At 42.0% G+C, this 144179-nt stretch overlaps 2 protein-coding genes across 3 annotated transcripts; one reads left to right on the top strand and one right to left on the bottom strand.

Moving 5' to 3' along the window:
* The first annotated feature begins 23575 nt into the window (after positions 1-23575).
* Positions 23576-94164, top strand: TET2 (tet methylcytosine dioxygenase 2). 2 transcript variants are annotated; one of them, XM_048509699.1, is made up of 10 exons: positions 23576-23899; positions 75731-79154; positions 81300-81390; positions 83935-84028; positions 85024-85232; positions 85600-85750; positions 86653-86742; positions 87943-88080; positions 89188-89548; positions 91506-94163. In XM_048509699.1, exons 2-10 carry the CDS (start codon positions 75776-75778, stop codon positions 92876-92878), a joined length of 5886 nt encoding a protein of 1961 aa, XP_048365656.1. In that variant the 5' UTR covers positions 23576-23899; positions 75731-75775; the 3' UTR covers positions 92879-94163. The 2 variants fall into 2 exon arrangements, with proteins under 2 accessions (XP_048365656.1, XP_048365657.1); XM_048509700.1 differs by lacking the exon at positions 23576-23899 and adding an exon at positions 24495-24617 and having other exon boundaries at positions 91506-94164.
* A 17102-nt stretch (positions 94165-111266) lies between these two features.
* On the bottom strand, positions 111267-141434 carry PPA2 (inorganic pyrophosphatase 2). The gene is made up of 12 exons (XM_048509657.1): positions 141220-141434; positions 138594-138658; positions 137360-137404; positions 132657-132710; positions 131487-131606; positions 130414-130500; positions 128497-128623; positions 124247-124374; positions 118840-118925; positions 118038-118107; positions 111875-111914; positions 111267-111466 (listed from the first exon to the last, which is right to left on the bottom strand). Exons 1-12 carry the CDS (start codon positions 141401-141403, stop codon positions 111438-111440), a joined length of 1035 nt encoding a protein of 344 aa, XP_048365614.1. The 5' UTR covers positions 141404-141434; the 3' UTR covers positions 111267-111437.
* Between the last annotated feature and the right edge of the window lie 2745 nt (positions 141435-144179).

Here is a 144179-nt window from a genome sequence, read left to right as displayed (position 1 = left end):
CCCAAACTTATGTGCATACACACTCACACACACACATGCATATAAAAAGAAACAACGTTGGGAACAAAACTGGAGACCTGTGTTAATCCATAGCAAAATCCAGATCCAAAAGCTACATGATAACATTTGCTAAGACCAACCAAAACGACACGACACTTTGCACAAGCCTGTGAGTTCTCTAGAACTCTTTGCCAGGGTGGTTGTTATTTAAAAAAAATAGTGGTGGTGGGGAAGAGAAAACACATCTTTCAAGCCATGGTATGCTGCTGCCTCACCTGTTCCCTCTAGCCAGTCTGAGTCTGCCCCTCTTAGCTGGGCTGAACCCTCACAGTCGCGCACGCAAGTCATGCCACTCTCTGCACATCCCTTGAGATCTTCACATGATGGGGTTCAATCTCTTCCACGGATGCTACCTTGGCTACAAGGAATACTTTTGCCATTTCTGTGCTTTATAATCAATGATGAGGCTTCCTGAGTTCATGCTGCATGGAATGGTTAAGTTTTGTCACATAGGGAAAATTGCTAGCAAAACAGTAAGAACTGGCAGATATCTTGGTCCAGTTCAACCTCAGGACTTCCCTCTCTGCAGGAGCCTAGTCCTGTCTTTCTGTTGATCTGAGTACCATCTGTTGTTGATGTATGACAAGACTGTCTCCTTGACTGTTTCTCTCTGGTAAATTGCAGAGCAGTTCTGTTTCCATGCACTTGTTCGCTTTCCAGAATGTCACCTTGGATCCCAACCAGTTAGCAAAATATGTGCCAGCCAAAGGAGATAAGCCTTCCCCTCCCCGTTCCAGATAGTGTCCATTGCACGGCTATTCTTGCACGTATTTCCTTTGTTCAAGTCAAATGTACCTGGCCTGATAGAGATGTATTTTGAAAAGAGCTATAGCAGGCTTTGTTGTGTTTTGTCTGCTCCATTGACATTCCTTTTAAACAACAGACCTTTATTGATTGGCTGGGCAGAAGGCAAGAAATAGAGTGATTTTATTGTAGAACCATGCAAGAAAGGTCAAATGATTGCAGATGCCCTAATTTTTTGGGGGGGTGGGTTGGTGGGGAGAGTTATTATTTTGAAACTTTCCTCTTTAGCTATGGTTAGTAGGAAAGCAGCACATACCTCTCAACAGACCCTAACTGGTCCTTCTACTGATTTCCATGTTGGCTGTGCTGACTGCTTAAGGGTCAGGGTTCAGATCCCAAAGGAGACATCAACTCCATTCCCAGGCATTCCTGATTCAGATCAGGATTATGGTCATATGGAGAAGAGGCTTACGACACACTCTGTCTGACTGACTGACTTTCTCTGCCACACACTCATACACGCACAGTTTTCCTGAGATGGCCTTGAAGAGCTGATATTTGCCCTAATGTATGCCATCTGCTGCCAATAAGTTCCCCTCTAAGCACCAAGTTTTGGATCCAAATCCCAAAGTATCATGATGATGCATGACATCACTACTTGCTACATGCCAAAGAGCTTGCCCCGGCCCTACCCCCTCCAAATTCTCCAGTTAAGACATGCCCAAGACATGCTGTCCCGTGACCATCTCTTGCCAGCATCTGACCATTGACCAAGTTCTCCATTTAATAGTGAAAACTGATGGGTGGAGAGAGAGATTTCAGTGGAAGGATGTTGTTTCCCACAAGGGTCAAAGTCTTGCTCTTGAAAATATTCAGGGTTAAATAATGTTAATGTTAAATTGAATAATGTTAAATTGAAACACCAATGTTTTTGTGGGGGTTAATTTTATATCCCATGATAAGAAACATACAAACCCTCAAGGAATATCTCTGTTATCTGAAACACGGTAAGTGTAAGAGAAAGAACATCTGAAGCTGTCTTGTGCTGAAGCAGACCATTGCTCTGTCTAACACAGTGTTGGTAACTCTGACTTGGCAACTCCTTTTTAGGATCTCACCCTTGGTGGCATGTTGAGTAGCAGGTAATAACAGGGGGCTGGAGCAGAGAAAGATCCCCTCTCCAACACCTGCTACCTTTTAACTGGCTATGCCAAGGATCAGACCTGAGACCCCCTGCAGACAGCCACATTCCTCTGGAAGAGAGGTATCTTCCCAGGGCTTTTCTAAATACCCCCCTTTTAAATGCAGGGTTTCCTGGGAAACAATAGAAACCAAGTGAAATCCTACAAATCCCGCTTCAAGCTGCTGTTTTGTGATTTTGTTGGAAGAGCTGATCTTCCACACACACTTCCTGCCAACTCTTAACCTTTGGATTCCAAGCCTTATTTCCCATGACAAGAATCCATGGGTATAAACATAGCTATAAAAGCAAAAGCTAAAGGATTTGTTCACTGATTCCTGTAGTGCTTCTGCTGACGTTCCAACTCTCTGAATTTTAACTCCCCGAGTTTTAACAGCTGACAATTACAAGTCTGGTTCCCTTTTAGCATTGTGGTATGCTACCAGCAAAACCCGAACATGCCTCAATTTGTTTTGACAGCCAGCCTGTGAAAAAGGCATTTCTGAGTTGGGTAGAGATGTAGCCTGTTTGATTTACATCAAATAGATTGGAATGTCTTAGGAACAAGGCAATATTTGAACAGCTAAAGACTCTCCCAGTGCTGCCCTATCCAGACTCAGTATGAAAAATGGGCAACTGCCCTCAAACAGGCAGACTGGACTGTTACGCAACAGCATATTTAGCCATGAGGTCATAAATCTCATTTCCATAACTTTTTGTATAAATATGTGCAGCCCTGGCCAGTAAAGCCTTGTTCCCTGCATAACAGCCAACATAACAGAGAGGTCAGAGTGTCAAAGAAGGAAGGCCTGCCTTTCTCACCTTACATTTCTGAGCTTCCTTCCTCTAGATCCCTTCCATGACCTGCCCATGGTATCATGGCATGTGAATAATTTTCTTTCACAACCACACTTAGCAACTTGGCTGAATGCATTGAGGCCGAAGTCCTGCTGCTATATAGCTTGACTAGAACCTGGGATGATGGAAGCAAGTCATGTTAATAAATAAACTAATCTGTTGTACTCCATTGCACATTTGAGAACTGCACATCCAGAACATACTGAAAACCTATCACATGTGATTGCAAAAAATTAATTACATCTCATGCCCTAAAAACAGTGATTCCCAGTATGGTGCCTGTGGGTGCCCTGTTGATGTTTCCATGGCAGACAACTTATGTCTTCATACAACTTCATACCCCTATGTCTTCATACAACTCCAGACGTTTCCTCAGGTTGGTAATCCCTGATCTAGCAGTATTTGGGGGGGGGGGGATCCTTAACTTTGAGCTCCTTTTCTGTATACATTGAATAAGGATCAGGATGATGTGCGTGAAGACAAGGATTGTGTCACAGACCTTAACCAAGCACCCAGTTCTTCAGTAGTGATTACCTGAACAAGCAACAATTGGGACATTTTCTCTGTTGGCTTGCTTTTCCTGTTGTTTTGAACAACAGGGAAACAACAGATTTTCCTGTTGTTTTGTTTTGTTCCGTTTTGAAACTGCGTTGGGTTGTTATACAAACTTTGTTATACAAAACATTGTATTAAAACAACTTTGTATCCTGACAGAAATTAACTTCACAAGAGTAAAACAGCAACTTAAAAGACCAACAAGGTATTCCAAGGTACAAACGCGGAAGAGTCAAAACTCCCTTCACCAGACACAAGTAGTACTAGAAAGCCCTGAACCTTTATATCGCATTCAGAACGCTGGAGGGTGTCTCAAAGAAAGGTATGATGAAAAGTAGACTCAGATTGACTAGAGCAACAGATAAATGTTTAGGGTCAGAAAATCGGTATCTGTAGTGAGCTAAGAATCCTATGTCCCTATTCAGCCAGAGGTGCAAGGCATCATTCTGATAGTATGAACTGTAAAATATAAATTCCTGCTAGTCTTCTCATCCCATTCCTGTTTCATTGTGCTGCATACTGGATTCATTGTGTGTTTAAGTCAAAATTCCTGCTCATACTAGTGTGTTTTTAAGCAGAATTCCCACCTGGCATAGATTCTGGCCAATTATACACTCAGCTGCAGAGAGAGGGGATGTTTCCTTTGTGACAAAGATTTCTGTACAGATGTGCTTATACTTATGGTGCTGCTGATCTATCCGGAAGCCCCAGGGTTAGCAAGAGTGGGGAAAACCCAATGTTTCCTCTTGCTTTAGGGTTTTCTCCTTCCAGGTCACTCCCCTGTCCAAGCCAAGAGTGAAGATTGTCGTTTGTTTTCCAACGCCTTTTAAATGTAATATTGATATTCCTATATTGATATTGTGCAGGGCTTTACCACTTACTTCATTATACCCCATTTATCTCCCTAAAGCAGCTTACATAATTCTCCTCTCCTTTATTTTATTCTCACAACAACCATGGCTCATTCCGCACACACAGAATAATGCATTTTCAAACTGCTTTCAGTGCTCTTTGAAGCTGTGTGGAATAGCAAAATCCACTTGCAAACAGTTGTGAAAGTGGTTTGAAAATGCATTATTTTGCATGTGCGGAAGGGGCCCATGTGAGATAGATCTGGGTCTCCCAGATCCTAGTCCCAATATACACCTATCAACCAATTTACATAAACAAACCATTCTTCTTTTCATTGTTTTCTAAAACCTTAAAGATATTTAGCATTTTAACAGTCATGGAAGAAAAGATCATTGTTGTCTACTTGCTTATACTTTAAAAGGGTCCCCCCCCCTACTTTTTAAATTGCAAAGTCTCTTACCAAGTCCTCAAAATTAATCTGGCATAACAAATCTGCTTCTATGCTAAGCAGAGACAAGTCATCGAGTCTGTGTATATAGGCCTAGAGCAGTGATGGTGAACCTTTTCGAGACCGAGTGCCCAAATTGCAACCCAAAACCCATGCATTTATCGCAAAGTGCCAACACGGCAATTTAACCTGAATACAGAGGTTTTAGTTTAGAAAAACAGTTGGCTCAGAGGCATGTGTTACTCAGGAGTAAGCTTGGTGGTAGTCAGTGGCTTTGCTTTGAAGCAACCGTGCAACTCTTCCAGCGGGTAAATCAGAACCCTAGGACGGTTTACTCAGAACAAGCCCCATTGCCAGCAACCAAGCTTAATCCCAGGTAAAGGATCACGCTTTAGTTCTTCGCATGAAATCAGTGGGGCTTAACAGCATTTAACAGAGTTACCTATACTGCTTTCCCAAAACTAGGTCTTAGATTTGATGCTAATAATTGAGCCCAGCAGCCCAGACCAGCCTAGATGTGTGTGGGGGGTGGGGGAGACTCTGCATGTGCCCACAGAGAGGGCTCTGAGTGCCACCTCTGGCACCCGTGCCATAGGTTCGCCACCACTGGCCTAGAGCCTACTGATAGTTACTAGATCTAGCTCCCATTGACATGTGTTTACCTATATACTTGTACTGATACTGTGATTATGCACACACACACACACAGAGACAAGTGAACTAGCTAGTCTGGGTGGTTGCTACAATATCACTGTGTGCACTACAGTATCACAGTTACTTCTAGCTGCCATTCCCTAGGTGGCGACACTAAGACAGGATAGAGACATGTCTTTATGCATTTTAGTTAATGGTTGCTGTCATTAGGGTGTGTTTCTGTCTGTAAGATATACATGTATGTGACAGGGGTCTCTATCATGGGACCCGGGTTCACCTGAAGTTGAACTAACTTTTTTTTGGATGATGGTACCCCTTTTTTACACCCCCCCCCTTTTTTGGCCATGGTATTTTTTTTTTGCTGTGGTGGTGCCCTTTTCCCACTTTCTGTGATGCCCCCTTTTCCCTTAGTGCCCTAAACATGCCCCTATTGTGCTTAATGGTTAATCCAGGGCCACTCCCCTCCCCAAACCACACCGTCCTTAGGCTCCACCTCCAAAATCTCCAGCTATTTCCCACCCCAGAGCTGATAACCCTACATCACAACTCTGCTGAGCTCTCTCCTCTCCCCAAACTCTGCCCTCTGAATCGCTATCTCCAATTCTCCAGAGTTTTCCCAAGCCACAGCGGGCAACCCTAATGAGATGCCAGAGCCTCATTCACAGACGACTGTGCATGCATGACATCAACCACTTCAAAACTCAAGAGGCAGTGCACTGATGCACATGTGCAAATCAACAGTGCACATGCACCAGTATTAAAAACCACAAGAGAATGTGCAGGGGGGTGGGGAATTGTTTTCTGGTTTACTGGAAAGTGGGGGAGATGAGCCACCATTATGAAACTGATGCTTGAGGGCATCAGCCAGATAACTACAAACATGAAACACCAAAAGATTAGGAGCAGGCTAGGCTAAGCTAGACGCTCCCGGGGCTTTTGAACTAAGTCAGGCATGCAGCTTTACCCCTTAACTATGGAGCAGAAACCCAAGAGAGAGCAGATTGGATTGTGCCTAAGTACAGAAACAAAATAATCTCTCTGAGGCCGCTTTAGCAAGCTAATGGCCAATCCTTCAGTGGGTTGTTTTTCAACTGAGGGCACTCAGCCCTTTCCCTGAAAAGCCCACAACAATCGCTTTCCCCTCCCTCTTTTTCATTCTTGATTTTCTTGTGCAAATAATGGCGGCGGTTATTCATGCTTTTGGGAGCAAAACTGCAAGTGTTCTTGGGATTTCTCCCCTCTAAATGAGAATTTAAATGGCTGTCAGCCTATCTGCTGATAACATAAAACAGATTGTCAGGGTAACAGGGATGCAATCAAGTCAAACAATTCCGGGGAGAGCAGCAGAAGGTTTAATATTAAGATAACTGGCGTTCACAGTCTTTGCTAATGACTTAACAATTATTTGTGCTGATTTGTGCTGGCATTGATATGCAGAGAGAAACTCTTTCTATTGAAAACGGAGGGGAAGCTGTCAGAGGATTGTCATCCAAGAGTGATCTTTGCTGTATCATATATTTTTTTAAAAAAATACCCGTGTCTGATTCAGTGAGCGCCAGTTCCAACCTGCCAGAATTGATGCAGTGCAGATCTCCTTCCTGAGCTGAATCAAAATGCTGCAGCTGTCTGCGAATGGCCCGTGGTGTGGAAAACATCTCCCTGCATGAGGAAAGTTAGGATGTCAAGAGGGGGTTCTATCCATAACAGAGAGAAAGCTGAAATTTGGGTCCAGGACACCACAGATCCTTTAAAAAGTGTCAAAACTGAAGATCTGTATGTTTAATTGAAACTTAGGTGTGACAATTTGTTCATAATAGAGGCCAGAATTTTGACAAGGTTAAGGTAAAGGTAGTGCTTGTGCAAACACTGGGTCATTATGACCCATAATGACCCAGTGTTTGCACAAGCACTACCCATAGGGTGACGTCACATCACAACGTTTACTGGGCAGACTCCGTTTATGTGGTGGTTTGCCACTGCTTTCCCCAGTCATCTACATTTTAACTCCAGCATTCTGGGTATTCATTTTACTGACCTCAAAAGGATGGAAGGCTGAGTCAACCTTGAGCTAGCTACCTGAAACTCACTTCCTTTGGGATCAAACTTAGATTGTGAGCAGAGCTTGGACTGCATTATTGCAGCCAGTGGCATAGCGCCAAGGGGACGGGGGTGTGCAATACACCAGGCGCACGGCAGGGGCGTGGAGGGGTGGACAGGGGCGTGGCAGGGGCATAAGGCACATGCGTGTCCCAGGCGCAGTTCCCCCTCACTCCACCCCTGATTGCAGCTCACGATTCTGCACCATGAGAAAGAGGCTAAACCTGGATCAAAACTGAGTTGTGCAGTTAAAGATTGTGGGGGCAAGGTGATGTGATTGAATGTTCTTTCGTTCAGAAAAATCCCTACACAGAGAAACCTGGAAGTCACAGAGTCAAGTTCTGGTCCACCTGAAAGACAGAAGGTCCATTTGACCCAGGTCTCAGTCTCAAAGTGGGGACTCAGATGTAGACATGTGAATGTTTTAGCATTCAATAAGTTTTTATTTTGTTTTGTTTTTTGAAGTCCCGTCACTCACCTGAAGAGGGCAGACCAGCAGGCAGGAGCTGCAAAGAAGGAGAGCCACAACACCCAAGGACTCCATGGATTGCCGAAGAGCATAAGCCTTTGCAGATGTCCAGCAACATCTGCCCCAACATGGCCCTGATGTGAGGTATTTAGCCACAAATGTCTGGATAAAGGATTGACAAATGGTGCATACATTCTGGGCATGTGAATTCAGGATGTATTCAATTGGACCCCAATGTTGATCCATTCCTGGAAATATGATGCTGAGGCAGTTTGTGCCGACTAAGCGTCTGGCCAGGTCTGTTGATTCTCAGCTCCTTAAAGCTCATGCGGAAATAAATATAAGGAGTTCTACCTTGCAGGATGAAATGCATAGCAAGTTCAAAGCAACTGTAACCATGTGGCTATCTTTCTGAGTGTCTCTCATTCTGGTACAGCAATAGTTAAAGGCTGATTCAAAATTTTCACCTAAGGGGATGTAAAGAAAGCTTTTATATCCTGGGAACTCTGCAGTAAAGACACAAAAAACTGCATGAAAAGAGTAATGAAAGTTTAGATTTTTTTAGAGGTCTGTTTTATAGAATAATCACGGTCCCCTTTTTAAGTTTGGCTTTTAAAACCGCTCTTTAAAATGCTTGACAAAGGAGTGCCATTCTTTTTATTCCCTTTCTTCTCTCACACACCCAGTTTCTGGCAGGGTACTAAGCAGACAAAATTTGCTCTCAGGAAAAAAAAAATCAGCTCCTTTGTTGGTTTTTATATCTGTTTTTTTTTATTCTGCCCTTCCTCCAAGCTTCTCAGAGAGTCATACACTCTTCCCCATTTTATCCTCACAACGACCCCGTGAGGTAGGCCAACAGAATGTAAGTAGCCCAATGGAACCCAGTGAGCTTTGAACCCAGACCTCTCTGGTCTTAGCATGACAGTGGTGTCTACTGCACTGGCTCTCAGTTCCATTTGCCATTCCAGATATTTCTATTCATGTCTACATTAATGTGTGGTAGCCCTCTGTGGCCCCTTCTGCAAATGTAGAATAATGCACATTCAATCCACGTTCACAATTGTTTGAAAGTGGATTTTGCTATTCCGCACAGTAAAATCCAGCTTCAAAGCCCATTGAAAGTGGATTGAAAGTGCATTATTCTGCATGTGCGGAAGGGGCCTATGAATGGGGCAGTGGGCACCAATATGGCAAATGAAGTTCATTGTCTATAAATGTAAGGTAATGCACAATAGAACAAAAAGTCATAATTTTAAATATTCTCTGATAGAGTCTGAACTGGTGGAGAATGAAATTGAAAAGGATCTTGGGGATGTAGTAGGGAGTTTGAAGAAAATGTTTACTCAATATGCAGCAGCACTGAAAAAGGCAAACTCCATGTGGGGGATTGTTAGGAAAGAGATAGAAAACAAAATAGACTTATTGCATAGGCCTAAGTTATGACCTCCTTTGGAATATTGTGTACTGTTCTGGTCACCTTATCTAAAAAACGAGATTGCAGAGCTGTTTGTGGGGTTTTCTGATCTCCAGGGGCCACCCAGGAGTAGAAGGGATCTGCAAGTCGGCTCTTTTACACACGGGCTTGGCCATTCTTGGTGGCTACAGTTTGCTGAAACAAAGAGATAAGTCTAGTCCCTTGCGTTGTCAACATGCCCTTTCTTCTTTTAGATTAGCAATTACAACTGAACTATCCTTCAGATCTAAGAGTCCACTGAAAGGGTACATCACTAGATAACTAAGATATAACCTATTCATGTAACCTAAGATGCAACCTCTGGTGGAACACCAGAGCTATGACCTCGCATGAAATCATAACTGTTTTCCCAGGAGCCATGACTGTAGATGTATTATTGGCATTATATTGGTACAGTGGTAATCAGGGTTGTCCTCTTTTCTTAACCCAGTCAGCTGATGCAAAATGAATAAAACCAATTCTAATGTCTTGCCATCAGAAAGTGGTTTTAAAAACAGGTCCTAAAATTGACATTTATCTGTTATTTGGTATTTTCTCAGAATCAATCTAATGACCCAGACATTAACAAAACCTTATGAAAAAATATTTTTTTAAAAAAAAGGAAATGCAGGAAGCAACCCTAGGCTTTTTCCACACAACCACAATAAGACATCCTGGGGAAGTCTTTAAAAACCCTCATCTCCGCATGAGAAAAAAATTAAGTGTCTCCTCAGTGTCACTTGAATCCTCTGTTGCTCCAGCCATTTGCTGAACTTGCTCTGGGATGTTTGCTCTGCATGGATCATGCCTAAGCTTCTTTTCAGTAAATAAACTACAGGAATCAACTCAGCCATTCCACAGCCAATTCTCATATCATGTGTTCGTGTCTTTGAAGATAGTTCATCAGGAGCGGAAAAAACAGAAAAACTATATATTGCCAGAATCAGCAGGAACAGTTGAGTTGATTCATGTATTGTCAAAGGCTTTCATGGCCAGATTCAACTAGTTGTGGTGGGTTTTCCGAGCTGTGTGGCCGTGGTCTGGTGGATCTTGTTCCTAATGTTTTCCTGCATCTGTGGGTGGCATCTTCAGAGGTGTATCACAGAGGGAAGAGGGAGGTGTATCAGGAAGGGAAGGTAACAGACTTCCCTCTGTGATACACCTCTGAAGATGCCAGCCACAGATGCAGGCGAAACGTTAGGAACAAGATCCACCAGACCACGGCCACACAGCCCAGAAAACCCACCACAATCAGTTGATTCATATAGTTTATTTACTGAAAAGAAGTCCAAGTGCAATGCATGCAGAAAAAACATCCAAGGGCAAGTTCAGCAAATGACTGGCACAACAGAAGATTCAAGTGACAGAAAATGGTGGGCGCCAGTGAAAATGAAAGTGAGAGCTTTAGTGGGCAGGAGAAATAAATAGTCTCCTGAGCTCTGCGTAGCACCCAGGAGACGACTTCAAGCCAACTTCAGAAAAAAAATTGCTACTTTAGTGATTTCAAAAAAACCCAGGATGAGCTGAAATAAAATGTCCTGAAGACATTTGGGGGGAAAGGCTGTATGGAGTTCCTCCCCAAAAACACTTACAGATCCTCAAGACATTTTATTTGTGTTTTGCAGAAAGGGCCATTTTTTAACAGGGAGCTTTTGGTCAGCAAAGGGATCGTACTCTTTTCACATGACCAATGAGAATGCCACCTGCCTCCTTTTGAGTACTTAAAAAAGGGAAAGTTCAACAAAAAATGCAACCAGAATTCCGGTTAAATAGATTAATAAAAGGAAGACTGGGTTTTGAACTAACAAATGAGGGATGATCAGGGTCTAGTTTACAATCCTCAGATCTTCCAAGCTAATGCATATCAGAGCCAAAACTAAACAAACAAGCCAGTTTAAAATGCCCCTCTTAAGTCTTCCTGGTCAGATAAAAATGGTTTCCCAGTTCAACATTTCCCTTATTTATTTTTATCCCGCCCCCCCCCTCCCCGGCAATCTTCCTCTGTTTTATTTTCACAACTTAGTAAGGCAGATTACTTAAAGAAATAATAATGGCCTGAAGTCATACAGTAAATTTAATGTCATAAGGGGCAACTCACGAACCTCCTAGTTTATGCTAACTATTATGCCATTCAGCCCCACCACGCTTTTATTTATTTTTAAAGAGTTAGGTTTGAAAATCACATCATCCCTCATACTCAGCTGTAACTTCCAGTGTCATTCAACTATTTCTCCTTGAGGCTTTTAACTCTCTATTTCTCTTCCATATTTCAAGTCAAACCTGTTGAGCTACTGGTTGTTTTGATTGTAGCAGCACACCCACCATGATCCTGTCAAATAAACAGCAAGGTCTTTTTGTTACTTTGGGTGTAGCCTCTTTATTTATCAATGCCAAGCATATATTTAGAACAGGGGTGTCCAACTCATTTGTTACGAGGGCTGGATATAATATGAATGTGTCTTGGTCGGGTTGGGCCCTGAAGGGGTGACTGCCTCAACTGGCGAGACGCCAGCAGGCTCCCAAGCCCAAATTGGCACTGCGGGGAGGGGTGGTAGCTATCTCAGCTTGAGAGGGCTTACCAGGCCCGTGAGCAAACTGAGGCAACACCTCTCCCCCCCCCCCCATCAGGTCTGGGGAGCACGAGCAAGGAGGGTTGCCTTGGCTGCCTTGGCTGCCTCATGATAAGTCCTCTCAAGAACCAAAATATGTTGTGCTCTGAGACAAAACTAGAACACAACCAATATTATGTCCTGTCTTCACTTTCTAGTAATTTCTTCAGAGCTTATATGAAGCACTTGAGAAAGATTCACTCATGCTGCCAACAGATTGCCAACAGATTGCCTCCATAATTCCTATCAGCTCTTTTCTAGGTTCAGGATGATCACAAATTATTCCTTTTCTCTCCCTCTCAGCTCCTGTGGAGTACCTGCCACCAAAAGTGGTCTGGAAGAGAAGACAGATGGAAGAGCAGAATCTCCAGAGTCTAAAGCAGGGGTCCCCAAACTATGGCCCGGGGGCCAAATGTGGCCCCCTGAAGGCATTTATCCGGCCCGCCAGGCATGGCAGCGATGGCTCCATTCATGTGCAGTGGGGGCTCGAGGGAGAGGAGGAACTGGCCCCAAAGGCTGTTGATTGCAGTTACATGATGGCACCCCCAAATCTCCATGAATTTTCTGACCCAGAGTTGGAAACCTTACATGTGGCAACGCCTGCTCCGCCCTTCCCTCTCAGCTACTCCATGTGTTGCTCTCAGGCTTTCTGTTCCGCCTCACTCCCATTGGCATCAAGCCCAGGCTGGCGAATAAGCTTGCCGCTGGCTGCTAGGGAGGAAGAACCCAGGAAGATACCTGATCCTGGGTTAGATGGAATGTTTCATTGGGAAAGTTCTGCTTTTTTTTTTTTACAGGGGAAGGTATTCCACAGCCTCCCCAACAATATTTGGAGCCCACCCTGTACTTGACATACTTTGGTCACTGTTCTAAAAATAGACCATGACAGAAAGGCTGAAAGGTGAAATCAAACATTTTACAATCATTTATGCATAGGAATTTGTTCATAGTTTTTTTTAGTCCGGCCCTCCAACAGTCTGAGGGACAGTGAACTGGCCCCCTGTTTAAAAAGTTTGGGGACCCCTGCTCTAAAGTACAGAGTCTTTTTCATTATTAACTATCTGATCCTTTCAAATGGGGATGCCAGGAATTGATGCCAGGAACTGTTGCAGACTAGTTGTTCTATAACTGAATCATGGCCAATATTGCAGGATTTCATATCAAGGAATAAAGTTCTTTTTTACTGGAAAATTGCAAGCAAAAAAATAAATAGTGCGGGGAAAAGCCTGCAAAATACAATGAAGTTCCTTTGGAAAAAATAGATTAAAAATCCCTCCCCCTTTTCACCCATTCAGTTGTCTTGTTTCCTTTGGGGATTTGCTAAGAATCTGTTGAGAATGCCTATGTGAGCTTCAAATATGTGAGGCCCTTCTTTTGTGGAAGTGGGGTGAGGGCAGGGGTAGCAGATGAATTTTTTTTAAGCCACAAAAATCTAACAGTGACACAACTCTCAGCTCTTGTTATCAGTGCATCTGATAAAGGAAGGTGACACGTTCCTGAGCTCAGAGACCAAGCTGAGCTAGAAAGAGCAGCCCACATAAGCAACACTAGAAAATTCTGAGTGTCTGTGAAGCTACAAAAAATGGCCTTTAAAAAGACACTGCACCTGGTACATCTCCGAGGCCCCTTCTGCACATGCAGAATAATGCACTTTCAATCCACTTTCAATGCACTTTGAAGCTGGATTTTACTGTGTGGAATAGCAAAATCCACTTTCAAACAATTGTTAAAATGGATTGAAAGTGCATTATTCTGCATGTGTGGAAGGGGCCAGAGAGGTGCATCTTATTTAACCTTATCAGCTCCTGGCACCAGAAAGAGCCAGGACTTGCTGTATGGCTTAAAGAAGCCATGCAAACAGACCCATAAAAGTCATCAAGCTCCAATAGTCCCATCCCTCCATCTGTTCACATGTACAAGTGATGATCAATTACTGTGTGTGCATTTGTACACAGTGCTTAGTTGGTATGGATGTGAAAAAATTGTTTCTTATTTTGGGTTCATTGTCTTTTAAGAGTCTTGATAGGCTTTCATTAAATACCCTGTTTTAGTTGTTTGATTTGCTTTCCAGCCCACTGCAGTGGGAGAATGGCCTACCCCTCTGCATTGGGGGGAAGTATAGAAGTCCTCTGTATCCCTTTGCAGGGCTGGCATCAGCATACTCTGAGGCGGGGCATCTGCCAGGGCCCAAGGCTTCTGGTAAGATCCACAACCACAGACCCACCACCATCACCACCCCACACCCATGCTCCATTTCCCCCTTCTGCTCGTGATTATTCTGCCAGTGTCACCTGCATTCCTCGCTGAACGGAACACCCAGTTGCCACTAAGGAAGGCATACAGGGGATGCTCCATGGAGAGAGTGTTTCTGGCCACCATAGAAATGCCACTTCAACTTTCATGTAATGCCCAGCACTGTCAATGAAAGGGCTGCTAGTGCTACAGGTAATATTTAATTAGTCAAGCAAGATCGGTATGTTCCCCCTTATCCCTTGGCATCAATCTTGTGACTGGAAAGATGGCCTCATATTTATTACTGATTGATGAGCCTGGGCAACGTTGGGTTCTTACAAGAGTCAGTTGTAATGTTTTTTTCCCTTGCGCTTATTCAAGGGCGATTCAGGAATTTGTCCCTTTCAGACAGGGTATGTCCACATTGTCCATCCCAGGTTGAAACATTGGAACATATTTTATGTTTTTGTCTGAATTATAACCTTTTGAGAGAAGCTGTGTTATCACAATTTATGTGCAACATCTCCCCCAAAGGTTGTATAATAAAATTACTAAATAGTAACGATGTTGATATTTTAGGGAATACAGAACATTCTTTATTGCAGGTGCTCTCATCCAGAGAATATTAAGATGCTTTTGTCAAATGTGACATTGTTCTGCCAATTGTTTTGATATCTATGCCTAATAAAGGTTGAACTTGAACTAGTGCTACAGGTAGCTGGGAGTACATGTGATAGAAGGGCTTACAAGCATATAGGGGGCACGGGCTGGGAAGGTGCATGGGCTTGGGGACCAGGAAAAGAAGTGCAAGCAGGGGGGCTGGTGGTGGGCAGACTAGGACAGGGACCCCCTGGGAACTTTCTGCCCCCCTCCCCCCCACCGCCCACAATGCCAGAGTATAAGTGTAAAAGACCTATTCCTATGCCCAGCAAATGCTGCAGCGGAGAGAAAAGAATAGCCGCTGCTTAGTACTTATATAGAACTAGCGGGCCCAGCCACGCGTTGCTGTGGCAATTGTCCTTCTCATCACAGTCCACAACCCACACAGATGTCCATGCACGTCCAATGATCCCCAGCATAGCCTTTTGGGGTGATCAAATGGAATCCCTCTTTCCCTTTTCAATGCACATCGTTATATGGTGCTGTCTTGTTTTTTTAGTATAAGGTAACCCTTCCCATTCCACAACGGAACTGTCCAGAGTATGAATCCCGCTGTCCATGAGGCTGGTTGACACACACAGTCCTGGCTTGGGTAAGGCAGAACTGGGGCAAGCAGGCTATCCCAGTCAGGCAGCAGAGGCAGGGTGGTGAGGCGCTCAGATCGAGGCCAGCTTCCTGGGTTAAGTAAAAGGGCCATGTGCACAAAGAAGCGAGGAGCAGGTAGTGTTGGATTAAGCCCCCATTACCCGTGGATTTTCTTAGAAGAAAAAAGGCAAACTCCAACTTTTAAGCTTTTTAGTAAAAGAGAGCTGTGGCGAATATGGGTGAGGAAGTGGGTAAGTGGTGTTTGGATGTGAGGGAGGGCAGAATGAGGTGTGTGAGGATGAGCTGGATGTGTGTTGTGTGGTAGCAGTGGGTGAGGCACAGAGAGTGAAAGTTACCTGCGTGTGAGGGGGGGAACCCCACCTGACATCTCACATGGCAAAGTGTGTATGTGTTTCACTTCCACTCATATTACCTAACAGTATTACCTATTTACTGTTTCCACTGCTCATCTCTGCCCATCTGCACGAACATTCTAAGCCCTCAGGCCACAGACAGACAGGCTGCACGAACATTCTAAGGGTGACAGTTAAACAGAGGCAGCTTCATGGCCTGGTTCGCCAGGAAAAAGACGTTTTACCTGGCCCAGGTATGGACTTTCGGCAGTTTGAAGGTCCGAGTACCTGCCAGCAACAGGGAGGGACGTCATGTGAATATTTGGGGGCAATCCGTCCAGCAGCTTCTGAGGGAGACCATCAGGGACAAACACACTGTTAGATTTTTATATATATAGAAGATTAATACTCCCCTCCCAAGCCAGTCAGTCAGCAATGTGACCAGCATATGCTGTTTGGAATAGCACTGGCAAATGGCCTGAAAAAAAGGACTGTTCTTTTAATGAAGACATAATGACATGTTATTGACCTCCATGCTCATTTTCTCATCAAATAGATGGGTTATTGCAACCTTACTTTGAAGACACAGTCCCACTCGCACAACCCTCTTTATGGCGTGACCTGTCTCACTCTGCTGATTAGAAAACACCCCTGTCAGTTCCACATTGGCTGACTTACTCTCTCCCCGTTCCTTTGATCTTAATTAAGACAGCCGGTTGACAGAATTAAGCCAGTCCTAAGATGTCTACTATCGACTGTCTATCAACCCCCAGTTTAAATTATTATACTTGATATTAGGAAGCTAGTTTACCTACATGTCTAAATCACAAAATGGGACCATCACAAACTGCAGGAACTCACAAACCTGCAGGAAAAAGTCCCATTTCTTTCTTCGTCCCCTAAAAAGGGCAATATCTCCCCAAAACTAAAAGAAAGAAGAGTTTGAATTCATGTACTTCCAAGCTCTTCTTTTCTTTCATGGCTGTTAGGTTGAAAGCAGTTGACCTGTAGCCTAAATGGGGAAATGGAGATGATGCTGAATAACTGAGATCTTGGGCAGCCACACGAAAACTAATTTAGAACAGTTTAAGTTTGTGATACAAAAACTGTACTATTAATAAAAGGCGTGAGAAAGCCAGTCCCCAACTAGAGCATGTTTTACATAAAGCAGAGAGTGAGGGAAGTTTATTGAGAGCAGGAAAGGGAAAAGGTTACTTTCTCAAAACTTCCCCTGTCCTAAGTCTGGAACAGGAGTGCTATATACTGCTCCAACATCCTGTTCTCAACTGACTGGGCTCTGAACAAAAATAGTCTTGTGACAGATTAGGGGTAACATGTTGTTTCTGGGCCCCCAGGTATAATAACTAATAACTATACGAACAAAACTGAGCAATTGCAGCTCCAGTACATTCCAAACAGTGCTTTGCACCTGTATGTATACATATTTGTGTGGGAACCTAGATATTTATGTTAGCATATGTGAGGGTTCAGATAGGGGAGGCAAAGGGAATGTGTCTGGCTTCATCCATAAAATGGAAATTGCAGTTTAATGCATCCCTCAGTTTGTCTCAGAACAAGCAGGAAAGGGACAGCAGGTTTAACCATTCAACCTCAACTTGAAATTGCTGTTTGGCAATGTGCTCCCTGTTTTGTAATTGACATGCTAAAGAGGAAATGCATTTTTAGAAGACCCTGTCTTTTCCCTTTAAAATGCTGGTCACGACCAGGGATTCCAGTTTTGAAGAGCAAAACTGGATGATGGAGGAGGAGGAGGAGGAAGAGGAGGAGGAGGAGGAGGGGGGAGGTGGTGGTGGAGGAGGAGGAGCAGGAGCAGGAGCAGGAGCAGGAGAAGGAAAAGGAAAAGGAAAAGGAAAAGGAGAAGGAGAAGAAGAAGAAGAAGAAGAAGAAGAAGAAGAAGAAGAAGAAGAAGAAGAAGAAGAAGAAGAAGAAGAAGAAGAAGAAGAAGAAGAAGAAGAAGAAGAAGAAGAAGAAGAAGAAGAAGAAGAAGAAATAATGTGGATTTATCTCCCAACTTCCACTCTTGCAAGGAGACTCAATGTGGATTACAAACTCCTTTCCCATTCAAATGATACAATAAAAAAATTATAGAACAACAAACTCCTTTCCCCTCCTCTCCCCACAACAAACTGTTTGTGAGATAGCTTGAAATAGTCCTGTAGCTGAGGCCTATTTATACCAATAAAGGAGTAGAAGACAATAAACATTCTGGATCTGCAAAAGGCTATCTGAGAAGCAGCCTGCAGCCATTGTGAAGTGGAGCAGAGGACAACATTTTTATGATTCAGATCCTTGAGAAATGGTGCTTCCTCATACTGGCTACTAGTAAAACACATGTATGCTTCAAATTTGAATCTTCTGTATTTATTCATGTGCAAAATGATCCATTATGTTGTCCAAACCCCCACATTTCATCTTTTAAGTTTCTCACTGCTCTGATCTGTGCCCTTCAGTATTGGAACAGGTGGTTCTAGCCTGCCTGGAATCTTCTTTGGCTTCTCCCTAGCTTGGAAACAAACCTACCCTCTGTCTTGCCAATCTTCCCTCTCTCCCCAAAATGATAAAACATATGTTGACTTTAGGGGAGGCTATGTAGCCCCCACCCAAAAAAAGCAGGTGCTGACTTGGTAGCATGAAAAAAATACTGAGGATTTTGTTTATAATAGATATATGTTGTTCTTACATAGTACAGCAAAACAGACCATACAGTACAACCCCAATCTCTTTTTCCCCCGATGCAGAAAATGAGTACATACTTGAAATGCTACTGTTAAAGGTGTGGCTTGCCTATTTTAGAATGGTGTTTTACTGTGACCAACAACAGAGCTTGTTTCTCACAGGCTTGATAATATGAAGAATATTACACCCATCAAAACAGTGGGATATTATTTCACCATATGATACCAATGTAGTCCTTATGCTGCTCTATAAAGTAGCTTGACCTCCAGGGCTCCTAGCCGACCCCATGGTCATTAGATTGTTCAACATTCTCTTCTACTTCTTCCATACTTGCCCCAGGCAGGTTACAAAATAGTCATTAGATCTTATTTTCAAAGTTACCAGTGAAAGAAGTTCATCTGGTTGGGCAAGTAAGAGGGGGGGCCTTTTCAGTGGTAGCCCAACAATTATTAAACAACCTCTGGCAGGGAGATGTGCCTGGCCCCCTCACTTTCAATCTTCAGGGGGCAGTTGGAGACTGTTTTATTTCGGATTGCGTTTGACTGATTTAGCATTTATTTATCAGCAGTCCTAATTGGTCTTTTATATGCTTTTTGTAACAGTTGTTTATGTACTTTTGTAAGCTGCCTTGAGTTCCATGAGATAGAAAGGTGTTTAATGTTTTAACAAATTATTAAAAAATTGTCTAATTTTCATTTGCTGAAAGTCAGTTTTGCTGCTGAGCAGGGACTACATTCAGAGCTTTCAGTTCTTATACCCAACACATTATTCACCCAATACCTGGATGCAGGTATGTTCTCCTGGTATTATAGAAGAGAGAAAGAAAAGGCTCTATCTACTTTCTTCACCCATAATTTTATAAACCTGTATCAGATCTCCCCTTAGCTGTCTTTTCACCCTAAAAAGCTTGGGGGGTTGTCAAGAAACTTGCAAGAAGCCCCCTGAAGCCAATCAGCTGCCCCACATCAGGATATACGGTGCCAGCCCTGATATGTCATCCTGATCCACATGCTTCTTAGTCTGCTCAAAGGACTCCAAAAAATTGGACTTCTTTTTGCAAAAATTGGTATAAATAGGCCTCAGCTCCAGGACTATCTCAAGCATTAGTCACATTACACAGATAAGAAGAAACAATTCAGCATAGGTGGGGAGAAACAATGAGTTGCAATCATAAATACCATTGATTTCGGTGAGGCTGGCTTCCACGTAAACATGGTTAACCTCAAAGTTGGTACATATTTGTTGTGGGGAGGCTGGGGGGGCTGAGGGGACTGTTGCATGTTAAAACGAGCAGTTAGGAGAGGTGATCAGAGTTTGCAGATATCGTAAACAGCATCAAGTTGCAAGTGTTGCAACAAAGGAGATCCTAGAATGGATTCTCAACAAATACCTCTGGGTCATAAGAACAGTGTATAAGTGGGAGACGCAAATGATAAGCTCAAGAAAGCCACCGTATGAAACTGGGGTTTGAGCAGCACCTGGCTCCAGTCTGCTTGGCTGTCAGGATGTTGAACATCTCCCTGGAGTCTGTGGAGAAAGGGGCCAGAGAATGTACCACCCAGCACCTGTGACTCTAAATAACATCCAAGTCAAGAGATAACAATGGAACATTTTACTAAACATAATGCATATGAATAAATACTGAAACTTTAAATTTAGAGGCTGTAGATAATATTGCATTTGGAAAATGCTATAAGATTCTCTGAAGACCTTCAGGTTAAAAGGAAGTTATAAATCTACTGAATTGATAAGTACTTCAGAATACCCATGAAAGTAACTCTGTTCCCAAACTATTGCATTCATAATGATAAACAGAAATCTATGGCCCATTTCGGATGTTTCAGATGTTACTTTCCAATATATGCAGTTGCCATGTTGTCTGAAGTAATATAAGTAATATATTTTTGCATGTATGTACAACTTCAGCAAGCACAAACCATTTACTAGATTTTCCAGTGTTCTGGTTTCCCCCAACATGTGAAATACATGCATTGTCTACCCCCCCCCCCCGGTCCAGCCTAACCAAGCCCCCTTCCGCACATGCAGAATAATGCACTTTCAATCCACTTTCACAATTGTTTGCAAGTGGATTTTGCTATTCCACACAGCAAAATCCAGCTGCAAAATACATTGAAAGTTGATTGAAAGTGCATTATTCTGCATGTGCGGAACGGGCCCAAGTCACACATGTCATATCTGGCCCTCATAAAAAATGGGTTTGACATCCCTGGGTTAGAGGGTTGGACTTGGACCAAGCAAACTTGGCTTAAACTTGCCATGAAACTCAACTGAGCGACTCTGGGTCAGCCACACAGCCTCAGCTGAACACTCTTTGGGATACAATGAAATGGGATAAAGCTCCATATGTGGTAGCCTGGACTCCTTAAATGTGCATCATAGTAAATATGTATTTAGGGATACCAGCCTCCAGATGGAACCTGATTATCCCCCAATCTCCAGACTATAGAGATTAGGAGCAAACAGATGTTTTGAAGAGTGGGCCTAGGGAGATGTCACTGAGGACCCTGTCTTCCCCAGACTCCTTCCTGCAAATCTCCAGGGAAGATCTTCCCCACCCAGATCAGGCCATTCTTTCCCACTGCCCCACAAGAGCGGCCTGCCCCACACTCTTTCCCCCTGCCCCACGAGTGGCCAAGACAAACCTGTCAACACTATAGTATCATAAACATATACTATTTAAGAATGGGACCTTTTGAAGCTGCTTTCATGGGACAGCCAATAACTGGAGTACCAGTTCCATTAGATGCTGTTGCCCTTCCATCTGGTAGAATGTGATGGCCAACCTATGGCCAACCTATGGCAGTGATGGCCAACCTATGGCATGGGTGCCAGAGGTGGCACTCAGAGCCCTCTCTGTGGAGCGCTTTTAGGAGTTCATCATGAAATAAGCCCCCCCCCTTCTATACACATCTCAAGAGCTGGCCTGGGCCGCTGGGCTCAATTATTAGCATTAAACCTGAGACCTAGTTTTGGGGAAGCAGTATAGGTAACCCTGTTAAGTACTGTTAAACCCCACTGATTTTCACGCAAAGAACTAAAGCGCAATCCTTTACCTGGGAGTAAGCTCGGTTGCTTGCTTCTGAGTAAACCCTCCTAGGGTCGTGATTCACCCGTTCGAAGAGTTGCACGGTTGCTTCAAAGCAAAGCCAACAACTACCACCAAGCTTACTCCCAAGTAATGCACGCCTCAGAGCCAACCATTTCTTTCTAAACGAAAACCTCAGTATTCAGGTTAAATTCCCGTGTTGGCACTTTGCGATAAATAAGTGGGTTTTGGGTTGCAGTTTGGGCACTTGGTCTCGAAAAGGTTCGCCATCACTGGTTTAGTGGGATGAATCTCTTGACTGTATTTAATTACATCATGCAAGTTATAATGCAAACAACCAAAATGAATATATTCAAGTTATGAATGTTGTTCACAGCACACTCACTGATACTGGCTGGTCATGTAACACTTGTCTGGTTCATTGAAGGAAATATTTATTTATTGACTCCCATTTGCTCCTCAGCTTTTCTCCAATAGAGACCCTCCCCTCCATTTTATCCTGTGTGGAAGGTTAGTCTGACAGTGTGTGTCTGGCTTAAGCCCTCTCAACAAGCCGTCATGGCAGAATGGGAATTCAAGCCTGAGTCTCCAAGATACTAGTTCGACACTGTAATTTCTAAACCACTGTGGCTTTCTTTCAAGTTGTCTAAAAGTGTAGAATTTAAGCACAAGTTACCTCTGGTCATCATTCATGTTTGAGTAGGGGGAGGGGGAGATATATATATATATATATATATATATATAATATATATAAAATTGGGAGGGAAAGTAACCAAATAACCCATATGACTGTCCCACTTGCCTTTCCTTCTCAGCGCCTCTGATGATTTTTTGACTAAACCAAAGAAGCAAAAACTTTAAACTAAGAACTTTAGAAAGTTTCATAAATTGCAACAGGTTAACTTTTTAAACTAAAGTTGCAAAGGAACTTTGTTGCAACTGAACTTCCATTAGTTCTTTCTTTGTATTTAATGTGACTATTTCTTTGCATTTCAGTTTTGCAGCATCGGAATGGTTGTCCTTAAGGCCTGTGGTCTGTGCCTGTGTCTGTTGAGACATTCAGATACTAAAGGTATGCTGATCAGTTTGATAATTAAGCATTCTATTTCTTTTTGTGAGAGTTGAGCAGCTGCTAAGAGTAGCTTATTGCTTTAAAAAAATGCTGTGGTTTTAACTGCATATGTTGTAATACACAGTCTGATCCTATGAGCAGTTATGCTTGCCTAAACTTGTTGATTTGATTGGACTGAGCCACTGTATTGTACTCTACCTTTTTCCCACAGTGGAACCAAAGCAGGAAGATATAAATAACAGACATCTGGGGGGCTGCAGCAATTTTCCTGTTTTATGAAAACTGCCATGATTTGCCAAATCCATTTATGCTGTGACTTCCAACTATATCTATGTAAACACCATGGAAGAACCCAGAAGTCCAGGTTCCTAGGTGTTGCGCTCATGATCTCGGGAGCCAGCAAGTAGCGAGTGTCCCAAAAGCGTACAAGGGCACTGTGCTGTGACTGCTGTCACATTCTCCCTGCACGCACATGGCTAAGGTAAACAAGAGGTGGGCCTTGGCAGCTTGGCACACCAGCCCGGCCCTTTTCCTCTCCTTTGAGAACTTTAGAGCAGCTGTAGAGCTTTTTAAAACCCCAGAGCCCTGAGCAGTGTGCACCCTCTCCACCAATGGTGGCTGCAAGAGCGGTGGATATGGAAATATGGGGAGGGATCTGCTCCTAAAATGAAGTCGAGATGCCAAAGCCATTGTGCAAGCCTAAAGGACCTACCATGGGGAGGGAGGAGGGGAGGGACAGAGAAGGACGAGCGCCCCCCCCCCCACAACATCTGTTAAGAATGACAGCTGAGCCCCTTTGTCTGCAACTGTGTCAGGCAGGAGCTGCAGTGCAGAAACACGCCAGGAGCAAAAAGCTTGGGAGGCGCCGCGGCTTTCCAACCACCCTTCTCTCCCCCCCCCTCCCCCTCCCCCTTATTTTGCAGCCCAACCGCGGCGCGGAGGCCCGGGAGTGGGGGGAATTATTGCGAGCCTTTGTGCGGGAAAAGCCCTCGGCGGGGCAGCGCTCCCGGTGGCTTGCACAAGCGCGCGCGCGAGGGAGGGGAGAGCCGGCGCCAGGGCGCGCGCCCGGCTCGTTCGCATGGCGGTCACGTCGAGCGATGAGAGAGGAGACGTCAAAAGAGCCTTATGAATATTGATGCGGAGGCTCGGCTGCTTCGGTAAAGGAGCAGAAGGAAGCAAGATGGCCGCCTTTTAGGATTGGGCAGAAGGGAGACCGGCTGGATTGCGCGAGGCGGAGGGGACTCCTGGAAAGAGGTCAGAGCGCTTCTCTCGCGCCCCCCACTCTCCTCTCTCCTTCCCCGCTTCCCTGCGCCACGGACGCCCGCCCGTCAATCATGCTTGTCGCCGAAATACTCTTTCGCAGGGCGAAGTGGAAAGAGGGAAGAAGTACGGATGCTTCTCCGAACATGGCTGACAAATAGACAGAGCCTTTTGGGGGTGGAGGGGGAGGAAAGGGGCTCTTGGGAATCGAGGCGCCCCTTCCCCCCGGGTCCTTTCCCCAGTGTGTAGCCGCCGCGCTGCGTGTGAACTTTGCTTCGGGGCTGCGCTCCGCAGCTGGGCTCGGGTGGGTGCTTCGGTTGGCAGGCAAGTGCGCCTCTCGCCTCTTTAAAGTTCTCCGATTTTTCCTTGAGTGCCACTCCTCTTTCGATGCGTGTCCTCCTTTACACACGTGCAGGCTTCTGAACGCGTCCCCTGTATCCTTGAAAGAGGAGGGGGGGACCGATTTGGGGTGGTTGTTTTGGTTCCTTTAAGAAGCCCGGATCGGATGTTTCAGGGGAGAAACTCTCCTTTTTGAGAAGGGGGCTGGCGATCTTTGAGGGAGAGGGGGGAGAAGGGAACTCTGTTCGGAAGAGGGGCGTCTCACCGAGCACGGTCCGGCCCCGGAACATATTGGAGGCGAATTTGGGGGGTGCGTAAAAGTCTGTTTTCTGGCTTTGTGCTTTTCATGAATCAGCTCTCGTTTGGTTTCCCGGTGAGTGACAGGCAGACACAAAGGCAGGCGCAGCCCAAGCGGGAGAGGGGGAGGGAAGGGGAAAAGTGAGGGGGGGGGGTTGTAGAGTTTTTTGAGGACTACAAGGTCAGGGGCGCTGAAGGAACTGAAGCCCTGTTTGAAGTGGGGAGAGCGGGGTGGACAGGCCATTTGTAACCAGGTTTCTTCCTCTTTTGCAATCCTCCTTTTTTTTTGGTCATCCTTATTGCTAAACCCCAGAACCGAGGGCCGGTTGATCAGTGTGTGGCTCAGAGGGGAAGGAAACCCCTGTTAATTCTTTTAAGCGTTGCTTTTTTATTAAACCAAGATCTTTGGCAGTCGGGCTCCAATCGGACCCTGTCCAGAGTGCTTTGTTAGCATTAAAAAAATAATAATTCTGACTCACTCTCGCTTTGTGATGTTTTAACCTTCAATGAAAGGTTTTTATAAGCCAGTGGGGGTTTTTTTTGGGGGGGGGGGTCGCGATATAGCAAGCTTCCTCCAACACAACTTAGACTCCCCCCCCCTCCTTGGTAGATCTGATTTGTGGTGGGTGTGGGGAGGCGAGGCGAAGGAGCTGATGTGATCTAGCGAGCTTCCACTGAAACCTTCATTCTGATGATCTCATTTTGAGATTTTTTTTTCCATGATGGCAAATATGCAAATGCAAAACCTGATACCAAGATATGGTAAGCGACAGAAGAAAGGGACTGTGTGGGGTTATGTGTGGTGTTTTGTAATATAATCTTTCTTTAAAAGTGAAGAGAGTCTTTTCCTCTTTAAAAGCAGGTCAGTGAGTGATGCATGCCAGCTAATGAGGCCATTGTATTTGCATTTTAATGGCAGGCGGGCTCTGGGGAGAGGGGTGGAGGAGAGAGCTTGTAGATTTCATTTGTGTAATTGCATGTGTATTCCTTGATGGCACTTTGTGTCCTGCAGAACCCGGCTGATTTGTAAAACAAATGCAGCAGATGAGTGTTAATGGTCAAGCATCACAGATAGGCTTCAGTTATGCAAATGAACAAAAAGCAAAGCAAAAAAAAGTACCCATTGTGCTGCTAGGTGTTTTTAGAATACACGTGCCAAACCTTACCTGTTGAGTGCCGTTAAAGCCCCACGAATCCCAGTACCCTAATCTCGGAGGTCAACAACCTCATTTAACCCAACAACCTCGTTTAGCCAACAAGTGTCCAAGCTACTGCCTCCTTTGACAGATGAAAGGGAAATGTTCCAAGCACCCCAAAAGGCTAAGCGCTGCTCATTGGTCAGCTCTTAGTGCTTTCAGAAGTTTTGTGTGATCTTGATAAATTCATATTTCTCCACATTGTCTTTCCGTTTTCCTCTAAACAGCAAAATATAGATGTGCCTCCTGATAAATCACATGACACTGTAATCAGACTACAAAGCAAATAACATATATTCAAGTACAGGGCAAGGAGCTTCCTTAAAAATGCCTTGCAAACGCACACTACTAAATTTAGGGGGGGGGGTGTTCTAAACTTGGCTCCTTAGCATTAATTTGAACAGTTTATTTTAGAATAATCTAATGTTCTGAAAGGCTAAAACAACAGTTTGAAATCCTTGAATGCTGATATTCCAGAGAGTGTGGTGTACATATGCAGGAAGTTTCTGTCCATGGGTTTTCTTGCTCAGTTCAGGCCTCCATGATATGTGGACTGTAGATGTTTGACTGGATTCTGCGAAGTGTCCATTCACAGTGTTGCTGAAGTTGTGCGTAGCATGCATCCCCACAGTGCAACGCAATGCTAAAAGAGAGTTATTCCAGTTTCAGCCCATTCACTTCAGTGGGCTTGGAGTAACTTTCTTTAGGATTGCACTGTTGGAATCTGGGCCTGCCCATTTGTTGCTGCAAACAAACAGAACTGGATCAGGAGTACTGAAAGTCGGTCCTAGTATATACACTACATACCTCAAAATATGTTACTCCACATTGGAATAGATTACACTTCATGTAATTAAAGTTAGGGGTTAGAATCATGTCCACATTGTGCATCTATGTAGAGTAGTAGAGTTAAACAATTTCAATGTGACTTTAAAATAAATTTATGAGTGAGATGGCCTGGAGACATCATGCCATGCTCTTCATAGCTAACAGTGAAAAACTTTCTCAAGATGTAGGGGACTTGAAAGATTAATCATGTTCTTGCTATTACATTTCAGGATCTTTCACTCATGGTTCATGTGGGTGAAGACCAAGAAAAGGGGACCCTTGGTTTACTTTGCTGTATTATTGAAATTAGTGTTTAGTTCTTTAACTAGGATTATAAATCTTTCTAATGCTGAAGCATCACTTTCCTGGGCCTGAGGCAAACTAATAGCATTTCTCCGCCCCCAACCCCTCAGACCTGTCATACATACCATACGATAAGAAGGCAAAATGTAAATAATGATGAAGTGTACAGGTCCCTGCTTCCTCACCCCACAGTCTGTATGGCTACCTTCGCCTTGATATAACCTCCTTCTATCCACAGTGAAAAGTCCTTTTTACATGTGTTCACAGGAATGGGGATGGTGGTTCTCTAGTAAGTCGGAAAGTGATGGGCTTGTGCAGATGTTCTTTCCAAATATATTCAGAGCTAGGATCACTTCTGGGGTTGTACATGTAATCAGATATAGAGCACAGAAATCTCTTGGACAGTGTGCTCCAGAAATGACAGGAGGGAAGAAAATGTTGTATCATGGGCCATCAAGGGTTGATGGAATTTCCATTGATCTTCTTTGGAATATTGCTTAACAGGCTATTTTAAAGGTGTCAGAAGCCTTTAGACTCACTTCTGACCTGAGAGTTTTGGCTAGCTGACATCCTAATAACTTTTGTCTTTTTTTCATCACAAAAGCATGTTTTTATGTCATAGATCTGGAATTTGCTCAAATCCCTTCACAGACCACTGTGTGACACGCGACCAGTCTCTATCTTTCAGCCTAATCTACCCCATGGGATTATTTGTTGTTTGGGTAAAATTAATGTTGAGGAAATCATTTATACTTCCCTGAACACCTTGAAGGAAGAGGCAGAGAAAGAAATAACCTGCCTGACATCTCACCCTCTGCTTAGTTATTTAAAAGGTTCCAGTGAAAGCAATAGTAGTTCAAAGCGGATTAATTCCTCAGACATTCACTAAGGTGCTCAGATTTACTGCTGAAAGATTGGGAAGTAATTCCATTCTACTAAATTTCCAAAGGACATTAGTAATAGAGAAAACTGGACTATTAAATTTGAGCAAGACACCACTATTGGTAAATCATTGTAATCAGGGATAGTTGTTTTTTTTTGGCAAAGGACACTTTCACTCACTTTTCAAACTTGATGAGAATATACCAAAATGATAATTTGATGTACTGATATTTGTGCATGTAATTGCACAAATGGAACTCTGTGTGCCCCTAGAATATTAACATGAGTGCTGAACTCGAAACTACTAGTTAAGGCCATAAAACAGGCATATATGCATCTATATGCATTTATAGGTCTCAAGACCGCAGTCTGGATGCTTTAAAGACAGAGGTGGATTATGGCTCTTTTGTTGGCTCAGGAAGGTAGTATTTAGATTCTTATGGGTGGAGGTTGCCTGTATTTACATGTCTGTCGCCACTAAGAATAGTTATGGTAGACTGCACTTTGGGCATGTATTTCTAAACAACTTTTGATAGCCATCGCTGTTGTGGCATAGACTATTAACACTGATCCATGCCACAGGCCGGTCCACTTTGGCATGAGCTAAAAACAATCCATCTTGAGCTCACGCCGAAAAAGTGTTGGTGGTTGTCTCAAACACAACACTGGAGTGTACAGCCACAAATCAGTATGGCATACAAGATAAAGTACTAATTGAGTCCTGGTTCCTGATTGCTATTAAGGCATTTTGCCAATCCTGAATGTCGTGACATCATCTAAAAGACTATTTGCTTGATCTGCTGGTTCTGAAATGCAGTGGGATGCATTATGCATCATGGAGAAAAATGACTGCAGTCTGAATCAGAAATGAAATATGCAACTAGATGAAAGTGGAAGAGGGAACTGCATGCTTGTATCACAGATGTTATTATTTTAGCTGGACTTCATGTTCCAGCAAATCATCCCTGTCTAATTTGATGGACCTGTGGAAACTGTAAGATGCCCTTTAATGCTTCAAACAGACTTGGATGACTGGATAGGGTCAACATTTGTATTGTCATTTTGAAGCAGAGGCATAGCTCCAAGGGGTGTGTGGCGAAGGCATTCTGGGGGCGGGGGCAGAGGATGCACCGGTGCACCAGACACTTCCCCCCCTTGCTACACCTCTGCATTGAAGGTACATAATACATCATATATAGGAATGCAAAACAACTCAAGGATTACTCCTAACCTACGGGAATGAAAATGCTAATTGTCAGTGTAAGGGCTAATGACCAATATGCGCTAGTGTATATTTTATTTATTTATTTATTTATTATATTTATATACCGCCCTCCCCCGGAGGGCTCAGGGCGGTGATATAATATGCCTAGCACTCTACAAATTGGGAACCACTGCTTTGAATTTGTTCTCCAACCAGAACTCACTAGATGTCATAGGGCATAGGCAAGTCTCACTTCATCTCCCTTTGTGTTAGGGGAGGGTAATATCAGTTCACTTTTTTGTTGGTGTTCTTTGTAAGGGATATAACAGTATAGTTACAGAATGCTGGAACGACTTGGAACCCCTCTCCTGTGAAATCTCCTCACTCTCCAGCTTCCTAAATTCTGTAGGGAGTTTGAGGAGGCTGATGTCTCCTCCTCCCTCCCTTTCCCCCTTTAACGGACACTCAGATGTTGTCAATCATTCATCCTACCTGGAGCATGCTCAGTCTTCCTCAGGCAGTTGGTTTACAAAGTCATATTTTTCTGCTTAACTGGGAAGACCCCTGAGTTGTGCTGGAGAGAACTCTTTGGTGGGTGTTTTGCTGTTTTTGTCATCCATACAGGAACCATCCAGCCAGTTGTAGTTAGATACAGTGATATTTATTTAACTTATAGACCCCCTCTCCCGCTCCCTTGATTGATGCTAATGGCGCTGACACATGGACGAAAATGCACTATTTATTGATTTTATTGTTTTACCCAACTGACTGTTTTACACTGCCCATATAGGGGAGGGTGGGTATTAGTTTTTAGGCTGTCCAAATGGTGAAGAGTGGCTATAAGTGTAATAAATAAATAATTGCATATGTGGCATTCTGTGAATTCTCTAAGGCAGCTGTACTTCCTGCGTGGTTCAAAGGCCACCTGGGCTCTTTCACCTGTTACCTCTGTGACTTCCTCGGATGTCCGTGTCTTGTGTTTGAGGTTAAACACACACCGCAAATAAGTTTGCGGAATTTAGTTTTTTCCCCCTTCGTTAAAGATTTATTTTCTTATCATTATATATTAGCTATCATGTATTTAATATTATTTTGTGTGTGTGCATAGTGGTATATAATAGTCATGCGGCTTTTTTGGTTGGTGGTGAATGCAAGCAGAGCTCTCTGTTTGCTGCAGAAGGAGTACCACTGCTCTAAAATGCTATCTAAATGTTAAGTTGGCGAATTAGGTGGAAAATGCGATGTATCCACATTATCCGAAGCATGTTGAAAAGCCTTTGATGCGGGGCAGCACAGTTTTATTGAGCAGCTTAAACTCCTTGGAAGTGAGCAAATATCCCACAGATGTAACATGTGGTATGCACAATATATATTATCTCTTCAAATTACCCCTTCTTTTAAAAGTCAAGTCAATTCTATAAGGATAAATCCTTCCAAACGTTACTTAACAAAGTTGTGTTTTTATCTATCTCGGCATGTATGTGTTAGATTTTCTAATGAGTAATAGCCCTGGTGGAACTGCTGAACATACGAAGCTGCTTTATACTGTGGCTGATTCCGCATGGGCCAAAAACAGTGGTGTGAAAACAGTGTGAAAACAGTATAAACCCTTTTACACCATTTTCACACTTCTGTTTTTGGCCCGTTCAGAATCAGCCTAAGACTCAGTATTATTTGCTCTGGTTGGCAGCAGCTCTCTGGAGATTTATGTAGAAAGGACTTTCCCAAACCAACTATCTGAGATCCTTTAACTGTAGATACAAGAGATTGAACATGGGACTTCCAGCATGCATAGCACATGGAGGGTTGCCATGGAACCCTCTTCCATGGAGGGTTGCCAACTCTGGGTTAAGAAATTCCTGGAGATTTTGTGAAAGGAGGCTGGGGAGGGCAGGGTCTTAAGTATAATGCTATAGTCCAGCAGTTCTCAACCTGTGGGTCGCGACCCCTTTGGGGGTCGAATGACCCTTTCACAGGGGCTGCCTAAGACCATCAGAAAATACGTGTTTCTGATGGTCTTAGGAACTGAGACACAAATAATGTTATGGTTGGGGGTCACCACAACATGAGGAACTGTATTAAAGGGTCGCGGCATTAGGAAGGTTGAGAACCACTGCTATAGTCTACCCTCAAAAGTAGCCATTTCCTCCAGGGGAACGGATTTATCTAACCTGGAGATCACTTGTAATTCTGGAAGACCGCCAGGCCCAACCTATTTTTTTCCCCTTAAACCCACCTGAATGCTGGCAATCCTATTTCCATGGAGCTGTGTTCCCTCCTCTGATTCATGTTTTGGAAATCACCATCTGATAGGTGTTTAACAAAGTACCAATGCTGACACTTCCTATGGTAAGTACAGGTTTTACTGCATCAGCCAGTTCTCATTTGCCAGTGAACCACATCTTGCCCAAGGCGGCAGCCATACTTATGTAAGAGCTGCATAGGAATAGGAGCATGCTGACGAAGAGCTTCCTATTTATTTTATTTATGAGTTGTGTTGATCATCTTCCTGCCTGGATACCACCCAGTGTGATGTACAACTTCTGAAAAAAAATCATAAAACTACGATTAAAATTGCAACCGAAAAAATGATGCAATAGGATCTGTGTTCCGTCACCTGTACATGGTGTTCCAGAGATGGGCAAATGTTTAATTCAAGTGAATCTCGAAATAGCTTACTGTAGTTATAAGTTTAAATGAGAAGAGAGCTATCAGACCTTTGAATAACATCATTCTAATAAAAAGGTAAAGGTAGTCCCCTGTACAAACACCAGGTAATTACTGATCCATGAGGTGACATTACATCACGATGTTTATTAGGCAGACTGTGTTTACAGGGTGGCTTGCCACTGCTTTCCCCAGTGGTGCACAGTGGTGCAAGCTGGGCGCTCATTTTACTGACCTTGGAAGGATGGAAGGCTGAGTCAACCTTGAGACGGCTACCTGAAACCAGCTTCTGCCAGGGTCAAACTCAGGTCATGGGCAGAACTTGCACTGCAGTGCTGCAGCTTACCATTCTATGCTTTAATTCTAGTACCAGGGAATTAATATTTCCCGGTGGTTAATAGGTAAATGAGCAGATAAATGAAATAGTCTGAAATGTACAGGAGTATCTTAGCTCAAGGAAGTGTATTTCACGTGATTTCACACAGTGTTTTTAATTGGGGAGGCATAACTGATCTGTAACAAACTGGTTGGAATGTTTTTTTAAAAAATTAAATTGCATTGTCAATGTTCACAAAGTTTTTTGACGAATTCTTAAACGAATTTACAAGCCGCTTCTTATAGCAATGGCTTTTGCCATTTTTTGTACTTCCTTTCATACCTTAAGGCCTCTTGTCACAATAAGTTGTGCACTTGCAAGATTTGACTCAGACTTAAGTGTCTGTGTCTGCTAAGTACAGTAATGTGTAATACAATGCATGCATCTGTCTCTTAAAGAGACCTCAAAATTTTCTATAGTTTTTCTGCACATGTGTGTGTGGTATTTTTTTTATGAGGGAATAGCACTAAGAGTACCATTACTTTGCAGCCAAAACATTTGACAGTTAAAATTATTCTGTGCATCTGTGATGTGTACCAATCACCAGATCTGCTTGGTTCAGCAGTGAACAATGCAACACATTCCAAACTAGTTTGCTTCAGTTTCCCCCCCCCCCCCCCGCAGAGTGGAGCATGTGTGAAACACAGATCTAGTCAGATCAATAGCTATTAAAATCTGTTTAAAAACCATGTGTTTTTAAAGGACTGATTTAACATCTGAAATAACAACTGACCAAGTGAAGCATTAGAGCAGCAAGGCCTATGGGGGGAATAGAACTGGGGGGTGGGCGGGCTGTGTGAGAATGCATGTTCACGACAAGTATATGGTCATGTACTGTATTGTAAGGAAGGAAGACAGTGAAGCAATGTGAACAGCTAAAAACACTGTCCACGTAGAAACTGGCTTGCTGTTTGCAGGTCATGAGCTGGACTTGAGGGCACTACCACCCCTTGAGGGCACTACTGTGTTTGCAACTGTACACCTCTCCCCTTCCTTTCTTTTTTTCTCATGGGTGTGGCTTGCCACCCCATTACAATGGCAATGACTTTGGCTGATTACTGCATTACTTGAGCCTTGGATAGAATATAGGATGAACCGAACTGGACCAGTGCTTCATCTAATACAAGAATCTATTTGTTTGGGCCATCCACCATCTTTCTATATAGATTCAGTTTGCAACAAGATTGATAAGCATGAAGTATCATATAATAAAGGCCAGCTTATATAGTTTGTAGGAAATTCTTTCACTATATGTCAACCTGCCTTCTTGTTATTTAGCACCACATCGGAATAATAGTAGGGCACCACAGTTTTCACAGATCTTGAATGCTGAATGTAGTAAGAGTGATCCCCCATCTTGCAACTATAACTTGCTCAAATCATTCTTCTTTTAGCTTCCAAACATACTTGAAAGATCAAAGTATAAAGTAGTTCTGAAGGCAGACTTGACTTCACTGAAGAAACAATGATACTGGAGCTTTCCAAAATGACAGACACACAACATAAATTAGATCTAGAGTTCTCGATAAAAATCCATGTTATATTTAATTGAAGTTCATGGCTGCGGTCCAGTGTAACAACCGTGAACGTACTAGCTAAGCTTTTCAACACACATGATCCCAAAGAAGAGTTCTTTCCACTTGCAAAACTTTTCACACCGTATCTGGGAAAGGGAGTTGTCTTGCATATCTGATTTGTGGACTCTTGATTCAGCAGACGTGCTCTCCGTCATCCTTCAGGCACCCAAGCAAAATAAAAAATATTTCCTTGAAGCCATTGCGTAGCAGTAGAGGCCAGCCTGTCTGCACAATAATGAAGATACATAATTTGTTCATGGAAGAAGAGCAGGGACCAGAGAACTTGTTGCAATGGGCACACATACATGGAGATGGACACCTGAATCAGGCCCAAAATAAAACTTCCGTTTTGTATACTAATTTGTTATTGCTTTGTGTGAATGGGCCACCCCAAATGGAACTTCACTGCATGAAAACTCAGTATAGTCACTTCTGAGGTTCAGCTGTCAGACAGCCAGTGTTCAGCAGTCAAGTGATAAACATATCTGTGAATCTTAGCAGTGTTTTAGAGAGGTTGAAGTACAAAATCACATAGGCAAGTCAATCCAGTTTTGTCCCAACAAGAAACTATAAACATTTTAAAAGTAATTCTGTGTGTTGCTTTCTGTGTTACCTTTTATTACTGACATTTGCTTTTAAGAAGAAAACAAAGAATTCAAACCTCTGGAACATTTATTAGTTACTAGAATGTTGTGACACCCATGGCTGTGTTGTTTGTGAATTCGGAATTGTGCAGTGTTCTGTTAAAGCATAACCACTCCCACCCCAGACACACCATTGCTCATCTGAAACCATTACGCCATTTATAAGTGAAGTGATTGTCTTCTCAGATTACCAGGAGAGCTGCAGGAAACTATAGTAAAAGTTGTCTGCTGGCTTGGAGCACCTCAAATTACAAGATCGTTTAGATCTTGCACAAAGGGTCAGAGCAAGAGTTGCCAAACAGGAGGAAAAACATTCTGGCTTTAGTAATACAAATGACCTCTTGGCTAAGTTACTGGAATGGCCCAGAAAGATTTCAGTTAGTTCTAAGTGAGTGCTTTCTGGCTGAACTGTAGAGCCTTTGTTGAAGTCATGTTCAATATGTACAGGATGGAAAGGTTGCTTTGAAAAGCTATCCTAAAATACATTTTCATTGTGATCCAATGAAGAGTTAACTCTCAATCCATAAAAGTATAGTTGGCAGTATAAGTTTAATTGGATGTCTTCCTCTGTTCAGGTTGATTTAAAAATGTGTAAGAAGTGATCCAGTAGGTCTATTGAAAAACTAGCGAGTGGACTACATTAGCTGTGATGGATTTGCAGCTGCTTAGATAAAGGAAATCAGCATGGTCTTGAATACTGATGAGATTTACATGCATTATAGTTGTATCTTGTTGTTTTCAACCATCATCAAAGAAATGTGTTCCTTCTCCAAAGGGCTGAATGAAAAAATCAGCAGGTAGGAGAAGACAGTTCTGCTTCTAAGGTGTAGCTAGTTATCAGCTTGTAGGGAGATGGAAAATTCCTGTTAGCAGTGATTGGCACATAGGGTGGCACAATTGGCATCTCACTTGTGGCTGTTCGGGGTAATTACAGGTCAATGTGTCTTTCAGCTGTGGACAACCAGAAAAGACCAATGTGTGGAAGTGCCCATAAGCACACAACTGAGCTTTAAGAGATCAGGAAATTGGAATCATTGAGCTATGAAGACTTTAACATAATTGATTTAAATGGTGGTACCAGCTGGAAGTGATGGCTTGCATCCTGCCACTCTACTCAGCTAAGCTGCTTCCCTCAGAGCAAGGTTACTTGGTCAGGAAGAAGACTTCAAACATGGAAGAATGGAATGGTAGGAAGCAACCCAGCAAATTATCCACAGATATCCATGAAGTTCACCACTTTGAAAATCTGGAAGAAAAATCCACCTAAATCCTACTATAGGACATTTCATACTTATTGGGAAGTTGTTTTAAAGTCACAAATTTAACAATAAAACTTTTATACAGATTATCATTACCCTGTGGACATTTTCCCTGTGTATAAACAGAAACTTCATTTGTAATCCAAATTCTTGGCCTACCTTTAAAACTAGAATTCCATTTTATCTTTGCCCTTCAGCTTTTCTTTTCCTCCTGTCTCTTACAGTTTAGCAAATACTCAGTATTGCATTTATTTCAAGATGAAGGCTATTGCTTTTTAATGACAATGGCAAACAGTGAATGCAAGACTTAAAGCATAAAAATATTATACAGGTGCAGGAGGTGGAGGGAGCTCTTATCTCATCTCTCTTGTTGCAATGCAGATATTGCTATATGTCTCGTAACAAGAACTATGAAGTAACTACAATTAAAAATAGCAGTGTGGGCATGTCATCTAATTTTCAGCAAACAGGATGTTCCAGTTTCCCCATGCTATGAAACCTGCTATGTACTGATATAAAATCCCCAACCATAAGAACATAAGAAAGAGCCTGCTGGATCAGACCAGAGTCCATCTAGTCCAGCACTCTGCTACTCGCAGTGGCCCGCCAGGTGCCTTTGGGAGCTCACATGCAGGATGTGAAAGCAATGGCCTTCTGCTGCTGCTGCTCCCAAGCACCTGGTCTGCTAAGGCATTTGCAATCTCAGATCAAGGAGGATGAAGATTGGTAGCCATACATCGACTTCTCCTCCATACATCTGCCCAAGCCCCTTTTACAGCTATCCAGGTTAGTGGCCATCACCACCTCCTGTGGCAGCATATTCCAAACACCAATCACGCGTTGCATGAAGAAATGTTTCTTTTTATTAGTCCTAATTCTCCTCCCCGCCCCATCATTTTCAATGTATGCCCCCTGTTTCTAGTATTGTGAGAAAGAGAGAAACATTTATCTCCATCGACATTTTCTACATCATGCATAATTTTATAGACTTCAATCATATCCCCCCTCAGATGTCTCCTCTCCAAACTAAAGAGTCCCAAATGCTGCAGCCTCTCCCCATAAGGAAGGTGCTCCAGTCCCTCAATCATCCTTGTTGCCCTTCTCTGCACTTTTTCTGTCTCTTTGATATCCAAACCATATTCAAATGAATTTCATTAATTCATTCTACCACCTGAGTGGCACTGTAAGGTGGTTACCAGATAAACCTGATTTAAACTTATAAGCAGTCTAGACCATCCACAGAGTTGGTTTAAATAAATGATTTCTTACATTGGTGTGATGTCTTGCCTATTATGTATTGTTGGTTTGAGTTAAACTTTCTTCCAGATTAGTGAGTCTTGAATGCAATCTTAAAAGATTTTCCAGTGAAATATGCAACAGTGCTGGTAAGGGAAATAAGATGAGAACTTTCTAGAAATTGTACAAAAACCATAACCTTAAACCCAGATTTTTGGAATTACACATCTTTGAGGCCAGGCTAATATTATCCAATAATTATCAGATGGTGTCCTGTCTCTTGAAATTGAAATTGAATTTCAACACCTTCATTTTTTGCCGTCAATTCTACTGTATATTGATGGATCTGTTCTTTAAAGGTGAACTTTTGATAATGATTACTAAAATATCTTTGTCAGTAGTTTTATTAGGTACTCTTGCATGAGAATTTGTTAATCTGTCATACGGTTCCTTCTAATTTCTTTTCTGGAGGGTGTTCAAAAGGTTCCGGGTGAAGGGCTAGCTGTTATAAAAGAAATGTCAGCCCTATGTTTTGTGACACTGAAAGGCTAAGAGATCTGTGACTCCAACTTGCTTTCGCTTTATGGCTGCGGCGTAAGTTTCATTCTCATTCATAGTTTCTCCAGATACGGCCAGCACTGAAGCTCCACGTGGACTTTGCGCACATGGTTGCAGTGTTTACAAACACCCTCCCAGAATTCCCAAGAGCTGTTGCGTAACAGCCAAGAGGGTGCAACGTTTCAAGAATCAGTAGTGCTGACCCGCTAAGGTCCACGCTTGTACTCCATTTTTACTATTACCCACAGCCACCATAGCCTTATTATAGCTGTTGGAGTATTCCATGAGCCAGTTTTTTTTAAATCCCTCTTTGTTTTGGCTACATTCAGCTCTGTAGCTTACAACAAGGTCATTTGTGGTGAGCCAAAAATAGAAGCTTCACTGTTTGACAAAGAACTGGAGCTGAGCAGCACAAGCTAGAGTTTGTGTGGCACAGGGAGTAAATTTAGATTCTGATTGCCAAAAAGGTTCCTGTGGAGCCTGCAAACAGCTACAGACCCTTGCACTAAACTTGTGTTTATTGGATTTTGTGAATTTTTGCGCATTCAGAATCTGCAATCCTACACAACGTTAGGCTGCTTAAATTCTGTCAATACAACTTGGGGTTTACTGTGTCTGAATCATTTTTACTACTTTCACTGCTCTTCATTGCTTGTTGTTACATAGATGATTTAAACATTGCACTGGCTTCAGCTTATTAAGTACAGGCTGGAATTGTCTAAGAACCAAGTAGCAAGAAGCAGATGATATCTTGGAGCTGTTCGGTGTGCTATATTTTAAACTGCCATCCGAGAATGCTTCTCATTTGCAAAGATATTCACCCAAGGTTGCCACAGTTCCATTCTATCACCTTGACAGAAAGAAACCCACAATCTTTCATGCACAAATGCAACTTTCTCTTAGCCGCTCTACTGAAACTGCAAGAACTTTTCTCTTCCTGACTTTCTTTAATTGTTCATGCATTAAGAAATGTTTTATTTTGTATTAATATAAAAGTATGCAATTAGGAACAATACATAAGAAATATATATTCAAAGTATTAACAGTTTCTAAAGTTTTACTCTTTGCTTTGGTATGGTGTGGAATCTATCTGTTTGAAATCTTTTATTATTCTTGGCTTAAATGTGAGGAAAAGCAAACTCGGCAGGGTTTAGTAACATTTAAATTCTATCCTATCTCCAGCTCTGACAATAAAGGTCAAAAGCAAATAAGCTCCACAGTTACACTTTGAACCGACTGGCAAAAGGTCTCAGTATTTTATCCCGTTTGCCTGTTGAAATGCCCCCACAAACAAGATCGTGGATAAAATACACGCTGTTGACTGTAGCTTTCAATCAAACAAGTTGAAGAAGTAGAACCTCATGATTTACTTGGGGAACAAGAAAGAATAAACAGTTTATGTTCTCAAGGATTCCGGACCTTTTGTCATAAACTTCCTTGTTCTCTAGTAAAAGAAAAGCATTTCATTGGTTTTTAAGAAAATGACTGGCAGTAATGATAGGTCGATGTCCATAGGTAACGGTGAGATAACCGTGAGGACAAAATAGATCAGAACACACTGTTTTTATGCCACTGTGTATACAGTTTGGACGTATTCACATTGTGGTGCCAGGATTTACCTCCCAAGCAATGCTTTGTAACGTGGCTGGGCGGACGTGGCTGTAGTGTTTACAAACATGATCCCAGAATTCCTCAGGGCAGTTATGTAATAACCAGCAAGTGCTGTATCAGGCTAACTAAAATGACCTACATCGCGGATGTTGGCATGGACTCAATGAAGCAGTCGAGGAAAGGAAAAAAAATACGCGCTAGGAAAACATACACTGGGTGTCTGAGCAGAGAGCTTAGCTTCTGCCCTGTTTTATGGTACTATGGCCAGCAAAAGAGAAATGTTCCATTATGCTCTCAAAAATAGCAACCATTAACAAATATGATTCAGCAGCCTCAGAATACATAATGATGGTGTGCTGTAACCTTTAGTTTCTTAAGTGTGGTTTAGTCTCCAGTGGCTTGGAATGTTTTTTAAAAGGCAAGATAAAGGGTCTGTGATGAGCATTTATTTCTTCAGAAGTGGTTTTCTTGTATACTTGCTTTAGTTATTTGCCTAATTTTGAAAACTGTGGGGTTGGGGGGCGGGGAAAGTCTTTGCACAATTCCATGCATAGCTGTAAATGTGCTTGCATAAGCAACTAGCTGGATGAAGGCCACTTCTGTTTTCACAAGAGTTTCTCTGCATACAATTACCCTTGTGCAAGGTCTGTTGTGAGTGTCGGGAGCCTCATTGGGAGTTAAGGAATGCTATGCGCAACCATCATTTTGATAAAATTACTTTGGACACATTGCCAGGTCCTTGGCTGGCCACATGTTAGTAGTGCATACGTGCTGTAAAAACCCTAGAAAAGAAGAGCCATTCTTGGAAAATGTGCTGTTGTACATGTTATGTGAATGATGGGCGGAAGATTCTTTTTAAAAACTTTGGCTCATTCCGCACATGCAGAATAATGCACTTTCAGACTGCTTTCAGTGCTCTTTGAAGCACTGCAGAATAGCAAGATCCACTTGCAAACAGTTGTGAAAGTGGTTTGAAAACACATTATTTTGCCTGTGCGGAAGGGGCCTTCGTTTACTCAACAACTGCAGGTTCCCTGAAATGGGAGGGCTGTCCTCTCAGCATTAATGAAAACATAAGTATCCTTTTATGGCTGTCATAGAATCTCAACTTTTCAGAAACTACTGAATAGTACATTATAATAGCATAGAAATACAGTCTTTACACTGAGGTAATGTGTGTTGTTTGTTGCCATTCTAAAAATAAACCAAGTTGACTCAAGTTAGTACATCATGGGTTCTACTGTACATGTAGTATAACACACATTCTGATGTATGAAAATGTAATTATCCTCCACTACTGTGGCAGAGTAGGAGTTAGTGGAACTTGTACATCTGCCCTGCTGAGCTTAACTACGTAGAAGAATACACCATTCAGTGAAAATGCAGTAATAATTGAGCTTTCTGTGTGCATGCTGGCTAACAACTGAATGCTCATTCATTCATTCACGCAAGACCTGAATACACATGATTCCCAACTATGAGATGATTGCATTGTTATTTTCCACTGGAACTGCAGCCTTTTGCTTCAGAGATATGCCTTTAAAAATGTGATGACGATAATAACAATAATAATATTTTATTTATGTTCCGTTCATCTTGTTGTCCTTCAGTTTAAATTCAGAAAAGGGACCTCTGCTTTAGATGTTTAGAAAGGTTTCCAAAAAGGGGGAGCACTGCCTAAATATGGAGCATATCAACTTTCTTCCAGTCGTGAAAGCATCCATCTCTTGTCCTCTGCCTTTGAGTTCAATATATTCATTTAGGCTTGGGAGCTGCTATGCTGGATGTATTAGTTCACCAGCTGAAACGGAGTCGGCTGCTAATTTGCTTCACTTGTCTCAAAATATCAGATAACCAACAGCAGTCATCCCATGGCATTTATCTATTTTTAAATGTTGACTGTGTTACTTCAGAAGAGCATGACATCTTATAGATGGATATCAACAACTTTTCTTATACAGTTTGCTATCTGACTAAATCCACAAATAACCTTTTTAAAGATAGTATTTAAAGGTCTGTGAAGGATTAGCCTGTGACATTATGCTACCACAATGAGTTGCAGAGCTTTTAAAGTTGTTGGCCTTTATGAGCAAGCATTCCACAATGTAGACTTCAGTGGTGATGGGAGGAATGATAAGGTTCTATGAGTGTTCCATATAGTTCTTTCCAATTATTTTCCTGAAGTCCTGCTCCCAAGGCATTACCTGAACACTATCTCTGTATCCAATGGTCAACTGGATAGCTCTTCCCAATCACAAAAGCAGTCTAACAGGGCCATCAATTGACAAGATAATGGTCTCTACAACCCGGAAAACCCACAACACCATAGATCTCTACATTCTTGAGGAACGCCCCAGATATAGTGTTGTAAGTTGCCCTTTCTTCCAAAATAGAAACCAAAAGTGGGGTTGAGTATGGATTGAGTCTATAAAGGAAGTCATGGCTCAGTTTCAGGACCTGAACAAGGAAGTTGATGGTAGGACATTGTGGAGGACATTGATTCCTAGGGTCATCATGAATCAGAAGTGACTTGACTGCACTTGAGACACACATGCTACAGGAACCACAGAATACTGAGAGAAACTCAAGAGTCAGTTAAAGGAAATGGATGTGAAATCAGTATTCTCAAACCACGAGTGCTTATCCAGTGTTGGATGTGGAGATCTTTCCCATCTGTTTCCTTGTTCTCCAATTTCTTGTGGGCACACATTGTAAATCTATACCTTCCACATGAATTCAGAAATGTTTGCAATAAACTTTGCATCAGTAAAAGTGATGGATTTCAGTTCATTACTGAAAAGTTGATTGTATCACTTTTCCCCCTTAACTTGTGTTGACAATTGCAGCCCAGTTTTCTACATGTGTGAATCCCCTTAGTTTGCTTGTGGCAAAGAGTCTCCGTTGCCAACAAACCATAAACATCCTGTATTTTGTTTTGAGAAAAGAATTTCTACTGTGATGCTAAGTTGATGCTGGACAAGAAAATAACCCTGATTCTGGATTGTACCACCTTATATGGCAAGTGAGGAAATGGTATGGTCTAATTAGTATAGTCACATGGTTCACTGTTCCTGCGTGAAAAGTGTTGCCTATTCATAGAAACCTAGTATGTTGGTGTAGAAACCTGAGCTTGAACTTTATTCCTAACAGCCTGTAGTGTTTTATGAAGGACCATTCAACCATGTCATAAGTCCCTACCTTGAGCAGCCCAGAAATGGGTTTGACTTCTCATGTCCTGTTCATGAGAATCAGGCCTCTTCCTTATCCCAATTGTATTTTAATTGTTGTGCAACGTTTCTCTGAATTTAGATACTTTGTGTAATTAATTAAAAAATATGTTTAGGAGAGTGGTCTCCCATGTAAATTACAGTCCCTAAGGAGCCCTGTCAGCCAAGGGTTCGTTTGACTGTAATTTTTAAAGGATAGGGCTGGTAGAAGGTGCAGGAGATTAAGGAAGGAAAATCTAAGACTCACTGCTTCTGGAAAAGGGCAAGTACTGTGTGTCAGTTTAGATTAATATCTCAGAATAAATACAGACGCTGTCATGGGCTTGTCATCTAAACAGTAAAAAAAAAGAAGGAAGAAAGAAATCCTGACCAGCAGGTTTTGCAAAAGCCACACTCTGAGCTGTTTTGTGTCCTCTCCTTTAACAGCAACAGATCATAGTATTTGAGGGTAAAATTGAGACATTACAGTACTCTGCAGTTTCATATCTATAGAAAACATTCTGGTTTGAAAACCCATCAAGGCATGACAGGACATAGCCATGCCATGTGCTCCGTGGACCTCAAGAGTGTATGAGCCGCTTTGATCTGAGCAAAAACACCTTTTTTAAAAAAAGATAATTCTCTTTCAGCTCAAGAGATTGTTCTACTTTGGGAGTAGAACAGTCTGAATTATGTGCAGCTCTGTGGCTACAGAGTAGTGTTGGAAGGCTGTGGACACAACTTTCTGAAAAGAGTATGTAGTTTTAGATAACCTCATTTCAAAAGAAAGGAGGAGAGCAGGAATAGGAACAGGAAGAATGAAAAAAGGAACCCTTATGCCGAAGCTCTGTGTATAGGGTAAAATTATTTATTGTTGTTATGGGTCATGGCAAAAAGTATACTTCTGAGATTTTAAAAAAAGAACCAGATAGTATTCTCTCAGTAACCAAACAACAAGAAATGTGAAGAATAAAACAAACTTCATAAAGGCAAGTATAAGCTGGAATTTGGATATTACTCAAGCAAGCAACTTGCTTTGTAAAGTAGTTGCTTATTGAATTAAATGGCCTTTAGTAAACGGAGCAAGAATAATTAAGGATTGGCAATTCTGGATTTAAAAAATTCCTGGAGATTTAGTGACGGAGCATGGGGGTGGTGGGCTTTGGGGAGAAGAGGAAAGGACTCAGCAGGGTGTAATGCCATAGAATCCACCACCCAAAGAAGCCATATTGTCTTAGGAAACCAATTTCTGTTGTCTGGAGATCAGTTGTAATTCCAGGAGATTTCCAGGCCTCACCTGGAGGCTGGCAACCCTATCAATGAAGGTTTTCAGTTCTGCTTTATAGGGTGCGTTTGAAAAAAGAATTATGTTCTGTGACACACAAACACCTTCTTGACAGTACTCTGAATATTTCATACTGACAAGGCAATACAGCTGCAAGTTATTGTTACTGTTAAGAGCATACTATGTTAAAATAGGTCAGAAAACCTATACAACTTCCCTGATTTTACAAAAAAAATATTAATTGTTCTTTTATATACAGAAAACAATACTTGCCTTTTTTTAACAGCAAAGTTAGCCACACACTCATTTTTCTGAAAAGGTTAAAATAAACTCCCAGACAACTCGGCAGACCTCTTATTTTATTATTCAGGAGATAGATTCTTCCATGCGGCCTTTTGTTTCCAGACTTAATATTTCATGAGCATGTGATATTGTTTTAAAGCTAGCTGTGATGGTCTTGTGAAGTTTAATATTTAAAGCAGATGGCTGCTTTAATAAGATGGTTGCTATAGAAACAGCAGTGTGAAAGCGGTGGTTTGTGTACTGTGTGGTCTCCTTGCTAAACAACTGAAATGCTATTGCGCCAAACGTTCGGAGGAATTGTGTAAGAAGGGATAAAAGATAACATGCCTGCCTGGATGAAATCTTTCTTTCAAATGGGACCCATTTAAATGGAACTGGACAGCTAATATTTCTGAGGTTTGCTAAGAATGGCTTTGCAGATGTATGAAATGTGAATGGAGGTAAGACTTATATTCTCATAAAAAGCTCTTTTCCACTGCTGATGTTTTATGTTAATGGCTCTAATTCTCTGGCAGCATTCAATCCCCAAATTCAGTGTTGTATTAAAGGGTGAAGCTAAAGGCCATGCTTCACATCTGCTCATGGTCAATGTCTATTTACCACTGAAGCTGAGCCCAGTGGAAGAACATATACTTTGCATGCATAGGGTTCTAGGTTCCACAAGCCTCTGAAAGCCAAACTGGAACAGACCTCTGCTTGAGGTCTTGGAGCTAATTAGAGTAGGTGATCCTGGAGTAGATAGTCATTTGCTAGATCCTAAGGATCCAGATGGTGCAAGGCTGGGAGTGCATGTACAGTCAGCAATACTTTTGTACTCCTAACGAAAGGACCATACTGTTGGGCTTTACTGCCCAGAGAAGTGGCTAACACATAGATGAAAAAGGATATAAGGTAAATGTTTATTAGGAACTACATTTAGAATAGGAAAAAGGGAAAGATAGCATGTTGCTATCTTGTTAGCTAGGAAGAGTCTCTGCAACTAACTTCCAAGATGAAGCAGTATATTCGACCTGAGAGTATCAATCTAAAGACAGACAAGAGGTGACACTATCTACAGCCCTATCTATCTGGCCGCTTGCCCGCCCCCTGCTGGGCCTTCTCAGTTCCTTTGCACATTAGACATTGCTACATCCAACATATACAGAATACTGTAATCCTCACAGCAAGTATGGCTGAAAGATTTCAGTTTGTATTTCCAAGTACATGTGCAGTCATACCAGAGTGGGATAATTTGTTACACAGAGATCCACAGACCCTTCTGAATAGTATTTAAGATGTCACATGAACTAATAGTATCACTTTTCACATAGTACACATTTTCTTTCTCTGAATGCTTCCAGCATTTTCTGTGCAACCGGATATCAGCTTGTCAGAATTGGGAACAATCTAAAGAGGTGCTGTGGATTGGCACACAAGTCTGTATATCAGAGGCACATTTCATAAATCCATAGACAGTCACTCACACATATATGTTCCAAGATCTACTTACTATCCCTGAGGTCATTGGAGGTAGAGAGGGGTGAGGGCTGAGAGACAGATAGGGTGACTGGATAGTCCTGTTTTCATGCAGGAATATTTTTATCCATGATGGATAGAATGAAGGGACTTCATGTTATGTTATACTGTAGCGAGGATAAAACCTATCTTAGGTTACAATAGAAAGAAACCAGAAAGGGTGTGCAAAAGAACACTGAGCAGAGTTATTTTCTGCTACACTGTATGTACTAAATGCTGTCATGTCACTTCAGACTTATGGTAACCCTATGAATTAATGACCTCTAGACATCTTATAATTAGCTGCCTTGCTCAGGTCTTGCAGACCTGAGGGCTGCGGCTTCCTTTCTTGAGTCAATCCATCTCATGTTGCATCTTCCTGCTACCTTCAATGTTATGGTCTTTTCCAGTGGATTCTTGTCTTCTCATAATGTGACCAAAGTACAATGGCTTCAGTTTGGTCATTTCAGTATCTAGGGAGAATTCAGGCTTGATTTGATCTAGAACCCCCTTATTTGTCTTTCTGATGGTCCGTAGTACTCCTGCAATACCTCTTGGTTTATTCTTACTTTGTGGAGGGTGGAGGGAGCTGGCTTGAAAGTTGTACCCAACTTTTGAATCTGGATCAAACAACACTTGATTCCCAGAGAATCTCTGTTTTCCACATTCTGAATAGTGTCAGCTTTTAGAACTGTGGATAGGTTCCCAGGAGAAAATAATTGCTCTTGATGAAACCTTGAGAAAGTATAAGAAGGGAGAAGAATCATTGCCTTTGGAACACCAGCCCTCCTTATTCATGTGCTGAAAAAACACTGTAGAGCTAATAGAACTTGCCACAATAAAACATTTATTTGGGTGGCATGACATCTCCATGATTGTTCACAGTAATCGTCTTGCACAATTTCATGCATACTGCTCACTGTGGCTGTATGTGGGGTGCAAAATTGATAAAGTGGGAAGATACATGATTAACACAACTAGTATATTGGTCAACATATCCTTGTTGAAGGACTATGTCACTGTAGTGTTTTCATCAAAGAAATTATCACATCTGGAAGAGTGTTACCTGGCAGAATTTCTTTCTTTAGCCTTTATTTGGCATAAAACAAATAAAATAAAATCCTATCAAAAACCTGGCAGAATTGTTCCAAGGGATAAACTTAACAGACCAGGTGCTCGGGAGCAGCAGCAGCAGAAGGCCATTGCTTTCACATCCTGCATGTGAGCGCCCAAAGGTATCTGGTGGGCCACTGCGAGTAGCAGAGTGCTGGACTAGATGGACTCTGGCCTGATCCAGCAGGCTCTTTCTTATGTTGTTATGTTCTTAAATGGCATTATGAATCACAAAAACAACACTTGTTATTTATTCTTTTATGTACTTGCTCGGTTGTTTTGCTACTCAGTAATGTCAAATGTTTAGTTTGGTGTCTTTCCAGTAATCTACTGTGAATGTTTATTGATGTTCATTTGGATACATGTTTTCTATGTATTAAATACATGAACTGCATTTCCATAATATTTCCTTAATGATAACATAATTCAAATGTTTATCCAAGGAGTATGCCTACCAACCACCAAGATAGATCTTGAATACTTCACTGGAAAACAAATTAACAGAATGTAAGTGGTACCCTTCTGTTACATTGATATATGTGACTTGGAACAATTTATTCTTGGGAATAGTTAATATCAGGTAGGAAGTCAGAAGTGTTGGTGGAAGCTACCTGTCTTGCTACATCCTTGATAGATGGAATGATTTTGATTGAGACAGAATTATGAAGCATCTTTTAACACGATGTTTGGCTTTGAGGTTTTATAGGCTCGTTTGTGAAATCTTTTTGTTTGTTTCAGTTGGTGTCACTTGTCTACTCAGAAGAGTTGCTTGAGGTTTTAAAAAGACCACTTGTGAACCTATGCTTGTCTGCTGATGAAAGGCTATGGTAGTGGACTAGGCCCACAGCCCACATCTTTGTGACCGCAGGGACTCATAGTGCTAATGTTCAGCCACTTCTGGCTAATATGACTTTGTCTGTCTCTGTATATGTTGCTGAGCTCTCTGCCTCTTGATAAATTTCTGGGCCAAAGGTGGTGTTCCTGATAACGTTATGAAAAGCAGGAAATGATTGTTTTTTTTCATTCTCCTTAACTGTTTGATCCCAATGGAAGTTGGTTGCAGGTAGCTGGCTCAAGGTTGACTCAGCCTTCCATCCTTCTGAGGTTGGTAAAATAAGTACCCAGTTTGCTGGGGGTAAAGGGTGAACAACTGGAAAAATAATGGCAAACCACCCCATTAATCTGTGATTCATTGTAGAAGGATAAAAATTGATGCAGGATTTAAGCCACAAAATTGCAGATTGGGAGGGAGGGGCTTTTGTTTATGTGTATTTTTTTTAACGAAGAAAAACAGATTTATGTTTCTCAGGCTTGTGGTGGTAAGTTTAAATGCATGAGATAAAATCTTAAAAGAGCAGTAGGCAGCTTTTTAAATGACTGGTCAATGTGTCATTAAAAAGCCACCATGGAGAGAAAAGTCGTACTTTGCCAGATGAATTGGGAGCGAACTGAGTCCAGCATCATTGCTAGCTGATCAGGGGCTGGCTTCTGCCAGTAAATCAGTCAAGCAAAATAGTAGGATGGTGGGCTACTGTTCAGCATGCTGCAAGGGGGTGGCTAACCCTGCTGTAAAAACTGACAAGAGGTCTGCGTTGGAGTATTTTCAGGGGTGAAAAGAGACCTTTATACCTTGCAGAGCATTCTGTTCCTTTTCGTGTCACATCCTTTAGCCTGCAAAGAAAGCAAGTACACAGAAATGGACTAAATTTATATGCTTTATGCGGGTTACCAACTTTAACTTTGCTTGAGCTGGATTTTTTATTAGCACAGTATGCACAGCTGTTATATTAATGTGCTATCTGATTCTGTTGCCGCTGGGTATCTTCATGATGGGATGAGATGCCAAAAGAATTGCACCAATGATTCTGGTCCCCACTGTCTTCTGTTTAGCTGTGTTTGATTCCAGTTAGGAAGAAAGGCAGGATATAAGTTAAAAATAAAACAATCACATTTCAAGCACTGTTCAATCTGGGATTGCCTCTGGAAAGCCCTTCAATAGGTTGGGTTCCATTATCAAAGGCCCCAGGCATAGAGTTGGGAAATACCTGGAGATTTCGGGGATGGAAAAATTGAGAGAGTGGGGTTGGGAAATGGAGAGACTTCAGTGCAGTATGAAGCCATAGAATCCACTTTCCGAAGTGACCATTTTCTCCAGATGAACTAACTTTTGTTGCCTGGAGATCAGCTGTAATAGCGAAAGATCTCCAGCCACCACGTGAAGATTGGCAGACCTACTCAGGTATGAAAAGCCAAAAGTCGACTTCTTTTATGAAGGGTCTCCAGACCTGTTTCAAGCATATGACATCACAGTCATGTGACAGGAAGGACCAGAGTTATGGTCTGGGATCAAGACCCAGAGAGTTGGTCGCAGGCCAAGTTAGCAAGAGACAAGCTGCATAACAAAATGTAAACTTTAATGAGACACATGCTCAGGATCAGACTCAGGAGGAGGAGGAAGAAGAGTTTGGATTTATATCCCACTTTTCTCTGGTTGTGGTGGGTTTTCTGGGCTGTGTGGCCGTGGTCTGGTGGATCTTGTTCCTAATGTTTCGCCTGCATCTGTGGCTGGCATCTTCAGAGGTGTATCACAGAGGGAAGTCTGTTTCACACTGTGTCTAGTGAGAAGGGAAAGTGTAGTGGGGTATATTGTCCATGTCTTAGGGTAGGGAACCAATAAGTAGGTGTTTGGGTGGAACTTGCTATGCAAAGGTGTGATTGAGTGCATTGTATTGCGGGTGGGGTTATCAGTTCATTTTTAAGTACTGGTAACTAAGCTTTGCTAATTTTCAGAGTCTGTACTTTCTTGTTGAAGTTGTCTTGGTGTTTGTGAATTTCAGTGGCCTCCCTGTGCAATCTGACATAGTAACCTTCAAAATTGTCCAGAATTTCAGTGTTCTCAAATAAAATGTTTTGTCCAGTTTTGTTTAACACATGTTCTGCAATTGCAGATTTTTTAGGATGGTTTAGCAAAAAGCTGTTTATTCGCACACAGGTGGCTTGCAGAAAAGCCCGGCAATTACTAGTGCCCTGGGCTTGCTTGGATCTCCAAAGGCAAGCAGACTCGTAGTGGCGGCTTATCATCCATCAGCCACTTCAATGTACTATGTAGACCTCTGACTGTGTGAACCTCTGGGGGAAAGAGATTTTCTACACTTGCAGTCAAGTTCTTAATGTGCCATCAGGGTGTCCAGATGATAGAGTCAAAAAGATGATATTCAAAATCACGATAGAATGTGTGGAAAGAAATTATCTATATTAGTTGATCTTCAAGAAAAAATATATAGGCAGCATGGTTTTAGAACACTTTATTTGTAAGGATTGTTTCATCGCTAATTTTTCCCTCTGTTCAGTAGTAGGATACATAACCCATACTTGGCCGCATGCAATGCTCAAGAAGGTTTTCTGTCAGACTTCCACAGTTCTTAGTGAAACCTTTAAAATGATTTTTTTTGCTTTTCTCCACAAATCAAATACATAGAAATGATCAAAACCAAAAAAAATCTCATTAATTCAAAAGTCATCAGGAGGATTTTTTTTTGAAAAATGAAAGGTGACTGAAAAAAATCCAGAATTTATATTTTGCACATGATCACTGGTTTTGCACATTTCATATGCACTAGAAATGCTCTGTCACTTTGGAGACAACTGCATCTATATGTGTGCAACCTAGAAAGGGCTGGAGTCTTTCAGCTGTCATATAAGCTTCCTAAAAGTGACCCCCCCACCCCCCACCTGCAGTGCCTTACTTGTAAGCTGCAGATGCCGTGTGGTCACGGGCACTGAGATAGCTCTGTGTTTCACACCCTTTCAACGGTGGTTGTAACATTGCCTGAGTAAAATGGGACCACAAATTGCACTGCTGATTTATAGTTTGTATATTATGACAAAGACAGAACTGTTGTATTCTGTATGAGAAATTGGGGAAATCCACTTAGTTTTCCAGATAACTTTAAAGTGGATGTTGTTCCAAAGGAATGCATTTCCTTTCACATGAAACTGGAGGCTTTTACTTGAACAACGCTTCTTATCTCCACTTGCTCCAGGATTTGATTTGTGCCATTGCCGACTGGCCTGCTGATAACCCTTAGCCTCATTTACCATTATAATCATGACATATGCTGTTTTCTGCCCTTGCTTGAACCTAGCAGACTGCTTGCTCAGGCTGTTCAGTGAATGAGGCTGCGATCAGTGTTTAGTTATTTTGAAGAAATGTCAGTATTAGTTTTTTTAAAAAAATATTGCTTGGCTTGACTTTTCACTATTAAAAATACTTGAGTTAGAGCCAAAACAGTGTGTGTGTGTGGAAGGGGGCCCCTCATATTTTGGTTTTAACCACAGAGGTTTGTTCGGGTGAATGCTAGAGCATTATCCAACGCTTATTAAAAGAATGCACTTTCAAATCCTGTACTTTCCAGCTTCGTGTTGAAATATTTACATATTAACCACAAAGTCTGCTCTTCTTCTAGCCATCTGAATTATGAACTCTGCTTTCTTGCTCTGCTTGTTCTCTGAATGCCGCACACCCCCTTGTGTCCCAAGTGAATTGGCTACTGCAGAGTTAAGGGGTTGCTATGCTAGTCCCATATGGTTCTACGTCACAGGACCACACTGTTCCTTCCTTCTTCCTTTTTGTCCTGGAAGCTCAAAGTCACAGCACACTGTTATGATTTCCTTAACCAGGGAAACACACCAGCATGCTATAGCTGCTGCCTCTGTGGCCTGTCTATTTCTCCTGCAAAGTGAGTAAAAATGAAAGTGCAAAAACCTGAGGCAAGCTAAAGGTTCTACTGTGTTTCTGCAGCTTTTGAGAAAACGCCATGGTGTGTTCTGGTATGGCTGTTGAGTATAAACTTTCCTTGCTCAAAGAAAATGTAGTCTTCATATGCAGTTCAGGTAGCAAGCAGAAGAGGACAATGGGTGAGCTATCAACTCTTAGTTTCCAGCTTCCTTGCTCTTTCACATGACTGTTTGAAAAAGTGCCGTTACATGACTAGTCATCTCAGCGATCACTGTCTTTTGACTGACATCTTGCTCAGAAAGAGAACCACAAGAACCACATTCTTCTCACTTGTACTCTGAGGTTGGGTTAATATTAGCTTGGAAGGAAGGTGATCACACACTGGGTCAACCAAAACTTTTTTTTTTTAGCACTGCCCATTCCCGAGAACTTCCTTTTATTATTTTGTTCAGAGCAGCTCCCACTTAATCTTCCAGTAAGATCCAATGAGGTGTTGCTATTCAATAATGAAATATGGAAATGTTGGGAGGATTGGTTTAGCTCAGTGTGACTTCTGACAAAATAGGTCAATAAGAACTTAATAATTGGATACCAAAATAGCAAGCTTGCATACGTTGTCATCTGTATCCAGCTTGCATGTACAAACTTCAATGCCTTCTGTGCCTTGCCTCTAAAAGTCAGGCTATATCATATTGTTGTGCAATTATGGGAGTTTCCAGTAACTGATCACAAGCTTTCTTCAGCTTTTGTAATATAGTTCCATCAATCTTTTACTGTTCTTACTGGTCACCGTTCTCTCTGCTTCCTCTTTCTTGTATGCCTTTCAGAGCTCAGTTTCTTCATTGATGCCTTTTGGGTTTCTATTCTGCGAGTCTTCTTCATATGAGCGTTCACAGTCCACTCTTGGAAAAAGTTCTACTGTTTTGAGTATAATGTGCCATTCTATGAGTTAAATCAGAATGTAGCTTCTGAATTGCAGTGCAAATTGGGGCACTGCCCTAGTGGGAGGGAGGCTATTGAACCTTTTCCTCTTACACTGTGTTTTGCCACGTGAAGTTGCTACCCATTCTGCAGGGAGAAAATTCTAGTACTTGTATGGGGCAAAATTAGCTTGAATGTGTGAAAACTGTGTGTCCTGTGTTTAGATTAAATAGTCTCTCTCACAGTCATCCCATCCCCCTTTTTAAACATAGCCCCAGAAGATGCTTTCTGTTTGGTTTTTTTAATTATCTGAAGAGAGAATCACAGAACTATACATATGTGTGGCCCTATGTGGTAAACTTGTGCCAGCAGTGAGATATGAACCAGCAGATTCCCACTCTGATGCTTTGTTGTGCTACGTCAGATCTGTAAAGATGATATACATTTTTTTTGCCATCAAGTCACAAGTGACTTATGGTGACCCTGTAGGATTTTCAAGGCAAGAGATCTTTGGAGGTGGTTTGCCATTGACTGTCTCTACGGCAGATTCCACATGGGCCAAAAACTGTGGTGTGAAAATGGTGTGAAATTGGTGTAAACCCTTTTACACCATTTTCACACCATTTTCACACTGCTGTTTTTGCCCCATGCGGAATCTGCCTAAATTACAACCCTGGTAATCCTTGGAGATCTCCCATCCAAATACTAGCCAAGATCAGGTCTGAGAATGTGTGACTGGCCCATGGTCACCGAACAAGCTTCCATGGTGTGAATTGGAACTTGAACTTGGGTTTCCCACATCCTAGTCCAATATTTTAACCACTACAACCAAGCTGGCTCTCAATGTACAAATATGTCCCTTTTATTTGCCTTTCTATTATCATAAGCCATTTTTATTGCTGTTCATTTTTTAAATATACCTTTTCAGGCAATTTATGACAGAAAGGCGTATTTTTAATGGTAATATTTCTATCAGTTCTTGTTAGCATGGGCCTGCGACGTGACTTTGGTTTCAAAGAGAATCCTCATTCAAGACTGTAATTTCATTCATTCATTCATTCATTCATTCATTCATTCATTCATTCATTCATTCATTCATTTCCAGATTTAAAAAGCATTTCAACAAAATTTCTGCTTTCTGTTGTGTGATGCTGAGTACAATCCACCAGGAAGTCTCTCAACCCACCCCCACAAACTTCATTCTTATGTATGTAGTCATTGGAGTATTGTGTCCGTTGCCTTTACTAATATCTTACAAAAGTCTGCATCAGTGTCTGTTGCTTTGTTCCTTCCCTTTTCAATTTGGTTTCTGCCTTCTTGTTCAGGTGCTAATTCTTCTATTAGTTCCTCTGTGTAATATTTCTGTCTCAGGATGGTGTGGTTTGTTGGTTTTGAGTTTTGGTTTGCATGGCTTTTAAAAAACAAATTCTGAATTTGCAGTTACCGTATATACTCGCATATAAGTCGACCCGCATATAAGTCGAGGCACCTAATTTTACCACAAAAAAACTGGGAAAACTTATTGACTCGCATATAAGTCGAGGGTGGGAAACGCACCAGCTGCTGGTAAATTTCAAAAATAAAAAAAAGATGCCAATAAAATTACATCAATTGAGGCATCAGTAGGTTAAATGTTTTTGAATATTTATTTCAAAGAAAAACAGTAAACTGGCTCTGTAAGTGGAAAAGAGGGTCAACAAGAACAATATGGTATCAACAATAACTTTAAAAGTACAAAAACCTTAGCTCAACCAGCAACCAAACTAAAACACAAGAGTTAAAATCCTCCAAAACTGGATTCCTCATCATCATCTGTATGTCCAAATGTAAGCCAACTTAGATTTTAAGAGGGATATTATCAGAAATGGAAAATCTACTATTAGCTTCCATTGTAAACAATGGGGGATGGGGCATCCCCTTTGGGGGTCAATAACTTTGGATCCCCTGACCCAAACTTCACCAAACCTGGCTGGTATCATAAAGAGACTCTCCTGATGAGAACAGCCAGGTTTGGTGAAGTTTGGTTCAGAGGGTCCAAAGTTATGGACCCTCAAAAGGGTAGCCCCATCTACTAATAGCTCCCATTGAAAACAATGGGGAATGGGGGCACCTCATTTGGGGGTCCATAACTTTGGACCCCCTGAACCAAACATTACCAAACTTGGCTGGTATCATTAGGAGTGTCTTCTGAGGGTACCCTGAAATTTTGGTGCTGCTAGCATAAAAGCTGAACCCCCTGCTGGCCGGCAAAGTAAAAGAAACACAAAAATTTTTAATGACCCGCATATAAGTCGAGGGGAGCTTTTTCAGCATTAAAAATGTGCTGAAAAATTCGACTTATACATGAGTATATACGGTACATCATACATGGTTTTTGCTAATGTTTTGTGCAAAGGGCAGGGCCAGATCTAGGGGGGCAAGGGGGCAGGTGCCCTGGATAGTGGGCAGAGAGGGTATGGCTTTGGTCACACAAGATATCTGGGCAGGGAGGAGGAATCTTAGTGTGCGTTCTAAGCACGAGGGGGGGGGGAGTTGTTATGGACTGGTGACCATTAACAGTTTAGAATGCCTGATGTGCTCTTTTTCCTGCCCCTCTGCCTTGTGGTCCGTTGAGATGATGCAAGCCCTAGAGCAGCCTGGAATCAAATGGGGGTGAGGGGAAGAGGACAGGCTCTTCTCTTGACCCTTCCCCCTTGACCCTCCCACTTTGAAACTGGGAGCTGTGCTATGGTTGGCTTTGTCAAAGGCCACCGTTAAACTTACCCTCTCATCTGATAGGCTAGGCCTTCCCCAAAGAGCCTGATTTTGCACCTTGGGATGAGGTAGGGAGACAAGAACGCAGGGCCTATTCATGTGCATTATATGTCATCAAGTCATTTCTGACTTATGAGTTAATTACCTTTACAACTTCCTGTCACTATCAGCCGGGCTCAGGTCTTGCAAAAAGAGGTCTTTTTGGCTTGCTTTGTTGAGTCAATCCATGTCTTGGTGGGTCTTCCTCTTTTCCTACTGTCTTCAACAGTTCTTGGCATTACTGTCTTTTCCCCTGAGTGTGTTCCAGTGACTTTAATACACTAGTTTCAGTTTAGTCATTTAAGTTTCTAGCAGCATAATTACCAAATAAAGCTTTTCTTGGGCTGTACTTTACCAGGTTGTGAAGGAGTGTGAGGTATGATTAAGGTGACCAGCTGTCCCGCTTTTGGCGGGACACTCACGCTTTTCCGCAATGTGTCCTGCGGGGTTTTAAAATTGTCCCGATTAGGCAATGTGCTCCTGCGGCCGCATGCGCCTCCTGCGCTGCTGCACTGCCTTCTGGGGCGCTTCCCTGTTTCCCGCCCTGTCACAGGGCGGGAAACAGGGAAGCGCCCCACAGGGCAGGAAACAGGGAAGCACCCCAGAAGGCAGTGCAGCAGCGCAGGAGGCGCACGCGGCCGCAGGAGCGCACTGCCTTCTGGGGCGCTTCCCTGTTTCCTGACCAGGGAGCGCCGCAAAAGGCAGTGTGCTCCTGTGGCCCTCCTGTGCGCCCCGCATTACAGGAGTAAAAATCTGGTCACCTTAGGTATGATTGGTGTTTCACATGTCAAAATTATGTGTGTTGAATTTTTTAAAAAGTATCTGGGAAAAGACTGGGCTTAAAAACTTCCTCCTTGGGCTGGGTTTTTATGTGTGCAGAGTGGGTGAGAGAGAATATTCAAACATCATAGATAAATAAAATAATGTAAAAATGTAATTATTTATTAACAGTTCATAGAGGTCAACATAATTTATCATTTGAAAGAGTTGTTGATTATATATGTTGATTATATGCACATAAATAAACAAGTATATAATATATGGAGATGTCATTTTGTACTTTTGTCCCTCCCCCCTTCAAAAACAAGTAGGCAAAAGGAGAACAAGGATTTGGTTCTCTTGATTTTTTTTTTCTCACAGCTTGTGTGTGTTGTAGTTACAAAACAATGTAACTAAGCAATATGGTCGTATAATTGTACACATAACACATAGCTAAGTGAATCAAAAAATGCACATCTTTTTCTACTAGTGATCTACTACAATGATCTAATTGTTAAATCTGGCAGAGGAACGTAAGTGAACCACAGCCCTCAAGAGCTGATCAGTAGAACAATACAAGCATCCCAGACAAGTCACAACAGCAGCAGAGTTTCTCAGAGCTCTGATAAAAGGATTTTTGAGATTAAAGAAAACAAACTATTGGAAGCATGATTATTTAAAAAAGGTGTGATAGACTGCCTAGGAAATGTGAGCTTTAAAAGTGCAGGTCTATAAGTAGCTATTGCTGTTTACATTCAGAGTGAGAAAGAAAGTCTTAGAAACAGGGAAGCCACCTGATGGGATATGGTATCCTGGACTCTGATTGGTTAAACAACTTGATGACATAGGCCGTTTCCGCACGGGCATTTAATGGCGGCCTGGAGACGGCAAAAACGCCGTCTCCAGGCCGCCATTTGCACAGGGGCGCAGCTGCATCGCAGCCGTGCCGCCCTCGCGCCGCCCGACCGCCGCAAAGCCGGCGTTTCCCCAGAGCGCTTGGAAGCGCTCTTGTTGGGGAAACACCGCCTCGAAGCTGCTGCCGAGCTGCTGCTTCGAGACGCCTCCCCCACCCAGCACTTACCTTGTCCCGGGCAGGTGCGCAGGGGCAGGGGGCGTGTTCCCAGGCCTCGGCGACGCGCCGGAGGCTCCGGGACATGCCGGGTTGGCCGGGTGCCGGCGCTCCGTGCTGCCGGCTGCCCGGCTCTTTCCAGGACCATCCATGCGGAACCGCCTTCATGCGGAAACGGCCATAGAGAGGAAGAGCCAGATCTTCTCCTGCTGCTACCACAAGCCTGGTGGCAGGCCAAGTGGATGGCCCCAGGATGAGCTGCAGGTACTGATCTGTGAAGAGAGGGAGGGCTGCAAAGGGCACCCCTCAGGTGACCCAACCAAATGGCACCTGGGTTGCCTGCCCCTTCTGCCCCCCCCCCGATACACCATTGTGTTTACTGTAGAGGTAGGAGAACTAAAGAGGACTTGGAGGCACCTTGAGCAAACAGCAATAGGAAACTCGTATTGAGTCAGGTAGCATCAGGCAGGTGGCAGTGATAGCAGCAAAAAAACCTTCTCCACTGCAATTGTATCTGGTGTCCAGCAAAATAACTTAGGATGATTGGGGCTTCAGTTGCTCCATAGCTGGAGGCCCGGAGTGGTTGTCATCAGTTGTGAGACTTTTGCTTAATTATTTGCTGACAAAAATCTCTCAGATCTGGGCTAGCCTAGAGATCATCCTAATGACAGATCAAGCAAGTAGAGATATCCAAAGTGCCATCTGATCCCTGCTTTGATGGATAGTTCCAGTCTGGTTCTCCAATCAGGTTTTGTTGTGATGAAGGGTGATTTTGTTCCCTTCTCCTACTCTACAGCATCCTTAACTCTAAGTACTGTTTGGAGGACGAAAATGTGGGAACAATTCATGACCATCAACACCTTCCAGTGACAGGTCTTTGTATACATTTTGTATGTGTTTAAGTTTGGATGATAGTTGCATTTAGTTTGGCAAAAAGGTTCATATTCATGTTGTGTTTCTAAAAATAATAACTAGTGCAGTCAGCACACATAGCACTTAACAAATTTGTGTGTAAAAGAAGAGAAAAGGTGGTCCCAGGATTAAAGTGCTTCCCATCTAAATGTATACACTGGAACAAGGGTCCCCAACCTTTCTGGGCCTGCAGACACCTTTGGAATTTTGACACAGCATGGTGGACCCTGTCACAAGATGACTGACACAAAATGACTGCTACAGGAGGTGGAGCCAGCCTCAAGATGTCTGCTGCAGCTTACCTTTAGTCACGTAGTGAAGATCCTTGTGCTGTGGTGACACCTGCTAAAGCAACATTTTTGAAAATCTGCACAACCGAAGCCTTTTCTAGCTCTGCCCACTTTCTAAGAACTCTTGGCAGATATCTGAAAAGCAGGTGCCATGGGGCCAAAAAGCACCAGATTGGGAACGCCTGGACTACGAAAAGGAAACAAGGGATGATTCTGAGCAAGTGTAATGAAATGTAATGAAATTAACTTGGCTTTGTTTCAGTTAGGTCCTTTCTGCACTGCACAAATATGTTTTGAGAATGTTATAAAAAGCGTTTTGGGGAGGAATTCCACACAGCTTTCTCCCCCAAGACGTCTTCAGGTTGAGTTTTTTCTCCCAACCTGGATTTTTCAAAAATCACCAAACTAGCAATCTTCCCCCCGCCCCCAAGATGGGGTCAAGTCATTTCAAGTCATGTTGCAGACATGTCTGTCAAAAAGAAAAACGGCATGTGTGTAGGATTTCCATGCAAAACAGACTTTATTCATGTAATTTTTACAGTGAAATTGCACAAGGATGAGCTGCAAGCAGACAAAACCTCTGTGGCAAACCTTCAGCAAATGGAGGAAGGGACAGAGAAACAAAATGGTGACCTCCCTGCCCCCGGGATAGGTGCTGTCCTGATGTGCTTCAGGTGAAAATCCTATTTGCTTTTGTGATCACTCTAATACTGGTGTATGTGCATGTGCCATTTTGGCAGGGAAAATTAGATGAGGAAAAATAGTCTCTTCACAATCCTAACAATGGTAGTTACAGAAGCACTTTGCAGGCAAACAGGTTAGTAGGTGAAGTTGACCTGGGAGCAGCTTTGAATTAAGGAAAACACAATCAGCAGCAGCATGAATCTCCTCCTGTATTTTTTAAATTTCTTCAGCCCTCCTCCCATGAATGTTATTAAGTAGCCAAGAAAATTTTCAATACTTGTTGTTTGGAAACACCTATAATCTTCCTTGTATCTGTCTGCCCATTTTAAAGAGTCACCTGGGAAACCCCTTGTATTAAGTTCATCTGGTAAAATCTAACAGAAGATCTTCTTTTTCCACCAATGAAACAGACTTCAGGGGATTTTTTTCATTCTGATTTTTTTTTACTGACTCATTTTACAGTTGTGTTTTGTACTGTTGACTCTTCCTCACTGGCAGTAGAAATTAAGAAAATATGGAAAATGTGTTCTTGTAAAAGAACAGTTAGAAATTCTTAAACAAGTGTTGTATGTGTGCGTTTTTCACAGCAGAGTGGACCAACATATCTACATCTTTGATATGTACAAGATTTGTTTTCTCCTGTAGATGGATGCATTCGCTGTGCAGCAACACAGTGGAAAAGCCTAGAAGTGTCTTTGAATTATGGAAGCAAGATTATGTTTTTGAAAACTGAGGGAAGAGAAATTTTGGGATTATGGCTGACAGCTTAATGCAGCCTTTTAAATTGGCAGGCAATTTTAATGCCAGAGGTGATCACAAAAGTTAATAGAGTCTCAAAAGCATGTTGAGGAAACTGGACAGTGGAGGAGGGACTTCTTTTTGTTCTTAAAATAGGAGAGACTTGGGAAGGGGGGGGAACCCTGATCGAAAACAAATTTGGTGTTTCCAGACTTCAAAAGAGCACAGGTTTCTTTAACAAGCTTTGGTTTTTGTATCTTGCAGTGAAATGAAGTTTTTTTTTTGCATTGCTGAAAATCTCCCGAGGCTGCTGCAGTACATACTCATGTGTTAATTGTAAAACCAAGCAGAATTTAGATATTTGAGGGTGCTTTTCTTGCCAGGAATTAAAAAGGGATGTAGAGCAAGAAGCGTGAAGATGATGTAATTATTCACAGGGGAAGGGGAAGAATAAAAATAACTTTGTAAACTCGGAGAGTTTCCTCTGGAAAAAAAAATCACTGTGTTGCCCAATATGAAAAGACTTAATTAAAATTATAAGGGGCAAAGGAAACAATCTGTATCTTTGCTTCTACAGGCCTCTGAATACACACGTTCAGTCTTCTGGTTTTGTTGCTGGCAGTGCTTCTGTGTCATGTCAGCTGCTTGTAAGGACTGCCACCTGCCTGCTTTAGTGAGTCTAGTGAGCCACTGGAAAGTATTAGGTTCACTAGGTCAGCCTGGTGACAGCATAAAATACTGCCCCATTTTTGTTCTTAAAGAAGTTCATTTGTTGTTGGGGCTGTGTTGTAATTATTTGTGTGTTTTTAAACATTCCGTAGCTGCCTCCTGCAATACATAAAACACCAACATTTAAAATCAAAATTTAGGGCTACCAGTTAATTAATCAAAGAGAGGTTTAATAAAGCTGTCTTCCTTCTGCTTCCTAAACACTACAGATGAGGGGGCCAAGGACGCTTCTTTGAAGTTGTTCCATAATCAAGGGGCTACCACTGAAGAGACTCTCTCTCATATGTCCCTATCAGACAAGTTTTTTCAATTGATGGGAAAGTCAGGAAGGCCTCTCCCTGCAATCTTAATTTCCCGGGCAGGAACAATTCATGACCTGTACCACAATTGTCTTCTGGTCTTGTACAGAATAGAACTTCTCCAACTTCTGTTTCCAACTATGTGATCTCTTTTATCTCTGTATTGACCATCCAGTGACATATCCTGTGTTACAACAGTCGGTCTGGTTGCCTGAAACACGTGTTTGCAATGAAGAACATGATGTCTTCACAGAATTTTATGTCACTTTCCTGCTTCATTTTGTGTTCCCATGCCAAATTTTCCAATAATATTTTATTGTATATATGTTATTCTACTTTGTTGCTCATTTTTCCTCTCCAGTTACCTAAGATTAACAACACAACTTGTTTAGGTGTCAGATCAGTTTCTTCCCAGACACTCAAGTAAAAGCTTTCAATTTCTTTCTCTTCAGTATCTGTACTTACTTTTGCATAGACCTGTTTAAGATTTCTCCCCTTATTACCTCCCAAATTTGTGTAAATTACAAGTTTCTGACTTCCACAGAAATTTTTATGTAGAAATGCAATGAGGTATGACTAGTAGAAGAGTTTTCTGAAGCTTAAATGCTTCTGTGGTCTTGTTTATATACTTAATTTGTATCCCATTTTTTCTCCCCAATGGAAACTCAGTGGCTTACAAAAATCTGCCCATCCTCCATTTTAGCCTCATAACAATCCTTTGAAGTAAGTTAGACTAAAAGTATGTGATAGGCCCAGGTTCACTCAACAGGTTCATGTCAGAGTGATCTTTCTGAGCCAAGTCTTCTACTCTACACATTATTATTATTATTATACACATAACAACACAGCACAAGTGTCTGGAATTCATCTCTGAATATCGAGTCCTTCCCAAGGACCTAGGATATTAGAGGTATTTGCGTAGAATATGTGCAGTTCCTAGAAGTGCTGCTTTCTGCAGCATGTGGACTGATGTTCTGTCCAAGTTTAGGCTTTCCAGATGTTTTTCAAGATTTCTTGGGATTCCTCCTAGAGCATCGACTACTAGTGGGATTACTGTTGTTCTTTTCTGCCACAATCGTTCAACTTCAATTTGTAGGTCCTTGTATTTTGTGATCTTTTCCAGCTCTTTGTCCTCTACCCTGCTGTCAACTGGCACAGCAACATCTATGATCCAAACATGTTTTTTCTCTATCACTGTTATGTCTGGGGTGTTGTGTGCCAGGTGTCTGTCTGTTTGTATTCTAAAGTCCCAGAGTATTTTTGCTTCTTCATTTTCTGTGGTCTTCTCTGGCTTGTGCTCGTACCAGGTCTTGCTACAGGGCAGGCCGTACTTTTTGCAAAGGTTCCAGTGCACCATTGCTGCTAGCCTATTGTGACGTTCAAGATAGTCAGTTTGGGCTATTTTCTTACAACAGCAGATGATGTGCTCCACAGTTTCATCACCCTCTTTGCAGAGACGGCACTTTGGGTCATTGTAAGACTTTTCGATTCGTGTCTTTATTGCATTTGTCCGTAATGCTTGCTCCTGGGCAGCAAAAATCAGGCCTTCAGTTTCCTTCTTTAGAGTTCCCCTTCTGAGCCACTCCCATGTTTTCTTGCTGTCAACCTTCCCTTCAATGTTCTTAAAGTACTGCCCATGGAGTGGCTTGTTTAGCCACTGCTCCTTTCGTGTTTTAAACTGTTGGACTCTATACTCTTTTGATTCTTTGGCTTTCAGCATCTCAGCCTTCTGGACTTCTTTCAATGCTGGCTCTTGACTTTCTTGGATGTATTCTTTCAGGCCTCTTTGGCTTACAAAAATCAGTGGCTTACAAAAATCTGCCCATCCTCCATTTTAGCCTCATAACAATCCTTTGAAGTAAGTTAGACTAAAAGTATGTGATAGGCCCAGGTTCACTCAACAGGTTCATGTCAGAGTGATCTTTCTGAGCCAAGTCTTCTACTCTACACATTATTATTATTATTATTATTATTATTATTATTATTATTATTATTATTAATTGCATTTGTATACCGCCCTCCCCCAAAGGGCTCAGGGCGGTGAACACAAAGTATACAGAGCACAGAATAAAATCAACAACAACCAGAAAGAAATTAAATATAGCTCTGTACAATTTAAAACTAAACCCCATTAAAACACAGTGTTCTGAATATGCAGGTGGAGATAATTTCACTGGGAGACCATTTCCTTGAAATTATACATCTGAAACAACCATTTTACCCTGGACCGATTTCTCAGTGGGTTTGAGTTCAGTGCCCAATAGCCACTACTCAGTAGATAAACTGTATGATGTCTGATAAGTGAAAAGATTCACCATAATCCAGTACTGCCCTAGTATTACCATATATACTCACATATAAGTCAAATTTTTCAGGACTTTTTTGTGCTGAAAAAGCCCCCCTCGACTTATACGCGAGTCAGGTGTATTTTAAAAAATATTTTATGGTTTTTATTTTGTCAGCCGCCAGGGGTGCAGTTTTTAGGCTAGTGGCACCAAAATTTCAGGGATTTTTCAAGAGATGCTCCTGATGATACCACCCAAGTTTGGTAAATTTTGGTTTGGGGGGTCCAAAGTTATGGACCCTCAAAAGTGGTGCCCCATTCCCAATTGTTTCCAAAGGGAGCTAATAGTAGATGGGGCTGCATTTTGAGGGTCCATAACTTTGGATCCCCTGAACCAAACTTCACCAAACCTGGGTGGTATCATCAGGAGGGTCTCCTAAAGATACTCTGAAATGTTGGTACTGCTAACATAAACATTCCTCCCCTGACCAAAAAACCAGTTTTGAAGGATTTTAACTCTTGTGTTTTAGCTTGGTTGCTGGTTGAGCTAAGGTTTTTGTACTTTTAAAGCTATTGTTGAGACCATATTGTTTTTGTTGACCCTCTTTTCCACTTACAGAGCTAGTTTACTGTTTTTCTTTGAAATAAATATTAAAAAACATTTAACCTACTGATGCCTCAATTAATGTAATTTTATTGGTATCTATTTTTATTTTTGAAATTTACCAGTAGCTGCTGCATTTCCCACCCTCGACTTATATGCGAGTCAATAAGTTTTCCCAGTTTTTTGTGGTAAAATTAGGTGCCTCGACTTATACACGAGTATTTACGGGTAAGTGAAGCAATAGCTCTTTAACCTTATTTCTGCAGCCAACAAAGAAGGAATACTTCCTCTTTTTTTGCTGAGAATGCAGATATACACCTCCTCTCCCCCACCCAGTAATGTTGCTTGCTTCTCCAGATAAATGCTATTCTTTGTTTTGCACAGAGGACCATAGCAACACCGATCTATACAGTCAGTTTCTCACCTGTTCAAACTGGAATGTTTTCTTGTCATCAGCATATTGTAACAGCAGTACAAATCAGTAATGTGTCTGTGCAAATAAGCTTCAAGGCAAGTGTGAAAGGCAGTCCACACTTGTCAGATTGTATAGAGGCTTCCCAAGAGTAACACTTCCCCAAATTCCATTGCATTTTCTTCCAAACCTGTACTAAATTCCTGGTCAAGCTTGTTACCAGCCATATATAGGAGGCCAGCAGTATTTTGACTTTCAGAGAATCTTGAACTACAACTGACAAGGAACTCTGTACGTAGCTGTTGTCATCACTCAAGGCTAAAAATTGGAGGAACTCAAACATCAGGTCCCAAACCACTTCCTGTGAGCTTACTCATTGAGTCTTGTAGGCAGCAGAGTGGGCAGTAGACCAGCATAATTTTAATCTGTGCATAGACTCCAGTTCCAGATGCACACATCTGAAAAGGCTTTCAGCTTGACCTTGTATCTGTGAGACATATGGAATTCTTGTGGATTAAAACCACAAACCTTTGCAATGCAGATGTGGAATAAAACCAGAGGACAATTGTTCAGTGGAGAATTTGCTATATATAGAAACATCATTTTGTCCAGTGGACATTTTTCTCTTCTTTAAACTTATTCTTACTTATAAAATTATCAGGGAACACTGATGTTATTTGCTCATTCTTGGGAAGCCCAAAATGGAATATCTACATGCATTCAAAGGAAATGTGTTTTTATTTAAAGTTTTAAAATATTTAATTAATAATTAGTCTCTCTGACTACCCCATTTTTTCCATTTTTTTTAAAAAAACAGCTGTTAATTTTAATCAAATGTTAAAATGCAGCTTGGGATCTTTATCTGTCGGTGAGTTTTTGTTGTGTTTTTATTTTATTTTATTGCAACTGCCATAAGCTAAGTTGTAGAAGTGCATAAATTGCATTTCTTTCAGGACTATTAACCACTAGTTTTCAGTCTGAATACAAAACTCTCAAGAAATTTGACCAAAACATTAATGTGACATTTTTTCCTTGCCTTTTATCAAACTTGGCTTCCAAGGTAGAAACCCGCAAGTGTGTGTTCTGATGACTACTTTAGAGTAAGTAAATGGAATAATCACTTTAATAACTGCTCTTCCAGGCAATGGTTAGCAGCCATAAGCCATAGTTTATGTGTCTATCGAATCTCGTTTTCAGAGTATTTTATTGATTTGAAAATAAATCTAATACCCAGTTGACCAAAATCACCTAATAACTGATGGCTGAGCAAAAACATAAGATTAATGCTTCTATTCATCCTAATATCCTGTATGAGACTGCTGGGTGTTTTCCCTCCAGAATTGAAAGGGGGGGGGGGTTATCTAGTTGCCTCATAAAAGCCTTATTCAGACTCTGCACCCAAGCCTCTGTCAAAACCCTTTTTATTAAAAAAAAGTAATCCATTTTAGCCACACTGATTCTTTTGTGCCCCAATAGTTACATCCATGCTAAGGGCAGACAATTATCAATCTGTGATATAAAATCTTCTGACTGACTTTTGGCAGGCTATGAAGGGGAACTCTGTGGAAAAACTGACAAAGGGTCATTTTTCATTAACCTTTGGTATGTCTCCCTTAATATCTGAAAACATAGGAAGCAACTCAGCCCTTCTTTAGCCAGCTAAAGTTATACTAAATCTAATTGGGTTTTCAGGTACTGCGGAAGATTAGGAGCTGCACGGAGTTGGCAGGAGATGGCAGCCTGCCAGAACAAAGTCAGACACGCTGCTTGCAAAGCTTTGAAAAAATATTTTAAAAGGAACGTGAGGTGGGGAGGGGAGTATTGAAGTCCCCCATGGAACTGTTTAAAAACCCCGGCTCTGAGCCTTAGTTGGTGAAGACCAGAACTTGTTACTAAAGGTAAAAGGCAGTCTGCCAATTTTCTACTTTCATTCAGCTGCAGTGTGTGTGTGTGGGGGGGGGGGGAGATTTTGCCCCAGCTTTTCATGAAACTTGCCCTCAAAGCTGAACAAGGAGGCCATGTGCTTTGAATGGAAATGGAATAAGTGAGAGCCATAATCTTTGACTCTCCAAGAATTCTCAGGACAGAATCCTCAGAGGAGTGGATAGAAATGGAAAAAACAACAACACTGGGCCATCAGTGTACAGCTGTATTCCAGCCCGTTAATCCTTCAGTATACCAGCGATGAATTTCTCTGCAGTTACTGTACAACAGTTGCTGGTGAAAGACCATGCTTCTGAATTGCTTTCCTGTTGACGGTTGCTATGCTTGGTATGCTACTGTGACAGTGTTTCCATAAAAAAACTGGACACCTGTCTTTCTCCAGCATGTATTCTTGAATGTACCCTAGGCAACTGGATTACATCTTCCAATTTTATTTTGCCCTTGCCAATCTCTCTAAAATTTTACTGAACAAAACACACTCACAAATATCTACAAAAAACTCCAGATGAGTAAACATTTATATGCCAGAAAATGTACAGCTTAGCTACTACCTGATGCATGCACTGTCATAGGTAACAGCGAATTGTGGACCATGAAGAGTAGAAATGCATGAGCTAAAGGTACCAGAGTGTATTTCAAATTAGTCACAGCAACACTATAAAATATTATGATGTACATAAATATTTACAAAAGAGATGCACTCTGTTTTCACATTAACAAATCCTGAGAATTGTTCAATCCTAGAAGATGTTTCACTGGAACATCAGTCCAAGGACTAACAGGCTATTCTGGAACCAACATGGAGGTCCTAATTTTGTAAGCTGCTTTCCATCAGCTTAGACAAAAGAGAAATTGTCTTTCCAATAAAGGTAGTAGCACCCCCAATGTCACAAGTGGAACAGCAACAAGGAGAAGCTACTGTCTCCTGCCTGTAGAATTTCTGGGCTAGAAAGGTAGCAGTAGGAGGCATTTTGTAAGCCATTTCAGGCAGGGCTCAGGTTTGAAGAGTTTCTACGCAACTTAAAAGCAGCATTTAATTGTGTGGTAAGCCACTTTGTGGATTGAATACTGGATGGAAGGTTGGCATATGAATAAGCAAACTTAGGAGCAGTCTGGTTCTGTCTGCTTTTCAGTCTTTCTGCATAAAATTATCTTCCTGCCTTTGTCTTTCTAGTAGGGGAAGATAATGTTCCAGAATATTCAACTATTATTTATACATCTAATTTCTTCAGTTTTTAAAATGCGTTAAAGATACAGTGATAAAAGGGGAACAAACTAGCAACTTTTGAATGGAAAAACCTAAGAAAAATCTGTGCACCATTGTAAACACTGAAATAGTGATGGATGGAAACTTGAAAAGAATGAAGAATTTTATGGATTGTGAAAGGACTAGACATTCCAACAAAAATTAAAGCCAGGAACTAGAAGATAAATTGGTAATGATATCAAAATGGCTTTTTAAAAGGATTTTAAAAAGATCATCAGAAGGTATATGATCTCTGGGACAGTCAAGACATGGATAATTCAGGAAATGGTTGGTTGGTACATTTACAGTTTTGAAAATAACATGGAAAGAAAGAAAGAAAGAAAGAAAGAAAGAAAGAAAGAAAGAAAGAAAGAAAGAAAGAAAGAAAGAAAGAAAGAAAGAAAGAAAGAAAGAAGAGTTAAGTGGTTCCTTCAGGGTCAAGAGACTTTATGGCATGTGATGTGCATATTGGACTTGGTAATCTTTGTGTATGCCTACTGGCCTTGTCGCTTAGAGCTGCAGAATCCTGCAAAATAAAGGAATGCAGAGTTCTACAGCAAGGCCAGAAGGTAATCATATATATCTGTCTTTTGAGTCTTTCTCCCCATCCTTGATGCTGGTCTTCTTTCATGGAAAGAACTCACTGAAAAGGCTACTCAGTCCCTTTTATGCAGCATGTTCCATGTTTTGACCAGACACTGCCATCTACTATCAGCTGTCAAGCGATTTAAACCCAGATCCACTTAGAAGCCAGCTGCAGAAGAAGAAGAGGAGTTTGGATTTATATCCCCCCTTTCTCTCCTGTAGGAGACTCAAAGGGGCTTACAATCTCCTTGCCCTTCCCCCCTCACAACAAACATCCTCCATGTAACCCTAATGGTGTGCACCCGGGACAGGGCTCCCCCTGCCCATTGTAGCTCTGCCACTGTTTCACACAGTGTTGGATGCAAATGTGGGTTTTAAGAACAGTGGTTGGTTCCCTATCATTTATACCCAGTTTCAGTATTTACACACACAAAAAAGTTCTCAAGGAGCTGTTTTGCAGCCAAAGGGTGTGTTAGGGATATAAATCTTCCAGTGCATGCTTTTGTAACCTGTATATCTGTAATTGAAAAGGATTCTTCAAATTAAAAGTACTGAGCAAAATAGTACCTGGGTACTGAAACTAAGGTGGCATTGTGAGCAGAATTTGTTCGTAGCATTGTAAAAAGGTAAAGGTCACAAGAGAGAATTTCTTTCGGCAGGCCCATTGCCTTGTTTGCAAAGGCCTTGAATAATAGTTTGTAAAAATGAGAGAGCGAGAGGGAGGGAGAGAAACTGGGCTTGTTTTGTAATCTTCACAATGTGGACACTTGAGGGCATGCTAAAAAGAAACAGTTGGCCCTCTTCGAAAAGCAGTAATAGCAACATATGCCTAACTTGGTATTTATAGTTTGTGCCCCATATGAGAAAAGCAATATATCAACATTTCCATGTGCCACAAAGTGTCAATTGGTGTGGGTGGAATTACTTAAAATGCATATTGGACAAATAAGATCCTCATCCATTTGCACACTAATGTGCTGTTCTAAGTCATGCATCATGACGACTTCAAGAAGGCCAGTCATAATTATGATGGATTAGACTGCAGAATTGGTCCTAGATGCAATAATTGCTTCACAGATGCTCTTGATGTGCCTTGAATTCCTAATAAATCACACTTGGTGGAAACAAAAAAGTAAAGGTGGTAAGTGACTGTGCTCAAGCACAGTTACTGAAAAAGATAGAAACCCTCAACCTCTGCTTGAGCAAAGTTCCTTTGGAAGAAGCACAGTTATTCCAGTGTAAAAGGGTATGGAAGACAACAAAATAAAAGATTTATTATCCAACACTGATGGGCAATGGGATTTGCCAGTTTAACAATATGCCAGATACTCAAGCGTTTTTGCTCCATCCCACCACCTACCTGGAGGAAACCACAGTGACCAAATCCCACACCCTTGGAAATGTAATGGTGACATCCCGGATACCTGGCAGGACTCTTGAACTTCCCTCTGAGCCTTGGAGCTATGCTATGTAGAAAGCAGTCAAGCAAACAAGGTGCCCAGCATCATTCCTGCCCAGCTGACCCCCAACAGCTTCAGGCAGACTGAGGGGGAAGGAGGACATCAATTGACATCATCAGCTGTCAAGAAGTCTAGCAACAGCCTGAGGCATCAAGCTGGCAGATTGGGGAGCTAGGATCAGGGCACATGCACACTGGAAGACATCGAGCTTTGGTGCATGGGGCAGGGGACATTAACATATAATAAGTGTCAATCAGCAAAACTTTTTATCTGGGCCTAGCAGGTATAAAATAGCAGCTACCCAATCACATGTATTCTTGTGGAATGGCCTGAGAAGGTCAGGAAGGTCCCCACACTTCTGTAATTTCTCAGAGTGTTCAAAACAGCAATGTTCAAGAGGGCATTCTTATAAAGGGATTAAAACTGTTGCATAATGAAACAGTTCAAAAGTTCACTTTTATAAGGGAATAGGATTGTAGTCAGTTACAGCCTTTATTGAGTTCGTTCTCTTCTACCTTTGTAACCCACATTCTGCATTATGCCTTCGACCATTTTTTGGCATTGTTTTCTGTTTCTGTAATCCTAGTACTGGTGTATTGTTCATTGTGTATTTTGTGTGGCTTGATCAATTTTTAAAATATTTTTTGTAATCCACCTTGATTCTCAATTAGCATGGCTGCACTGAACCCAGTGTTATTGAAGTCAAGCATATATCAAAATCTTTTTCATAAAATCCTTTAATAGTCTTTTTGCCAACATGCCTAACACAGTCCGATGTTCTCTCTGAAATTCTCTGAATGTATATTGTGTTGCAACATGGCCAGTCTGAAGCATGCTGTACAATGCCTTGTGTTACCCATAGTTGATGTAAAAATCTGAAAATTTTAAATTATGTATTAGAAAAGATGTTCCTCAGATGGTGACCTAATATCCTCTGATGCTGAGGATACCCCTTTAGGATTGGAAAGGAGCTTTTGGTTGTGGGACAATCAGTCCTTAGAATGGAGATGGCTGGCAGTTAGATGGATGTTTGGATTGTGTGGTAACTTGATTGCCTAGGACCTAGGTCAAAGGCTTTATGTGCTATTGGGAGTGAGTGGCAGGTTGTGCCAAGGGGTAGCAGCCGTTGTAGTCCGTGGCAGCACCAACAGTGTTTGGAAACATAATAGTAAAGTCCTAGAGAACAAAAAACAAACAAAAACAAAACAAAAAACATAGGTGCTAGGTTAAAGTCCAGGATGTCCATAGTAGAAATGTTACCCATTCCATGTACTAGACTAGCTAGGCAGGGAGAGATTCAGAGTGTGAACACTTGGATGAGAGGACAGTATTAGGAGAAAAGATTATGCACTGGGGGATGTTTGGGGGCAAGTCTATACAAAAGACACAGGTTCTACTTGAATTAAATATCAGGTCAAAAGGCAAATTTAAAAATAACTCGGGGGGGGGGCTGCTTATGGAAACCCTAAAGGGGAAGAGAATCATCAAGCAATTAGAAAAACATATTTATCTGTGCCAGGACTTGTGACTTTTGAAAAGGTCAGTATGAAAACAGGACTAGACAGTTACTGGATGGGCTCTGTTCACGGCACTTTAGCAATATGGTGTGTCACAAGCAAGTACTTCTACCTCATACAGAATTTCAGGTCTTACATTAGCAAAGAATATCCAAGACATCCAAGATGTTTTCAGGGCTGGAACCAAAGGCTTCCCAGGGCCCTAACTGGGTAAAAAAGCAGGATACAATTGTGTTAAATAAATAAATAAATACATTTAAGTTGACTTGGGTCCATTACATTGCAGGGTGCAATGTCTTGTGTATAAGGTCCCCTAAAGTCTTATCTCTTGATCTGCAGAGAAGAGCGCACTTGAAATTATTTGGGTATGTTTTGTAATAATACACAAAGCTTTTGCTGTCATGGCACCTTTTTTTTTACCTCAGGAACTTAAAACTGAAATTTGTTGGTCTCTGTAAGTGTACAACACAAAACATTTCTTTAATACTAACATGAAAATACCAGATAAATGAAAAGTAAAACAAATGGATGAACAGATCTTTCTTGCCTGACAAATTTGGTCATCATGATCTTGAAAGTAACAAAAGTTTCTTCATAAGGCTTCCCTTATCAAATGAAAAATATCTGTATGTTCTACCTGTATCATTGTCTTGCAGTTAACTATTGAATGCGATACGACGTGAAATGTTTTTACAGGCAACAATGTTTGTGGGTAATGAAAGACATATGACTAACATAATATCAGATGAGGTTGGCCTCTTCCATGTGGATTTAATATTCAGTTCATAAATTCTTGCTTTCAGATGAAAGGTAATCATATGTTAATACATTTAGTAATTGAAGCCTTTTAAAGGTTGACTGATTAACAGCCACTTCTGAGGGTTTAGAAGGGGACAGAATCAGGGAAGTTTCTTTGCTCAACCCAACCCTGTTTCTTGAAGCACTTAAAAACTTCTACCAAGTTTTCTTCAGCATCTCTCTCTTTCTGGCTCTGGAGAAAAACAAGATTTTGAGAGGACAGATAGAAGCGCACAACACTCAACACTTCTGCTCTGAAGAAAACATGTTTACTCATTGCTAAGATAACATGAAGGAATGGGAAAAGAAGCTTTGACAGGATGTTTCCAAACATAAATCCAGTGAAAGGCATAGAAACAACATGATGTGTCAATATGAGACAATTCATGGTATCCTTTATCAGAGCACAAGAGAGGGTGCCTCTATGGAAAATGTTATTGTCTTAAAAGACAACAAGGAAACTGAATGGGAACATCTAGTGTCAGTTGACAACTTTATTTTTGTTGAATTGGAGACAGGTGAAATTTTTTGTAATACAAACACAAAATGCTGTTTGTGACAGAAAGAAGTTCCCAGATATTTGTCTTCCCTGAAAATGACAACAAATGTTGAGTCAAAAAGAAATAGTCTTTGGGGTGTTGCTGCAGCCAAATGTTCCAACATGGACTTGATGCTGAACTATATAATATGTGCTTCAATACTGAAGCATCATATGCATAGTGTTTTGCTTTGTAGACTTTTGTATGTTGGGGTTGGGTATCAGTGGATATTTGTGTGCTATGTTAGTGGCACATCTTTGCCAGGAAACTTTTTTCTGCTATTGCAAATGAACTTTACTTTAAATCTGACACTTCCCACAAAACGTTAGCCATTCATGTATCTTGATGCAGCAAAGAGAACTTTTTTGGACATTGTTTCATATGGTAACTGTGTTGGTCTGTAGCAAAATGGTTCATGTCTAAGGAAAGGGGCTTTGACTCTCAAAAGTATTATTTGCTTGTTTCCCTGACTGCCTGCCTGATTGATTGACTGATTGATTGATTTTTACCCCACTGTTTCCCAAGCAAGGTCAGGCTAACAGTGGTTTATACCCTGAAACTCTAGTTGGTCTCTACAGCATTACCCCATATGTCCCGGCTCGTCCTCTGCGATCAGCAGAGGCGAATCTACTGGAGATCCCTGGCCCCTTGATGACGCGGCTGGCCTCCACACGGGCCAGGGCCTTCACAGCCCTGGCACCGGCCTGGTGGAACACATTACCACCAGCTATTCGGGCCCTGCAGGACCTTGGAGAGTTCCGCAGGGCCTGTAAAACCGAATTATTCCACCGGGCCTTTGGAGAGTCCAGCCGCCGATAATGCCCCGCCCACCCTGCTAGTAGGGTCCCCTAACATCATTGGGACCCCTCCTCATTTTTGGAAGAGGGTGGTATATGGGTCTCGCGGGCCCTATTGTAGAATGTACCTGTTTTAAGATTTTTATGTTTTTTTGTATGATTTTATGTTGTTCACCGCCCTGAGCCCTCCGGGGATAGGGCGGTATAGCAAGTTTAATTAATAATAATAATAATAATAATAATAATAATAATAATAATAATAATAATAATAATAATAATAATAATAATAATAATAATAATAATAATAATAATACTGGACTCAGATGGTTTTTTGAATTTGTAATGTTAGAGAAAATAATTGCTTAATCTAGTTTTAAATTCATGAGTTTGCAAAACTGTTTGACTAGTCACACTATTAAAATGCAATAAATATGAAACACTTAAACTGTCCTTGGTATATTCCTTTGTTATTTTTATAGGACTCCCCATTCACACAAAAATAGTTTAACATCCATTGGAATTCAAATGTCCACTTAAATACATAGTGTTATGTAACAAGATTACCTACAGTGTTTTAGTCATGACAGAATTATCTGGTTTGTGAAGTTAGTGTCTATGTTGCATTGCGTACCATCAGCTGTACAGGCTATCAGCTATGTCTTTCTAGCAACTCTCTGTTGATGTCTCATATTTATATTGATAGCTGTTACATCATCACCTGTTGAGTACATTCATGTTATAAAAGTTGAATGCAATTAATCCGTGCTTCAGTTATTAAGGTTAGAGATTCCAGTTACTCCTGCCTGTAGATTACTTCATCTTAGGAATTCCTCTCTTAATACCAGGAAAGTAGGCATATGTGATTAATCAGGGAGAGGAATTCTGCACATGCCCAGATAGTTCTTTTCACCACTCCTAGCATTCAGTGTATTCAGAAATTGCCTCGAATTCTTTTTGGGATGAACATATTTAGTGTATATATGAGTGGACATTATCTTCAAAGATGTTTGGATTCTCCCAACAATCTGATTTTTTTGGTATTGAGAGCTTAAAATGGCCACGATATAATGCTGTGTTAGCCCCTGGCAATGAAGAACTCCCTTTTCTGTAGTAATACATGCAGTAGTTTAAGTAAGCTTAAGCATTGTGGTAGAAATGCATTGGGTTGAAAATGTTGACAGAGAAATTTTTCTCTCTTTCTCACAATACTAAAACCAGGGGGCATACACTGAAAATGTTGAGGGGAAGAATTAGGACTAATAAAATGAAATATTTCTTCATGCAACTTGTGATTGGTGTTTGGAATATGCTGCCACAGGAGGTGGTAATGGCTGCTAACCCAGATAGCTTTAAAAGGGGCCTGGACAGATTTATGGAGGAGAAGTCGATCTATGGCTACCAATCTCGATTCTCCTTGATCTGAGATTGTAAATGCCTTAGCAGACCAGGTACTTGGGAGCAACAGCAGCAGAAGGCCATTGCTTTCACATCCTGCATGTGAGCTCCCAAAGGCATCTGATGGGCCACTGCGAGTAGCAGAGTGCTAGATTTGATGGACTCTGGTCTGATCCAGCAGGCTTGTTCTTATGTTCTTATTGTGCCATCTTAAATTTTTCAAGATTTCAATGGGGATGAGGACATGGGTAAGACAATAGTAATTCATTGATGAGTAAAAACATCCCGGTTATGCTCAGATGCACACATGAGTCAGTTGCAGCAAGGTGATTTGCCTTCAACAATTAAAAGAGATTATGATGAGTGAGACTGGACATTCATTATTCTCCAGTGCCTCGGGCTTTCTCCCTGGAGTTAGCATAAAAGCTGCCCTGTGATCTTTTCAGTATTAAGTGCCAGCAGGTCTGGTTCCATTTCTGTGTAAGTGGAGTCAGTCTTTTCTTACATGGCCAGCTTTGTTTTTTAATGAAAGTTGGATATTTAAAACAAGCCAAAGCCATTAAAATAATCCAGGATATAAAAAACCACATAAACCACACGTCGAGCAGTCTAGAATTATGTAGATAAAACCATCATCAGGCCAGATGTAGACTGCAGAACAGCAAAAAGAGATAAATTCAGAAGGAGGGCACAGTGTATTTCTAAGGGGCTTTCTCCCCCCCCCCCACATGCCCCCTCCCCCAATATCTATGGGTCTGCATGAAAAAGATGACATGCTTATGGGAATTTTTATGAAATTGTACTTTATTTTCCAAACAGTAATACTTCTTTGGTGTTTCACAAAATGATAAGAAACACGCTGATATAAAGGCATGGGTTGGACTAAAGGTGACATTTGCAATCCTTCAGATCCATCCCACTGAATTATACCATAAGCCAGAAGTCCCCAATGGGATCCCATTAATACCTTACCTGGTGCCCAAAAGTGTCTTCACTCCTGATTGTCCTGGTTCTCTCATTCCTCTTTCCCAGTGTATTTTGTAAATTACTTGTCTTCTTCCCTGTACTTGGACTGCCTTTGGGTTTGTATGCCTCTGCCTCCTGCAGCAGCCATTTTGTGTTTGGGTCTGCGCCCTGTGGCAGTCATTTTATTGTTGCACCTACAACCTTTTGTCTGAATTACAAAGGTGCCTACAGGCTAAAAAAAAGTTTGGGGGGTCCTGCTGTAAGCTTTAAATTCCTCTTGTCCTTTACATGGAAAGAGCCTGTATATGTACACCACTGTGAAGGCTGTCTTTTTAACATGCAGAATCTGGGACTGGACTGTAGGCCAAATCTTCATGTAGTCTGTAGGCAGACAGAGTTGAGGGGAACCATTATGGTTGTGAGAGTCACAGATGACTAAAGTGGCAATGCTCAATTGAACTAAATGTCAATTATGTTTAATGTACATTTGGCTCTTTATAGATACGTTGAGCCAGCATAGTGGTTAGGAGCGGTGGACTCTAATTTGGAGAACTGGGTTTGATTCCCCATTCCTCTGCAGAGGAGTGGGTTCTTATCTGGTGAACCAGGTTTGTTTCCCCACTTCTCTACATGAAGCCTGCAGGATGACCTTGGGCTAGTAGTCACAGCTCTCTCATAATTCTCTCAGCCCCACCAGCCTCCACAAAGTGGAAATTTGGGGATTAATAGGGCAGAGTTACACTCATCTAAGACATTGACTTCAGTGGACTGAGAAGGGTTAACTCTGCCTCCAGTATGCAGTTTACTGAAAACACTTCCCTGAACATAGGCACCATTGATCAGACATGAGTGGATCTGCTTGAGATGGCTCTGATAGATGCTTAAGCACTGTTTGAGGATGTGGTGCAGTTTGTTTTGGTGTGTACAAAGTAAACATGGATTTCCCCCTCCCCCATTTTCTCTTTCAGATACGATAAAAGGGCAGCCTTGTGGATGGCCCTAAAATAGGCCAGATGGAACAGGATAGAACCAGCCATGTTGAAGAGAGTAGTTTGAGCCCATTTCTAATACCGCATCCTTCTCATGTTTGCCAGGCAGACCCTTTGTCAGTGAAGCTGCAGAATGGAAACCCGTTAGCAGAGAAGACCCACGACGAGGTCAATGGCAACCACTCGTGCCTGCATTTCAAGACCAACCTTGCAACGAAGCATGCCACAAAAGGAAGTGTAAATAATCGAATAAGCCCGGACCTTCTGCAGGAAAAGAGAGATTGTGCCAGGTATATGCAAAATGGTGGAATAAAACGCACTTTTAGTGAACCTTCTCTGTATGTGCTCCACCAGAACAAGAAACTGAGACAAGATGAAGACACAAGAGAAGGAAAAGAGTCCTCTTTAGGCAGCAGTGATCCACCAGACGCTTCTAATTCCTGCAGCGAGAACGACTTGGCGGATTTTGCAGAAGAAAAAAATGCAGCTTCAGTTCTTATACAGTCTTCAAGATACAACTCTGGTGCTTCAGAAACTCCACAAGTCCCCCAGGTTCAGAATGACCTGGAGAACAAAAATATTAATTGCCACAATGGGGACACTGCCTTGTTATACGAGAACAAGGCAATGCCAATGTGTAATGGTGCTACCGTTTCCGCCTCTCCTGTGGAAAACGTGCGTGGTGAACTTCTGGAGAAAACACTGTCTCAGTATAATCCAGACCACGTTTCCATTGCGATGCAGAATACGACGTCTCTCAGAAATGCCATAAACACTCGGGCTGCTAATGAGTTGGCCTGTGGGGCACCACATTCATCCCATACCTCAGGGCAGATCAGCTCCCCACAGACCTCAAACTCTGAGCTGCCTCAGGTGCTAACTGCCGTGGCTGCTGAGGTCCACTGTACAGAAAACTCCAATAAAACACTGATATTGCCAGCATGCTACACGTTTCAGAACCCAGAACTACAGTTGCCGCAACAAAATTCTGCAGATGCGCATCAGTCCCCTGGTGAGGACACGGGTGTCCCAGAAAGCGCGGAGCAAGGTCCCGGCCAGAATTTCTCATTACTCAATCAGGATTTCTCACTAAATCCCAGCAACAATCTGAAAGGTGCAAACCGCAGCTCAGAGATATTGCCTGAGCCAGCAGAAGACAATGGTGCTTTGTTTCAGCAACACTCCATGTTCAAGAAAGATTCTTTCAGTCCACCTCCTGGGGCAGCGTCATCCTCAGCTTCAGAAATAAGCAATATTCTGGCCATCGGGGCTACAGACGGGCCTAATTCTTATGAGGCTGGAAGAAATTTAAAGGAAGAAATTCGTTTGAGGGAAGAAGAGAATATAGAACAGCAACACCAGCAAGGGCAGCTTGCAACCCAAATTCCGGGCCTTCTCCAACAAGCACTTAGTTCCCAACAGGGTCTTCAAAAAGAGGTTCAGATTCCACAACAGATGGGCAGTGAGGCAGATCTGGTGAGCACAGGGATGCCATCAGGTATCAGGCAGCAGTATCCAGAAGAAATGAAGCCAAACTTGGAGCCTCAAGTTCAAGACTCAGGAATATTAGGAAATAGGAAAGAGATGCAACAACATTATCAACATATACTGGGCCAGATTAACCAGGAGACCCTTGTTGGCAGTGAAAAGGGTCTGGCTAAAGACTGTCAGATGCAGCCATCACAGCCTTGTTCACAACCTCCTTGGGCAAGAATGGCTCCCTCTCAGCTTCACCCTGCTGATTCACCCCACAAATCAAATGAGGCGCTTTTGAGGACCATGCTTCAACTCCAGTCAAATTCGAGTGAACAGACACATCCAAGGCAGTATTCTGGGAGCCCTGATATCTCCAAAGGGCTTTTGGGGCAGCCGTGCCAGCAGAACGTTCTGCAGTATGAACCGGTGCCCGCACTATACAAGAATGAGGCAACACAGCTGCCGCCTCACTTTACGGCTGACCAGCAAGTGCAGTTCCAAAAGCACTCACCACAACCTACCCACACGGACCCTCTGATAAAGTCCCACAAACACCAACAAAACACCAAGCACTTTCACTTCCCAAGCCCAGCCGAACACTGCACTCAACAGTCTTTGGAGGCACAGTTGAAGCCGCAGCACTTGCGTTCTTCGCCAATGGAGAATGAACCATTCCTACAGTCACACATTTTGCAACAAATGCTCCAGTCCCAGCCAACGCAGCTGCCACAGAGCACACAACTCACCTTGAACCCCCAGCAGCAAACAGTGCAAATGAAGGCCAGAGAAGCCCCTCAGACCTTTCCCCACTCCAACAGCAATCAAGAGCAGCAACAGGGAGGGACCCACCTGAGTCAGCTTAAATTAGAAGACTGCTTTGAACCAGCAAGCAATTATTTTAAATCGCCGGAGTTCCCCGGACAAAACCCCCAGACTAGACCAGACCGAGTATCAAGTATGAACAATGAAGATTCCCTTTATAATAACACTTTTAAAGCAAACACTGTCATGAAGCATTCCTACCCAAACAACATGCACTTAGCATCTGAGAAAAAAGAGCCTGGCATGAACTCTGAACTCTTTTCAGAAAACCTAACACATGACTTGCAGTATATCCAGTATTATCCAAATAGCATGACCCCCAAACATGATGTGCCCCAGTGCTATCAAGAGCAAAAGCCACAGTCACCACAGACTTCAGGTGTACAGCTACCTTTCCGGCAGACCCAGGGATATCCTAACTTGAATGCCAACGTGTGTGGCCAGCCTCAAAGGTACTCACCATATAATCAGCAAGCGCCATCCCACACACTAGATCAGAGAGGGGGCCACCTTCCTTCTCAACCCCACCGGGATTTTCAGAAGCACGCTGCACTTAGGTGGCATATCTTAAACAAGCAGGAACAACTCAATCAAAACAAATCCGAGATGTGTGCTGGGATGGGGAACAGATCCATCAAAGTGGAAGCCGGCTCCAAGCCTAATGTCTGCCTGCGTCCATCCGCTGTGGAAAACAAAACGTGGAAGAAAACAATTAAGCAAGAGGTTCAGCACTTCGGTTGTGAGAGCATGCAACAAAAAAGTATAATTGAAACAATGGAGCAACAGCTGAAGCAGATTCAGGTCAAGACGCTCTTTGATCACAAGTCTCTTACTATCAAATCCCCGAAGCATGTGAAGGTTGAAACTTCAGGTCCCGTCACTATTCTGTCAAGAAATTCCACCGCTGCAGATTTCAGCAGCCACACAGCCTCTTTTGATCAACAAGCAATTCATTCTAACGAAAGAACACCAACCAAGAGAACTGCTGGGACGGCTCTCAATCATTTTTTAGAGTCTCCTTCCAAGTTATTCGATACCCCTGTGAAAAACCTACTGGATACACCTGTCAAAACCCAGTACGATTTCCCATCATGTAGCTGTGTTGGTGAGTAAGTTGTATGTTTAGGATGAATTCACTCAGTTCTATTATTATAACTTACACGTAAGAATCAGCTCCCTGTCCCATCCTAACTTTCCAGATAGGTTTAAATATGGATATTCTATTTCTTTGAGCCTGTATTAAAACTGTATGTTCTGGGGAAGAAATCTCAGCCTGGTAGGAATCTTAATTTCTCACATTTCCTGCCACCTGTAGATCATTTACTATTTAGAGAAATTCACAACAGAAACTACTGAGCCACATCAGTTCCTTCCTGACCTACTTAACGGTATCCGTCATTCCCTTTTAAATGGGAATGGATTGATGGTCCAGGAACTTTCCTTATCAAATATTGGCAGCAACCTGTCTGTTGGCTGGTTTCCCCAAACGAGTCTGCCCCGTGTTATTTCCCCTAACCTGTTTTTTTAATTGCTAAGCTAGCGATTCTTTTTTTAAAAAAATACTGTGTTGCAGCCGCTCACGAGCGAACGGCCAGGCAGGAGGTACTTTATTTGCCTCCCTTTCCCTTTTTTAAATTTTTTTTTGCAGCTTGCATCTGCATAGCAATGAAGGTGCAGATGGTCATATCATGGGATATCGGCATGGCTGTTGGGGTTCATTTGTGCATGCCTGTGTAGCTATGCATAGGTGGGGAGTAATTAAAACAAATAGACGCATCTCCATGCAAAGGCATGACAGCAATCCTGATTGTTTCCGTGGGCGCCAATTGCTGCCTTCTTGGATGCATGCATGCGCAAAAACAGGAAAATGGATTACTTTATCCTGCACATTTGCTGTTCAGAAGGGACCTCAGACCGCTTGGGCAAGCCCAACCTCTTCAAAGCATGGAAACTAAGCAGGGTCAGCTATGGTTAGTTCTTGGATGGGAGACCACCAAGGAAGCCAAAGGTTGCTGTGCAGACAAACCACCTCTGAATTTCTCTTGCCTTGAAATTTTATTTATTTATAGTTTACATTTAATAAACCCTACAGAAGTCTCCATAAAGTTAGCTTCACCTTTACATCCCATTTCACAACAATGATATCATTAACAGAGGATCCCCCTTATTTAAAAAAATCCTCCCTCTTATCATTACAGTCTACCTGGTAGGGTGCTCACATTCTTGATAAGTCCACCAAGCTCTAGCTAAGAACACTCTCCTTTCAGCCATTTGTAAGACCAGAGGGAAAAGTGGGGAGCATCCAAACAGGCCTCCGCTCAGATCTTACTTGGTCTATGTATCATATTTTCTTTACACCTGCATTTTCAATTGATGTCTTCCTTGGATGCCAGCTTTGGATGAAACAAAAGGTCTCAAACTTATAGCCCAGTCCACTTGCACTTGGACTGGGCTATAAAATTTCTATGTCAAGGTAAAAAATAGCACCACTGGCACACACACACACACGCACACACACAGAGAGACATAAATTGTCAGTTTGGATGACATAGATGACCTAGGCTAGCCAGATCTCATCAGATCTTGGAAGTTAAGCAGGGTCAGCCCTTGTTAGTACTTGGATGGGAGATCACTAAGGAAACCCACGGTGGCTGTGCAGAGGCAACCAGTGGGAAACCACCTTTGTTAGTCTCCTGCCTTGAAAACCCTACAAGGTCAACAGAAGTCAACAGCTGCTTGAAGTCAACAGCTGAATGATGGAATGATGACTTGATTGTCTGTTGTTAATTTAATAAACTAATTTAAAAAAAAACAGCTGCTTGACAGCACTTTACACACATGAATGATCTGCCACACACCAAACAGTGGGTCAGAGGTGGGATCCAACCAGTTCTCACCACTTCTCTAGAAGTGGTTACTAATTTTTTCTGAGTGCCGAGAAGGGGTTACTAAAGCAACCTCCCTGCCCAATAGGGACTGGAGGTGCATGTGCCACTGTTTGAATCCCACCACCATCAGAACCTGTTATTAAAATTTTTGGATCCCACCACTGCAGAGGGTGTTCTGGGATACATTTTTTCTATTTGTGATATATATTTTGAAACACTGCAGGTCTCTTTGAGAAATCTGATGCAAAGTAGTCCAAATTAGAGGTATAAACAAAACACAAAACATTGCCATGTAGTTTGTAAAGGAATGCTTGAAATCTGAATGTGAACTTTTTGTTTGTTTCATTGTTTTTTTTAAACAGAGCAGATTATCGAAAAAGACGAAGGTCCTTTCTATACCCACCTAGGAGCCGGTCCTAATGTGGCTGCTATTAGAGAAATGATGGAAGAACGGTAATGAGCATTAACGCATACAGCAAATGAAAGTTTATTCATTTACACATGTTAGAAATTTTTTCCAGTTTTTGCACATAAAGAGCACCAAATAGAAAACCCAGCTAATTACTGGTAGGCTGATTATCCCATCCCTGCCAAGACTGGGCACTGTGTTATTCACCAGAGAGTTACAGTATTTGACTGGTTTGCTGTCATAAGCTGCCCACTCTGAGATAGATGCCAGCAAATCCAAACAGGAACAAGCATTTACCAGCCTGCCAAGCAGGAGGGTTGGCAGTGACTGTAAAAGCAGGCAGTGACCTAGTATTCCCTAATGGGGACCTGCATGCCAAAATACATAAGGGAGGCAGGAAAAGGCGGCAAAAAATAGGATTCACCTTGTTTATGTTACAAATCTATTGAAGTCTGTTTTATTTCTCATGGAAACAAGTGACCAGATTCAGCTTTGAGACGTAGTAAGTCGTTTGTTTGTTGGGTTGTTTTAACACGGAAAATTAGCCAGATGTGCAAAACTGGGATTTTATTTAGTTTTGAATCATATACATTCTTCACAATGGCCGGCCAACAAATGAACTTATGGTTTCATTATGCAGGTTGTGCACAGTGTTTTAGAATTAGATGTACTCGGGAACTCTTTGGTCACATTACTATTGTCACACAAACTTTGCCATGCTGTGCAACCGCAGCCTGTGGTGGCATCCGCAAATCACATATGTGCTGTACTGTTGTTAGTCACTGCATTGATAATTCAGGAATATAAAAGTGAAAACAATTCAAGATGCCTTTTAGAAATAACGAGACATGTTCTAATTGGGAAAGTGACAGAGCACTGGAAAAACTATGAAAAACCTGAACATTCAGGGGGGAAGTTGGCCTCTGTTTTTAGACTTTTTCCAGTTTTCTGATGGGAAAATTGGGGAGGCACCGAAACAAAAAAGCTTTCCAATGGTTTTTTTAAAAAATTGAAATTGAGTAGATAGTGTTTCAAGATAAAGTTTTATTCATTCAAAATGTATAGCAGGAAAGAGTGAGGATTTTCTTTTCGTTTGTCAACAGAAATTTTGAGAATGAAAAAAAATCCTATGAAATGTTTATTTTGTCCTTTTAGAATGAATGAAATGCTTTTAAAGACAAAGTCTAAGGGCTTTTTAAAAAACAGTAATAAAATCTTAAAAGGTATTTTTTAAAAAAACCAGTTTCATCTTCCTTTTTCTCCCCCATTATCTTCTGAATCCTCATACCTTCATTCAATTTCCGGGAGAATTGTATTTTCTTTCTTATCAGGCAGCGAGAAAAAGCTGAAATCAGCAATCCATGCCTGTGTTGTGCCATTATCAAATATTGCAACAAGAGGGAAGGGGGGAATTTAAGGCAATGCAGAAAGGAGATTTAAAAGCTGATATTCTCAAAAGAGGTTCTGTGTTGCACCTCTGAATTACCCCCCAATTCTGTATTTGTCCTCTCTTCTGTTTGAGCAAACGTTTGTCAAATGTGAATTCTTGACCAATTTTACATCTGGTTTTTGCTGTTGTAAACTGCCTTGAGAACCTTAAGGCTGAATGGCAGGCTATTCACTTTTCAGTAAGCATAAAATACATAAAAAGAAGATTTTGTTAAGCCTACTTCTAGAAAACACATAGTCTCCCCTGCTTCTCTTCTGTTTCTTAAGAACATAAGAACATAAGAACAAGCCAGCTGGATCAGACCAGAGTCCATCTAGTCCAGCTCTCGGCTAATCGCAGTGGCCAACCAGGTGCCTTTGGAAGCTCACATGCACCATGTGAAAGCAATGGCCTTCTGCTTCTGCTGCTCCCGAGCACCTGGTCTGCTAAGGCATTTGCAATCTCAGATCAAGGAGGATCAAGATTGGTAGCCATAAATCGACTTCTCCTCCATAAATCTGTCCAAGCCCCTTTTAAAGCTATCCAGGTTAGTGGCCATCACCACCTCCTGTGGCAACATATTCCAAACACCAATCACACGTTGTGTGAAGAAGTGTTTCCTTTTATTAGTCCTAATTCTTCCCCCCAGCATTTTCAGTGTATGCCCCCTGGTTCTAGTATTGTGAGAAGTGAGGAGTATTGTGAGGAGTATTCTTCTCCTGAGCTCCGCTCCACACGTTTTTTGTCCATGAAATGGAGAGCTTCAGTTGGCCAAAAAATTATTACATTATGTTTTCAAAAAGCAACACTCAAATGTATAGCCCATATAAAGACTACATAACATTATTCCTTTTGTTTCGCATCAGCCTGTGTCTTGGTTATGAAACCTATGGAAAGCAGCATAAAAATTAATCCCAATTTTTATGCAAGGCTGAAGAGCTACTGCTGCTATAGACTGATTTGTCTGCAGTTCCTATTTTTTTTTCTTTTTCTTACATGGAGGTTATTTCGATACATACTCTCTCTTTCAAAGTATAACGGCAAGCACAAATAACTACAATGGGGAACATGATTAGAGGTGAAATTAGTAAACAAAAGTGTGCCTGCCACAATCGTATGTTCATGTTCATTTGTACATGTTTTCAATATCTGTGTTAAGGTATGGACAGAAAGGCAGTGCCATAAGAATCGAGAGGATTGTGTATACCGGGAAGGAAGGAAAAAGTGCTCAAGGATGTCCTATTGCTAAATGGGTAAGAATGTGGCTAAGATAATGTTTAAGGTAAATATTTAAATCGTCAGTGTGGCAGAGTGGTTAAGAGCAGTGGACTCTAATCTGGAGAGACGGGTTTGATTCCCCACTCCTCTGCAGGAAGCCTGCTGAGTGACCTTGGGCTAGTCACAGTTATCTCAGAACTCTCTCAGCCTTACCTACCTCACAAGGTGCCTGTTGTGGGGAGAGGAAGGGAAGAAGTTTGTAAGCTGCTGTGAGGCTCCTTATGATTGAGAAAAGTAGGATGTAAATCCAAACTCTTCTTCCCTTCTGAGTCATGTACCATTGCAGTTAGAATGGTGGTAATCTACTATTCAGAAACCCCTGTTCAAACCATTATTCATCAGAAAACTGCAAAGGGAGCTTTGACTCTCAAAAATGTATGCCCTTCAAACTTGTTGGTCTCTAAGGTTCTGGTTTAGCTGTCCTGTCTAGGATTGCACTGGAAGGGATTCTGTGCACAAACCATTAAGAAACTGACTGCAACACTAAAGATTAATAAGTAAATCCAGAACCTCAGCTATTTGACTGAATCCCCAGAATTGATGTCCCTTAGTTCCAATGGTCATGTTCCCCACTGCCTTTGGGGGGCCAGCAGAATAGGAAATGTCTGAAAAGCAGAATCATACCAATGGCACAATGGTACTTCTGGTCAGTCTAAGATTTAGCCAAGCTCTATGGTTTTACCATGAACTTGCGCCAAGCCCTAGAATGTCACAACAGCATCACATCAGGAACAATACTTCTGGGCATTTGCTGGAAGTGACGGTGAGCTACCAGCATGAGGTCATTTCCCTCACTCCCATTACCTCCCTCTCTCGGGCTGGCAATTTTATTCTGATTCAGTGTTTAAAGAAAGAGTATGTGGTACAATCAGGACACAATTGAGATTTTAAATAAAGTCAAGACTGTATTGTTTGTACTTGGTCAGAAATCACATTTTAAGTCTTTTCTTTTTCTTTGCTGGGGATGCAGGTGATTCGTAGAGGTAGCACTGAAGAAAAACTGCTTTGTTTGGTGCGAGAACGTGCAGGCCATACCTGTGAAACAGCGGTAATAGTTGTACTGATCTTAGTGTGGGAAGGAATTCCACAGAGCCTGGCAGACAAGCTGTATTCAGAACTCTCAGAGACTTTAAGGAAGTACGGCACACTCACGAACCGCCGTTGTGCTCTAAATGAAGAGTAAGTTAAGAATATATTTTTAGTTATCACTGGTGGTGTAAATAAAAAAATAGTTTCCATTCAGTTTGGCTCCCTTGGTTGTCATTTTCACTAATGTTACTATTTATATGTAGTGATTAACCAGCAGGAGTTAAAAGGAGAAAACCAATTTCCTTTCCTATCCATTACTGCAATTCCCCTCATGCTGTCTGTCTAATCCACTTCCTGCAGCATCTTCAGTTCACTTTCTACAGTGCAATGATATCTAGGATGTGGTTCAGGGGCCATGCTGCAAGTTAGCCATGATTCCCTTAATGGTCTGGTTGTTTTTGATGGACATCGTGTAATTTAGTACATTTGCTACAAAAGTAGATCTTTTCTTTTGTAGACGAACTTGTGCCTGCCAAGGGCTGGACCCTGAGACGTGTGGTGCATCTTTTTCCTTCGGTTGTTCATGGAGTATGTACTACAATGGATGCAAATTTGCCAGAAGCAAAATCCCAAGGAAGTTTAAATTATTAGGGGATGACCCAAAAGAGGTAAGAGCTAATCAACTGCATCACTTTCATCCCAGTTGTAGTGACATGGGTTTTAAATGATACATAGGGCTAGTCAGAGCTCACCATGGCTAACAAAACCTAGACTTGATGAAGCAAGAATATAAGAAAAAGTCCTCAGCAACTGCAATTTACCCCCTTTCTTTGAGTAGATACAGAGAGCTCCCAGACGTTAAGACTGGCAAAGCAGGAGGGAGTATTCCAGATCTGACCTTTCTAGACAGCCTGGCATCCTTGCTTGTCTTTAGGTAGAAAATTAAACACTGGTCAAATTTGTTTTTAAATGTATGAATTCTTGGCGGTCATTTTTTTGTTTTTAAACATATGAATTCTTGGAGGTCATTTTTTGCCTTCAGAAGTAACATTAGTGGGGGGGATACACATACCACACACATTTTGAGTGGTTTTCATGTTTTATAATTTTTTCCATGTTGCAAGTTGCAAAGCACAACCTAGCTTTGTTTAAAAATTTAAAAGTCCGTTTAAAAGTTAGCACAATTAGTTAGTACAGTTTAGATTAGTAGGTTTTTAGTTTGTTGACAGATTTCATTCTGTTGCTTTTACTGAGACTTAGTCACGTTTACTAGACTGTGGCTATGGACATTTATCTGTGTATGTGTTCAGTGAGATCATTTCATGGAATAAACTGCGGCATGCTTCCTCCTCCTAGAGAGAAGATCAGATTTTGCTCTTTTATAACAGTGAAAGAATACCAGTTGCATGTGTGAATTAGATCCCTTTGATTATGTTATGTCCTTTTGAAGACTTTTTTGGAGTAACAGAGAGTTGTTGTGAAGTGCATATGTTACATTTGAGATTTATGGTGGTATTTAAAATGGTGTAATTTGACTGTCAACATTTAAAATTACTCCTTGTAAAAATAGGAAGAAAAACTAGAGGCCAGTTTGCAAACTCTTTCAACCCTGATGGCACCCACTTACAAGAAGCTGGCACCTGATGCGTATAACAACCAGGTAAGTCTCGAACAGGTTTGTTGACAGCACTAAAGTACCTTCATATGTTTCTTTTTTGGAACAACTGTTTTGGGAATTAAAACCAGCACAGCCTGAATTGCTATTTTGTATGGCCAAAACCTTTTTGTTTTACAACAATTCATACAGAAGAACTACCATGTCCAAGATGGCCATGCAGTTCAGAATAGCCAACCATACAAAAAGACCTTTTCATGGTGGAGAGAAGTGGGGGAAATTTCCTTTTCACTATCAGGTATAAGAAAGGATACATAGTTTGTTAAAGAGTCATTTGAGAGGTTTATTAACCTAAATGGCTCCTCCCCATACTCTGAAGGCAGAAGCTCTAAGTCAGTGGTGGCGAACCTATGGTACGGGTGCCAGAGGTGGCACTCAGAGCCCTCTCTGTGGGCACACGTGCACAGAGTTCGTCATGTGATAATAGTGTAATTATTTCAGGGAGATTATTAGCATTAAACCTAAGACCTAGTTTTGGGGAAGCAGTGTAGGTAACATTGTTAAGCACTGTTAAATCCTACTGATTTTTATGGGAAGAACGAAAGAGTGAACCTTTTCCTGGGAATAAGCTCGGTTGCTGGCAATGAGGTTTGCTTCTGAGTAAACCCTCCTAGGGTCGTGATTCACCCGTTCGAAGTGTTGCACAGTTGCTTCAAAGCAAAGCCATTGACTACCACCAAGCTTACTCCCGAGTAACGCATGCCTTGGAGCCAACCGTTTTTTCTATACTAAAACCTCAGTATTCAGGTTAAATTGCCATGTTGGCACTTCGTGATAAATAAGTGGATTTTGGGTTGCAGTTTGGGCACTCGGTCTCGAAAAGGTTCGCCATCACTGCTCTAAGTCATGTGGGAAGAACCAGTATGGTGTACAGGTTGATGTTGGGCTAGGATTTGGCAGTTTTGATGACCACTATACCATAAAGCTTGCTGCATAACTCTGGGCCAATCACACTTGTTCAGCCTAACTTACATCACAGGATGATTGTAAGGATGAAAATGGAAGAGCAGAATTATGTATGCTGTCTGAGCAGTTTGGAAGAAGGGATTATGACTCTGCTCAAATCTGGTGGCACATTTCTGTCGACCTCATCAATACAACAGTGAAACCATGATTTTACAGTACTTTACATTACTTTAAAGTACAACATGTTACTTTTCAGTAATCCATGTATCTGGTTTCCAGATTGAATATGAACATAGAGCTCCTGAGTGTCGTCTCGGTTTGAAAGAAGGCCGTCCATTCTCTGGGGTCACTGCTTGCCTGGATTTTTGTGCTCATGCTCATAGGGACTTGCATAATATGCAGAACGGTAGCACACTGGTAAGCCCTACTACCCTGAATCTTGCTTGGAAATGCAAACTTTTGATGTCTTGATTTAAATGTTGAGAATTTCAAGTGTGGATGTGGATGTTTTAAATGTTTCTAGCCCTCGTGCTTATAAAGGAGAGGGTGGGTCACTTCGTTTTGAAGGTTAGAAAACCAAAAGATCAGGACATTAGCCTGCTGATAGTAGAAAAACAAATGGATTCTAATACATGAAAGCTTACATAGGAATAAGTTGTCGTAGTTTTTAATGTACTACAAGACTCCTGTTTATTTGCTTAAAAGTGTAAATCTATTCCGAATATTCTGCAGGCATTCTAACCCCATGTCGCCTGTCTCACTTTATCATTCACAAGTTTGTGTTAACATTTTAAATTTAGCAAAAAAAAAGTCCTGTTTCCTCCAAGATCAAATACACTGGGCAGACAGTTTTCCCCTTTCCCATGATAGACTTATGCAAGCTATTTGGAGATTAAGGTTTGTTAAGGTTAAGGTAGCCATTGCCAGAACCAGTGGACAATGAAGCCAGTTCACCAGCTTGTGAGTACTCCTTATCAAGAATGCTGAGAAAAGTAAGTTCAGTCCCTGGGATTTCCAGTTAAAAACACCAGGTAATAGATAATGTGAAAAACGTGTATCTGGAACCCTGGAGAGTCACTGTCTGAGGAGACACTATTGACCTTAATAGACCAGTGCTCTGACTCATCTAAGGCAGCTTCATGTGGTCATCTGAAAACATCTCTGTTCTGATGTATTCCTGTATCATCGCGTTTACAGTATTGATGGAGAAGGAAGCCTGCAGCCTGTTACCTTCTCATTGACTGAACAATCTCAAGACCCCCACTGTTGTGCTCCATTTATAAAGTTGCCAGGCTATAGAGTTTATTTTGGTCATGTCACTTCCTTTAACAGATATGGAATGTAGAATTAGAATGTAGAATGGTGAACAGGGTAACATAGAATATGCTGTTTTGGATTTTAAATCTTCGAGATCAAAAACATTCCTTTTAGTTTAGTTTTGTGAAAAGAAGACACCATTCAAGATAAGTTAATCTGGGGTGCTTTTAAAATGATGGAGGTCATTCTACTATGTTGCTTTAACAGGTGTGCACACTAACCAGAGAAGACAATCGTCAAACTGGCCAAACACCAGAAGATGAACAACTTCATGTGCTGCCTTTGTACAAAATCTCTGACACAGATGAGTTTGGAAGCACAGAAAGTCAGGAGGAGAAGAAAAGGAATGGCAGCATTCAGGTCCTTACTTCTTTCCGGCGAAAAGTCCGGATGCTGGCAGAACCTGTTAAGACATGCCGGCAAAAAAAGTTGGAAGCTAAGAGAGCAGCAACGGAGAAGCTTTCTGCAATGGAGAATGGGTCTAGCAAACATGAAAGAGAGAAATCTGCCACGGCACGTCAGAAGCAGGCCAGCTCAGAGGCTTCGAGTCATGCTAAACAGCTAGCAGGTATTTCCCAGTCATGGCTGTGTTGGTCCGCGGTAGAACAGCAGGATTTGAGTCCTTGGAGAGCAACTTGGATATCAACAAGAGTTTCAGGGTGTAAGCTTTTGAGAGTCAACATTCCCTCCATCAGATAAGTGTCTCATGAATGGAGCTTTGGCTCTCATAAGCTCATATCCCAAAAGTCTTGTTGGTCTCTAAGGTGCTACTGGGCTCGAATCTAGCTAGCAGGTATGGTTTTTAAATGGACAAGTCAATGTTCACAAGTCATTATATGTACTATTACATCCAACCAGAGGCGTAGCTCCAAGGGGGCGGAAGGGGGTCTGCGAGGCACCGGACACACGCCCCTGTGGGGGTGCGGCGAGGGTGTTCTGAGGGCATAGCGGGGCAGGACGGGGGCGGAGGACACACCAGTGCACCAGATGCTTTCCCCCCTTGCTACGCCTCTGCATCCAACACAGTGAATCCTGCCAATTGCTACAAAATCAATCTACCCTCAGAAAACAAAGTAGAAGTTACAATATACCCGGGAGACTCTCCAGATATGCAAAAAAATGTGCCTTGGGAATTTAATATATATATAAAAAAAAGTGGCAAGGACAATCCAGAGGAAGCTGTTGTCTGGGCTCTCCATTGCTAAGCTATGGTGTCTCTACAGAGCCGTAGTGAGGGGGTGCAAGACACCACCACCACACCCCCTAGGCACTAGGCCACTGTGTCTCTGTAGGCTTTCTTTTGAATTCATCTACTGTTAGTTGTTGAGGTAGGGAAGCGGACTCTCCCTTGTAACTTTACTTTTAATTTGTTTAGAAAATTTATATGCCACCTTTCCAAATCTGCCCAAACTGGCTCATAATTAAGACAGTAAAAAATAATGTCACTAAGAACAAATAAAAATGAAATCAGTAAAATCAATGTCAGTCCAAATATTACCCGTAAAAACAGCCAATGAAAGCAAGCCAGAATATAAAGGCTCTTAAAACATAGACTAAAATGATGTTGATAACATTCCACAGATTAGGAGCTGACCATAAAACTGCTAAAAAAGATGCAACACCTTAATTAAAAGCCTGGCTAAAGAACAGTGTTTTGACATGTTGCCCAAAGGAAAGGAAAGTAGGTTCCAGACTGACCTCAACAAAAGCACCCACGAAGATAATGCAGGAGAGATGGGGTAACCATGTTCCCCAGATCTGGTCTTGACCCACGTGTCGCCACAAAGAACAGGTAGGAAGAAGCAGAATGTCCCCCAGAGTTCAAGTCCTGCTAGGGCTGTAATATCTCTGTAGGTTTTGTTGGGACATAGCTTTGCTCTCAGTGATGATGCACACCAGCTTGGTATAGTGGTTAAGAGTAGTGAACTCTAATCTGAAGAACTGGGTTTGATTCCCCACTTCTCCACATGAGCAGCGGACTCTTATCTGGTGAACTGGATTTGTTTCCCCACTCTTACACACAAAGCCTTCTGGGTGACCTTGGGCTAATCACAGTTCTTGGGAACTCTCTCAGCCCCACCTTCCTCTGTTGTAGGAAGAGGAAGGGAAGGGAGTTTTTAAGCAGCTTTGAGACACCGTACAGGAGAGAGAGGCGGGCTATAAGTCCAAACTTTTCTTAACATTCCATGTAGAAGATTCCAAGATCGGTCTCTTGAATCTTCAGAGTGGTAGGATCTCCAGCAGAAAGTCTAGAAAAGACCTTTGCCTGAAATCTTGGAGATCCACTTCCAGTCTTAAATACTAGTAATATGATTCAGTTAAAGGCATATGTGCATAATCTTCACTAGGAAAGAGTACTTCCTCTACCGCCCACACTTCCAGTTTCCAACGGGATACCCAGGTGGCTGGGGTGAACTGTGTCTTTCCTTCTCATGTGTGAACAAAACAAAATGTTGACTTTTATAGATGTTATATTGAAGCATTTATCCCTAATATTATTTCTTTCCTCTTCTTTTTGTCCACAGATCTATTACGTCTTTCAGGGCCAACGATATCTCAACAGCAGCTTGGTCAGCTTCCGCATCACACCCTGCCTACCAAACCACAGACAAACCACATCAACCCATACTCTGCTCCAGGTCCTACAAACCTCTACATGGGTCTGCCTGGCTCAGCAACTCCATATCCAAATTCTTCACATGCTTCGGATCCTTATGGAGGGTCCAACCCCATGAATATCTACCCAACCTCTTCACAGTCTACAGGAGCATATTTGAATTCTTCCAGTCTAATGAATCCCTACTCTGTCCATTTAGGTCAAAATAATCAATATTCTCATTACCAATGCAATGGGAACTTGGCTATGGACAGCTGCCCCTCCTACTACGGTTCTTATTCCTCTCAGCCTCAGCATATGGACTTGTTTAGGTATCAGAGCCAAGACTCTCTATCTAAACTAAGCCTACCACCAATTCATACATTTTATCAGCATAAGTTTGGAAATGGTCAAAACTTTGGGCCCAGATACTTGAATTGTGGAAACCATAATGTCCAAGTAGATGCTTTCAACAGTTGTACCATTAGACCAAACATTCAACATGGAGGATCTTTTCCTCCATACTCCACACATGAGGTGGATGACCATTTTATGGACATTGCCTCTAGATTGAAATCTAATCTAAGCAACCCAGGTATGGACTACATGAATAAAAATGGTGATCTATATCCCCCTCCACACTTAACACATGACTATCACTCTGCTGCAGGTGTGTTCAGTGGTCCTCATTCACTCCATCTCCAGAACAAGAATAATCAAATAGCTAATGGGTTTCCAAACATGCTTCCAGGTCTTAATCATGGTAGGACTTCTTCCCATGAAGGCTTAAGTAAAACTGAGGTGCTCAGTCCAGAGGACCCAGAGGAGGTGTGGTCGGACAGTGAACAGAGCTTTCTGGATTCAGATATTGGAGGTGTGGCGGTTGCCCCATCCCATGGGTCAATTCTCATAGAGTGTGCAAAACGTGAGCTTCATGCAACAACTCCCCTGAAAAATCCCAACAGGAACCATCCCACAAGGATATCGCTTGTCTTCTACCAGCACAAAAGTATGAATGAGCCAAAGCACGGTCTCGCTTTGTGGGAGGCAAAAATGGCCGAGAAGGCAAGAGAGAAAGAGGAGGATTGTGAAAAATACGGTCCAGATTATGTGCCTCAGAAAGTGCATGGCAAAAAAGTCAAGCGGGAGCCCCCTGAACCGCATGAGAACTTGGAACCAACGTACATGCGCTTCTTCAAGTCTCTTGCAGAAAGGACTATGTCGCTCACCACAAACTCCACAGTTACCACATCTCCATATGCCTTTACGCGGGTAACAGGGCCTTACAACAGATATATTTAAAACTTCTTTGTCCATTACCTCATTCTGTTAAACTATTCAGTAAGGTAATAATTATTTTAGCTTCTGGACAGGGAAAGGGCAAGAGACCATTTTGGTTTTGGTCTTTTTTTAAAAAAAACTCCTCAATGGGAAAACCTCGGCACACCCGCAAAAGAGGTGAGGTTGCTACCTTGCTTATTTTGTTAGTGGTCACAGAAAACATCTGAAGAACTAAAACCAAAGTACCCTATGCAAAATTTAGTAAGTAACATTCTCCAGTTCACATTCAAATACTGGTTGAATACTAGAAAAATAATCTGTCTGCATAATGTTTAAATTTTTCCATCTGTGATCATTTATAATGAAATTAAGAAAGAGGGGGCTTTCTTTTTAAAAAATAGGAATGCTGTCATGTTTCAGTGACATAACTTTCAAAATTCCACCTGGTGCTTAATCTATGATGTGCTGAAATACTGGATATATGGCTTTTTAACATGCAGGGGTTTATCTTTCCTGTAATCTTAATATTGACTTGATTTTATTAACCAGGATAGCTACATATATAACATAATGAATTCAAAGCAAAACTCTGGATTTGTTTGGATATTCGAAAACATGGTGCTATTGTACAAGAATGGTGTCTAATGCAGCAGCCGAAGAGTTATTGATTTACTAACCAGGATTATGTTAACATTGGATGCTGCTCTCCTTGAATGGCTAACAGGACCTTTACATTACTGCTTATATCCAAATAGCCTGCTGTTTTGGAGGGGGGAAAGTTTTTAAAATAGGTTGAATTGTTGTGACCAGAGCTAAGATCCAACAAAGCTATATCTGAGCAGGAAGGGCACATGTAGCGAAAGACCTCTGTTGACAGTTTGCCATTGTAGCTGCTCTCAAGGACTTCGAGCAGCATTTCAGATTGGAAATCAATTTGCCTCTTGAGCAATAGGAGTTCATGAGACACATCAAAACCATTTATAATGGAAGCAAATGTAGAATGTTGTTCATGTGTTGTGTAGGATTTAAATGTATTTCCTCAAACCAGGCCTGTGCTAGCAAATTACTGCCTTTTCACAACATTTGGACAGGAGTATCACATCTTGAAGTTATTGTAAGGGTTACTTCCACGCCAAGGTTTGATATCCAGATTGGCGTGGATTGTTTTGGAGCATCCTAGCACTTATTTTTTGGAGGTATTTCCCAGCTTTGATGTGATCTTTTTGGGAAGCAGTTATATGCCACTTCCGCACATGCAGAATAATGCACATTCAATCCACTTTCACAATTGTTTGAAAGTGGATTTTGCTATTCTGCACAGTAAAATCCAGCTTAAAATGCACTGAAAGTGGATTGAAAGTGCATTATTCTGCATGTGCGGAAGGGGCCATAGTATGCTGGCATTTTTTTTTTATATTGCTGCCATTTTCCTTGCCTTAGCCCCCCATGGCCACCATTTTGCTATGTGTCACTGATGGGCTTTTTCAGGCCTTTTTTGAGATCTTTATAGATTTGTAACATTGTTGTAATGATAACGATCCACTCTTATGTTAATCAAGCTGGCTTTTTAAAGAAAATCGTAGTCTTTTTTGTTGTGGATTTTGATTTTTAAAAAGCTGGGCAATCAGGGAAGCTTGGCAATCAATTATTACAACATCATGGGTACATAATTATCATCAAGCCACAACCGACTTAACGGTAATACTAGTGAGGGGCTTTCAAGAAAAGTGAGAGGCAGAGGTGGTTTACCACTGCTTTCCTCTGCAGGATCTTCCTTCGTGGTCTCCCATCCAAGTACTGACCATGCTTAGCTTCCTAAATTTGGCAAGATAAGGCTGTACCAGGCAGTCTGTCCTCCCCAAATACATCCCCGTGTGTGTAAAGTGCTATCAAGTTACAGCTGACTTATAACAACCCCACCAAGGGGTTTTCAAGGCAAATGAGACATGTAGGTGGTTTGCCATTGCCTTCTTTGTTTTGGTGGCTGCCCAACCAAGTGCTGACCCTGCTTACTTTCTGAGATCTGACAAGATCAGGCTATATACCAGTGGTGGCGAACCTTTGGCACTCCAGATGTTATGGACTACAATTGTAGTCCATAACATCTGGAGTGCCAAAGGTTCACCACCACGGCTATATACCATGTTGCCTTGCCTCACTAAAATATTACAACAGCCTAGCAATTTCTTATTTTTTAAGAAAATTCCTTTGGTGGCAGGGGGAGAAATGGTGGTCACAGGATGTGAAGGCAGGGAAAGTTTGGGACCTGAAAATATATGAAGGATGCAGTGTTTTGAATACTGTAGGACATCTGAAGGCAGAAGCCATTTTGGAATAGAAAAGTGCCTCCCCTATTCCTCCAGATAAAAACGAGCAGTCAGAAAAAGTGTTCAAAAGACTTGGCTGTTTTCCATGCTCTTGTTGCGATTTCATATTTTAGCCAGTGGGTTGGATCCAGCTGTTGGACAAGTGGAACTTCAAGGAAAAGACTGGTACCTGCCTGCATGTATTGGATCCGCTCACTTGTATTTCTGCTTACACCAGTTGTCATGGGTGCTATATAATACAGTGAAGAAAGTAGTAGGTGTTGTACCAGATCTTGTCTAAGAGGAGCTGCGATAAGTCTGCTCATATTTCTTCTTGTGCACAGCTGGATCCAAACCAACACTGTAATCACTGTATCATTCTTCACCAAGGCTAGCTGTCTTACGGTTGGACTTGCTGTGTTGGGCTTTGGTTGGGAAGAGCAGGATATATATTCAATAAAATAAAAATATGTGACATCTCTAATGAGTGACAGCAGTGTGCTCTCTCCGGGTGCTTACCTGCATTTACCAGCCTCCAAGTGGGTGCTGGAGATCTCTCAAAATTACAACTGATTTCCAAAGTACAGAGGTCAGTTTCTCTGGAGAAAATGGTGCTTTGGAGGATGGATTCTCTGGTGGGATTCAAATAATTTAACAACCGGTTCTGGTGGTGGGATTCAAATAATTTAATTTAATAATGATAATTTAATTTAATAACCGGTTGTTTTCAAGCACCATTTTAACAACCAGTTCTGCCGAAGTGGTGTTGAATCCCAGCACTGATTATACCCTGTGGAGGCCCATCCCCCCCCCCCAAAAAAAAAACCCCTGCCCTTACCAGGTCCCCTTCCTCAAAACCTCCAGGAATTTCCCAATCCAGAGCTGGCACCTGAGGTGCTACCACAATTCCAAGTTTTAATTTCATTAAGCTGTTCCTTCCTCCAGTCTGTTTTGCTGCTCTAACGAAACTGTGCTTACAATTTTTTCATTTTTAAAAGTTGTTTTTTGTTTGTTGTTTTTTGCTGCCTGTAAATTCTAGCTTGTGAACATCAAGGGGGTGGGGGAAGACTGTTTCAGCAAACTTGAGTGGAGAATTGTTCTACCATGCCTGCCCAAACAGAACAATCAAAAGGAAGTCCATGTTTATGATCATCTGGAAAATCCCCAAGGAGTCTTTGGTTGCATGTGTGGTTCTCTTTCTCCCCTCCTGCTCTGGTTATATAGACTTGTTGGATCTCATTGGATAGAAGCCTGATTTAGGATCATAAACAATAGAATTATATATTTAAAATGGTGCTTGTGTACCTAAGTGTTGGCAAAAGCTGAAACACTGCTAGGGTACTAAAACGTTTTAAAAGTTTACTTTGATCATATGATGCAAATAAATTGTTGTTAAGGGGCAAATGCATGTAAGGAGGCCTGATGTATTTTATTGCATTTATTAAGAATATTGTGGGGAGGGCAGAATTTAGAGCAGAGGAGCATCTGAGGGGCCTGTGATTTTTATCAGTGCCTCCTGTTTCTCCTCCAAGCTACCAGTGTTGCCCCCCTAGAGGACAAAACGTGTAGATGACCCTTGTACTGGGGGCGGGGGGATACACTTTTGTTTGCAGTTCCAGTTGGTGAACACTGATCAGGTGCTCACTGGATGGGAAACAATTAAGGTTGCCAATCTCCAGGTGGTGGCTGGAGATTTATTACAACTGATTTTCAGGCAATGGATACCGGTTCCCTTGGAGAAAATGGCCACTTGGGAGGTGGCCTGTAAGGCATTATACCCCCCTCCCCCACCCTCCTCAGGCTCTACCCCCAAACTCTCCAGGTATTTCTCAGAGTTGGCAGCTCTAGAGACAATAGTTGTAGTATATAACCCCCAATTTTCTGGTGCTCATCTCACACAACTGTACTGTGAAGAGATTCCCTCCCCCCCCCCTTTTCAGACTACAATTATTTGATCACTCAAATAGTGTACTTTTTGAAAATATTTCAAGTACAGGTAACAAACTTGACAATTAGGTAGCTTCAGATGTCTGCAGACTTTTAAAAAGACCTGTAAAATTATCCAAATAACAGGGCAGACCGCTGAGGTGGTGTTAGGTTATTTCCCTTGTGATTTATTATCATAGTTCAGTGTAAACAGTTCTCTTTGCCCGGAAGATTTGAGTAGATGACCGATACAGGGTTATTCTGTGTGGTTCTATTGGTGAGGAAAAAGGATACAGAACAGGCAGCTGGCTTGCTGTGGTGGTTTTAAATTGGGTTATTTGTATAAAAATGTAAGCAAAAGAGATGTATAGTAACTTAACTTGTAAACAACAAATTTTAATGCAATGCTTTAGTATTTTAATACTGTAAAATATATATATATATATTCTATATCTATATATATATCTATATATATGGGTTTGGAGCTGAATTCACATCATGGTGCTACTCAGCTGGCTATTAAAATATAATGTGAGCTTAAATACAGTAAAATGTTTGAATGATTTTCCTACTTGTCATATTACCTCAACACTATTTGGCAATAGGATGTTAAACTCAGAGTGGAAGTTTTTAACATTGTTCCACCCTCTTCTCCTCCTTCCCTGCCCCACCCCAATTTTTTGGAAAATAAATACTTTTTTTTCATTACTTGATATTATAACAAGTATAACTTGAACTTCGGCCTATTAATGGTTTTGTTCTGAAAATTCAGGGATATATCAGCTCACAATCTCCTTAAGCCAACATATCATCTGAGAGAGAGTGTGTGCGCGTGTATAGAGCTGTGTTGTGTAGGTTTATAGATATAATATTCTTGAGAAGTTTTTTTATTTTGTTTTTTTCAGGGATTTAATCTTTCTTTCTTTTTTAATCCCTCTTCTAATTTTGCTTGTAAATGTACTGATGTAACTAAAACTAATTTTTGTAAATCCATTAGCTCTTTTTTTATGGTAATGGAAAGCGTTCTAGCATTTTTTAATCTTTTTTGTGTACGTTTCAAACAACGAAAAGAAGAATGCACTGAGCAGACAAAAGGGAAACTGTTAAATGCAAGGATTTGGCAAGTGACCATTCAATCATTATCAAAGGGTGTTTGCTTCCCTAGAATTCTCTAAATAGGCCTACCCATATATACTCGTGTATAAGTCAACCTGTATATAAGTCGAGACACCTAATTTTACCACAAAAAACTGGGAAAACTTATTGACTCGCGTATAAGTCGAGGGTGGGAAATGCAGCAGCTACTGGTAAATTTCAAAAATAAAAATAGATACCAATAAAATTACATTAATTGAGGCATCAGTAGGTTAAATGTTTTTCAGTATTTATTTCAAAGAAAAACAGTAAACTAGCTCTTTAAGTGGAAAAGAGGGTCAACAAAAACAATATGGTCTCAACAATAGCTTTAAAAGTACAAAAACCTTAGCTCAACCAGCAACTAAGCTAAAATACAAGAGTTAAAATCCTTCAAAACTGGATTTTTGGTCAAGGGAGGAATGTTTATGTTAGCAGTACCAACATTTCAGAGTATCTTTAGGAGATCCTCCTGATGATACCACCCAGGTTTGGTGAAGTTTGGTTCAGGGGGTCCAAAGTTATGGACCCTCAAAATGTAGCCCCATCTACTATTAGCTCCCATTGGAAACAATTGGGGATGGGGTACCCCCTTTAGGGGTCCATAACTTTTGACCTCCTAAATCAAACATCACCAAACCTGGCTGGTATCAGCAACAGATTATCCTGATGATACCACCCAGGTTTGGTGAAGTTTGGTTCAAGTGGTCCAAAGTTATGGACCCTCAAAATGTAGCCCCATCTACTATTAGCTTCCATTGGAAACAATGGGGGATGGGGCACCCCCTTTGGGGGTCCATAACTTTGGACCCCTTGAACCAAACTTTACCAAATGTGGGTGGTATCATCAGGAGTCATCTGAGGATATCCTGAAATTTTGGTGCTGCTAGCCTAAAAACTGCGCCCCCTGGTGGCTGACAAAGTAAAAACCCTAAAATATTTTTTAAAATACAGCTGACTCGTGTAAAAGTCAAGGGGGGCTTTTTCAGCACAAAAAAATGTGCTGAAAAACTCGACTTATACACGAGTATATATGGTACTTTGGATACTGGAAGTTGTTGAAATCAAGAGACTTCCTTTCACCTCCACACAAATGCAAACTCTACACCTAAATGTATGGCTGTGCAATATACTGTAAGGAAAAAGCCCTGATCCTGAAATTAATTACTCATCTTGCTTCACTTTACTGGCCCAATTACCATTTTTATCAGTGGGATTAGTCATGTAGGGTAAAGACCAGTCTTTACGGGGGGCCAGCTTTTAATGTGGTCTTCAAAATCCTTTGCAACTCAAAAATAATTCTCTTGCTGGGATGTTATTAATGAAATATGTATATCACAGCTAAAAAAACGTCCCCCTCATTGGCACGCTCTACATACAATATGGTTATATGTTTATTTTGAAATAAACAGTTCACCTTTCTTAAGTTAACTCAACTTACCCTGATGCCTCAACCAGACTGGGAAGAGAAGAAATCTATGATATGCCTGCAGAGATTCCCACACATGCGAAAACTGCGCCTCTGCTTCAGTGTTGGTGAATACTCTGCAGGCACGATGAGGCTTTTTGGTTTTGAATAGTGTCCAGCGGCTTCGGCTCACATAGATCTTCTGAGGCAAGCTGGTGCCACTGGACAAGGACGTTTGTGCGGTAGGGTAATTTAATTCTTTGGTAACAGAAATAGATTTTTTTTTATATTTACCACTTTATCCCTACTTTAACATGGGAGATGGATTGAAATGCATACTATTTGCCAAATTCTTAGCAAATGGGAGAAAAAGATGTTCGGGGGTGGGGAAGATGTGTTTTGTAAATAGCAAAACTGTAATTTTTGATGTACAGAACTCTGGCTCAGAATGAAAGGGGAGGGGGGAAAGCAGACATTAAATTGCTTGTATAGGATTATCAGGTTGACTATAGCCATACTTGAATATGCTTGTGAGTGGTGTCAACTTTACTTGAATGATTTTTTTTCTCATCTGGATTGATGCACAGTGGCGTTAAGCTTCACTTTCCAAGCTGATGGTTAACTTGTGTAGGAAACTTTAACGGTTTGACACTAAGATGATGAACGTTTTCTATGTGTGCATTTTCTAAACCTTTATGTTCTACTGGATTTTTTTTTTATTTTGCATTTTCTCATTTTGAAAAGTTTTGGTTTGTCCATTTAAAAAAGCCCTGAGAATGGTTATAAATACTGTAAGTATTGTAATGTAATGAATGCAGGTTATTTGAAAGCTGTTTTATTATATCATTCCTGATAACGCTGAAATGTGGGTGTTTTTAATAAAATTTATATTTATTTAATGCACTCTTCGCTTACCCTGTGAAAATGTATCTTTCAAGCGCGGTTTGGGTAGAGATGTGATGGCCCAAAAAACACACGGGAGAAAAAATCTCAGGGGAAAAGAAGGGCTTTCCGTTTTTCTGAGAAGCACTGAAAACTCCTATTAATATTTTATCTTTTAAAATTAGCAAAATATTTCTTAAAGGAGGTTTTTTCAGTCAGAATGCATAACATAAAAAAAATCAAACTTTCCTCAGACTTTCCGTTTTTCCAATGGAAAATTTGGGGAAAATACTGAAGTCCTATGGAATATTTTATCTTTTTGAGTGAGAAATTCTTTCTGAACACTGTATTCTAGTCATTCCAGATATACAGCATGAAAAAATCTGAGTTCTTTCTTAATTTTTCCAATGGAAAAGTTGTAAAAAAAACCTCTTATACTGCAGACATATACAACATTTTTAAGAATGTTATTTATTTTAAATGTTAATAAGCTGGCAATTAATAATATGCTATAATGTGTTTAATTACAAGGCATTATTAAAGACATAGTTGTTTGTTTTCCATGTGATAAAGTTTAGTTTGATATCCAAACACACTGGTAGTCATACCTATCGTGAGTTTCTGCCCAAATAATATACTTCCTTTACTTTATTATGAATCAACTTTTTTCCCTTATCTCTCAGATGACCAAAATTAAACATACATGTGCTCTACAACATCGTAAGGTGCAGTAATGTACAACTGGTTTTTTTAAAACAGTGTACTTGCAGTTTTTTTTCTTCTAGAAAATAAGGATATTTATACTACCACAAAATTCTCTGCGGCCTCCCTGCCACCTCAAAATTCCTCACCGCCCCCTTGATGCTTCCACCACCTCCAGGGGGCAGTAGTGCTCACTTTGGGGAATCCCTAGTCTAGAATAAGAATTTCACATGCCAGCTGTGTCCTCCTCCCCCGCAAATCCTTCACAGTAGTTAGGGCTGCCTGGGGCACACTTGAGGGGGGAAGGTCTCCATGGTCTCTCTCTGTGCTTGAGGACCAGGTATCTCTTGAAACCTCTCTGTAAACAGTGTTGGTTTTGTAAGGGGCAGGCAACATACCTGAGTTAATCCTGCAGTTCTCTGAATTTCCATGTTATACTAATCTTGCAGTTCAATGCCTGATATAGATTCATTTAACCTATCCTCTGTCTTTCCATTCTTGCAAATGAAGGATTATATACATATACATGAAGAAAAATATGTAGATAATATATCGGGATTGTCATTTTGTACTTCCCCCCGCCCCCCGCCCCCCCCAAAAAAGTGTAGATCCTGCCCTGCTAAAGAGCAGGGAAGATAGCATATACCACTGAGATTTCGAAAATTACAGCATAGAATTGTCTTGTTGGATCACACTATGGCAGTGGTGGCGAACCTTTGGCACTCCAGATGTTATGGACTACAATTCCCATCAGCCCCTGCCAGCATGGCCAATTGGCTATGCTGGCAGGGGCTGATGGGAATTGTAGTCCCTAACATCTGGAGTGCCAAAGGTTCGCCACCACGGCACTATGGTCCAATTCACCCAGTATTCCAATTCTCAGAGCTGCCAGGTATACTAACAAGCACTTGATAGAAAAATAGAATTGACTTCAGTTTGTGGTGATTGGGCATTTGGTCATAAATTCCAAGACCAGTAAAGGCCTTGCGAGCCCCAGGGTCTCATGGGAAGTGTAGTTCCCACCAGGCCGTTTTCAGCCTGAAGGGAACAGACTGCTTCTCCAGCCTACACTGAAATAAGGGGGCGGGGGGCAGGGCACTGCAGAGGAGGAGGGGCAGAAAACACAGAGTGTGCACCAGGCACACTCTGGTCCAGCTACGCCTCTGCATAACATACAAAAGTCCTATGCCATTTATTTATTTATTTATTTATTTATTTATTTATTTATTTATTTATTTATTTATTTATTTATTGTTTCGATTTATAAACCGCCCCATCCCCTGGGGGCGGTTTTTGCTAGCATTCAAATCTGGTTGTTAAACTGGTTTTCTGCTCCTGTTTGCTTTTTCCTTTTGTTCCCATTATCCTCAAAGTCTATATGAAAGGATAAGAGTTGCATCTAAAACTGCTGCAATTCATCTCAAGTGGTTTCAGAGAAGGTACCACCAGGAACAGCTGCACAGCATTTGTGTTAAATTTATTTTACCAAAGGAGAGTGAAAAGCAGCATTGATTCTCGGCCTCACGGACATGAGAAACCAGAATTGCTTAGAGTTGCCATTAATTCTTGTTTCTGTGAAACCTGAAAGGAGCAGAGTAGCTGCTCTCTTGGGGACCAACATAAAGGCAATGAAGGAAGTCAAAATTACTTTTCTGAATTTCCTTTCGCTGCAGTTATAATTGGGCACCCCGAGGTACTTAATTCTCGTACATAATGATCACCACTCGCAGCTGCCATTTCATATATGTGGAAAGTATCACCAAACGGAAGGCCCCAGCAAGTTCTAAATTGATTTGCTATAATATGGCTGATAAAAATGGCCATTACAGCTGCAAAATCATATAGTCATCAATAAGAACTGGGAAATATGGGTTTGGCTGGCTTGCTGACAACAAAGTGGATGGAAAATTGTTCATGCCTGACTTCTAACGATGCTACCTATCGTCATTTGTTGGCCAGCGCAGAAGTAGTGTTGGCCAGAATTACTTGCTTTCTCACATAGACCAAGATGTTAATTCCTGTCAGAGATACAATGTCAAATAAAACTAGACTACAGCGCAGCATATTCACTCTGTAGATGTTCTTTTAAAGCTAACTGTAAAAAAGAGAGAGGATACGGAACAGAACATCCAATTGTGGAAAACATCTCTGGACTTCTTTCATGAGCTTTTTGCTTTCCTTAAAATGTCTCTGTAATGTCTCCACTCAACAGGAAAACTCAGCCGGGAATTGTAAACTGCAAAGAACTGGCTGGAATAACTAATTAGGTTTTAAGCATGTGGTCCACTCAAAAGAGTTCTATGGCCGTTTTTGCATGGTCAGAATATCCTGGGGTAAGCACGGAAAATATCCCTGTGCAGCCAGGAATTCCACACGGTTCCCAGAGCTGCACAGGGTCTGCCCCAGAGTTGCCCTGCAATATTTACCTTAGCCCTGGATTTTCAAAAATTGCCAGTTTGGAGGTTCTTTTAAAAAGTCCCAGTGTGACCCTGCTTGTGCCTGTACTGTGCAAAAACCAATCAGGAGCAGGACCATTTTATTTTTCCCATCCAGCTGCCTGACCTCCCCACCTGACATTCATTCAAGCTGCCACTCAAAAAAAAAAACAGCCAATCAGAATGCGGGAAACCGGGCAAGCTCACAGGTACTTGCAGCTGCCTCTCAAAATCAGAACAATCACTTGGTCTATTCTCCTTAGCAGACCTATTCACTAGTTTTCTCCCTCTGACAGCAAACCTTATTTTAAACCATTAAAAACACATCACTGGGGTGTTGTGTGGTTTCCGGACTTCATGGCCATGTTCTAGCAACATTCTCTCCTGACGTTTCGCCTGCATCTGTGGCTGGCATCTTCAGAGGATCTGATAGTAGGAAAGCAAGTGGAGTATATATACCTGTTGGAGTATCCAGGGTGGGGGGAAGAACCATTGTCTGTTAACAAGCAAAGGGTGCAATTAGCAAGCTAGATTTACATGTGTTGAGTGGGATCCACCCATTAGCATGTGAGTAACAATGAAGATATATACTCAACTTCCTTTCCTACTATCAGATCCTCTGAAGATGCCAGCCACAGATGCAGGCGAAACGTCAGGAGAGAATGCTGCTAGAACATGGCCATACAACCCGCAAACCGCACAGCACCTCAGTGATTCCAGCCATGAAAGCCTTCGACAGTACAAAAGCACATCAGTTTCTTCCATTCCCACCGCACATGCACAAAAACACTAATCAGGAGCAGATCAAGTTTATTTTTCCCGCCCAGCCGACTGATCTCCCCACCTGATGTCCATTCAAGCTGCCACTCAAAAACAACAGCCAATCAGAACGTGGTGCACTGGGCATGCTCAGGCATGCTTCCAAAGTAAAAACAGAAGTCTGGCTCATTCAGAGTATACTGGAGCATTTCCTACTGGTCCTAACTCTGCTCCTGGGCAGAAGTGGGGAGCTGTGCGTAGGCATAAACCAGGATAAAAAAGCCCAGGTATATGTGATCCTGGTTCAACTCCAGTGGAATTGTGCTGTGCAAAAACGGCCTATATTTACTATTTTTAAAGTATGCTATTACCAAAAAATAAAGGCAAGGATTAAGCATGTTTTGTTTATTGAGGGGTAACAAAGTGTATTACAACTCCTTAAACCAAGGGTGGCGGCTTTGATGCCTCAGGAGCAAGCTCAGCAGAGATGTGATGTTGCTCTGCAACTTCCATTTCTTCTACAGACTCTATGATATACCATGGAGTCCAGCCTCCAAGGCTATCAATTCCTTCAAAAAAAAAAGCCCCCTGATCTCTGCAGTTTGGAGGTCAGTTGCAATTCAGGAAGGACTTCCCACTCTACTTCTATTAGACTCTCTGGTTTTAAAATGCATTCAAAATTGTCCAAGATTTGCTGTTATTCTTTAAAATACTTGTCTGCCTTTGCATTGCAACATCCAGTACTGTTAAGGAATTACCAATAGACATACTGTTTTTTATATGTTCAGGCAATGTTTCAAAGCTGTCATTGAAAGTTTTAATCTGTTTAATAGAATTTAAACACTATGACCCCATATGGAGAGTTTTCATTTTTAAGCAGACTGTACATAATAGTTATAGATTTTATTGTAAAAAAATACATAGGAATGAAATAAATTCACAACGATGCTGTTAAATTTAAGTGGGATTTCTTCTAAAGGGTACTAACTCTACAACAGTTCCACAAATCAAAGTGTGTAATAATTCTGAATGACTTCTTTTCCTTTTGTTATGTCTCCTTACTGAAAATCTATTTCAGGATCACTTATTTTTACCAGTCCAAAACCTTATAATGGAGCCCAATTATCATTGATATTATCTTTCCTTAATAGATTATGTCTGTTTTGCAGAGGCAGTCATTCTTCATGAATGTAGCTGTATTCTGGAATTGGCTTCATCCGTTATTATGTTATAGAATGAACCTTGTCTGATTTCTACTTGACTTGTTGAAGCCTAGAATCTTTTTGGTATTAAGTGGGGTTTAAATGACAACCATGCTTCTTTCACCCAGTGTGCATGCATGCGTGTAACACGCCATTAACCGAGAGGGTTTTCAGGGCAAGAGACTTCATGGAGGTGGTTTGCCATTGAATGCCAATGCTGGACGTCCTTGGTGTCTCGCATCCGAGCAGGGTTAATCCTGCTTAGCTTCCCCTGAGGACACTGGGCTGACCATCCAGGTCAGAGCCCTCTCACTTACCACAGGTATTAGAACAGCTAAGGCAGGGGTAGGGAACCTGCGGCTCGAGAGCCGCATGCGGCTCTTCTGCCCTTGCGACCAGGGTTCTACAAGCTTCGAGCCGCCGTCTTCATCTCTGCCCTCCGCCTCTGGCAGGCAGCAGGGCGGGCACACCAACTGCCCATGGTCAGTTGGGCCGTGCCACGGGCTTCCCCTCTCGCCCACCCCGTTGGAGCGGGGTGGGCGCTTTCCCGGCGGCCGGCGAGGCTGAGCCGCCGGCTTCATCCTTGCCCGCCCTGCAACATTTGATCCATGCGCTTCTCAGAATGAGTGGAGTAAAAGGGGAAAAAATGCTATATATATAGTGTTATCTTTATTTTATTTATTTTATTTATTTATTTTATTTATTTAATTTCATTAGGCTTTTATACCGCCCCATCCCCGGAGGGCTCATTTTAAATGTCAAAAATTATTTGCGGCTCCAAGTGTTTTCTTTTCCCATGGAAAACGGGTCCACATGGCTCTTTGAGTGTTAAAGGTTCCCTACCCCTGAGCTAAGGAGACTGTGTTATCCTCAGTCACCACTGTTGTGAATGTTCATTGTAACTCTGACTTATGTTGCAGACTGTACCTTATGATCTTCTGGCCCCAGCGTTCACATATTTTCCTCTACATCTTTGAGTGTGTATATATGTCTGCTGAATGAGGATGTACTTCATGCACAGCTCACAAAAGCTTATGCTACAATAAATCTGTTCTAACAAGTCAAAAAGAGTTTTGTGGCGTATGAAGCACTGATGTGACCTCATGAGTGATACCATACTTCACATTCATGGCTAGTCTTAATATTTCTGAGTAACTATCTCAGGATTTAAAGGAAGCTTCCAAACAGTGGCTGATCTGGCCACTGTGATCCATGCCACGGTCACCTCTAGATTAGACTACTGTAACTCGCTCTACGCGGGCTTACCTTTGGCCATGATCCGGAAACTGAAACTCGTACAGAATGCGGCAGCCAGACTCCTTTCCGGAGCAACAGCAAGGGACCGGATTACTCCGGTCCTATACCAACTGCACTGGCTGCCGATCGAGTACCGGGTCATGTTTAAAGTTTTGGTTTTGACCTTTAAAGCCATTCGCGGCCTTGGCCCTGCATATCTAAGGGACCGTCTCTCCCTATATCGCCCTTCTAGGCCCCTCCGTTCATCGGAGGCGGACCTACTGGTGATCCCTGGCCCCAGGGCATGATCCGGGGCTGGCTCTCTACAAGGCTAGGGCTTTTAATGTTTCCTCTGGCCCCTACCTGGTGGAACAGGCTTCCAGGGTGAGATCAGGCCCCAAGTGGGATTTCACAAAGTTTCCGTGAGGGCCTGTAAAAACGGACTCTGAAACCCACCAGAAGCGCTTGGCCAGCCGGGATGATATACATCAACCGCAATAATAAGTGTAAACATCTGGCCTCCCGTGGGTTCATAAAAGGGGGAATAGAATAGAATAGTTGAAGCCATCTCTAGTTTAATATTTTATGTATTTTAATTAACTTATATTTATGATGTTTTAAATTTTTATGTTGTTGGAAACCGCCCTGAGCCTTCGGGGAGGGCGGTATACAAATATAATAAATAAATAAATAAATAAATAATTTTTTTATTACTTACTTCTATCCAATAAATGTTAATTTCAGTACAATGTATAAAATTGAAAGTACATTTCCAGGTTCTACTAATAATTTATATACAATTTTAGTGCATAAATAGCTTCACATGCCGTCAAGGCAATCCATGTGTCCTGCCATTCACATAAAAAAAAGGATAGTGTCTGTTTTTTGAGGGCCAGCTGTGTAGAAACCCTACTTTTACTATTTGAAAACAACTTAGGGTGGCAGGGTTAGTGAGGGGAGGATGCAGGCCATTGCTCTCTCATCCCTGTCACTCCCTGTCCAGCATTTTTTACAAACCAACCTCTCCCACCATTTAGATATAAACAGGTTGGAATGGGTCATGTCTTCAACAATCCCTATAGCAACCCAAAAGGTAAGCCAGTAATATTAATCCCTTAGGTGCAGTGGCATAATAAAAAAGAAATAAATAAAAAAAGAAATAAAATTTCTCATGGCAGAATGAAGAACAGTTGGATTTATATCCCCCCTTTCTCTCCTGTAAGGAGACTCAAAGGGGCTTACGAACTCCTTTCCCTTCCCCCCTCACAACAATCACCCTGTGAGGTAGGTGGGACTGAGAGAGCTCAGAAGAACTGTGACTAGCCCAAGGTCACCCAGCTGGTGTGTGCTGGAGTGCAGAAGCTAATTTAGTTCACCAGATAAGCTTCCACAGCTAAACTTCCAGCCTCCTCTCACACACTGCAGCCCATTGATCTTCACAAAATGCTGTTTCTGGGGTAGAAGGGACACCGATATGAGAGCTGTCTACAGCAGGAAGGAGGAGATTTGGTGGAAATTGCCAGTTTAGTCTGGAGCCAGTCTAAGGCAGCTGCTCACATCTGCATCAAGATCCCCAATGCTCATCTGGAATCCCATGTAACTTGACTGATGCTTCTGTTGATAGATGGATATAGAACCAGTGACTAAACTATACCCAACCAGTGATGGAGTACAGCGGCCGGGGGGAGGGGGGTATTCTTAATGTGATTACTCCACTTTAATAGGGGCTTCTGCCATACATTAGTTAAAAAGAATCTGGTTTGATATTTCTGCACAGAAGAATTTTACCCCGAATGCTGCCCATTGTCTCTAGGGAGGTGTTCCTCATGGCAACAGAGAATAGGACTTGCAATAATGACTACAAGTTATGGGTGGAAAGATACTGGCTTGACATTAAGATATTTTTATAGACTAGTTCAACAGTGGAATCAATTGCTTAGGTAGGTGGCTGGATGAACACTGGTCAAGGATGCTCTAAGTTCACCTTGCATTGAACAGGAAGTTGGACTACTTGGCCTGTATGGCCCCTTCCAGCTCTGTGATTCTATGAATACAGACCTAGACAGATAGCTCAGAATTACAGCTTAGCCCAGCCTAAATTCAAGTCTTCATGAAATTGTGGTTCATCTCTCAGTTCTTCCATAATTCTTTTTAGTTCCATTACTCATTCTTGTAAATGGAAATACTAGCCAATTATTTCTTCCAAACCTTCTGTCTTGTTTAATTTTTGATTCTGTAAATAGCTGTGTCATGAAGGGAAGTCTTGAGAATCCTTCCAAGTTTTATGGTGGATTTAATATACAACACATTTCCGTTATTTTAAAGACCACACAGGCATTTGTGGATGGGTGGGACAAAAATTTTCTTTGTGGTGTCCTCTATAAAGCAATTATTTAGAAAAGAAAATGATACTCTGACCCCAGCTGTACCAGATGCTTAACACTTTTAAAAACTGGAGCTTATACAAATAAAAAAGAATATTCCTGCTATCGAGATTTCCAGATGGTTTTTCTTTGCATTCCCTGTTGCAATTCAAAATTTAATCAGCTTTGGGAATGGTCCAGGATCCAACATGGCGCGCTTCTGAAGCCCAAAGATTTCAGTTGAGATGGCCATTCACAATAACATCCTAAGCACAATGGAGTCCAGTGGCACCTTTAAGATCAACAAGATTTTGGGTTGTAGTCTCTGACAAAGGAAGCTGTTGTTGATTTAGCTGCTACTAATTTAGATTAGCTAATTAGGTAATTTAGATTACCTGCTTTTATGTAAATTCTGCTTTATTGTTATTGTTAAACTATTGATGTAATGTTTTTATCTGTTGTGAAACTCTCTGAACTCTGTTTCAGCGAGGGGGGCGTGGAACATAAATATAATGCAATAATAACAATATCCTGAATCTTATTGATCTCTAAGATACTAATAGACTGCTGTTCTATTGCAGACTAACATGGCTGCCCTCTGAAGCTATCCTAAGCAGTGTTACACCCTTCTAAGCCTATGGAGTTTAGAAGTATCACTCTGCTTGATAGCCCAATCCAGATTGGGGTGGGTGGATAAATGGCCATTGGAGTCAGTGCAGGCTCACAACAACATGTTTGTCCTCCCAGCCAGCTAAACGGCACTTACACTGGCCAGAATGGTGATTAGGGAGGGAGCGGGCACTGCAGAGCAATGCTGAGCTCCGCAGCACCGGACCAGCCTCCAGCCACTGCTTCCAGAGTTGCATCATGGAGGCTGACACAACTGGGGGTGTTCCGGGGGCATTTTCGGAGGCGGAGCTGACTCGAGTTGTGCTTTGGCCCCAGCAACATCGACGGCAGGGAAGACAGACTTATGTCAGCCTTTTGGCTGGTATAACTCCATTTTCTCCTATGGAGGGGCGGTCAGGCAGCTGGGGATTCTCCTGCCTCCCTGCACCACCTGGAAGCCCTCTGGAGGTGGCAGGGGGGCGCGATAGCAGCACAGTCCCCAGGCACCTCCAAGAACTAGATTGGGCTGTAAGACTGTCACTGTTAAGCACTGTTAAAGCCTACTTTTTGACAGATGACACCTCCAGTTTGAACATTTTTCACCTTCACAGTGAAGTCAAAGCTACCAGATAGAAACAAATGTTGCCGACTTTTGCAAAAGCTAGGTGTTATATTTGCTTCATTTATACACATCTTGGTTAAAAATGCAATTTAAAAAACTGATTAGGATTTAAACAGAGATGATGATGCTGGCTTCGTCATCCTGATTCCTTGTACCAGCTGTGATCCATTCCCTGGCAGCAACAGTAGGTTTATGAGTGTCACTTGTTTGCAGAATTTAGTGCTACTAGATGCCGCAGTGCCATGAGTCTATTTATTACGTTTTTACCCAAACCTTTCTCTTTGGAGCTGAGAGCAGATTATCTGATTCTTCTCTTCACATAGTTCTCACAACCCTGAGATGGGTTAAACTAGGAATATGTGACAGGTAAACTGAGGTTTATAGGTCTTTTTTGCTTTCATTTTTGTATCTGTTCAGCACTCCAGTTCTTTAATATGGAGAGTCCATTAGCCTGAATGTGAGTTTTTTTCCAATTGAGGTATCACACCAACCATCACAAACACGAACCATGGCCTCCACAGAGGCTGCACACTGTGAATTCTAATTTTGCCTTGACCATCAAATGAAAACTGATGTTTGTTGATTCAAATATAAGTGCACTTCCTATACAGTACAGGAGAGTGGAATGAAATCTCTGCCTCTGGCTGCCAATGTTCTTCTGTTGCACTGGGACACCAAAAAAACTGCAATAATTGGTCAGTACCAAAAAAATGAAAGCTGGCAGAGTTACTTTTCTGCATCAAACAATCAAGGAGATGATATAACAGCAATATTAAGTGATGCACTCTAAGTACCAATTTTAAATGTAACACATTTGGAGTCAACTTTACTTTAAAAATCACTTTTATTTACATGATAGAAATTGTGTATCACAAATATTTGCAGAATGTGGACTCTATTCTGCAGTTCCTTCACTTGCGTAGCTTCAGCAAACGTGGGGGGTTGGGAAGATTAAGCCATTCAAGATTTCACAACCTGATTGGAGAGTCTGAATGATCACTGGCCAAGAAAGTGCCATTGATCAACTAAAAGACCAAAAAAAAAAAGCTTTGTTATTTGTTGCCAATAATTTAGATATGAATATACGCAAACAAATGCAATGTTTTCTCTGTATATGATGAAACATATTTGTTACATCTATGCCCATTAAATATTCCTGAAATATTCATCAAGTTTCCACAGTCTGAATTATCTTCATCATCAGTATATATAAAACACTAGCTGTGATGATGATGACCCAGCCAATTGTCAGGCACAACTCACTTCCACCCCACTTTAAACCAATCACCACGTACGAATCACTTCCAGCCAATCACCGTGCACACACAGCTTGAGGGTGGGGATTAGGCAGATTTCTGCCTACAGTTTACAAGCTTTATTTACTTTATGGGCATTTGATGTGGGATGTGGAAGTGATCACAAAGAGATTTTACCTTCTCTGGCAGCAGAATGTTTCTCCTCAGGAGGTGGGCTCTGCAAAAGGATCAGAATTATATTGTAATAAGACACAGGCTTCAGGAAAACTCAAGATCTTGTGATCTCCAAACAAAGATATTTTACTTTCTTATTTGGATCAGAGGCTCCCATGCCACAAAGAGCTCTTGTCGACCCCTCAGTCTCAGAGATCTGTTACACAGCATGATGGTTTCTATTTGACACATACAAGGGCTTTAAGAGACTGAGGGTCAACCCCAGTTTGAATTTTGCTTCTGTCAGGCAATGCCTTTGTTAGGTCACTGTTTCACAGCCTCTACCCCCAATTTGGAGAGAATAACACAGGACCACATTATCCGGGCGGTTGTAAAGACTGGAACTAGACAATGGATCCCAACATTACACCTGCGTAGATGTGATGAAAGAGATTTTTCATCTGCTTCTCTCCCCAAGCCACCCCCTTCTTAAAATTCCATAGCTGAGAGTCAGGGGACCCCTCCCCTCCAGAAAGAGACAGAATCACCCCTTATGTGTGAATGCAACCTGTTTGTGCAATGTTATGCCATTTGTGGAAGAGGGGTGGAATCACTGAGTGCTTGGCTCCTTAAGAGATCAGAAAGGTCTTGCCTGCCACCAGCTATGCCTGCATGTCTTGGGCTGCAGCCACACTTTGTTGGAGAATACACTACTATTGAGCTAAAGCCACCATTCTCGTTCTCAGATTGGATCTGATGCACACAGGAATTTTTGAAAGTGTGCGTGACTGCTACAGCACAATGACTGTGAAATATTCCAGTGATGTGCAGATGCATCCTAAAATGTACAAAGCAGGCATTTTAGTCCATTAATAGTTTTTAAAAATCAGCTTTTCAAATCGCTGTGAGGCATATGGAGAACGCTCACCATACCGATGCAATCGTTGCAGCTGGCAAAGTGGTTTATAAACAGATCAAATCTGGAGGTTTCATTTTTAGCATATAAGCCAAGCACAGATATTTTTAGTCCCTTTGCTGAAGTTGTGTGTGCTACAATACAGCATTGTAAGGACAAAAAAGCCCCCACAAAACCCCCAACCTTTTAAAAAGTTTTCCTCCCGCTCCCCCAAATTCACTTGGACAGTTATTTTCTCCTCTCAATCACTCTCACGCATGAATACAGAGAAGGTCCCCCTTCACAAAGAGATGCTATTAATTACATGCGGCAGTGAACAAAGTATGTGCTGCGTGATTAAATGTACTGCTGCCAGTCAATCAACCTGGGTGGTAACTCACAGCAACAGGGCGGCAAAAAAAAAGATAGCAGATGAGCTGCGAAAATTCCATTTGCTATTATACAGCACCAGAACAATGGGGGAGGGGGGGGGGAGACCAGAATCAGGGAACAATCAGCAAAATGGGGAATGAATGGGACAGGGTGTAGCTCAGCGGAGGAGCATATGCGTTGCCTGAAGAAAACTGCTGACCTTTCTCGTTAACAGGGAATAAGAAGCGCCAGGAAACTCCTGAAACTTTATCTGAAACTCCAGGAAAGTCCTGCTCAATTTGACTAAGTGGATGACACTGAACTAAATGGTACTGTGGCCTGACTGACTGTCACTGATCTGGTAACAGTCCTATGTAATAACTTGGAAGATGACTGTATGAAGACTTGAAAGGCAGGCTCAGAATAGGTTTGAGCAAAAAATTAAAAAATCAGTAAAATTAGGATTTGTGTTTTTAACTGGCTTTAATTACAGAAAAACTTAAAATATCTAATTCGGGATCCCCCCCCCCCCCGCAAAAAAAACCCCAAAATGTGGGTCTGTTTAAACTTATGGGAGATTTTTTGATGTTTTGAAGATTTCTGCCTGTAGGGGGCATGTTCTTAACACAGCAGGACGAAACTTGCAGAGTGACTTTGGGAGACTCTCCTGATGAGACCACCCAAGTTTGGTACAGTTTGGTTCAGTAGGACCAGTTTTATAGATCACCAAGTGGGGTGCCCCCAGCTTCCTTTGTTTCCAATGGTTTCTAATGGGAGATGGGGGCTACCCCTTTGATGATCCATAAAATTAGCCCCCTGAACCAAACTTCACCAAATCTTGCTGGTATCAGGAGGGTTTCCCAAATCCACCCTGCAAGTTTGGTGCCTCTATCTTAAAAATTTCAACCTCCAACAGAACCCCCCACAAATTCCCCTATTGAACAGACTTGGCTCCATTGCAGCCAATGCGGAATTTCTGGGTGTGTATGCAGGGGGCAAATTTTTCAAGATAGAGGCACCAAACTTTCAGAGTGGCTTCAGAGACCTCGGTAAGAGCACCAAGGTTTGGTGAGGCTTGGTTCGGTGGGGGGGGACACAATTTTATGGGTCATCAAAGGGGTAGCCCCCATCTCCCACGGCCTCCTGAATCAAACTTCACCAAATCTTGGTGCTCTTACTAGGTGGGTCTCCTGAAGCCACCCTGCAAGTTTGGTGCCTCTACCTTAAAAATGCACACCCTACAGATACTCCCAGAAATCCCCACTGGCTACAATGGAGCCAAGTCAAGATCGAGAATCTGGCAGGTTTCAGCAACTATTTATGGTGGGAAAATTTCCCACCATAGACTTGCATGTGTGGAAAAAAAGTGATTACTTTCCCCCCATCCTAGACTAACATGGGGCTTGCTGTTGTGTTGCAAAATTGCACTGAGATTTTATTGAGGGCTCTGGAGGGGGTCTTGCTCAGAGTAGGCGTCCCAAATTTGCCGCACAGCTGCTGGTGACTTTCCTCACAGGAACCAATTAACTTTGCTGAAGTTTGGGGGGGAACACTATTCTATAGGCACCAAGTTTTCCTTCACTTGGCTGCACATACGATGGGACACTCCCCCAACCACACTTCAACAAAACTTTTGTTGTTCCTCTGAGGAGAGTCACCAGCAGCTTTGTGACAAATTTGGTGCCCCTACACAGAACAACAACCCAATCAGAGCCAACCCCTCCAATTAATCTCCAGCACAGTGCCAGCTGAGCATAAGACCCCCTCCCCCCATCTCCTACTATTTCAAATGGATGGGAAAATGGATGGGAAAATTTTTTTCCTCCAGGAGAACAGCAGAAGTATTCCCTCCCTTCCCAATGCCTTCCAAAGAAGCAACTCTACACCTAACATCACAACAACCAACACTCTACAAAAAACCGTTTGCAAACCCAGAATCTTTACTCTTATTTGAACCTGCTAACATTCTATTAAGTACGAAACTGAAACCCTACAGCACTGCATTAAATGAAACTCTAACAAACCCTATCAAGCCCTTTAAAACTAGTCTCTAGTTAAATCTAACGATTGGAAAAAATATAGAGAACCCAGAAATATTACCACAACAATCCTACTCTACCTTTCTCAGCAGAGAAACAATCCCCCCCCCCCACAGCCCTATAAACCAGGGGTCTTCAAACTATGGCCCTCCAGATGTTCATGGACTACAATTCCCATCAGCCCCTGCCAGAATGGCCAAGTGGTAGGGCTCATGGGAATTGTAGTCTGTGAACATCTGGAGGGCCATCGTTTGAAGACCCCTGCTATAAACTAATGTGGGAAGACCCACAGGTCCACCCAGCCCACAAGAATGCCAGCCAGAAAACCATACAAAACCCAGCAGACACAGAACCAGCAGGAAGGAAAACCACCAAAGGGTTTGGAAAACAACATTCAAATGTTAAAACTGTATTATCTGCCAAATAAAAATCTGCAAGAAAACACCCCCAAACCAGCAAACGCAGAAACACCAGGGAAAAACAGCAGACACAGGAATTAAACCGTGGGAAACCTTAATAAAAGAAATCCTTCAAACAGCCACAAATCCAACCAAAGCAGCAGCAAATGCAAAAACACCCCAAGTTTCGGGGCAGGAGGAGATTTAACTGCAAGCTTAGAAGTTCTCCCCACAAACCACAACAACAACACCACAACAAAAGCAACCTTAAATCAGAAATACATAACTTTTTAAAAACACAATAATAATTAATTATACAACTTTTAGAGAAGGGGAAGAACAAGCAAAAACAAGCAGCCCCCCTCCCCCCCTTAAGGTAACTTTTGCATGAACAGGTTAAAAAAAAACAACTAGGCCTGTATGCGGGTTCAGCCCGGGTCTTGATCCCTGGGCTTTTGTGCCGAAATCCTCAGCCTCCCCTCCCTGCCCCCGCCATTCCTCCTCCAAGCCCAACTAGAAACAAGTTAAACAAACAGCAATTAACATTTTAAAAATCAATTAAAAAATTAAACTGGGTCAGTCAGTCAAACCCTTTAGCATCTTCTCCAGGCAGGCCTCCTCTGCAGGACTGGTGGTATCCCATGAAGACAGGGAGGAGAAGTTCAACAGAGCAGAAGGGAAATCCTGAACTATCACTCGTGATCATGGTGTCTCCCCTGCCAGGTAAGTCTGAACTATCACTCAACCTCAGTCTGGAGCACAGTGGGCTGGCCATGAACCAGCACTGTATACAGTTTGGGTCAGCCAGGAACCCATCCAGAGACTTAAAATATCTCAGGGAATAAAACCTTCCCTGATTATCCAAAACAGTAGTGAGGTCCCAGCTTACTTCTCTGTTCCTGCCTCTTCTACCCAAAGTTGCAAAAACTTTGCAGGGACCTGCAGCTTTCTACCAAAATGCATGCCAGCCACTGGCTGGGAGAGAATCTCCAGGTAGCTCTCCCATTTGTTGCCCTGGAAACCAACAAGGCATTCAAAGTGCAGACAGAGAAGTTGACAAGAGAACGACTGACTACAGCCAGCCCTGCTTCAGCAATGCGGGAGGGGTGGGCTTTAAGTAGCGCCACAGACCCCAATAGACATCCAGCAAAGGTAAGTAAGGGGAGGGGGGGGGGAATTCTCCATTTCGGGAAAAAATCAGGTCAGTTTAAAGGGACTCCAAGCGGCTAGCTGCTGTGGAAGAGTCCCTTCAAACTTTACATGGCTGAAATTTAATAAGCCAAGTAGAGATTCAGCTTTTAGGGTTTTCTAAACACTCAGTGTGGGGGTTTGTCACAGCTTGTATTTAGGGACCAAATAAAACCCAGAAAAAAGCCGAATCCAGCTTTTGTTGGGTGCTTTACTGATTAGGCTTTTACTTGAAGATCTCTGTTGGGTGCTTTACTGATTTGGCTTTTACTTGAAGATCTCTGTATGCTGACACCCAGAGAGATTTTCTGAACCTTAAAAAGTAGACTTCTAGAACAGGAATATCATATCTTGTTGGGGCAAGCAAAATAAATCATGCTCACCCCTCTCTGTCGGAATAATACTGGAACAGGGGCACATAGCCAAATATCTTGAATTATTAACTGAACCCCAACAGAGATGGATTATCACAAGGGCCAGATCCAATACCTTCCCATCAGCCATTACAAAGGGTCGTTACTTATCCATCCCTCTCCAGGATCGGGTTTGTCCACACTGTAAAAATCAAGTGGAGACTCTTGCTCACATTATTCTTGACTGTCCGAGATATGTGGGCATTAGGAATTTCTCTCCCAGGCTGACCCTAGACAAATCTGAAAGTGACTCTGACTGTTCTGTTGTGGAGCTTCTGTTAAACAACACAGATGCCATGCTCTTGGAAAAAGTAGCAAAAATTATTTTACAAGTGACAGAACTTTCGAAGTAATGTATACTGCTATAAACAGTCTTCCTGTCTACGTTTTGAATGTGCTCTTGATTTGTATTTCAAAAATGTCTGGCAACGCTCTAGAACCTATTTTTAAATGCCAAATAAAGGTGGTTGTTGTAGTACTGATTTGGCTTTACCAAATCATCAAGCATAGTTCAGACAGCAGGAGGGCACAGGCTTTCCGAGGTCCCATCATTGAAGAGTCCTGCTCCTGGCACTCCCAGCTGAAAGGCAGCTGGTGCTGAGAAAACCTTTTATCTGCCTGTGATCCTGGACAGCAGCACAGTTCACAGCACTGAGGTAGGTGGACCAATGGAGTGACAGATGATACAAGGCCACCTTAACATATCCATCTCTATGCACAAACACACACCAAGACCATACACTAACTATGCTCTTCATCTAAATGTCAAGACTTCATTTGTTGTTCGTATTAGTTTATGACTGTGCACTGGTTGTTCACATGTTTCTACTGATGATTTTTAAATATGGGGAGGGGAAGAATTGCACAAAAATTGGCCCTTACAGATTCCACAATTGCTCGGGCATCGTTTTCACTGCAGCAGTAGGGACTGGTACCCACTAGGATGTTGGTGCTGAAAAACAAAATATTGTTATTGATGGTTTGACATACTTCATTTATAGTCTGCCTTTCTCACAGAGACTCAAGATAGATAATAAAATATAGGAAATGATACAATCCTACAGGGCAAGACATCCAGTAGCAGTGCAACAGAACTAGGAAGAGGCCACTTAGCAGTGTCAAAAACTGCATTTTTTTCCAGCACTAAGAACAGCTACATCAATCCAGAAGCCAACTGGCTGTGTACACAGTTCAAAACTCTATGCACCTGACCTATCTTTGGCTCCTGGGTATGCTGCATTCATTTGGTGAGATTATTAGAGGAACAGATGGTTTTTTATGTTGGGGGGGGGGGGGGGAATGGCCTGTAGCCATTTCTTCTTTGACTTCAAAATAACATTGCGTGTCAATCTACTAAACAGTAAACCATGATCACTTGAATATTTATCAAGAACAGAAAAAGTCAGTGAAATGTGGGTACCCAAGAACATTCAAAGTTATTACTTTTGCATTCAAACCCAAGCTGAAGATGTGTTTTGGAGCTGTTCCTAAAGTACCTGGGTAGTTTGAAGGTGTCATGTAGATAATGTCTTTTTTTTAAAAAGTAGGCAAGTAAAATTATGGACCCGGCATGATGTGGAAGATCTTTAGGAATGGAATTGGTACATCAAAATAAAAAGCATGCAGGACTTTAACACTGGTTCTCATTGGATTTTGAAAGAGCTATAAAAACCTGGATGCTTACCATTTTATGGCTCCGCCATCAGACTTCTTGTGAATCAGAGCTTTCCAGTATTCGTGGGTGGATTTAATTATGTCAAGAGCAAATGCCTGTTTTTTTTTAAATTAAAATGTTTAGGAAATTAAATTGATATATGATATCATCCTCATATGTTAACGTTTTGCAAGATTGAAGGAAGACTGCAATACATTAATAAAAACTGCACATTCAACAATAACTTCAACCTTTGTTCAATTATTAAATAACTCTGAATCTAAATCTTAATCTATATAAATCATTTTTACAGTTTGCCAAAGTCTGATCTGAACTGGGTTTTTCAATTTAAGGTATTGGAAAATATGGACAGTGTGGAGATTTTTATAAAATGGGTGAAATCAATATATACATCATAAACTGCACAAAATAATGTTTAAAGGAGACTTAACCAAACCATGTCAGATACAAAAGGGAACAACACAAGGATGTCCTCTCTTGTTGACATTTTTCTTGGAAGTATTAAATAAAAAGAGATAACATATGATGAGAGGAAAGAAGGGGTTAAAATTAAAAGAGATGTATAAATGAAGAGTATTTGTTGATGATCTGGAAGTCACTTTGGAAAACCCCGTAAGAGTAGCTGAGCATTTAATGTTTAAACTGAGAGAGTTTGGTGTCTTAGCAGGGTTCAAAGATCTTAACTAAAACTATGAGTGAACAGGATGAAAAAGAACTGATGAGTAACAGTCAAAAGAAAGGTGAAATACATGGGAGTGGTTTTGTTGGATAAGACTAGTACATTGTTTCAAAATAATTATGCCAAAACATGGAATGAGGTTAAAAAGGATTTTTTCAAGATGGAGTAAACTACAGCTATCACGCTTGGGTAGAATTTCAGTGATTATAATGAATGTTTTACCAAGAATGTTATTTTTATTTCGAACTATTCCGATACTGTTAAATGATACTTTGTTCAAACAGTGGCAGAAGGCTATATCAAACTTTACACGGCAGGGGAAACGACCTCGTGTCAGATACAAGATATGACGAGACGTGAAGGAAAGGGAGAGGGAATTAGGCTTACCTGATCTAAAACTATTTTGAGTCCTGTTGTTTAGTTTGGTTGAAGGAATGGATCACATTAAGAAATAAACGACGGCGGGATCTAGAAGGACATGACTTGAAATTTGGATGGCACGCCTATGTATGGTAGGATAAGGTCAAAGTAAATAAAGATTTTAATAACCATTATATTAGGTGTGCCATCCTGAGAATATGGATTAAATTTAAACCTAGATTAGGTCCAAGAATACCACAGTGGCTGTTACCAAAAGAAGCACTATTAAGACATGAAATGACTTTTGAAAAGAAATGGTTGCTATCCGGTGATATTCTTGATTTCTCACAAGGGGAAGGTAAAATGAAATCAAGAGAACAATTATTGTTAGAAGGCATTACTTGTGGTTGGTTCCCTTATTTACAACTTTCTGGGAGATTTATGGTAGATAACAGACTGTATGGTTTTGGAAATACCAAGACTGAATTAAAAAATTGAATTATGTACAAATGATGATCATGTTATTTTAAAATGTATAAAATATTGTTCAGATATGACATGGAAAAAGAACAAGTGAAAGAGTGTATGATAAAATGGGCCACTAATTTTGGGCATAATATACCAACAGAACAATGGGAGAACATGTAGTCAAGGGGGCTTAAGTTTATATTGAGCTCTAAGCTAAAAGAGAACTTTTATAAAATGATGTATCGTTGGTATATGACATTAAGTAAATTAGCTCAGAAGTTCAAAAACATCTCTAACCAGTGTTGGAAATGTATATACCAAAAAAGGTCATTTTACGATTTATGGTGGGCTTGTAAAAAAGCTAAGGAGCATTGGAGGTCAATACATTCAATAATTCAAAATAGCTTAAAATGAATATACAATTGAAATTAGAAGGTTTCTTGTTGGAACTTCAGAAAAAATATGAAACTTTGTTTTTATATATGACATCAGCTGTAAGAATACTTTATGCACAAACACAGGAAACTTCAAACATAACCTGCAATAGAAGAAAGGTGGGTTGAAGCTTTGGAGTTGGCAGAGATGGCCAAACTCACTTAATTGCTTAATGAAAGGAGTTTGGTTAAATTTTTGGACAATTGATAAGAGAAGGAGGAGAAATTATGACATTACAAAATTTTATAGAGTTAGGAGGTAATGAGAACTGGTTGGTCTTGAGGGGCATCTGGGAAAGGATAAAGGTTTCACGAATAAGAGGAGAATGTATAAAGGCTAAATGTTTTGAACTATATGAAAAATGTAAAGGGAAATTTTTGGGACATATATAAGTACATGGTTGATGACAAAGACTTTATGATAAGAACATTGAATCAAAAATGGGAAAAGGAATGTTTTCTAGACACTGGGAAAACTGAAAATTTCATAGACAGAAAAATATAAAGATTGAGAAATATATGGAGTTGGAAAGAAAAGTGATATTGAAATGGTATAGAATACCAAAACAACTAGCATATATGATTAAAGGACTCAGTTCTAAATGCTGGCACTGCAGAGACCAGGAGGCATATTATAGTCATATGTGGACGGAATGTATAGAAGTGAAAAAATGTTGGACAACCGTAATGTTATATATTGAGAAACTGGTGAAGATAATATTGGGATAAATAATGATTTACTGTTCATGGGTGTAATGGAGGATAGAAGGGTAGATAAAAAAAATATAGCTATATGTATAAAATAATGATCAAAGCAGCACATGCAACAATAGCTTTAGGCTGGAAAGAAAAGAAAAAATGGACAATCCAGAAATGGTTGGAATATATCTGGGAACAAGTGACACTGGACATTTTCGATATAATAACAAAAAATAAACTGTGGCAAGATAAACAGAGCGAAATTTTGAAGATATGGACAATATATGCGGACTGGATGAAAGAAGCTGGAGTCAATTAGGAGATATGGGAGAAGAGATTACAAAGAATGAACTTACTGCTGTTTGTTTGATAAAATTATGAAGAAAATACGGGGGGGGAAGGGGAAACTGTATTGTTTGAAAATGAATGAAGAAGAGTATTAATATAAAATGGAATATTCAAATGATACAATAAAAAATAAATAAAAATAAAATTTTGGACAATTGGAAACCGTTGATGGATTATTTGGGTAGAATAGGAAGAAGTAAAATGATGATTGGCGGTTTAGAAGACCAGTGGATTGTTAATATAAGGCCTAACAGAGAAAAATATGTTAATTAGTGAGGATTTTAAGTGTGTGGTTAAAGAGCAAGTGATATTAATTTTTTGCTGTTAACACTCAATGTAGATTAAATTGGGAGTCCTTATACTAAATGTTTTTTTAAGTTTGCAATTGTTTTTCTTTTGTTTTTTGTAAGTGTTCTAAATACTAATAAAATGTGAAGATAAAAAAAAGTTTTGTCAAGTCAGAGTTTTTAAATTCTGCTATGTACCAAAGAAAAGGGAGAAAATGCAGAAGAATGACAATGCACATTTCCTCAGAATGGAACCACTGGAGCACAGCTCTCTTTCAATGAGGCCTTGGGAACAAAGCCATTTTTGGGGAATGAGTAATCCTGTTAGCAGACTTAAGATTCCCAGAAACATTTTGAGACACCTCTTTGAGCCAGTTCAAACAGAGAACAAAGGAATTTAGTTCATGCTTTGGCTCTACTTTAGCAAAGCATTTCAGGATATGCTGAAATTTTAAAACGCCATCTGTTGGGGTTCTGGCCCAATCTAAATCTCACTATACCGGTTGGGTAGTGACTAACCAAGGCCAGTAGAAGGGCAGGGAATCCAGATGAGAACAGGGTGGGGTTGGGTGTTTTTTTTTAGACCTCCAAGTGATGCACTTTATGAAAAGCGACAAGGGGAAGGTTTTACCAGAGAAGATCAGCAAATTCCACAGGAATCAAAAGTAAGACTAGGCAATTTTAATTCAAATGAACTTTTGACATGACCGTTTGCATTGTGGAGTGCTGAGAAACCATTCTTAGCTCACTCAAAGACACACACACACACACACAATGCAGAGCCTCTTCTCCCAGCCACACACTTTGCCCAAAGTCTTGTGATGTGGTGTTTACACATCCCTGCAACAGCTGCTTGATCACAATAATATAATGCTGAGAGAGGTGTGGATAGGGTGAGGTCTGGGCTCATGATGCCTTTTAATAGCAGAGATGTAGGCTGCATTTTTTGGTCCAAAGGCTGCAGTGCCACCCTAAACAATCACAGTAGATCTTACTTTGAATCAAAGGCTCATTCCGACCATGCAGAATAATGCACTATCAAGCTGCTTTCAATGCTCTTTGAAGCTGTGCGGAATGGCAAAATCCACTTGCAAACAGTTGTGAAAGTGGTTTGGAAACGCATTATTTTGCATGTGCGGAAGGGGCCAAAGTTAGATCACCCTATGGGTCTGTAATCAGCAGCCACATCCACAGGCGCTTGCACTACCTTTGCCTCTGAATTGTGTTTTTTTAATTACCATTCTAAAAATAACCCACACTGCACTGAGCAATGGGGATAGGAAGTGCTTTGCTCATCATTAGCATTGTAATGGGTACCATCCAATTGCCTGCATCAACAGCAGAGCAACAGCACCCATTTCAATTCATCAGTGGCAACAGCCTACTAAGGATTCTACCTTCCAGAGGTAAAACAAAAATGTAGCTTGCCTGTAAAGACAGCAAACAGGAAGGAGCAAGCACTCTAGCCCTGCTTCTGAATATTGTATCCTTTCTACAAGCATTATGATGGAAGGTAGTTGAAGACCTTTCCCATTATTCCAAACAGATAATGACATTTCCCAGCCTTGCTTGTGCAAGCAGCCCAACTATCTACATGTGCTCTTCCAAAAAAAAAAATAGCACCTTTGAGAAAAAATTTCATGAAAAATTCAGTCAGATTGTTTTGCTAGGATTCAAGGATTCGGGGCATGAGGAGGGCTATCTGATTAATCTAGGTAAGGTGACCAGATTTTTAGCTTTTTAAAGTGGGGCGCACGCGCAGCCGCAAGAGCACACTGCCTTCTGGGGCGCTCCCCTGTGACAGGGCGGGAAATGGAAGCGCCCCAGAAGGCAGTGCGGCAGCGCGGGAGGCTGCCACACTGCCAAAACCCCGTTTCCCGCCCTGTCACAGGGGAGCGCCCCAGAAGTCCCGATTTTTGGAAGGCAGTGCGTCAGCCTTCCAAAAATCGGGACATTTTAAAAAACCCGCGGGACAAATTAATCAAAAGCGGGACTGTCCCGCCAAAAGCGGGACGTCTGGTCACACTAAATCTAGGCCACTGACAGATGTCAAACAAATCACATTTGTCCATGACAAGAATCCACTTTAATTAAAATCTAAATAATACAAATTCACTTTTAGCAAAAATAGTTAAATTCACCTTGTCTTTGAACTTTCCATTAAAAGCAAAACGATTTTCTGGCTTCCCGTCCGGCACTTTATATAGTCTGAACCAATCAACTGTAGCTTCAAGATAACCTGGTTTAAACTTCCTGACATCATCAATACCTGCCAAGAATTGCAAAAAAAATACACATTAAGATTATCACATCAGTTTGGCCTGACTAAAGCTGACTAAAGAACCAGTATGGTACAAAAGTTAGGTACAGCAGTTAACTAGTGTAGGGAGCTTTGGGCTTAAATCCCTAGTCAGTTGCCAGCTCACTAGAAAACCTGTTGTTTTTCTCTAACCCAAAGGCCCAGCCTTCTTGAGTCTGCAGGGCACTTTTGCAATTTTGAGAATGGATAGTTGACACTGTAACAAAATGGCTGCCAATGGAGCTGGGACCAATCACAAAATGTTAGGCAGTTCTAATCCTGGCATTCTTTCACAACAGATTCTAATGTTTCCCAATGGGCATTCCCTGGAGATACAAGGATGCTGAAACAGCCTGCTTTCTTTTGAGGAAGCAGCAAGGGGTATCAGGGAAACCAATGATGAGTGCCATGGAACCTATTTCACAGAGTTGTAACGAAAGATGGGATATAAAATGTAATGGACAGTCCAGGAACTCCAATCTGCAAACAAAGAGGCATAACCAGGATCTATAATCAACACAATCATTTAGTCACATAATGTCAACATCATAATAGTTATACATAGAATGTTAACTGCCCAGGGCTCGTATTTGCCTCCTCCACTCACATATGGCCATGAGCCAATATTTCCATTTTGATAGCAAACCAGTTTGTCACTATATCTATCTAAACCAGCAAACTATAGTTTGTGATTTCACAGCAAAACTGGATTCAAGTATTTGATTTATTCATTAAAATGTTTATACACTGTCTATTGCAGGCCCAAGGTGCTCCACTGGAATAGAAAAAGAATTTGGATTTAAGCCCTGTTTTTCTCTTCTGTAAGGAGTCTCAAAGTGGCTTACAAACGCCTTTCCCTTCATCTTCCCACAGCAGGTACGTTGTGAGGTTGGTGGGGCTGAGAGAGTTTGGAGAGAACTGTGACTAGCCCAAGGTCACCCAGCTGGCTTCACATGTCAGAGCAGGAAAACAAACCCAGTTCACTTGATAATAGTCTGTTACTAACGTGGAAAAGTGGGGAATCAAACCCAGTTCCCCAGATTAGAGGCCATCTACTCTTAACCACTGCACCATGCTGGAAAGTTCTAAGATGCATGTGTAATGATTAAAAGCATAAAACTTGCAAACATTCCAAAAGAGCAGCCTACTATCTCTCATTCACAGTCCACAGCAGCGGCTATAAAAGATCATAGGGCAACAGATTTGCCTGCCAAGCAGAACTAGACAGCTGTGCTCCATTAACCAGGCACTAGATCTTCCCCAGCAGTCATTGCAAGTGATGCTGCCTCTCAAGCCAATAAGTGGGTAGGCTGCCAATGACACTGCAGGAAGCTTAAAATGCTTTTATTGACTTGGCGTGCAGACTCGCTATAATAAAATAGAAGCCAACTAGCTCCAGCCATTAATGGGAAAGGCTGCTTGGTTACTGTCAAAAGATTCAGGGAAGTCTCACATATGATAGATTAAACATGAAAACTGTCCTGTTTGAGATGGCAACACAAGTGTGTATTTTTAGTGGGGATTGGCCACGATTCTCCAGCAAATGTGCAAACATTGGGCACTCTTAACCTAACACATGGTGTTCAACTAGTGGAAGGCTATTTTTTGAGAAAATTGCACCACTATACAAAACTGTACTCAACCACTGCTTTCAAACAACAGATGGTTTCCTCAACTTGTGGGCAAAGCTAACAGACCCCTCTTGCAAGCCACCAGTTCAAAGAAAGATACAAAGGAAGGGAACACAAGACTTTAATGACAACTGACAAATGGTTATGGGAAGCAACCGATTTGGTCCATATAAAGGCATTAGCAGCAATTTTAGCTGCATGGAAAGACCTTGCAACACTTAAATTATAGTTTCCTGTTGAATGCTTAAGTATAACCATACACACAGAGAAACGGATCCAACACAGTATACAAGGGTGGGGGACTTACTTGGTTTTCACAACTAGAGAACTGACTGCATGCATCAAACACTTCTAAAATAATAATGGCGTACTTATGCTCCCATTACTCCCAGAAACCCAGGGTGGCTTATCCAGTTTTATCCTGTTTTATCCTCAACCAAGGAGGTTTGGACAGAAAAAATGGTAGCTAGAGAAGGTTATCCAGAGCTTTTGATGGCTGAGGAAGTGGTCCCAGTTCAGTGTTCTACCCACAATAACAAAACTTGAACTCCATCAGCCATCGTCAATCGTACCGTGTTTCCCCGAAAATAAGCCCTATCATGATTTTTCAGCATTTTTGGAGGAGGCTTAAAATATAAGGCCTACTCCAAAAATAAGCCCTACCGGTAGTTACAGATCAGGATGGTGTGATCCAGCAGGGTGCTCCCTGCCGATGAGGCTGCAGCTTGCATCACACATGATGGGGAAGCAATGGGACTGCCGAGAGCTCGCCATAATGAATTGTGAAGGCACTGAGCATACATTTACTTTGACTTCCCTGAGAGGTGAGGAAAAGGGTAGAGTTTTCCCTGCACCTGGAAAACACAAGGCTTCCTCTTTAAAAAGTGTGGTCACTTCAGAGCAGTTGCAGAAGGAAACATCTAGCCTGAATCATACATTGGAATTGTTGCATAATTAAAAATATGCAAAAGGCTTTTTGAAGCAGAGAACACATTGGTGTATAATAGCTATAGTCAACATACAAACAGCTGAACATGCAATTTAAACATCATATTTATCCAGGTACTAGTCTCACTTAAAAGTGAAAGACTATTGGCTTTTTCATACAGGGGGATGTGTATTCAATGCAACATGTGAACAGGGTTTTGGTTGCACAGGTGGAAAAGTGGAACAACAAGATGATACCATATCCCCAGGAACAACTTGGGGATGCTGGAGCCGTTTTACTGCACGAATTCAATTGTTTCAAAAATGCCACAGGGGCCTGATCCTATTTAGGACTCCAGACCCAGAGGCTGGCAACCCCAGGAGCTAGTTATAGATATTGGGGCTTAAGCACTGTGGAATTAACTCTCCTTTCTCGCACTGGGCCTGCCCTTGGTCTCTCATTCCTGCATACTGGGAATAAAAAAAACAGCGGAGGGAGGCCCCTTTTACAGGAGAAACAGGGCAAGAATGGTGAAAAAACAGGTAGCCTTCCTGGCCCAGCACCCAGACACTGGTACCACTCAGTTGCTGCTACTATGGCCGAATTATGTGTGGAGAGAACCATTTATGGATCTCCAGCCCTATGATAGTAAACCTGACTGAGTTATGCCACTTCAGACTGAATGCCCTTCTACAATTTTACTTTTTTGTTCCCCTTCAGAGAAAATTAGAGAATTCTGCCCTCCTGAAAATGCTATTTTTCTATGGGTAGGGAATTATTTTCTGCTTAGAGGGGCATTCATTCAAGTAATCCCCACCCACAGTTTTAATATAGCCACGGGGTGACTACCTCAATGAGAATTACTTTTGCTATTTCATGATTCTTGCTGTTTTCGCAGAGGGAAATGTATGCGTGGGGTACGCCAGGGAAATGTTCAGCCTGATAGACAGTTTGTAACATTTATTTTTAATAAGAATACTTCTGTGAAATCTGAGCTGGGTTTTCTGATCAATATGCATAATAGTTCACAACATTCTGAATAAAAACCATCCTCATAATTTAATTTAATTAGGGTTTTCTCCCTTTTATTCTACACCCCCACGCCCCCACCCCACCCCGAGTCCACTGTTCTACAAGATATCTGCAGATCTAACGTTTTATACTGGGTGTTTGATATCATCTGTACTTAATCAGAATTGCTAGTTTGTGATAAAGTTGAAACTTGTAATGTGTCCTATATTTACACCACTGAAGATGATTAAATAGAATCCATTTGGTGGCCTGAATTAGCTTAGAATGTAACAAACACATGCTGATTGTCCTTGATAAGTTAGTTAAGTGATAAATAATTGTTAGACTGCTAGATCCATATATTTATTGTAAAGGTTGGTTTACTGACTACTGAAGTTCAGCCTCAAGAAGGGCAAGGAGAAACGAAGCACCCCCAACTTCAAATTCAAGCAGATTCAGTTTAAAAATAAGCACTCTGACATGAAGACCTGAACTAGATAGGAGGTTTTATAATATTCTTACCATGGATCTTTTCTGATTCTGGATCATCCACACCAATAGCTATGACTTTCCAGTCAGACTCCCCCTCATCAATAAGGCCTAAAAGTCCAAGCACCTTCACCTGAACAACCTCGCCAAGTGAGCGAACCTTAAAGCATAAAAAGAGAAAAATCTGACTTCCAGCCACTGACTTAACCAATCACTTCATTTCCTATTCTCATTTGCCATCCCGCAGACATTATTTTCAGGCATATTTCACCAACCAAAGTGTGTTCCTTCTATTGGTGCCAGACCCTGAAAACATTCAGATTTCTTCTTCATATTCCTCACCTTTATTCTTCCTTTCCTAATACTAAACCACCCTTGCTTCAAATAAACTAACTTGACAGGCATGCAACCTACCTGCTTTCCTTCAGTTTCATTACAACAAATCTCTTCTTAGAAGCCGACTTCACTCAAACCTTATTCTCATCAAGTAGCCTCTCCGCAAATGTCTCTCATGTCAACGGAATTAGTTCAGTCTGCTCAGTATAGAGCCCCCCACTCTGAGAATCAAGTATAGCTATACTCCAGTTGGTCTTCAAGCATCATCCCTTCACTGATCATAACCACGCAGGCACTCCTTCACAGTCCCATCTTGGTTTGTCCTTCTTGGATAGTTCTGAAGGTTCCATTTCATAGTCTAAGATGAAAACTCAATTCTTCCCCTTTCCATGTTTCCCTCTTACAGGAAACCTCTCAGTTATCCTGCAAACTTCAATTTCCCCTCTCTCTTAAGGACGCAAGAAGAGCACCCCTGAATCAGACCAGCACTGTGTTTCATACAGCAGCCAAGCCAGTTGCCCAACAGGACCAACAAACAGGCAACAGAGGCCAAGTCCATTCCCCAATTTCGCCTCCATGGTATTCAGACGTTTTCTGCCTCTGAACGTGGAGGTTCTCTTTAGCCACCCTAGGTTGCAGTTTTGGTTTTGCCTGTCCTCCCTCAGCCTGCACAACCCCATCCATGCTAGTGGCTTTGGTCTATACCCTGCAGCTGGTTCCTAGACAAGATTTTACTCCATTCTGAACAATAAAACAGCAGTTAAAACTATAAGGCAAACCTTATAAAGAAGCTTGCTAATACATCAGGCAGAGAGACAGCATGGTGTAGTGGTTAAGATGTCACTCTAGGAACTGGGAAACCCAGATGCAAACCCCCACATGGAAACTTGCTGGGTGACCTTGGGTCAGTCATACACTCTCAGCCCTGACCCTGGCAAGTATTTGGATGGGAGACCTCCAAGGAATACCAGAGTCCTAATGAGGAGGAAGGCAATGGCAAACTACCTCAGAGGCCGTTTCCGCACGGGCGGAATATGGCGGCCTGGGGACAGCAAAAACGCCGTCCCCAGGCCACCATTCGCACAGGGGGCGCAGCTGCATCGCAGCCGCGCCGCCCTCGCGCCGCCTGACCGGCGCCAAGCCAGCGTTTCCGGAGTGCGCTGGGAAGCGCACTTTCCCAGGAACGCCGGCTTGAAGCAGCTGCCGTTCGCACGGCAGCGGCTTCAAGGCGCCTCCCCCCCACTCCCTCCCTGAACTTACCTTGTCCCCGGGCCTCCGGCGTGTCGCCGAGGCCTGGGGACACGCCCCCCTGCCCTGCGATGCTGGAGCAGGCGCGCAGAGCCGGGGGGCGTGTCCTCAGGCCTCGGCGACATGCCAGAGGCCCGGGGACATGCCGGGTCAGCCGGGCGACGGGGCTCTGCGGTGCCGTCGTCCCGGCTCTTTCTGGGACTGTCCATGTGGACGGTCCCAGTGTCGTCGGGTCGGCGTGAAATGCACCGACCCAGCTGCTTCCGCCTCCGTGCGGAAACGGCCAGAATGTCTCTTGCCTTAAAAACCCTACGAGGTTGCCATAAGTCAGCTGCAACTTGATGGCCAAAAAAAGGTCAAGCATACCTTGGAACCAATTTCACAGACATCAATTGGATCATTGTCACCATAACATCCTGTATCATCATCTTTATGATGAGGATCTTCCCAAGTCTATGAAAAGAAACGAAGTTAAAATTAAAATCTGTATTACCATTTCTCACTTTACAATAAATCTGTACAAATTATTGACATTTATACACTGAGTTTGCTAGGGACTATAATCTTCCTTAAAACACTGGTATGCTGGTGCCACATGATAGCTACACACAGTGCTCTATTTGTGGCAGACATGAGATCTGCCTGTTGCTGTCCTGGCATGTTCCCTCACTTGTCCCCTTGCTTGCCCCATGCGAGTGAAGGCCTTCCAGTTTGAAAACCTTAAATCAAACTCCAGTTTGCTCTGACGTCTTCATGCAGGCACCAGATCCAACTGCAGCCTGTTTCCTCCTAACAAACCTGGAATCAAACTGTGGTTTAGAATCCTAATTTATGGGAAGGAAACAAACTCAAATTTGCATTCAGATGTCACAATAAACTGGAGCTTGCTTCAAGGCTTCCGAAGTCAGAAAGCCTTTGATGGCACTCTATGCGCAAAGGGAATCAGAAGCAAATTGTGCATTTGTAGGAATGAATTGAAGTCTGAATGCAGTCTATATTACTGCTAAGGAATTGACCCTTATGAGAAGGTACAAAGGTCAGCAGCAGCTCTATCTTCTTTTCTATTTGATGCAGCTGCCTCCTCAGCCAGCTTTCCCAAAGTACTACTAGAGGTCAGGGGTGCAAAGTAGGGTTGAAAACACTGCAAGGGATTCCCCCAACGCCTAACATTACAAACACCGCTCCAACAAGGGAAGCATGACAATTTCGCCATAAACATATGCTCAACTCCAACAGCACATTCTTATCAAAATTTATGGACAAAAATCACTGCATAATATCTCCCCAGCTCCCCATACCAACGCATAAGCCTACCACATTCAATTGCCTTCCTTCCAACAGTTTTGCATTCATGAAGTGCACAGGATTTATGAGAGGAGTGTGCTGAGAAGACAGAAAAGTTTCGTGCTTTTGACAGAACAGAAAACAATATATGTTACCTGAGGGAAAGCACCATAATTCCAAATATAGCCCTTATGGGGAAAGATATTTGCCACGTATCGCAACTTGCCTTCCTTTACATCTTGCTTAATGGGATTCAATGGTTCCTTTGTGGCAATCTGAGCATGTTGCAAAACACAGAGCAGGGAAGGGAGGAAAAAAAAGAAAACTATAAAATGGTTCAAGTAATTATTCCTGTAACAAGTTCCTTGAGGAGGCTTCAAGCTTTATATTTAGATTTATAATTCCAAAGGTTTAAGAACGTTTGGGGGGGGGGGGGGGATATAGAACACTTAAGACATTTGTAAAAAGATGAAAATACAAAGTGTCTAAAAATATACATATAAAGGAACAACATATAATCCCTTTGAATCCCACAACATCAGTAGCTTCTAATTATAGATTTTAAAAGGGACAAAAAGTTTACAACTCATGAATTAGTGGTGATAGAGATTATTTTTCTACATTAAATGCTTCTTGAACAATTATCTGGCAATCTCACTATGTCTGGAATACACTAATCTATATTACTGCAGTCACTATTTATTTTATTTTATTTATTTTTTGAACTTATATACCGCCCCATCCCCGAAGGGCTCTGGGCGGTGTACAGCATAAAAGGAAACAATATAAGCAATAAAAACATTTAAAAGCAGCGACAACCATAGGGCAGGCACTAGCACCACCATTTCTATTTCTATTCTTACATATAATGTAATAGTGCAGTGGTCACAGGCAACGACTGGACAGTGCCTGTGCCATCACCGATGACTGGAGACATTGCCCCTTTCCAAGCTCTTGCAGCTATTAGTTTTAAAAGAAAACTGAAGGGACCCCCCCCCCCCCCCCGGATAAGAATTTCTCTGCTCTAAACACAGCCATTTGTTAGAACAGATATGAACAAGGTTTCAAGAATGCTCCTATAAAAACAGAAGAGTAGTCAAGATAGATCAGACTAATGGTCCATCTGTTCTAGTGAATCACCTGACATGGCCAACAAGCTTGTCTCTGAGGCCAAAACCTCTACCTGCTGTTACCTTCCAGCACAGGCATTCAGAAGCACTCATCGGGTCCTCTAAGAACACAAGTATTACTTTTAGTCACAGCCTCACATTTTATTTATTTGTAAACTGCTTTGAGAGTTTTGACTGTAAAGTTTTTAAAGTTACCTCCATTTTAGCATTTGTCCAACGAGGCACTTCTACAATCATATTAAGTACAACCTTTGAAAAGGAAAGGAACAAATCAAAACATACCGCACATGTTAGAACACAACACACATATTTGTTCATTATTGACTGATTAAGTGAAATCTGAGGCACTTTATAAAAGAATAATAAATAAAACCGGGACTTCGCCTTCCTAAACGGTCCACAAAGTTAATAGCACACACACACCCCTTCACTAGAATGAATCAGATGTAAGGGATTCATAATTGCAAGACCCATACAAAACACTTTGGGCCTTGGACCTTCCTATCTGCAGGACTGTCTCTCCTGCTATGCTCCACGAATTATGCTCAACTGATCAGGGCCTTCTAGTGGTACTACTCTACAAATGGACAAGACCATACACAAACATTCTCTGCTGTGGCTTCCATCTTACAGAACGACCTCTTCAGGCAATCAGGAATGTAGACTTCCACTCCTCTGTTGCTCCAAAAACTACGTAAAACAGAATACTTTAGACTGAGGGTTGCTTTTATAAAGAGAAAGGGGCTTATATTGATGTATATAGTTTGTAATATCGGTTTGCTGTTTGCTCTGTTGAAAGTAGCAATGTCTAATGTGCAAAGGAATCAAGAAGAAGACCTGGTAGAGGACAGACAAGTGATCAGCTGTAAGGTTAGTGATCCCTCTGTCCTTTTGCGTCACCTTTTGTCTGTCAATGGACTGATACTCTTAAGTCTAACGTCCTGTTTATTTTCAGAAGTTAGTGAATGAGACTCTTCCTAGCTAGCAAGGTAGTGGCATGTTATCTTTCCCCTCTTTCCTATCTTAAATATAGTTCCCTAAATAACATGTATCTTTTACCCTTTTAATCAGTGTGTGAGCCACTTCTCTGTGCAGTAAAATGCCCTTTTGCATTGTTTTCTACCTATGTAATTCCATTGCTTAACATATCATGTTTAATACTTTCTAGTTTGTTTCAGATTTCTGGAACCCTAGTCCTATTAAATTGCTTATTAGATGTTTCATCCTTTAGACGGCATTGATTTACAGCTTACACTACGTGATCTGCCCTGAAACTCAGTGAGAAAGATGAAATACAAATAAAGAAAATGAATAAATAAGGCATGATGTTCTTAACCAGTGCTAGGAAGAGAATTTCCTTCCAGGAAACAATGCATTCCCAAGGTTCACAATTTGAAAACCAAGGTTAGCAGGCAGACCATATTACACCTGCACATTAACAGGAGCACGAGGAGATGATTAGAAATATAGGGCCTATTTAGTTTTCCACTTGCTCCTGTTCCCAGCAGGTTGTTCAGTTCTGCCTCCCATTTTCAGAGTTTCAGGAAGAACACAGGCCAACACTGACTAAATCAGGAAAAGCAACAATTTCCTGATTTTTATTCCGGAAAACAAATGTCAAAAAGGTAAAAGAAGCTTGATGAGCATTTTGCCTACATAGCCATATGCTTATAAGTAGAGTCAAGAAGAATGCATCTTAAAGCCTCATTTTTTACACTAGGACATAAGCAGAGCCTGCTGTATCCAACCAGTGGTCCAATCTAGCCTGGCATCCTGTTCTCACACAGCAGCCAACCAGTTGTTCTGAGGGGCCAATAAACAGGGCCCAGAGGCCCAGGCCTTCTCTGATGTTATCTCCTGGCACGGGTATTCAGAATTTGATACTTCTATACATATAGGCTCCCTTCAGTCCTCATAGCTAGTAGCCATTGATGGACTGTCCTCCATGAATCTGTTTAAACCCCTGGTAATATCTACAGTTAACAACCATCATTTTCAGAACCTGCCATTAGCCTCAGCAAACCAGCAATTGTGAGTTAAGCCAAGTCTCAGACTGAAAGTTGGCCAACCAAAAACACACAGGGACTAAATGTTAACTGCCCTGGCTAAATCTCTTCTCTCATATAGAGCAGGCAGCCACCAGCATACACACACAGTTCCTCTCACAGAGCAAAAATATCCATGGACATTGAGCCCAAAACGCAAGTAATCTGACAAGTTAATTTTGATTCAATGCAAAGGTTAGCCCTTCCCACTAACAGCCTTTAAGCCCTTTATAAACATGGCTTATATGAACCCTGATAGCTAATGGTTGGCCTAACATTCATTGGCAACCATTTTTAAAAGTGTCCAAAACTCCATTCTAGAGGCAGTCTAAGTGAAGCTTATTGGCTGTTACCATGACAGCAAATACACAGCATTCTTCTCACCACTTCCTTCCTATCTACTTAATTGTTGCTGTCAATGTTAAGTATCCTATAAACGCTGTACATTAATTTCATCATTACCGTCTGACTGCCCTGTGTGATGAAAAATAGCTACCATAGCCTTCTGGCTTCCAGTGAATCACCCAATGTTTAATAATTCAAATTACCTCTATTAGCATTTCTCTGTGAGCGCAAGTTTCCCACGCTGGATTTTTGCAGATCAATTGATCGAAAGCATGAGCGAGGTGGAGGTTTTCTGTCCAACCCTGAATACTCTCCCTATCAAAGATCAGGATTCTATGTCCCATGAGATGTTCAACTATGTGGCTTCCTTTCACTCACTCTGCAAAGGGACATACAGCTGGAGCTACTTCAGGACAAAGGGAACCTCCCATTCAGAAGCAGTAAACCTCAGAATAATACTGACAGGACACAACATCAGAGGAATCCTTGGCCACTATTCCCGGTCACTGCAGCTCTCCAGATGTTCATGGACTACAATTCCCATTAGCCCCTGCCAGCATGGCCAATTGGGATTTGTAGTCCATGAACATCTGGAGAGCCATGGGTTGCAGACCTTTGCTCCAGAGGAACTGGTTGGCCTCTGTGTGAGGCAAGATGCTGGACTAGATGGACCACTGGTACAGCTTAGTTCAGAGGCAACCACCAAGCACAATTTGTTGCCACATCACTAAGACAGTGAAAGAACCCAGAAGGATTTGTATGCATAACACCCTCATTTAACAAAATGATGAATAGTTCTCAAGTGCTCAACTGTAGTCTTGCCCACGAGGCCCCAATGAAGAGACGAGACGCGGAGATTTCATCTGGTGGAGAGAGCCAGAGGCAGGAACACGGGATCCCGTGATCCTGGCAACTCTGCTGTGCGCTCGCCCCTCACACCTTTTATTAGGGTTTCAACGGGGGCGTGTAAAGGGGTCGGGCAGGCGGGAGAACGGGGAGTGGTTCGGAGAGAGCGGGGAGATCATCATATGGTGCGTGGTCTGATCGGCCTGCTACATGCGTGAGGGAGCATCCGTGTCTGGGTCTAATCTTCACCTGAGGGCAGGAGCCCTTTTGTCCTTTTGTATGGGACACCTGGTGACCGCGAGTCAGGCAGTTCATGACCCGTGACTCATGGGGGAGCGGGGGTTGGGGGAGCGTGTGCGCCCGGAAGGCCGTAGCCGACACCGGCATGCTTGGCGCTCCTTCTACGGTTCTGCCGGGTTCGCGGGCTCACCCCTACACTCAACAAACTGTTTGGAAGTACGGTTTTCAACCAAACTGAAATTTTATTTGCGTGAAAAGTATAGGTCACCGTTTGCTGGATTACACACTATACATGAAAAACAAAAGAGGAGAGGATGGGAATGCACAATCCTAAAGTTCATTCATGTACCAAATCATAGTATATTAGGAATCAGGTGACTAAAACTTGTGTAGTCCCCTTTTACCATCCTAGTACAAAGACTGCTTTCTTTTCTAACAGATTTCAAAATACCTGCTTTCCTTTCCAATTTCAACATCATAAGAGTCTCAGTTACTAACAGTAAATCTGTTTCACTACATTCCTAAGCCTACAGCTTTGAGCCTACACTCAGACTGAATGTACACTGTTATTCTCCCTCCTGTTGGGAGAAATACTTTGGTTTTTATATGTGAAACAGAGAATATGTTTGCACATGTTTAATCCAAGCCCTTGTCTTTTGCTTACATAAATTGGCTGATTATTAGATAAATAACTGCACATCTGTATCTGGTTGTGCCTGTTTCTGTATTTGAAGTGCATAAATCAAGTGCCTGAACCAGCGGGGTTATTTTTTACTGCAATTCCAGTTCCCAGCTTGGCTTTGAAATCATCAGGGAGGAGATGCAATATACCACCATGTCAAAAAAAGCCATCTGTATCAATCCTGATTCAGCAGCTACCAAATGCTCCTTCTCAGTGGATGAGATTCCAGGACCGTATTTTAGAAGTCTAGTTGATGGCCTTCTGCACATACAGATGCTTGGATCAAAATTATCATATCTGATTGGCTCCCTTCCCATTGATATATTATCATGGTTAAGAGGCACTGATGCCAGTTTTCATCCCCTCCCCCCCCCCAAAAAAAAAGTAAGTCTGCAACCCTTTCTGTTGTGGAGATAAGCCTTTCCCTTATTATCTGTGCAATGAAAGCGGGAAATAGATGGGGGGGGGGGTTAAGTGAAAGATGGGGATTTATGGAACTTTGGAGACAGATCACTGTAAAGATACAGCAAACGTGCAGCTCCTACACAACAATGAAATGTCACCCCTGTTTAGGCCCTTAGACACCTAACCCCAATTCCAATGCAAGAAACCAATCACCTCTCAGCGAATCACAGACAGATGATGGCCCTTAGCTCAAATACTCCATCCTATCTAGATTATTCAGCCCAGCACTGCCCGACGCAGCAAAGTAATCTCAACAAATAATAGTGTAACCCTACCTCATTTCCACTGAGCTTCGTTTTCTTTGCAGGAATCTCATTTTCCTGTACTCAACAAAAAATAACAATCAGTGGATACAAGTTTTTATTGTAATGGAGACTATTAACAATGGTACCAAAAACACTAGAACTGAACTGTTGCTCAAGTGGCCTCAGGCTCAAAGCATTGAAAGTTAAGCTGGCAGTATTTACTTGGGCGTAGACTCCATGGAACCCAGTGAGACTCCCTTCCAAATAGTCATACATAGATCTCAGGCTGCTTAATTCCAGTGGAAATTAATCTTGTAGCCCTACATTATCGTTACTTGCCCCAAAGAAGTGTACACACACTTTAGATACTTTATAACCAAATGCATGCTTCCTCTTTTTAAGCAGCTGGGATATCCTGCTAATGACTAGTTTAAATATAAAGTTTCTCCCTGGGCTAAACTCAGCCATAATGGCAGACTGTGGTTTGCGGTTATGAACACAAATCTTGGAATCGTCAGGGATTCAGGACTTCTTGGTTTAAGTATGCAAGGAACAAACTGGTTCTGTTTTTGGAGCAATGATAAACTACAATCAACCAGGAATTGCCTCAAGTTGTGGACAAGAAGGAAAAAAAGCACATAAGTCCAAGGATTTCCATGAGTCCAAGGAGTTCCAAGGCTCATTCTTGTATTCATTTATGCCTAATAAAGGTTTACTGTACTGTACTGTATTCATTAAACCTTGTTTCGCACAAAAATGTTATTCTGGTCAGTTAAGGTCAGAGGCATATCGGAGGGAAATGCCACCCAGAGACAAATTGTCCCCGGGTGCCCCTCCCACTGAGCTTGGGGTGGGGCTCTGCCCCCCCTCTCTCTACCCCCCTCTCTCGGGTTCCTGGAGCTGGCAGCCCGGCTTCTGCCCTCCCCCCTGGGGTGAGCAGAAGAGACTGCCGTCTTCAGTCCTCTAGGAATGGCATAATTTTTACTGACCCTAAAACACATATGACTATAGTGCCAGTCAGCCAAAGGTGCAAAATTAATGCTAGATTTCAACCAGTGGTGGGATTCAGCAATTTCACACCACTTCGGCAGAACCAGTTGTTAAAATGGTGCTTGTAAACAACCAGTTGTTAAATTATTTGAATCCCACCACCAGAACTGGTTGTTAAATTATTTGAATCCCACCACTGATTTCAACCCTCTGTCAAGATACACCTCTGTAGGCCTCATCTACCAGAAACTTTAACACATAGAAACATATTTACCTCATTTGGCCCAGCAAACAGAGGAATATCATGGAAGGAGGAAATATATTTTCCCCTTGAATCCTCTACAAAGGTAAAAATATAAATATAAACAAACAAATAGGAACAGTATATACGGCACCTATGCGCATCTTAACACACACAGAGATCTACAGATTATTCAAATGCAAATACTACTTGCCTAGCAAAAATATACAGTCAGTGCAATAAACTCCAGCCAAAACACAACTGTTAATAAACTATCAGAGTATCAGAGACAACTAAAATCACATTTTTCAGCTCCCTATAAATTTCATGTTGCTGGTTTTCTGCTCTGCCATCAACATAATGTATACATGTACACATATCTAGATCTTTGTTTGTTTTCCAATATATGGATTCAATACCAAAATTCTTAGAGATATACCAAAGGGGGGTAGGGGTGGGCTGAGCTCATTTACTGCTTTTGAGACCAAGAATCACTCACACATCCAATTTCAGGGGTTCCCACCCCTATCTGAGTATGAGGGTCTCTTTTTACATCAAAGAATTTCAGATCCCCAGATGACATAAGTTGTACTATTCACGGACATGACTGAGAAAAAAACAGACAGCCCAATCTGGGGCATGGGGGCTGAAGCGGCTCCTGAAACCAACGCAGGCTGTGTTGGCAAGTTTGCCCACCCCGCTGGCATAACTTGCATCTACACCAGTGGGGAGGGCAAACAAGGAGGCTGCTGGGTGCCACAGAGCTCCACGGCGCCTGACCCAGAAGAGTCTGACCCCTGCAGAGCAGCCCCAACCTAAAGGAGTATAAGTCTATTTTCACCAATGGGGCTTTTCAGGCGGCCGGGCATTTTCCGGCTTTTTGCTGCCTTCCCATGCCACTGGAAGCCCTCTGGAAACATGGGACCACATGGGTTTCAGAGGTGGAATGTGACATAGAATTTAACACTGGGCTCAAATGAAGTACTGCCTGCCTCCTGAGATCCACATGGGTTTGGGGTCAGCAGGGCAAAGGCAAGAGCTGGGCTGAGCCCAGTGTTCAGCTCTCTGTTGTCTGCTGCCTCTGAGTCCATGTGGACCATGGAGGTGGTCAGCAGGTAAGTGAGAGAAAGAGGGACGGAAAGAGGTGTTCCCACATCTTTTTTTAAAAAAAATGGCAGCAGAGCCAAAGTGGTCTGATTGTTCCCATTTTTTAGGGAAAAAACCCAAAAAATCAATAAGGCATTTTTAAGGTTTTGTTTGGTTCGGCTTTGCTGAGCGTACACCCTTAGTGAACAACAGGAATCAATATACCCCACCTAAACCTCTCATGAGGAGTGGTTCTCCAGACAAGCTAGCAAGCTGCCCTGATTGAGCCAGTGCCGCCTGCCTGGACAGACACTCAGAGCAGACAGAACTAGTTGGGGAGATGTGGCCACGCTGTAGCAAGCAAGTTGGAGGAAGTCCAGCTGGACCAATCAGAGTTGGGAGGGCATGGCCATGGAGCCAAGTCAGGGGGCAAAGGCACAACAGCAATCCCACTGTGCTCTGAAGAGCCCCGAGATAAGTGTTCGATGCGTAATGGACCTATAAGAAAATTCCATATTAGGAATTTCATATTAGGAATTTTAGTTACAAAGTCAGAGCTGAATACTTCTCATCTGAAATGTGTTACTAAAACATTGTGCAGGATTGCCTTGTCACAGCAGGCATCCCTGGGAGCATTTGGATAGCAGGACATATAGTTTTTGCAACTTCTAGAGAGTTCCATAATATCACTTCCAGTTTTCACTTGTCAACATGAATTCCCAACTCTTCTGCCATAAAGTTGGTTGCTGAGAGGGCTCCTATTAAGTAGGTTTGTTGAGGTTTCCTATTACCTCGTGGTCTCCTAGTACCATGGTGAAGAAAGACTGGGCATTATTTAACACATACTCCAACTATGCATCCTCAGAATTAAACCTCATACATCAGTTCACTTTTTCCCCTCAGATAATTTGATCCATAGATCCAGCCAATCCATCGGATTAGGCACTGGGTATAAAACAGTGTGGTCTACCCAGCTGTGAGGGCACCAGCAAACAACACACAAAAAAGTAATGTGCAGTTTTAATGCCAGCTTTCCTACATGAAAAATTTGCAACCCAAAGTCACTGCCATTAAGGAATGTACATACAATCAGGTGAACGGAGTCTACGTCCCTGGTGTCATTGCGCTCCTGACCCACAAGGACTGCCTATGGGTTCCTACTGCACCCTTCTGGTATACAGCCAACTCCTGGTTAGGAAATTCCTGGAAACTTTGGGGTGGAGGGTATTCTCTGTTGTCCGGCCAGCAGCTTTAATTCTGGGGGATCTCCAGGCCCTGCCCAGGGATTGGCAACCCAAAACTATTTGCGCAGGTGTCCTGCTGTCCCACGCGCTGAGCTCATGGCCTTACAGAAGGGCCTGGAACGACACGCGCCAGTCTGGACGCGTGCCACACAATGCCCTGGACGGGTTGAACGAGGAAGTTGCACCTGATTTACAGCGAACGAGGAGCTTGCACCGCGTTTGTTTCCCGGGAGGAGCTTGCCGTGCGAGCCGTGCGACGACCGAGCACCACGCCTTGCTCCGTCGTCGTCGTCGTCGTCTGGAGGGGGGCGTCCCGGGGGCCTACTTACTAAGATAGAGGCGGTAATCGGGCGAGTGAAGCCGCCCCCGCTGCTCCGTCCCGTACTGAGCCATGCGGCCGTCAAGCCCGCGGCAGCCAGCCAGCAGAAACCCCGGCGGCGCCTGCTTCGTGCAAGCCCCGCACCAGCGCTCAGCCGGCCGCACCAGCCGACTCCAACCGAGCACCGCACGCATGCCGATGCCTTCCGTGTCCCCGGGCGGTGCTTTCTCCGGCGCAGCTGCAGCCGCAGCGGTGGGTGGAGCTCGAGCATGCTCAGCACGGGCAACCGAAGTTGCAGCAGGCGTGTCTTCGATGCTCGTTTGCAGCTTGGTCAACCAAGGGGAACGGGGCAGAGGGAGGCAAGCAAGGTCCTGCGATCTGGGCCGGGTGGCCACCTGCCCATCGGTGCAGCACAGGCGACCCGGTGGTTTCAGGATCCTCAACACACAGTGGGATTATTTCCCTTCACTTCTTGGGATTGACTTCCGAATAAGCATATTGGAAAATCTGCGGCTCTAATCGCTTCTACCAAGGAGTAATTGCATGCCACTTACTTCCGTGGCTCGGATCGGGCTGCGATGCCTGCCCCCAAGGCGCTACTTATATTTCCCAATAGGCAATATTTCCCAATAGGCAAAAGGTCCCTTAGCTGACCAGCCTGGGTGAAATCACGATGTGTGGGAAACGTCTAAAAACCTATTTTCGGAGATTTAAATCGAGCCTGCTGGCTGTAAATGGCTGTGCAAATCGCGGCTCGTTAGCCTCTCACGTTAGGAGGGAATATAAAAGGGCATGAATACATTATTCAATGATTTTCTCCCTTTCCCCTGATCTGATCAGTATGAAAGAGCAAATTCTATGCACGGTTTTGTACTATCTCCTCCGGGAGGAGAGCATGCCTGGCATTCACAAAGTCCCGGTTTCAATCTTTATCTATCTAATCAGATAACATGTTCCACAAAAGGGAACGGGATTAAATCAGAGCAACGGTCCATCTTGTCTGTCCACAATCTTGTCTCCACAAGGACCATCCCGAAAGCCCTCGAGTTTTTATTTATTTATTTATAGCCTTCTTTTCGCACTGAGGCTCAAGGCAGATTACCGGATAAAAAAAACCAATGCCGTTGTAAAACACAAGACATCCAGTGCACAGTGCTATAGGACTGGGATTGCCTGTTGTTACCTTCCAGCAACTGATGTTCAGGGTAGTGTGTCTTGGAACATGGAGGTTTCATTGATCTACCATCGCAAATTCTGTATAATTTTAAAACCATTTACACTAATGGTTATCACCATATGTGACAGTGAGTTCTACAAGTTAAATTATGCATTGTGTGAAGACTGGGTGGCCAAGGCCTAGTTGGGAAATTCCAGAATATTTTGAGAGGGAGCCTAGGAGGAGGAGGGAATTCAAAAGCAGCCATTTCCCCCAGGGGCACTGATCTCTATAGTCTGAAGATCAAGTTGTGATTCTGGGAAATCCCCAGGCCCCACCTGGACGTTGGCAGCCCTAGAGTAGAAGGTGAGACATTTTATTTCACTTCTGAAGGTCTGCATTCCAGTAGCCAACAGCGTTCCAGTGGCCAAAGGCTGAGTGGAAGCCAACTAATGTCAGTTCCATCCCTAGCCATACACCTGCCACACCGGCAAAGGCAGCAGGGCACAGGAGCATCAGAGGGGTACTCTGCACCCTACCAGGGTCACCATGGAGCATCAGAGTGGCTACCCTCCAGCAGATTTGCTCCTCAGCTGGGGCAAGTGCTCCAAGGAGGACAAATTTGGTGCAGCCCTGCGCTGCCGCCATAGGTGGATTCAGTCCCCCACCCCATCCCCCAGATTGCGCTGCAAATTAACTCTGAGGCAGATGAACTGCATGGGCAGGTTTCAGTAGGATGTGGACTCCTGGATGCCCCAGCATGTGTTGCTTACAAAATGCCTAGTCTCATGTCTTCCACGCTGTTAGCATTATATCCGTTTCTAATTATAGGAAAAGGTATAAGCAGTATCGAAGAAAAGAGCTTTTGAGTTACAACATGGCAAAGTTGCAAGAATTGCATTGCTATGTCTTGTTGCACAATAGCATCATGCAAATTGCATCATCTGGAAGTTTCCCACCACGTGCAGCTTTTCCCGTAGCGGTGTATCAGTAACTGTCAAAGTCACTGGCAATCAAACTCTTTTAGTCATTTTTCATGCACTTTTAACCAAGGAATACATCACACTGAGGTCAATTGGTCTAATTCTCAAACTAGCCTGCATAAAGGGTAGCCAGCAGGCCTGGATAAAAACATTTAGTCCCTTAAACAGAGGTTTAATGTATGGAAATGGGCAGGTGAATAATGTCACCTGGTAACTAACATCCTCTTAAGCCTCTCTATTAATGGGACAGGACGTTTTTCTCTAGGCCACTCTGCAATCTTACATGTACAGTACTATAAGCTGCATGTGGAGGGTTCCCACCTCTGGAGTTACAGCCAAGGGCTATTTCTTTCCAGACATAAAAAAAATCTGGATATTGTAAATTATGGAGGAAGCTGTGCCTGTTGGAAAGTCATCCATCTGATGCAACAATTGTGAGACAATTACTGTCCCCCAACATGTGCAAAGAAGGGAGAATTTCACACTCTTGAATACCAAGCAGCGCATAACATATCTCCCTACATCATGTTTTTTTAAAAAAACATTCAGAGAGAGGTTTTTCTTAAGCCTGCTTTTCCCCCCAAGGTGACAATTCCTCTCAGAAGAAAATGCACAGAGTACCAGAATGTTTGTGAAATATAAATGAACTAGATTTATTCCCCCTGTTTTCACAGTGAATCGTTATATCATAGTGCCCTCTACTTGACTAACAGAGTCAGGATCTTTTCACAGTAAAGAGTTCTATACCTGCTAACCTAGGCCCTTTCCTCACATGTAGAATAATGCATTGTCAATCCACTTTCACAATTGTTTGAAAGTGGATTTTGCTAT

Source organism: Sphaerodactylus townsendi, linkage group LG10, assembly GCF_021028975.2.
Source record: "Sphaerodactylus townsendi isolate TG3544 linkage group LG10, MPM_Stown_v2.3, whole genome shotgun sequence".
In the NCBI taxonomy this organism is placed as follows: domain Eukaryota; kingdom Metazoa; phylum Chordata; class Lepidosauria; order Squamata; family Sphaerodactylidae; genus Sphaerodactylus; species Sphaerodactylus townsendi.
This window is presented reverse-complemented; position numbering and strand designations above follow the sequence as displayed.

Excerpts from the sequence above, each read along its gene's own strand:
- PPA2 (XM_048509657.1), bottom strand. The coding sequence starts at position 141,403 with ATGCGTGCGGTGCTCGGTTGGAGTCGGCTGGTGCGGCCGGCTGAGCGC. Across the intron at positions 128,624-130,413 it reads TCTGTGAAATTGGTTCCAAG|GTTCGCTCACTTGGCGAGGT; the intron begins GTATGCTTGACC and ends TTATGCTTTAAG. Across the intron at positions 111,915-118,037 it reads CCCGAGCAATTGTGGAATCT|AGCCCACCTCCTGAGGAGAA; the intron begins GTAAGGGCCAAT and ends ATCCTTTTGCAG.
- TET2 (XM_048509700.1), top strand. The coding sequence starts at position 75,776 with ATGGAACAGGATAGAACCAGCCATGTTGAAGAGAGTAGTTTGAGCCCA. Across the intron at positions 79,155-81,299 it reads CCCATCATGTAGCTGTGTTG|AGCAGATTATCGAAAAAGAC; the intron begins GTGAGTAAGTTG and ends TTTTTTAAACAG. Across the intron at positions 85,233-85,599 it reads CGTTGTGCTCTAAATGAAGA|ACGAACTTGTGCCTGCCAAG; the intron begins GTAAGTTAAGAA and ends TTTCTTTTGTAG.